Below are 144,179 nucleotides of genomic sequence, written 5' to 3' on the forward strand. Positions count from 1 at the left end.
GAGGTGGTTGCTGAGACTTGCTGATCCTGGTAGCATGAAGATTCAGCTCTCGTGGTTTGGGTCCCTAGAGTCATTCCTCTGCCCTGAGAGGAAGATGGAAGATTCCCCCTCATCTTTTGTCATCACAGAGATTTTGGCGTTGCTGCAGTCAGTGTTACCGCTGTGTGTGTCCCGTCCCACTTTGGCCTACGCTCAGACCCTCTGTGCACTGCTGCTTTCTGGAGAAGACTGGACTCCAGCCGTTGCTGCCCCCCTCATTCCCCTGGTGACTCTTGCTGCCTTAACTGGTGTTGTCATCTTGCAGTTTATAGCTTCACAGGAACGCCACTTGCGTAAAACTGCTGTGAACTGGGGAACTCTGTCCTGGTTATACAGATCTCAGACATGGCTCCATTGCCTGCTGATTGTTCCAGAGATCCTGAACTGTCCTGGGAAAGACCTTGTTACTTTCGCTGCTATTGTAGAAGCCATTTACGGCTATAGCCATTGTGTCTACAGTGTCTGGAATTACCCTACCCCATTCTATTGTTAGGCAAGCACAATGGGTGAACTTTCTGGAGTAGTTGCTAACAATTGGGAATTCTAAATTTTATTATAGGAGCGGCTTGACTACGGCCCTTGGTGGTAACAGCTGAGGAGAACCAGATGAGGTGCCCACTACTTATTGGGGGTGGCTCTGTTTGGTGCACCCCTATGCTGTGGATTAGTGTTCATGCTATGGTTGGTTTGCAAACCCAGATCTCAACAGAAATGTGACAAGGCCGTTATCACTCAAGCACTTGTGGCCATTGAACAAGGGGCCTCCCCTGAAATTTGGTTATCTATCCTCAAAAATTAGTCGGTATCTGATTTCTCTGCTCTTGCACCACATGGATCTGTGGATCCATTGCACTGGGATGAGAGAGACTCAATGATTCTTTGATCAGCCCTTCTACATCGCTGAGGTTTCCTCATTGCACACGATAGGGTGATCATGATTTCCCCACTAACTCATTTTCTGGCTGGCCTCTTTTACAGAGTTCGCCCTAGGTCATTTAACAGTTACTGTCACACAGCACTGTGGTATCCAGAGACGGGCAACTTTCCTCATGCACAGTACACAGGGCCCGGTGGCAATAGGGTTACCCTTCAACGGATAAGGCTGTGACATAGAGGAACGACCTAAGACAGGAGCCACAGCAGATGGACATAACTGCAGGGACCTAGACCAGCCTAGACAATAATTTATTGTTATTAATAAAACAATAAGGGGGAGATGTAGAGGGCCGCAAGAACATTCGCCACCACAAGATGGTGCTGGCTTTCACTGCGCCCCATGTGGAAAGCCGGGATAGCTTTCGCCATTACAAGATGGCGCTGGCCTCTGCCGCGCCAGCCGACTTCCTTTCAGGAAGTTAACTGTGTGCGCATGTGCAAGATTGCCTTCGTGCCAGGTCTTTGCCCACTCCAGGGCGTGCCTAATGAGATCATTGGTAAGTGACCAATCAAGTGTGGATGCGCCACGCTAGGGTGTATATAAGCCAGGCCATGCCAGCGCCCCTGGCCCTCTCTTTAAGATTCAATAAACATTTTAGCTGCAGTAGGATTCATGTGTCCCTGCGTGTTCTTGCTGGAGAGACGATAGCGTGGGACAGTGGGAGATGTCAACACCCCACTCTCAGTAATGGACAGATAAGGGAAACAGAAACTAAATAGAGACCCAGTAAAACTAACAGAAGTTATGAACCAAATGGATTTAATAGATATCTATAGAACATTTCACCCTAAAACAAAAGAATATACATTCTTCTCTGCACCTCATGGTACCTTCTCCCAAATTGACCATATAATTGGTCACAAAACAGGCCTCAACAGATACAAGAAGGCTGAAATAACCTCATGCATCCTGTCAGATCACCATGGACTAAGGCTGGTCTTCAACCTTTTTATCTTTTCTGATAGCTTTTGGTTGAAAGTGGATTTTATTCGATATTATTGTGGCTTGTTTCTTGGAACCATTTGCTTGGAAAATATTTTCTAGCAATAGTGTCTAATTTTGTCACTGAGGTATATTTCCTTCAACAAAACAACAAAAAGCCCACATATATGGAAACAGAACGATGTTCTACTCAGTGGTAACTTGATCAATGAAGAAATAAAGAAATCAAAGACTTTTCTAGAATTTAAAGAAAGTGAAGGCATAGCATAGCAAACATATAGGGCACAATGAAAGCAGTGCTAAGAGGAAAATCATAGCTCTGAGTGCTTCCAAAAAGAAACTGGAGAGAGCATACACTAGCAGCTTGACAGCATACCTGAAAGCTCTTGAATAAAAGGAAGCAAATACACTCAAGAAGAGTAAACAGTAGGAAATAATCAAGCTCACAGCTGAAGTCAACTAAGTTGAAACAGAAAGAACTAAACAAAGAATCAACAAAATCAGGAACTGGTTCTTTGAGAAAATCAATAAGATAGACAAACCCTTAGCCAGACTAACCAGAAGGCATGAAGAGAGTATCCAAATTAACAAAATGAGAAATGAAAAGGGAGACATAACAACAGAAATGGAAGAAATTAAAAAAAAACACACCAGATCCTAGTACAAAAGCCTATACTCAACAAAACTAGAAAATCTGGATGAAATGAATATTTTTCTAGGCAGATACCAGGTGCCAAAGTTAAATTAAGATCAGATAAACCATCCAAACAGTCCCATTATTCCTAAAGAGAGAAATGTCATTAAATCTTATGAAAATGATGGACTACTTTAAGGAAGAAATGAATGGATTCCTTATAGAAATACAGGAGAACACAATCAAACAGGTGAAGAAAGTAAATAAAACTGTTCAAAGATGAAAATGGAAATAGAAGCAATAAAGAAAACACAAACTTAGTGAATCATGGAGATGGAAAACTGAGGTAAAAGAATAGGAGCTACAGAAACAGGCATCATCAACAGAATGAACATAAGAGATGAAAGAAGAGAATCTCAGGCTTAGAAAATACAATAGAAGAAACCCATATATGGGGTAAAAATTAGCCCTAAAATGTTCCTGAAAGTTTCCTAAAATGTTCCTAAAAAAGTTTCCAGAAAGTCTGAGAAACTATGAAAGTACCAAATCTAAGTATGATAGGGATAGAAAGAGTAGCTTCCTAGCTCCAAGTCCCAGAATTTTTTTCAACAAAATTGTAGAATGAAATTCCCCCAACCTAAAGAAAGAAATGTCTATAAACACACAAGATGCTTACAGAAAATCAATTAGGTTGGAACAAAAAAGTCTTTGTACCATATAATAATCAAAACACTAAATCTGTAGAATAAAGAAAGAATATTAAAAGGGGCAAGGAGAAAGCCTAAGTAACATACAAAGGCACCTATAAGAATTATACCCGACTTCTCAAAATAGACTCTAAAATCCATATGAGCCTGGAGAGATGTCTTGCAGTCTCTAAAAGACCATAGATGCCAGCCCAGACTATTATACACACTCATCATAATGTAGAAAACATTATATGACAAAACTAAATTTAAATGCTATCCATGCACAAATTCAGCCCTACAGAACATACCAGAATGCCAATGCCATCTAAAGGAGTTTAACTACACCCAAGAAAAAAAAAAGGAAGCAAGTAACTCCACATCAGAAAAACTAAAAGAAGAAAACACACACACGCACACACACACACACACACACACACACACACACACACACGTACACACACAGACCACACAAGCATCCACACAGGCAGAGACATTCATGTACTACAACTACTAATATCAAAATAAAGGGAATTGAAAATCATTGGTCGTTAATATCTCTGAACATCTTTGAACTCACTTCCTCAGTAAAAAGACACAAGGTAAAAGAATGGATTTGAAAATAGGATCTACCATCCTGTTGCATACAAAAAAACATATTTTAGCAGCAAATATAGACATTACATCAGAGTAAAGGAGTGGACAAAGTTTTTGCAAGCACACAGACTCAAGAATAAAGCTGGAGTAGCCATTCTAATAGACAATGAAACAGATTTTCAACCAAAATTAATCAAAACTGATGAGAAGGACACTTCATACTCATGAAAGGAAAAATTCACCAAGATGTGGTATCGATTCTGAATACTTATACCCCAAGTGCAATGGCACCAACATTCATAAAACATTACTGAAGCTTAATTAATTCATTGAACTCCACACATTAATAGTGGAGACTTCAACAACCCACCCTCACTAATGAGCAGGTCATCTAGACCTAAACCAACAGACATTATTCCTGAAATGGATCAAATTGATATCTACAGAACAGTTCTCAGCAGTTCATGGAACCTTCTCCAAAATTCACCATATAGCTGGTCACAAAGCAAACTTCAACAGATACAAGAAAATTGCAATAACTCCTTTTACATTATTAGACCTCATGGATTAAAGCTGAACTGCAACAGTGACAGAAACAACAGAAAGCCAGCAAACACATAGCAACTGAACAACTTTCTACTAGTTAACCACTGGATTAGGGAAGAAACAAAGAAAGAAATGAAAGACTTTCTAGAATTCAATGAAAATGAAGGCACAAAAAACCCAAACTTATGGGACACAATGAAAGTGCTAATAGGAAAGTTCATACCACTAAGTGCCTTCATAAAGAAATCAGAACGTTCTTATATTAGTCATGTAAAAGTACAACTGAAAGCTCTAGAAAAAAATGAAAGAAGAAGCAAACCCATCTGAGAGGATTAGAAGGCAGGGAATCATCAAACTCAAGTCTTAAATCAATAAATTAGAAACAAAGAACAATAGAAAGAATCAAGAAAACCAAGAGATGGTTCTTTGAATAAATGAACAAGATAGACAAACCCTTAGTCAAACTAAGTAAATATCCGAATTAACAAAATCAGAAATAAAAGGGGGAATAACAACAGGCACTGGAAAAATACAAAGAGTCATTAAGCCTTACTTCAAAAACTTATTCTCCAAAAAATTGGAAAATCTGAGCAAAATGGATGATTTTTCAAGATACATACTGCTTACCAAAGTTAAGGTAAACACTTTAAAAAGACCCATAAGCGTTAAAGAAATAGAAACAGTCATTGAAAATCTCCCTATTAAAAACAACGAAATCCCCAAACAACCACTACCACTACCAACAACAAAAACAGCCCATAACCAGATGGTTTTAGTAAAAAATTCTACTAGGCTTTCACAGAAGAGCTCATGCTAATACTTCTCAAAGTATTCCACAAAGTAGAACAGAAGAACCATTGCCAAATTCATTCTATGAGGCCACTGTCATCCTGATACCTATACTGTGCAAGACTCAAAGAATGAGAATTTCAGAGCAATATTCCATATGAACATTGACAATAAAATATTAGTAACCAAATCCAAGAACATATCAAAAATTTCATCTACCATGATCAATTAGGCTTCGCAGGGATGCAGGGATGGTTCAATATGAAAGTTCATTAATGTCATTCACCATATAAACAAACTGAAAAAAAAACCCACATGGTCATGTCATTAGATGCCGAAAAAGCCTTGGACACAATCCAACACCTGAAGCGGAAACTTCTGGTTTGTTTGGAAAACGAGTTACGTCAAATTATGTTTGATAGGACACACAGGATATTTTACTGGAGAAGACACAGGAAAGAATGTTGTCCTGAAAGAGACACATGAAAGGATGTTTTAATGTGGCAAACCCACAAAAGGACCCATTATAAAGGAATATAAATATGACCCTACAGACAGTGGGAGATGAGCACTGAGCATTGGTCTGGTTTGCTCCACCTTGTTATTCTTTGCTGACACATGTGTTGTATATCGGTTTGGTCCACATAGCGTTGTTGAGCTCAACTTGTTGTAACACAACTATTGAGATGAACTCACACATGAAGTGCTTGTGAGATTCAGGCATCATCTTGCTACTTCCATGACCAGTTGGTGAGTCTTATGGTTTCTTCAGGATTGAACTACAGCTGCTGGTTTGTGCCTGGTGTCTGCCTATCTAGAATACTGGTCTGCAGCTGCTGAGTCCTATTTGGTGTTTTCTATGGGACCTAACTGCTGAGAAAAAAGATCAAGCTCACCCCCAAAGAACTATTGCTCAACAGGCCTACTTCATCCATATCCTAATAACTTTTCTCTTCCACTACTTCTGCTGGCTGCTGGGCTAGAGGAGAGGTTGAACCCCTATTAAAAGTAGGTTGCAAAACATTTATGCCTACAAACTCCCCTTCATGTTAAAAGCCTTGGAGAGCTCAGAGACACAAAGTGCATACCAAAACATAATAAAGGCAACATGTAGTAAGCTAATATTCAACATAAAATTAAATGGAAAGAAACTTTAAGTGATTCACTAAAATTGGGGACATTACAAGGCTGAACACTCTTTATGTATTTATTCAATGTAGCACTTGAAGTTTTAGCTACAGAATAAGACAACTAAAAGTTATCAAGAGTATGCAAATTGGAAAGGAAGAAAAGTATTACTATTCGCATGTACTATGATAGTATACATAAACGACCACAAAATTTTACCAGAGAACTACTATACCTAATAAACACCTTTAGCTAAGCGGCTAAACACAAAAAATATCTAAAAAATATCAATACCCTCATTTATACAAACAATGAATGAGCTGAGAAAGAAATTAGGGGAACAATACCCTTTGCAACAGCCACAAATATTATAAAATATCTTGGTGTATTTATAACCAAGTAAGTGAAAGGTGAGTATGACAAGAACTTCACATCTAGAAGAAAGAAATTGAGCAGGATATTGAGATGAAAAGATCTCTCATAATCATGCATTGGTTAAAATAGTAAAATACATTAAAATAGTAAAAATGACCATCTAACCAAAAAGTAAACCACAAATTAACGAAATTTGCATAAAAATTACAACACAATTCTTTAAAGACCTTAAAATGCCAATTCTCAATTTCATATGGCAAAACAAAAAACCAAGATAGATAAAACAATCCCATACAATAAAAGATCTGGAGGTATCACTTTCTGATTTCAAGCTTTACAGATTAAAGCTGTACTGTTTCAAGAGAACAGTAATAAAAACAACATGGTATTGGCATAACAAGACAGTTTGATCAGTGAAATAGAATCGATGACCTAGAAATAAACCCATACACCGATGGACACTTGATTTTTTGATAAAGAAGCCAAAGATGTACTAGGGAAAAAGAAAGCAACTTCAATAAATGTTGGGTTAATTCTATATCTGCATGTAGAAGAATCCAATTAGATTCATATTGATCACCCTGCACAGAATTCAAGCCCAAGAGAGTCAAAGACCTTAACATAAATCAAGTTATACTAAATCTAAGAGAAGAGAAGTGGGTCTTGAATATATTAGCAAGAGAGACAACTTCCTGAACAGAACACCAATAGCTCAGGCACTAAGATCAAGAATTCTTCTGTTACAGCAAAGGATGCTGTCAGTAGAACAAAATGTCAGCCTACAGAATGGGAGAAAAACTTTTATCAGTCCTACGTCTGACAGAGGGCTGATGTTCAAAAAATATGCTTCACTCCTTCTTTAAAAGGGAACAAAATACCCTTGGGAGGGAATAGGGAGGCAAAGTCTAGAACAGAGGCAGAAGGAACACCCATTCAGAGCCGGCCCTACATGTGGCCCATACATATACAGCCACCAAATTAGATAAGTTGGATGAAGCAAAGAAGTGCAGGCTGACAGGAACCGGATGTAGATCTCTCCTGAGAGACACAGCCAGAATATGGCAAATACATAGGTGAATGCGAGCAGCAAACCATTGAACTGAGAATGGGACCCCTGTTGAAGGAATCAGAGAAAGGACTGAAAGATCTGAAGGGGCTCAAGACCCCATATGAACAACAAGCCAACCAAGCAGAGCTTCCAGGGACTAAGCCACTACCCAAAGACTATACATGGACTGACCTTGGGCTCCAACTGCATAGGAAGCAATGAATAGCCTAGTAAGGTCACCAGTGGAAGGGGAAGCCCCTGGTCCTGCCAAAGCTGGACCCCCAGCGAATGGGATTCTTGGGGGGGGTAGTAATGGGGGAAAGGATGGGGAGGGGAACACCCATACTGAAACGGAGGGGGAGGAGTTAGGGGAATGTTGGCCTGTAAACCGGGAAATGGAATAACATTTGAAATGTAAATAAGAAATACCCAATTTAATAAAGATGGAGAAAAAATAAAATGGGGTACAGAAACTAAACAGAATATTCTCAACAGATTATTCTCTAATACCCAAGAAGCACTGTGAAATGCTCAGCACCCTTAGTCATCAGGGAAATGCAAATCAAAGCAACTCAGGTTCAATCATACAGATGTCAGAATGGCCAAATTTAAAAACTCAAGTGATAGCTCAGGCTGGTGAGGATGTAGAGCAAAGAGAACACTACTACATTGCTGGTGAAAGTGCAAACTTGTACTGCCACTTTGGAAATCCATTTGGCAGCTTCTCAGAAAGTGGAGAAAATTTCTACTAGAAGACTTAGCTATGTCATTACAGGGAATATATACAAAAGATTCTCCACCATACCACAAGGACACTTTCTCAACTATGTTCATAGAATCTTTATTTGTAATAGCCAGAAACCAGAAGCAATTTAGATGTCACTCAACTGAAGAATGTATAAAGAAAATGTAGTACCTTTACACAATGGAATACAATTCTGCTATTAAAAACAGGGATGTCATAATTTGCAGAGAAATGGGTGAAACTAGAAAAGATCATTCTTACTGAGGCACTCCATATCCAGAAAGGTACCCATGGTATGAACTCACTTATAAGCCATCAAATACAAGATAGCCATGGTAGAATTCATAGACACAAAGAAGCTAAGGAATAAGGAAATCTAAGGGGAGGGGTGTGCTTGAATCTTACTGAGAACGGGAAATACCATAGAGATTGGGGGTGGATGGATTGAGGGAACTTGGTAGGAGACAGGGAGGGGAGGTTAACAGGAGGAATCAACTGTAGGGAGAAGAGAGGTAGAGAATTCTTGGAGAGGGAGCTGATATTTGTAGTGAGGTATGGGGCATGTCTGGGAGGAGCAAAATCCTAGGAGAAAGGGAACCCCAGCAATCTACGAGCATGAGCCTAGCCCAGGCTTTCAACAGTTGTGGATATGGAACATGAAATAGCTACACCCTGTAACCAGCAAAGACTTCCAATGGAGGAATGGGGGCACCAACCGAGCCACAAAACCTACAACCCACAACTTGTCCAGCCTACATGATGTGCAGAAATAAACTTGGAGCAAAATATGAGGGAATAGCCCACCAATGATAGTTACAACTTGGGTCCCATGTCATGAGAGAGAGCCCACCCATGAAAATATTAAGGATATTCTGGTATATTTATGGACAGGAGCCTAATATAACTGTCATCTGAAAGGATTCACACAGCAGCTGATTGGTAGAAACAGAAGCAGAGACCCTTAGTCTAGCATTAGCTAGAGCTCAGGGAATCTTGTGGAAAAGAGCAAGTAAGGATTGAAGGAGCCAGAGAGGTCAAGAGCACCACAAGAAAACCAACAGAATTAACTATCCTGTCCCCTTAGGAGCCAGCAACTAAAAAGTATAAATGGAACAGACCTAGGGGCCCTATGCATATGTAACAGATGTGCAGTTTTGTCTTCACGTGGGTCTCCTACAACTGGATCAGGGTCTGTCTCTGACTCTGTTGCCTGTTTTTGAATTCCTTTCCCCTAAGTGGGCTATCTTGTCTAGACTTAAGAATAGAAGGTGTGCTTAGTCCTATTAGAACTTGATAGGCTCAGGCAGGTTGATATGTGTGGGAGTTTTCTCCTTCTCTGAGGAGAAAGGAAGAGGGAGATAGGAAGAGGCAGGGATTGGGAAGAGAAGAGGGAGAGAAGTTTGGTCAGGATGCAATGTAAACTAATTACTGAAAAAAGTTACAGAAAGAAAATGACAACAGTTTGAAAGCCCTAGATTGGATAGGCTATATACTTGGGGAAAACCAAGTATTATTATTCTGCTAAAGGATCATACAAATAAAATGACTCCTAATAACACTGTGCCATACAAGAGTTCAGTGCCTCACTTAATCATCATCAGAGAAACTTCTTCCAGTGGATTGGAATGAATACAGGACCTATGATTGGACTATGTGCAAGGGTGAGAGATTTTGGAACACACAGTTCTAAATGGGATGTCTGCATCAAATTCCTTCCCTCAGGGTTTGGGGAACTTTGTGCAAGAGGAGGTAGAGCAGTTTCTCCAGACAAATTAGAACTGATGAACATAAGAAATACCAGAATCTGTGTCAGCATGCCCTGAGACTGAATTGGTTCAAGCCAAACAGAGTTTCAGTGCTGAGAGGGAAAACTGGACCAAGATGCTATCTCCAACTGACATCTGTAACTTAGTTTTACATAATGGAGTCTCATTGTGTATATTAACCACAATTAATGATAGCCCCAATGTCAAGCTGTAGATGGACAATAGTATTGTTGTAGACTTTTGTCTTCTATTACTTTGTTTGATCATTTATTTTGTCTTATTAGTCTTTGTTTATATATTATGGTTTCTGATTTTGATTTCATTTTTGTGTGCTTTGTTTGCCTGTGTATGTTTCTTGTACTTTTTCTTTTAAAAAAAAATCTGTATTTTCCCATTTGTTTGGTCTTCTAATTAATTTTTTTCTTCCTGAGTATGTGTTCTGATTACGGTTTTGCCTCCTCCAGCTCTCACTAATTCCTGTCCCTTTCTTCTCCCATCTGAATATCCCCTTTCCACCTTCATTGGGAAACAAAAATGTGTCTATGGAATAATAATATTGATGAATAATAATACAAAATTAAATAAAACAAAAAACTTAAAGTAACACAAACAGAAGAAAAAAGCCAAATGTAAAGCACAGGAAACACACACACACACACAAACACACACACACACACACACACACACAAACACACACGATGGCAGAGAGGATACTCATAAAAATACAAAAACCCCATGTGGTAACATTAAAAAATGTCCTGACACCAGAAAAATAATCAATAACATTCTGGTAAACCGAATCCAAGAGCACATCAAAAAATCATCCACCATGATCAAGTAGGCTTCATCCCAGGCATGCAGGGATGGTTTAATATATGGAAAACCATCAACGTGATCCATTATATAAACAAACTGAAAGATAAAAACCACTTGATCATTTCATTAGATGGTGAGAAAGCATTTGACAAAATTCAACACCCCTTCATGATAAAAGTCCTGGAAAGCATAGGAATTCAAGGCCCATACCTAAACATAGTAAAACCCATATACAGCAATCCAGTAGCTAAGATTAAACTAAATGGAGAGAAACTTGAAGCAATCCCACTAAAATCAGGGACTAAACATGGCTGCCCACTCTCTCCCTACTTATTCAATATAGTTCTTGAAGTTCTAGCCAGAGCAATCAGACAACAAAAGGAGATTAAGGGGATGCAGATTGGAAAAAAAGAAGTCAAATTATCACTATTTGCAGATGATATGATAGTATATTTAAGTGATCCCAAAAGTTCCACCAGAGAACTACTAAAGCTGATAAACAACTTTAGCAAAGTGGCTGGGTATAAAATTAACTCAAATCAGTAGCCTTCCTCTACACAAAAGAGAAACAAGCTGAGAAAGAAATTAGGGAAAAGACACCCTTCATAATAGTCCCAAATAATATAAAGTACCTCGGTGTGACTTTAACTGAGCATGTAAAAGATCTGTATGATAAGAACTTCGAGCCTCTGAAGAAAGATATTGAAGAAGACTTCAGAAGATGGAAAGATCTCCCATGCCCATGGATTGACAGGATTAATATAGTAAAAATGGCCATTTTACCAAAAGCCATCTACAGATTCAATGCAATCCCCATCAAAATACCAATCCAATTCTTCAAAGAGTTAGACAGAACAATTTGCAAATTCATCTGGAATAACAAAAAACCCAGGATAGCTAAAACTATTCTCAACAATAAAAGGACTTCAGGGGGAATCACTATCCCTGAACTCAAGCAGTATTACAGAGCAATAGTGATAAAAACTGCATGGTATTGGTACAGAGACAGACAGATAGACCAATGGAATAGAATTGAAGACCCAGAAATGAACCCACACACCTATGGTCACTTGATTTTTGACAAAGGATCCAAAACCATCCAATGGAAAAAAGATAGCATTTTCAGCAAATGGTGCTGGTTCAACTGGAGGTCAACATGTAGAAGAATGCAGATCGATTCATGCTAATCACCCTGTAAAAAGTTTAAGTCCAAGTGGATCAAGGACCTCCACATCAAACCAGATACACTCAAACTAATAGAAGGAAAAGCGGGGAAGCAACTCGAACACATGGACACTGGAGAAAATTTCCTGAACAAAACACCAATGGCTTATGCTCTAAGATCAAGAACCGACAAGTGGGATCTCATAAAACTGCAAAGCGTCTGTAAGGCAAATGACACTGTGGTTAGGACAAAATGGCAACCAACAGATTGGGAAAAGATCTTTACCAATCCTACAACAGGTAGAGGGCTTATATCCAAAATATACAAAGAAATCAAGAAGTTAGACCGCAGGGAGACAAATAACACTATTAAAAAATGGGGTTCAGATCTAAACAAAGAATTCACAGCTGAGGAATGCCGTATGGCTGAGAAACACCTAAAGAAATGTTCAACATGGATGAAGCAAAGAAGTACAGGCTGACAGGAACAGGATGTAGATCTCTCTTGAGAGACACACCTAGAATACAGCAAATACATAGGCGAATGCCAGCAGCAATCAACTGAACTGAGATCAGGACCCCCGTTGAAGGAATCAGAGAAAGGTCTGGAAGAGCTTGAAGGGGCTCGAGACCTCATATGAACAACAATGCCAACCAACCAGAGCTTCTAGGGACTAAGTCACTACCCAAAGACTATACATGGACTGACCCTGGGCTCCAACCACATAGGTAGCAATGAATAGCCTAGTAAGAGCACCAGTGGAAGGGGAAGCCCTTGGCCCTGCCAAGACTGAACCTCCAGTAAACGTGATTATTGGGCGGAGGGTGGTAATGGGGCGAGGATGGGGAGGGGAAGCCCGTATAGAAGGGGAGGGGAAAGGGTTAAGGGGATGTTGGCCCAGAAACCGGGAACGGGAATAATAATCGAAATGTAAATAAGAAATACTCAAGTTAATAAAAAAAAAGATACAGTCTTAGGTTAAAAACCAAATCATGGGTACATTCCTTAAAACACACTTTAAAAGAAAAGTATTAATTTAAAAAAAAAGATTTCTCTTAGCTAAAAAAAACTCTACTGTTTTTTAAGTAATTGAAAGAGGTCTTAGACTATTTTAAACATGTCATTTTTTTTCTGAATTGCTTCATTTTCCTAATAATAAATATAAAATGTCGTCAATTCTAGTGTCCTTTTGAGAGTAAGTGGCTGAAGTGTTTTTATACTTTTAATTTATTCTAAGGGTTTCTTTCAATTTTCCAAAATCGACTTATTATTTTACATGGCTCCCTTTACTTCACTTTGTCACTTGTGGACATCTGTTGTCTATGTCCCTGGAATTGGTTGCTTGTAGTCACGAACAACTAGGTTAATTATATATATAATTGTTTAAAAGTCATTCTCTCTATTCTATCTTCACTTCACATTTAGAAAAAACCTTAGCTATGGAAATGTAAATTGAACAAATTATATTGCAAATGCCATTAAGCTTAGTTGAACCGATAGTGCTATTGGCTCCAGAAAATACATCAGCAATTTTTGATGGTGCTGACACCCAGAGGTGTTTTCATTTGACTGATTAAGCTACTGTTCGGCATTGGTTCTAATGCTTTGAATTAATCCAGCCCCCAAATCAGGAATCTGCATGTTCAAAAACTGAATGTCATTTTCTCCAACTGGGTTTTGATTGATCAATAAAGAGCCAGCGGCCAATGGTTGGGCCTATAGACTGAGGCAGGACCTTTGGATTTGCATGGGCAATGAACTGGAATGAAGAAGAGTCAAATTACCATGATTCAGAGGAAGATGGATCAGATTTAGAACTGCAGAAGGAAAAATCACCCAAAATGTAGATGAGAAGAAATGTGCCCAGAAGCATCTTGGGCAGCAAACACTAGGGAGCCGCCTAGTCAGAGCCAGGACAATAAAGATAAAATAGAGAATTACAGGGCTGTAAACCAGGATTACTGAGGAAAATGGTGCTAGCCACGATGAGGATTAGAACTGCCCAGTCTTTGAGCTAGTCAAGGCATTTAAAATTAACTGGTGTGTGTGTGTGTGTGTGTGTGTGTGTGTGTGTGTGTGTGTGTGTGTGTGTGTGTGTGTTTCACTCATGAATCTATAGGACTCTGAGAGGCCGCTGGCATCAAAGCAGTGTCGCTAAACTTTCTGCTACAAGCTTCTCTTTTGTTTTCATCGATTTCCCACCAGCAAGTCTATCAAATAGATTCACTTCAATCTTACTCAGTAACTGGGAAACAGTCTCACTTGATCGTTGGCATCCATGAGCTCCTTTTAAGGGTAAAGGAAGCATGAACACACCTTTATTCAGCAGCCGCATCAAACCAGGGCTGTGGTTCTGTGAACACCTTATGTTCCCATTTGAATTTGAGCTCTTCTGCAAGATGGCCCCAGCCCATCTTGCGGAGATGGCGAGCCAGGAGACGAATTTTGTCAGTGAAAGTCAGGAGTGATCTTTTCCAGAAGCAAAGGAGTTCTTAGATCTGCTCAGTCAGATCATCAGGATGCTTGAGTTTGATGAGCTAGACTGTGCTCTGGCGCAGCAGGAGGGATGCTGTGAGGACCTCAGCACCTTATTCAGAGAGTTAGTCAGCTAGCCAGTGGAGCAAGTTATCCCATAGGGCCTCTGTCAGGGCACATGTATCATTAGATAATTACAGTAAAGTTAGGACTCTTGCTTAGGCATGTGCTGATCTAACACTCCTCACCAGCTCATCACATAAAAGCTGCCTGCTCTCAGGTTTAACCTCTGAGAAAGAAAGATACAAGACCACCCATAGGCTGCTGAAACTCTGCCAAGACCAAAGATCATCTGAGGGTCCTAGTGTCTGCAGAGGCTTAGTTACGTGAATGTCCTTAAGAACCAGAAGGGCTTCATAACATGATTTTATGCCCCATCCACACAATGTGATGCTAAATTAAAAGGGCACTTGATATTTTTAATCAGCTCATGTTGGAGTCTTGGCTGCTCTTGAATGGCACCGTGTTCCAGGATATTGTGTAGGTACAAAAAAGATATTTCTCTTTGTCAACACTAATGCAGTAGATAAATACATAAGCTAGTTAATTTTCGCAGGAATATAACCACACAAATATTCACAGATACCCAAGGTACCCAGCGCACATTCTACAGAAGTCCTTTACACTAACCTTTTGACTGATCTCAGTACCAGTTAGATCTCCAAGCACGTTGATCATGGGCAGTATGCTCAACATAGCCCCCAACAAGCCTGGGAAACCCCTGGCCATCTCTTATACTTCTGATTCCATTTTCCTATAGTCACTGTTTCGAGTGTGTGATTCAGACCATCATTCTGATGAAGTCCCTTTGTCCTACTCTCTTTCATCACAGACTACTTTTCCCGTTTTGTGATCACTCCCACATGTACAGCTTTCATAAACAGCACTTTGGAGCCAGTTTCTTATGAGGATTACTTAGGAAAAGGGTCTGACACATCCTTGCTGGTTTTCCAAAGTGTTATCCTAGCATCAGGTAACGCGCTCATTTTGATATCCATTGTACCTCATAGTTCTTCCTCTCTTAATATCGTTTATCCTTCTCCAGAAATCAGCAGGAGACTTGCTGGTGAACATTCATTCCACCTTCCACCACCTCATTGACCTGTTTCATGTTTCTCAAATAGGTTGGAAACACTCCGCACATTTTCTTTTTTTCTATCCTATCCTATCCTATCCTATCCTATCCTATCCTATCCTATCCTATCCTATCCTATCCTATCCTATCCTATCCTATCCTATCCTATCCTATCCTATCCCATCCTATCCTATCCTATTCTTTCTTCATTCCCCTTATTTCCTTTATTGTTTGTTTGTTTCTTTTCTTTCTTTACCTTGCTGAGAATCAAGGACAGAGACTGATCCCTAGTCAGAAGTCACTTTACCACTCTGTAGACAACCATTCGGTCACTGAACTACATCCATCCATAGTCTGGAAAATCTTGTCCTTAGTCAACCAGACTGATTCCTCCTCTGTAGTCTAAACTTCTCAACATCACTATTTTCTCCGACATCCCACACTTCCATGGCTCCAATTCCTCTGCTCCTAGTAATATTACATACAGATCCATCTCTAGTAGCTATCCCCCATTGTCACATGTCCCTGCAGAGTTCTGCCTGCCTCAGCACCAGTAAATCTTAAAGGCTCAGGTTTCTATATCCATGATGATCTTAGAACCAACCAAAAATGTGCTTCCTCTTCAGCTTCATGGATTCTAGTTGTCCAATTTAAATCCTGGGCTTCCCATGAATTCATGAAAAAATGTGTGGAATGCAACTAGCTATGCTACTTTCTGTCATGCATACTATCTGAAGTAGTGGCAAGTGCATGGAGAAATCTCTTCTTTTTTAAATTCAATTTAAAATTGTCTACACCAATGACTGGAGAATCCTTTCTTTTTCCTTTAAGTCACAACTTCACCCATTCTCTTTCAGTCAGTCAATGTTTACTTTCCTACTTTGCTCAAAGCTGTTTACGTACTTCTTGACACTGCCTTTACACTTAGAAGTAATTTGCTTTCCATCCCTAATCTTCAGTGTGTTGGACTACATTCCCTCTGCAATGCAGTGTCCCATGACACCTGTCCCAAGTCTCCTTACCTTCTTTTGTTTCTATTCTTTTCCAAAAATTCTGAGACCTTTACTGACTTTGATTATTATATGTCAAGCTCCAGTGTTCACTTCCTTTATAATTATTTTCTTTGATTTTCCTTGAAAAAATACACTATTGCGTCTTTGCTTTGGGGCTCTGTTTAACATTCTAGTTAAGCAATTACTGAAACTCTTCTAGAGGCATTTTGGTTACAGCTACTGGTTCTTAGTCTACATCTTCTCTGACACACATGGATCCTGTCATTGTTTTCATTATTGGTAGGAGTTGTATTTCATGGTTTTGTTTTCTTCTGTCTTCCCTTTGCTAACTCATCTCCTCAGTATGACTTAGTGGAGGCTTTCTGTGTCAGATCTCCTGAAATTTTTAAAGAAACTATTCTTCGTCTAAACATTAAGGCTAGACTGACTCCATGACAGGCTTCAGATTGACAGTTCAAGAGATGAGGTCTAAATCTCTCTTTACAAGAACTGTGTAAGTCCAGGCAAGTCCTGCCCTCAGAAGAAGCCCTGACACCTGGACTGAGGCAAGGAAAATGGATCAGCAGCAGTTTCCAGACTTCCTCAGATACTTTCTCAGCAACAGTTTCTAATCCCCATGCCCCAGTAATGGAATGTCCTTAGAAATGGAGTAAAATAAAGGTCACCTACCCTGTGATCTCCTAAGGTCCTTTAAATCAGGGCCTGCAAACTCACTTAGTTGTCTCTCTATCTTGATAATAGGAGTCCCCAGCTTGCTGGACTTCTGCAGAATAAGACACCTTTTATGTTTGCATACTATTTGAGTCTGAGGTATCATTCTTTGGTGAATCATGAATGCCTACAATATGATTTTTATTTAATATCTCTGTCTCTCTGTCTCTCTCTGTCTCTCTGTCTCTCTGTCTCTCTGTCTCTCTCTCTCTCTTTCTGTCTCTTTCTCATATGTGTGTATATGATGTATAAGTAAGAGTATGGTTGTACATATGCCATAGTGTGTATGTCTAGGTCAGAAGGTAATTTGATAGGGTACCAATTCTCTTCCACTATGGAGCCCAGGGGTTGAACTCCTATCTCTGGACCATTTTGCCAACCCAAATTTGCCCATTTCTTCTGTCTCCCTCAGTGAATTTACATATTCTTGCTTGCTTACTTCTATTCTGTATGTAACACATGTAACATCTATTATAATTTCATCTTTAGTTTTGTTTTTCTCAGATCTGAAATATTCATCTCTTTGTACGAGATATATTTATCTGTATAGCTATAGAAAAGACAACTGAGGTATAATATTTGTAAAATTAAAGCCATCAGCTTTGGCCTTTCCTTCTTTCCAGCTGCTCAGTTTTCATTCTATTTGTTTGCCTCTATGTGTTTTAATGTGGTCGTTTGACTGAGTCAGCTAAAACACTGAGTATTATTTAAATTTCTCAAAGACTATTTCACAAACGTTGTGCCTAACTGTCCCAACTTTTCAGATCTCCATATTTCTTCTCTTTTCCAGCTTTGTTGACTCACTATTACTCATTCTTAAATAATGTCCCCCAAAATGTCCATGACTCTAATGCTGTTTGGAGGTTGTAGAACATTTAGGATGTGGAGCCTGATGAGAAAATGTTAGGTCTTTGGGCCTTTCTTGTTGGGGGGCACTATTATTTTGAGGTCTTCCATGTTCTCTGTCTTTTTCCTGAAGGGATATATTGCCAATTCCTCTCACCATGTTATATTCTACTGCCAGAAAGTCATGACAAAACTGAGCCAAAATAAATTTTCCTTATTTTAAGTATTTTAGATGTGTTTATTTTGTATTATGTATTCTAGTGTTTTGCTTGTATGTATGTATAAATACTATGTACACATAGTGCCCACAGAAGTAAAAAGATTCTCTGTAACTGGAGTTACCGTAATGTGTGTGTTGGAAGTCAAACCAAAGTCCTTTGCGTGAGCAACAAATTTTTTTTTTTTTTACCACTGAGTCACTTCACTTCTTCAGAATCCTTCCTGAACTTTTAAATTGATTTCCTCAGTTATTTTGTCACAGTGTTGGAAGACTTACACTACAATGGGCTATCTTCTTACTGAGTTTGGCAGAATTAGAATTCTCATTTATATTCCCTCACTGTAAACATCATCTCATGTTTTATTTTCTTAATAATAAAAATGAGAAATGCTTTGTTTGCATTAGTCCTGTGCACAGAAGCCTGGGGTTCTCTGGATGACCCCACTCAGATCTTTGGAATGTATCCATCAATCTTCCAGACTTTGTCCAGGGACAGATCAACAAGTCAAGTCTAATGCTGTCTATAATCATTCTTCCATTTGAGGTTTGGTGGTACCTGGACTTTCCTAACACACATCAGGATGAAGAGTTAGTTGACTCTTGTACAACCCGATGGTCATTGAAGGCAGCAGCTGTTATGCTTTTCGTTGAACATCAAATTCTTTAAAGTTAATTCTCTGAGATTTTACCTACTTCACTTATGTAAACTACACTTGCTCTCCTTTAAAAAGCACTTTCTTGGTAAAGTATACAATACTGAAATTTACTTCTATCCTCTACTTAATGCAGTCCAGAAGTGCCTGCATTTTCTGCATTAACCCATAGGGATTGCTAATCAGGACTCTGTTCCATTCATGGTTGCCATGAGAAAGTGTGGAGAATAATCTGATGTTTTTGAAGAGTGTAAGTTACAAGATTAATAGATTTAACATTATCAAATAACATATTTTAAAGCTAAAATACAATAAAAGTGTCAAATCCTATCTGAAAATTTGCATCTTTGTTAGATAGCTACATATTTGTTTATATGCAACCTAACTAATAATAAAAAAACATAACCAAATATATTCCCTCTGTTTTCAGAGTCCAAAGTGCCAAGCATTGCACTATGGAATCTGCTCTTTTGTTTCAAAGGAATACAACCTCAATTTCACATCTACAAACATCTAAAGTTGGCCTTCACTAACAATACTTAGATACTGACAACTGACAGTCAGAGTTGGAGTTGTACAGTTTTGTAGTAGTGCAAAACTATAGTGCATTTGCCAACTTGAGAAATGTCTTGCCGTCTGAGCAAAATGCTTTCTAAAGTTCACATTATGAAAGTCTCATTGTAAGTTTAATAATATGTACATTTGCAAATGATACTTTGGGTTATAAATACATCAATTCCCCTAAAAATGCATTGGTAGAATTTTAAGCAATAATAGTGCCACTCCCTATTTTCTGTTATATAAAAAGACTCAGACATACATAAACTATAAAACACTAAAATGTAATATGGAAAAGACAAAGCCAAGAGTCCTTACCTAGAGGGTCTGTAGAAACTCTTTTGGTTGGCATTGTGGTTCATATGAGGTCTCGAGCCCCTTCAAGCTCTTCCAGACCTTTCTCTGATTCCTTCAACAGGGGTCCTGATCTCAGATCAGTTGATTGCTGCTGGCATTCGCCTATATATTTGCTGTATTCTGGGTGTGTCTCTCAAGAGAGATCTACATCCGGTTCCTGTCAACCTGCACTTCTTTGCTTCATCCATCTTGAACATTTCTTTCTGTGCTTCTCAGCCATTCAGCATTCCTCAGCTGTGAATTCTTTGTTTAGATCTGAACCCCATTTTTAATAGGGTTCTTTGTCTCCCTGCAGTCTAACTTCTTGAGTTCTTTGTATATTTTGGATATAAGCCCTCTACCTGTTGTAGGATTGGTAAAGATCTTTTCCCAATCTGTTTGTTGCCATTTTGTCCTAACCACAGTGTCATTTGCCTTACAGAAGCTTTGCAGTTTTATGAGATCCCATTTGTCGGTTCTTGATCTTAGAGCATAAGCCATTGGTGTTTTGTTCAGGAAATTTTCTCCAGTGTCCATGTGTTCGAGTTGCTTCCCCACTTTTCCTTCTATTAGTTTGAGTGTATCTGGTTTGATGTGGAGGTCCTTGATCCACTTGGACTTAAGCTTTGTACAGGGTGATAAAAATGGATCGATTTGCATTCTTCTACACGTTGACCTCCAGTTGAACCAGCACCATTTGCTGAAAATGCTATCTTTTTTCCATTGGATGGTTTTGGATCCTTTGTCAAAAATCAACTGCCCATAGGTGTGTGGGTTCATGTCTGGGTCTTCAATTCTGTTCCATCGGTCTTTCTGACTGTCTCTGTACCAATACCATGCAGTTTTTATCACTATTGCTCTGTAATATTGCTTGAGTCCAAGGATAGTGATTCCCCATGAAGTCCTTATATTGTTGAGAATAGTTTTAGCTATCCTGGGTTTTTTGTTATTCCAGATGAATTTGCAAATTGTACTGTCTAACTCTTTGAAGAATTGGATTGGTATTTTGATGGGGATTGCACTGAATCTGTAGATCGCTTTTGGTAAAATGGCCACTTTTACTATATTAATCCTGCCAATCCATGAGCATGGGAGATCTTTCCATCTTCTGAGGTCTTCTTCAATTTCTTTCTTCAGAGTCTTGAAGTTCTTATTGTACAGATCTTTTACTTGCTTGGTTAAAGTCACACTGAGGTACTTTATATTGTTTGGGTCTATATGAAGGGTGTCTTTTCCCTAATTTCTTTCTCGGCTTGTTTCTCTTTTGTGTAGAGGAAGGCTACTGATTTATTTGAGTTAATTTTATACCCAGTCACTTTGCTGAAGTTGTTTATCAGCTTTAGTAGTTCTCTGGTGGAACTTTTGGGATCACTTAAATATACTATCATATCATCTGCAAATAGTGATATTTTGACTTCTTCTTTACCAATCTGTATTACCTTGATTTCCTTTTGTTGTCTGATTGCTCTAGCTAGAAGTTTAAGAACTATATTGAGTAAGAAGGGAGAGAGTGGGCAGCCTTGTTCAGTCCCTGATTTTAGTGGGATTGCTTCAAGTTTTTCTCCATTTAGTTTAATGTTAGCAACTGGTTTGCTGTATATGGGTTTTACTATGTTTAGGTATGGGCCTTGAATTCCTATGCTTTCCAGGACTTTTATCATGAAGAGGTGTAGAATTTTGTCAAATGCTTTCTCAGCATCTAATGAAATGATCATGTGGTTTTGTTCTTTCAGTTTGTTTATATAATGGATCACGTTGATGGTTTTCCATATATTAAACCATCCCTGCATGCCTGGGATGAAGCCTACTTGATCATGGTGGATGATTGTTTTGATGTGCTCTTGGATTCGGTTTGCCAGAATTTTATTGAGTATTTTTGCGTTGATATTCATAAGGGAATTTGGTCTCACGTTCTCTTTCTTTGTTGGGTCTTTGTGTGGTTTAGGTATAAGGGTAATTGTGGCTTCATAGAAGGAATTCGGTAGTGCTCCATCTATTTCAATTTTGTGGAATAGTTTGGATAGTATTGGTATGAGGTCTTCTAGGAAGGTCTGATAGTATTCTGCACTAAACCCATCTGGACCTGGCTCTTTTTGGTTGGGAGACCTTTAATGACTTCTTCTATTTCCTTAGGAGTTAGGGGTTGCTTAACTGGTTTATCTGTTCCTGATTTAACTTTGGTACCTGGTATCTGTTTAGGAAATTGTCCATTTCCTGCAGGTTTTCATGTTTTGGTGAATATAGGCTTTTATAGTAAGATCTGATGATTTCTTGAATTTCCTCTGAATCTGTAGTTATGTCTCCCTTTCATTTCTGATTTTGTTTATTTGGACACACTCTCTGTGTCCTCTCGTTAGTCTTGCTAAGGGCTTATCTACCTTGTTGATTTTCTCAAAGAACCAACTTTTGGTTCTGTTGATTTCTTTCTACGGTCCTTTTTGTTTCTACTTGGCTGATTTTACCTCTGAGTTTGATTATTTTCTGTCTTCTACTCTTCCTGGTGTATTTGCTTCTTCTTGTTCTAGAGCTTTTAGGTGTGCTGTCAAGCTGCTGACATATCCTGTTTCTTTCTGCAGGCACTCAGAGCTATGAGCTTTCCTCTTAGCACAGCTTTCATTGTGTCCAATAAGTTTGGGTATGATGTACCTTCATTTTCATTAAATTCTAAGAAGTCTTTAATTTCTTTTTATTTCTTCCTTGACTAGGTTATCGTTGAGTAGAGCATTGTTCAACTTCCACGTACATGTGGTCGTTCTTCCCTTATAGTTATTGAAGACCAGCTTTAGGCCGTGGTGGTCTGATAGCACGCATGGGATTTTTTCTATCTTTCTGTACCTGTTGAGGCCTGTTTTTTGACCAATTGCATGTTCAATTTTGGAGAAAGTACCATGAGGAGCTGAGAAGAATGTACATCCTTTTGCTTTAGGATAGAATGTTCTATAAATATCTGTTAAGTCCATTTGGCTCATGACTTCTCTTAGTCTGTCTCTGTCTCTGTTTAATTTCTTTTTCCATGATCTGTCCATTGATGAGAATGGGGTGTTGAAATCTCCTACTATTACTGTGTGAGGTGCAATGTGTGTTTTGAGCTTTAGTAAGGTTTCTTTAACGTACATACGTGCCCTTTTATTTGGGGCATAGATATTTAGGATTGAGAGTTCATCTTGGTGGATTTTTCCTTTGATGAATATGAAGTGTCCTTCCTTATCTTTTTGATGACGTTTAGTTGAAAATTGATTTTATTTGATATTAGAATGGCTACTCCAGCTTGCTTCTTCCGACCATTTGCTTGGAAAGTTGTTTTCCAGCCTTTCACTCTGAGGTAGTGTCTGTCTTTGTCTCTGAGGTGTGTTTCCTATAGGCAGCAGAATGCAGGGTCCTCATTGCGTATCCAGTTTGTTAATCTATGTCTTTTTATTGGGGAGTTGAGGCCATTGATGTTGAGAGATATTAAGGAATAGTGATTATTGCTTCCTGTTATATTCATATTTGGGTGTGAGGTTATGTTTGTGTGCTTTTCTTCTCTTTGTTTTGTTGCCAAGACGATTAGTTTCTTGCTTTTTCTAGGGTGTAGCTTGCCTCCTTATGTTGGGTTTTACCATTTATTATCCTTTGTAGGGCTGGATTTGGAGAAAGATATTGTGTAAATTTGCTTTTGCCATGGAATATCTTGGTTTCTCCATCTATGTTAATTGAGTGTTTTGCAGGATACAGTACCCTGGGCTGGCATTTGTGTTCTCTTAGGGTCTGTATGACATCTGTCCAGGATCTTCTGGCTTTCATAGTCTCTGGCAAAAAGTCTGGTGTGATTCTGATACGTCTGCCTTTAGATGTTACTTGACCTTTTTCCCTTACTGCTTTTAATATTCTTTCTTTATTTTGTGCATTTGGTATTTTGACTATTATGTGTCGGGAGGTGTTTCTCTTCTGGTCCAATCTATTTGGAGTTCTGTACGCTTCTTGTATGCCTATGAGTATCTCTTTTTTTAGGTTAGGGAAGTTTTCTTCTATGATTTTGTTGAAGATATTTACTGGTCCTTTGAGCTGGGTGTCTTCACTCTCTTCTATACCTATTATCCTTAGGTTTGATCTTCTCATTGAGTCCTGGATTTCCTGTATGTTTTCGACCAGTAGCTTCTTCTGCTTTACATCATCTTTGCCAGTTGACTCGAAGATTTCTATGGAATCTTCTGCTCCTGAGATTCTCTCTTCTGTCTCTTGTATTCTGTTGGTGATGCTTGTGTCCACGGCTCCTTGTCTCTTCCTTTGGTTTTCTATGTCCAGGGTTGTTTCCATGTGTTCTTTCTTGATTGCTTCTATTTCCATTTTTAATTCCTTCAATTGTTTGATTGTGTTTTCCTGGAATTCTTTCAGGGATTTTTGTGATTCCTCTCTATAGGCTTCTACTTGTTTATTTATGTTTTCCTGGAATTCTTTCAGGGATTTCTGTGATTCCTCTCTGTAGGCTTCTACTTGTTTATTGATGTTTTCCTGTGTTTCTCTAGGGGAGTTCTTCATGTTTTTCTGGAAGTCCTCCAGCATCATGATCATATATGGTTTTGAAACTAGATCTTGCTTTTCTGGTGTGTTTGAATATTCTGTGTTTGCTTTGGTGGGAGAATTGGGCTCCGATGATGCCCTGTAATCCTGGTTTCTGTTGCTTGGGTTCCTGTGCTTGCCTCTTGCCATCAGATTATCTCTAGTGTTACATTGTTCTGCTATTTCTGACAGTGGGTAGACTGTCCTATAACCCTGTGTGTCAGGAGTGCTGTACACCTGTTTCCCTGTTTTCTTTCAGCCAGTTATGGGGACAGAGTGTTCTGCTTTGGGGCGTTTAGTTTTTCCTCTCTACAGGTCTTCAGCTGTTCCTGTGGGCCTGTGTCTTGAGTTCACCAGGCAGGTCACTTGGAGCAGGAAGGTTTGTCTTACCTGTTTTCCCGAGGCTCAAGTTTTCTCGTGGGGTGTTGCTTATGAGCTCTCCTCGGGGGCAGCAACCAGGAAGATCTGCACTGCCCTATCCGGGAGCTTCTGTGCACCAGGGTTCCAGATGGCATTCGGTGTTTTCCTCTGGCGTCAGAAATGTGGGCAGAGTGCAATCTCTTCTGGTTTCCCAGGCGTGTCTGCCTCTCTGAAGGTTTAGCTCTCCCTCCCACGGGATTTGGGTGCAGAGAACTTTTTATCTGGTCTGTCCCTTCAGGTTCCGGTGGTTTCTCAGACGCAGTGGATTGGCTGCTCCTGTGCCCTTATCCAAGGGAACCCAGAGGCCATATATAGTTTCCTCTTGGGCCTGGGATGTGGGCAGGGGTGGGCAGTGTTGGTGGTCTCTTCTGCTCTGTAGTCTCAGGAGTGCCCACCTGTCTGGGCAATGAGCTCTCTCTCCCACAGTTGTTGGGCGCAGTGAGCTGGAGGCAGGGAGCGCGACATTGGGACTCCAGCTAAAAACCGGAAGTGTCCGGTCCTAGAAGAATGTTGCCTCTGTGTGTCCTGAGGCCACCAGTCAAGTTGCTTGGAACAGAAAAGTTTGTCTTACCTGTGGTCTCAATTTTTCTCGTGGGGTGTTGCTTATGAGCTCTTGGTGGGTCAGCAACCAGGAAGATCTGTGCAGCCCTTTCCGGGAGCTTCTGTGCACCATGGTTCCAGATGGTGTTTGGTGTTTTCCTCTGGCGTCAGAGATGTGGGCAGAGTGTAGTTTCTTCTGGTTTCCCAGGCATGTCTGCCTCTCTGAAGGTTTAGCTCTCCCTGCCCCGGGATTTGGGTGCAGAGAACTGTTTTTCCGGTCTCCTGAACTCCATTTTTAATAGGGTTATTTATCTCCCTGCAGTCTAACTTCTTGAGTTCTTTGTATATTTTGGATATAAACCCTCTATCAGTTGTAGGATTGGTAAAGATCTTTTCCCATCTGTTGGTTGCCATTTTGTACTAACCACAGTGTCCTTTGCCTTACAGAAGCTTTGTAGCTTTATGAGATCTTATTTGTCGATTCTTGATCTTAGAGCATAAGCCATTGGTGTTTTGTTCAGGAAATTTTTTTCAGTGCCCATGTGTTTGAGATTCTTCCCCACCTTTTCTTCTATTAGTTTGAGTGTATCTGGTTTGATGTGGAGATTCTTAATCCATTTGGATTTAAGCTTTGTACAGGGTGATAAGAATGGATCGATCTGCAGTGTTTTACATGCTGACCTCCAGTTGAACCAGCACCATTTGCTGAATATGCTATCTTTTTTCCATTGGATGGTTTTGGCTCCTTTGTCAAAAATCAAGTGACCATAGGTATGTGGGTTCATTACTGGGTCTTCAATTCTATTCCACTGGTGTATCTGCCTCTCTCTGTACTAATACCGCACAGTTTTTATCACTATTGCTCTATAATACTCCTTGAGTTCAGGGATAGTGATTCCCCTGAAAGTCCTTTTATTGCTAAGGATAGTTTTAGCTATCTTGGTTTTTTTGTTAATCCAGATGAATTTGTAAATTGTTCTGTCTAACTCTATGAAGAATTAGATTGGAATTTTGATGGGGATTATACTGAATCTATAGATCGCCTTTGGTAAAATGATCATTTTTTTTATATTAATCCTGCCAATCCATGAGCATTGGAGATCTTTCCATGTTCTGAGATCTTCTTCAATGTCTTTTTTAAAAGACTTGATCACAGAAGTTCATTGCAATTTCGTTTGTAGTGACCCAAACTATAAATGAACAAATTGTTCTTAAACAAGTAAAAACCAGATTGAAATTATGAAAATAGTGTTTACTAAAATATAAATAAAAATGATTGAAGGATGAAAAAGGGATAAAATTAAAACATGCACAGCTTTTAAATAATAATACTTTGCTAACTGCACATCCTTGTTTCTCTTAGATCATATTCTTGAAATGACAAAATATTTTTTCAAAATGGAAAATATTTTTAGTGATTGGTGATAGGTAAGCATCAAGAAGACATTAGTATAAAGATGTCTTTGTTGTAATGAACTAGACCTGTGGTATGAAGTATAATTCATTGAGCTATTAGATGGCACAAAGCTACACATAGACATGTATGATGTCACCTTCCTGGCTTTCACAGTATATTGCATTCATGAATGTTGTGACTCAAGGAAAATCAAAGAAGGTTTATATCTGTACTAACTTTCCAATTTCCTACAAATCTACAAAGATTTCCCTTACTATTTCTTTGTGTTCTAACACCAAGGTAGAGTTACAGGGCTAACAGCCCAAATTAAAATCAATCAAACAAAAACACTATCTGATAGCAATGATACAAGAATGATAAAGTATGTTTACTGTGGCGTATCATAATACTTAGTACAGCATGTTCACTGAATCTGAATACTTATTTTGTAGCATAGTTTTCATAGAAATTCTATGAAATAATATAAAACTTCCATTAAGAAAAAGTATATGTTTAAGTGTACTATGCTGTAACACTTCACCCAAAATCAATTTGGATATATCAACTATATGTTAGACTCTTGAAACCTGAAATATAAATGTCAATTTATTTATATTTTTAATTTAGCTTATGTGTATGCTTGTGTTTGTGTGTGTGCTTGTGAGAATGTATGCACACAAACATGTTCAGATGCTCTTTGAGACTTTGGTGACAGCTGTCATGGAGTTAGGAGTTGCAGGCATCTGTGAACCCACCTATATGGGCTCTGGGACCTAAAATATGTTCCATTTTACTAAGCAGCAAATGTTCCTAAACACTGAGCCATAGTACAATAGAATCTGCCTCTCCATCAAAGAGTGTTGTATGGACTGAGGCTGGAATCAAATTTCTTTCCAAGAAAACATGGTTATAATACTGCAAAACCTCGGTCTCTTTAAAACTCCAATTTAGGAGATAATAATATTCCCTGACCATAATATTAGTCAATAATTTTGATTAGTAACCATGTACTAAAAGTTAGTCTAAGAAGTTAAATACTGTAATCTATGCAGCAGAATTTTGTGTGTATCTCATGCCCTAGTTATACATATTTTACGAATGAAGAGAACACATATAAAGAAAGAAAAACATTTTTGCCCAAAATGCACATTTGAAACGGTAAACATACCATTCAAGCTAGTATCAAGCTAGAAAATCAGATCCCATACTTTTTGCATATAAAATGAATATGACTCTTCAGACACACCAGAAGAGGGCATCGGATCCCATTACAAATAGTAGTGAGTCACCAGGTGGTTGCTCAATTGTTGAACTCAAGCCCTTTGGAAGAGCAGTCAGTGATCTAAACCGTACATCCTACACTGCATCCACCATTCATATATGCCAGCCTTGTTTCCCTGGACTTTAGGGCAGTATTAGATGGAACAAAGAAGCCCAACTCCCAGCAAGTACTCATCACTTATGACCTTAAGTGAAGTATTCCCTCTTTTCCTCTTTCCTCACTTAGCAAGCAGGAATAATAATACCTGTTTTCCTGTGACATTGAAAGGAGTCATTGAATTATATCATGTACCTTTAAAGCATTGCACAGTGTACAATGGCATGTTCAAAATATTAGCAGCAATTATTGTGTTTTTAATTACTACTTCTTGCCTATTTAAAAGAAAGTTCGCTTATATAAACAAAAAGAAACTCTAAAAATAATTGCAATTAAAACAAAACAGCACTGCTAAATTCCGTTGCTAGCCAAGATTTCTGAACCTGAGAGCAATTGGCAGCAAAGAACGGAGTTTTGCAAGTGTTGGAGACATTAACACCAGCCACAAGATCAGAAAAAAAAAAAAAAAAAAAAAAAAAAAAACCTAAAAAGAGAACAACTGACTTCCTATGTAGATTTGTTTTTTAATTAAAGATAATTTATATATTAACTTGAGAAGTAAGTGAAAACACTATCAGTAATTCCAAAGGTTGAGGTCAAGCAATGGGTAAAATAAACATTCTTTTTATTTCCGGAAATGACACTGTTCAGTGTAAAGAAGTATGGACAGCAATTGTGTCTTTTAAGCTCAAAAGAAAAATTCAATGGCATGAGAGTCATCAAGATAACTCTATCTTCTCTTCTAAATCAAAGAAGGTCCGATCTAGCCTGTTTAAGAGATGGCTATAGTGTCTGCTCAGTAGATGTATGAACTGAGTCACTACCTGAATAGAACCAAAAAAAAAAAAAAAAGTCACCAGCATGTTCATGACTGACTAAGCCTTAAAAACCAATATGAATATGGAAGGTTGTTTCTGTGTAGGAGCTGAGAATCTTCAGGTGAAGAGATTAACTCTCATCTATGACTCTATTCCAAAGCTGACTTTCATTAAAAGCATTCATCCAAGCATCCCAGAGGGCTCTAGAATTGTCAAACACCCCACTGGGACAAAAGAGACAACTTGCCATTTTGGTAGAAGTGACAGGCAGGAAGCACACAAAGGTTTGGCTTATACAGGCATAGGCAGAGATGATAAAGATAAAAGAACGTTCTCCTAGCTGCCTTGGCTCCGGTAACATTGTACTACTGAGGTACAACATCTACTTGAACTCTTCTTGAGTTCCAACTGGGAAACAGAAATGATACATATACTTCCACAGTGGGCTTGAGGACAGATTAAAACTCTATGCATATGTTATAGCTGTTAGTTTTATAAGATTCCTAACAGTGGGAGTGGGTTTGTTCCTGAGGCTCTTTCCTGCTCTTGAGACTATTTCTCTTATTGGGTTGCCTAACACAGCCTCAATATGATGACCTTTACCTTGTCTTATTATATCTTGTTTTGTCTTGTTGTGTTGTTATCTCTTGGATGTCTGTTCTTTGTTGTTGTTGTTGTTGTTGTTGTTGTTGTTGTTGTTGTTTTTGCTTTTTTTGTTTGTTTGTTTTTTGGTTTTTGGGTTTTTTTTACATCTCTATTAACTTAGGTATTTTTTATTTACATTTCAATTGTTATTCCCTTTCCCAGTCTCCAGGCCAACATCCCCCTAAGCCCTCCCCCTCCACTTCTATATGGGTGTTCCCCTCCCTATCCTTCCCCCCCCATTACTGCCCTCCCCCCAACAATCATGTTCACTGGGGGTTCAGTCTTGGCAGGACCAAAGGCTTCCCCTTCCACTGGTGCTCTAACTAGGCTATTCATTGCTACCTAGGCAGTTGGAGCCCAGGGTCAGTCCGTGTATAGTCCCTGGAAGCTCTGGTTGGTTGGCATTGTTGTTCGTGTGGGGTCACAAGCCCCTTGAAGCTCTTTCAGTCCTTTCTCTGATTCCTTCAACAGGGGTTCCATTCCCAGTTCAGGTGTTTGCTACTGGCATTCACCTATGCATTTGCCATATTCTGGGTGTGTCTCTCAGGAGAGATCTACATCCAGTTCGTGTCAGCCTGCACTTCTTTGCTTCTTCCATCTTATCTAATTGTGTGGCTGTATATGTATGGGCCACATGTGGGGCAGGCTCTGAATGGGTGCTCCTTCTGCCTCTGTTCTAAACTTTGCCTCCTTATTCCCTGCCAAGGGTTTTCTTATTCCCCTTTTAAAGAAGGAGTGAAGCATTCACATTTGGTCATCCTTCTTGAGTTTCATGTGTTCTGTGCATCTAGGGTAATTCAAGCATTTGGGCTAATAGCCACTTATCAATGAGTGCATACCATGTGTGTTTTTCTGTGATTGGGTTACCTCACTCAGGATGATATTTTCCAGTTTCGTCCATTTGCCTATGAATTTCATAAAGTCATTGTTTTTGATAGCTGAGCAGTATTCCTTTGTGTAGATGTACCACATTTTCTGTATTCATTCCTCTGTGGAAGGGCATCTGGGTTCTTTCCAGCTTCTGGCTATTATAAATAAGGCTGCTATGAACGTAGTGTTATATGTTGGGGCATTTTTTGGGTATATGCCCAAGAGAGGTATAGCTGGGTCTTCAGGTAGTTCAATGTCCAATTTTCTGTGGAACCTCCAGACTAATTTCCAGAATGGTTGTACCAGTCTGCAATCCCACCAACAATGGAGGAGTGTTCCTCTTTCTCCACATCCTCGCCAGCATCTGCTGTCACTGGAGTTCTTGATCTTAACCATTCTGTCTGGTGTGAGGTGGAATCTCAGGGTGGTGTTGATTTGCCTTTCCCTTATGACTAAAGATGTTGAACATTTCTTTAGGTGTTTTTCAGCCATTCAACATTCCTCAGCTGTGAATTCTTTGTTTACCTCTGAACCCTATTTTTTTTATCTTTATTAACTTGAGTATTTTTATTTACATTTTGATTGTTATTCCCTTTCCTGGTTTCAGGGCCAATATCCCCCTAACCCCTCCCCCTCCCCATCTATATAGGTGCTCCCCTCTCCATTCTTCCTCACATTATGGCCCTCCACCAAAACAATCGTGTTCACTGGGGGTTCAGTCTTGGCAGGACCAAGGGCTTCCTCTTCCACTGGTGCTCTTACTAGGCTATTCATTGCTACCTATGAGGTTGGAGCCCAGGGTCAGTCCATGTATAGTCTTTGTGAACCCCATTTTTTAATACGGTTATTTGTCTCCCTGAAGTCTAACTTTGTAAGTTCTTTGTATATTTTGGATATAAGCCCTCTATCAGTTGTAGGATTGGTAAAGATCTTTTCCCAATCTGTTGGTTGCCGTTTTGTCCTAACAACAGTGTCCTTTGCCTTACAGAAGCTTTACAGTTTTATGAGATCCCATTTGTCGATTCTTGATCTTAGAGCATAAGGCATTGGTGTATTGTTCAGGGAATTTTCTCCAGTGACCATCTGTTCGAGATTCTTCCCCATCTTTTCTTCTATTAGTTTGAGTGTATCTGGTTTGATGTGGAGATCCTTGAGGGACATGGAAGGGAAATAGATTCAGAAGAGAGGCAAGATATGAGAGAGCTGGGAAAAGTGGAGGAGGGGAACCTGTACTCAGTATATTGCATAAGGAAGAATCTATTTTCAATTAAAAAAATGAAAGAGTAAAATTGCTGAGTCCCTTCCGGAAGGGGTGGCATGGGCTGGATTCAAAAGACAGTGGCAGAAGTCAGATGCTCTGATTAGATTCTACTAGGATCCTGTCTTTTATTAGTCAAAAAATAATGAAAAAGAAATAGTCACTGAACATAAAACATAGCTAGCTGGTACTCATTAGGGAGGCAGCAATAGTATTGCAGCCAGTTTTTGTCATCGACTTATAGAAATGTACTTAGAAGTATTTATTTGAAGATGAATGTATATGTTATTTTATTTGCTTTAAATGTTTCCCACATGAAGAAATAGTACCATCACATCAGGGCATAAAATTATGGGAGAAATGCCCATAAAATTTATTTTATGTACTTTATTTTCTGAGTTTTGTTGCACATGTATGTATATACCAGCACACACAGGATTTTTAAATAAAGTCATTAAAAGACACCAACATGAGCTAATATCCTGCTCTTGCTGTGATATGGATACTCTGAGAAGTCTATAATCAGCATAGAACTTCCTGACTGCCTAGGAGGAAATGTTGCACATTTACAATGAAAGGAAGTACTACCACATGGAGAGACCTCAAGGCCAGAAAGAAACTACTAGTCAAGTAAGCTCTTTAGGGAACAAAACATCAACAGTGTCCAGAATGTTCTTGGTTTTCTTTTATTTTTTTTTTTTGTTCTCAAATCAAGGTAGACCTCAAAAGTAGATAGACTGAGCAATTAAGCTCAGAAACGAAAGCAATGTGCTACTAATGTGGAAGTACATTGAATCCTTACTTCTGCTTAGCTTGATTTGTTATTTTTAAGCCTAAGCTTTTCTGTTCAGTAGATTTTACTCTTGCTCCCTCATTACTTTACTGTGGTTTGAAATTGAAAAAAGGAATATTGTTATTTCTGAGGAATTAATTTCATTATAGTTTTGACAATAAGAATAGTCTTAGCAAGAATGATTAAAGTCATTGGTTTTAGAGAAAGACAATGCTCTTAGTTATATAGAAGCTAGCCTGGGGTAGACAAGGGCACTGATCATAGCTCCTTAAGGGAAAAAAGTTCCAATGGGCTAATATTAAGAATAGAGATAAATTCGATTCTAAATAACACCTCCTAAGTAAGTTAATAAAATACTGCAGTGATCATAAGACAATCCATTATGCTTGTCCTTGTCCAAAGCCCCTTTCTACATCTTCCTTTATCTCCCAGTGTACTTCTTTCTCTGACTCCACCTATACTCAGAAGTCTTGTTGACTCCAACCCTCTTTATCTTTGTTCTCTTCTTATTAGCATTGTCATCTTGTTCATGTCTTATTTAAGTAGCTGTTTGATTTACTGATAGTATTTCATATCATGAATTCATTTTCATTGTCTATTACAATGATACTACAAACAAAATTTTACCAATTGCTTGTTATTAATTATTGCTATAAAATTAAATTTCTATAAAATCCTTATAAAATTAAGTTTAGTCACAAACTAGACACCAGGGATTTATTTGTTTACTATATACTGTATACTGTTTCTCTAGTTTGATAGTTACTTACGCATGTTTTCTATGTCATAAAATCCATCACATCTTCCTGATTAGATACTCAGACGATCTAAATATGGAATCCAAATCCCTTCATAATCGCTCCTCACTTTATTTCAATGTAAAGTTTCCAAGTCTTTCATTCAAGCCTCAAAAAGGGATTCATTATATGTTCTTGAAATACACCTGGTGCTTTCCCATCTTCAAGTTTCTTTTCATACCATGTCACTTTCTCTGTGCCTTTCCAGATTCAAACATCCTCAATCACCTTGTTCTCTGACATTCTGATATTTCCTTCGCATGTGTATGGCTGATCATTTTCTGAGGAGATGCAATGCCCATGACTATTCACCCCAGATAGGAAACACATGAAAGAACAAAGTATAGATGGCATCAATGTTCAACTTGGTAAACAGGTGCATTCTACTGGGATTACAGACAGAAATATGAAGAACAAGTTACAAAAGCAGAATAGCTCAAAGATAACTGTATCACCAAACCCTACCACAGCTTGAGAGACAATTCACAATGCTGAGAACCTGGAATGCACTGCATAGCCTTCAGGCAGCTTGACAGGTTGAAGTGTCTTTTCCAGTTGCCTCAGCTGGTTCAAACTTCTTCCAATCAGAACAGTCAAAGTCAATAAAACGAATGGCAGTTCTTGCTGGCAAGAATGTAGGGTAAGTGGGATATTAAACCATTGCTGGTGGGAATGCAAGCTTCTACATCCACAATGGAAATTGGTGGTGCAGTTGCAATGAAGTTGGGAATAGAGCTAACCAGATTCAGCTAGACCCCTAGTAGGCGAATACCCAAAAGAAAACTCATCCTTTTACAGAGACAGTTATTCAACAATGCTCATTGCTACTCTATTCACAATAGTCAGATATTGGAAAGATGCTACTTGTCTATCAATTGATAAAGAAACTACATTTGTACAATGGTTATTACTCAACTTTTAAAACAAACAACAAACAAAAATGAAATCATGAAATTCACATGATGAAATTCAAATAGATGGAACTAGAAAAATGATTCTGAAGCAGGCAATACAGACTCAAAAAGACAAATATGATATGCATTTTCTTATATGTAGATATAGTTAAATCTTCAATAAGCAGACTACAATCTGTGTAACAATAAAGGCTAGGTATAAGTTTGAATGAATGGTTAGATGAGGGAAGACCTGAAATACTAGAATTAAATGGGAAGGGTAGGGAAAGGGGCATGTAGGAGGGGATAGAGGAGGCATTAAGAGAAAATTTCTGGATTCTTTGGAGACTCGGTTGTGTCACGTGATGTATTTCTGGAAAGTGTCTTATGTAATGATATTTTTCTGAATCCAATGTGTAAGGATATTTCCTTGAGAACAGACATGAAGTGTTTTTTCTGGATGCTGTTTAGAGAAAGAGTATGGTGCTGTAGTGTACACTTAAGACAACATTTGATGTTTAGAAAGAATATAAATATAACAGACAGAGAGGATGCCCTTGCATTGGTTTGCCTTGCAACATTTCATTGGTCTTTGCTGATCTTCTCTTGAAATGACTTTATAGATAGATATGTAGCAAAGAATTTCTTGTATTTCAGCTGCTTCTTGCCACTTCCACAGATTTGTGCCAACTAGGCAGAGCCTGGCAGTTCCTTTTGGATTGAGCCACTGCTACAGATTCATGCTCGGTGTTTGCCAATTGGACTGAACTGGAACTACTGATTCATGTTTGATATTTTGGACTGGACTGCAGATATCCTGACAATGATTTGTATCTCCCCAAACACTACTTCTAAACAGGTTCACATCACCTTATGCCCTATTAATCATTTTTTCTTCCCTACCTTCAATCAGTAGGCTACAAAGGAGGTTGAAGCATGTAAGAGCCCTTATTAAAGTATGTTTTACAAAAAGGCATAGCTAAAACTAAAGGGCACTGAAGGAGTTTTATAGAAAATGAATAAAATGAAAAGTATATATGAATTAAAAGAATCAAAACACAATCATCCAATAATTATGGAGAAAAAGCTCCAATGAGACATCTCTCACCACTTAATAAAACCCCATTTCCAGGCAATGGGTTATATATAGTTGAGTTGTTGGCAATAGGGACTTCATGGAAACCTCCAACAACCCAGGCTACTGTCAAGGCTATTGCTTGCTCTCCAAAAACTAATGGTAAACCCTATTGCTGAAGATAACACCTACACACCTCATCTAACACAGAGAAGTCAGCCTTCTGCCTATCCACAGCCTTCATCTCTATTAGCTAGTGTTCATGGCCCTAGAATGCATTTTGTGTGCTACTAGAGGAGAAAGGTAAACACATTCCCAACACAAACCTGGTATTTGCAATGAAAACCTGCCTGCAAGATAGACTGATGAAAAAGTGGCACAAAAGCTAGTGAACTGGATTTAAGGCCCCTCCCGTGAGATGGGATTCATGCAGGACACTGATCAGATGCATGAGAACCTGAGACTATATAAGCCAGAAACCTAAGAGAAAACCAAATGTTATTTTTCTGATAGAGGAACATAACAATATAATGTCTGCTATACTCACAGATCAATGTCTCACTAAGTCATCATTATTATAGAAATGTCCTCCTTTGGTAGGTGGGAATAAATTCAGAGAGTCACAATTGGATAATGTGCAGAGTGAGAAATCTTGGGAACACTCATTTCTAAATAGGGTATATTCATCAATTCTCTCTGCTCAAAGCTTAGCGATTTCTGTGGAAAATTATAATAGCCTGTGGGAGTGCAAGGCAACAAGGAAAGAAGGCCTTGTAGATACAGCAGGGCTAATGCACATATGAACTTACAGAGACTGCTGCAACCTGCATAGGGCCTGCATAGATCTAAGCCAAACCTGAGTGTTGAAAGGGGAAGTGGACATAGCACCCATACCTAATCCAGAAGTTATATTCAGTTGATTACTGCATGTGAGGGAAAACAAATCTTGCTGGGTAAATAAGCTGCACTTAAGGACTAACCCAATGCCCAGTAGTGGATGGGCAACAAAAAATGTGTGCAATGGTATTTGGAGGGCTTTGTTTTTTGGGTTTTTTTTTTGTTTGTTTGTTTGTTTTTTGTTTCTTTGTTTTGTGTATGCTTCTTTTGTCTCATAATTCTTTACCTTTTTCCTATAGATCTTTTACTTATATGCTACAGTTTTCAATTTTATTTTTATGGAGTTTCTGTTTACAAACTTGTGTGTCTATATGTTTGTTTCTTGTGCTTTCTCTTTGGTCTTGTTTTTTCTGTTAATTTTGTACTCTTCTGGATCATTTTTGTTTTTATCTTATTTTATATTTCTAAATGCCTTTTTGTATTCTAATAATAACAAACCAGAAAAGAGTGGATTTAGATCAAAATGGAGGTGGGGAGGACCTGGTAGGAGTTGAAGTGGTTAAACTATAATCAGAATATATTGGATGAAAAACAAATCTATTCCATCTTTTAAAAAGAAAAAAAATGTTCAAAACTCATTTTATAAAGTGAATTTTAAATTTTCTTAAAAACCAAGTCTCTGATCTTTAGTTCAGAATACTTATCCCTATAATATAACATTTTAATTATTTTTTCATTTTTGAAATCAATCTGTCAGATTCTCTCTCTCCCACAAGTTTCTCCAGATCCTCTACCTCTCCCTACCGACCCAACTTTAAGTTCTTTCTTTAAAGAGAAACAAACACTCTATACAACAAAACTTTCCCAAAACAAGAAACCACTAAACAATATCAGAAAAGAGGGGAAAAACCAAAACACCAAATAAATGATCACACAAACAAACAGTGTAGTCTAATTATGTATTAGTCAACCATTCCTGAACATAAGGCTTGTCCTGGAATTGTTGACATATCCAGTGTCACTCTATTGGAGAAAACTGATTTTCACTCTCCCAGAAGATATAAGTAAAAGTTTACTTGTTAACTTTTACCCCAATATCTATGTTTCTACTCATATTTTCTTTTTAAAAATATAATAAAATTAAATACAATAACGTCAAACAAAAATTATCACATCAAAACTTATTGTTTTAATAAATTTTAATAAATTTTGTTTTAAGCCAAAATCGCTTCTCAGCCTTTTGGCTAAGATCAAGTGTAAAACAAGCCAACAGAAGGAAAAGAGACCACAGGAAAGGACTTGAATAAAGAAGCACTCAGTTACACACTCAGGAGATCCATAAAAACACTAAACTGGAAGCCATATTATATTCATTAAGAATAGTGCAGACCCATACACACAATGTGCATGCTACTTGAGTCTCTACAAGCTCATATGAGCTTTACTCATGTAGATTTACGGGGCCTTCTTCTCTTGATGTTCTCCAACCCTTCTAGTTCTTATATTCTCTTCTTCCTCTTCCTAGGGTTCCCCCAAGTTGCAAGGGGAGGACTTTGTTAAAGACATCTCATTTAAGAAGAAGTTTGTGTCCCAAGGTTTCTCATTCTCTGCATAATTTAACATACTATTTCAGTTTATTGAGATCTTAATGAAATCATCCTCTGCACAACATATACATGTTGCTGAAATTGACTTCAATATAGAAAACATGTAACGAAGGCAGAAGAAAGTGAAAAACTGTTGGAAATTCAATGTTTCTGTAAAAACAAAACCCAAATTACCCTTTTTGTCTGATATATATGTATGTGTGCATTAAATATACACATTAATATATATTAATTAAATTAATTAGTTAATTTAGTTAAATAATTAATATACAATATTTCCTAACTTGTTTTCTTATTCTCTAGCACCAGGTTAATGAATTTTGCTTTTTAAATCAATACTTATATTTATTCTGAAAATTTACACATGTATCTAAATCATTATCTTCAATCCCCACTCTTTTAACTTCTCCTTGGTCTCCCAACACATTTTCCTTCCAATTAATTTTCTATTTACTACCCCCTGAGTTCATCTAGTGCTACCCATATGTGCTACTGACACTTTTGTTTTTAATCTTAATATAATTACATAAATTAACTACATCTGAAAACTGTAAGCAATGCTAAGGTGACTGCGACCACAATAAAATTTCTCCTATCTAGAATCTTCTAATTTACTTAGTTAAGATCCGTTTTGCAGTTCATGTTCTTAGGAAAAAATGCATTTTTAAAATCACTCTTAGCAATGTGGTGTGTAGGCAATGGAAGTCTCAAACTGAGAGAAAGTGATGCTTTTGATAACCTAGCTCTTGCCATAGCACGTTCACAGTTCCTTCCTTTAACCTATTTAATGTGGTGGAAGAGCAAACATGACACTTTTTTTAAACTAGAAAAGTCATGACAGTACGTCATGAATTCACAGGGTCTTTTTGTTTGTCTTTTTAAAGGAAGTTTAGTCTCAGCAAAAGTTGGGTCGGTGTTGTTTATATAAGCCTGCTACTGAGGTATTACTCAGAACTCCAGCCTCAGGTAGACTCTAGCTATGTCCATGATGGTATTCAAAACAAAACCACTAAAAATGTGGGAGAAGTAAAAGACCATCATAACTGAAGCTAATGAAATATAACCAAATGTAAACAGCCATCTGGGTGATTTCAGAAGCACCAAACATTCTAACTACTTCCTTCCACTTAAAAACTCGATTTTTTAAAGGTGCTTTCTTTCTTTCAGCATACAAATGCATGTAATATCAACAAAATGTTCTGGAACATTTCTGAAAAGAGTTGTTTCAGACACAACTTAGAAGTGATTTACTGGAAATGATGTTTTATGAGACCTCAAATTTTCACCTGTATTGATGACATGGTCACTTTCAGAAGAGCATCTTGATTACCAAGGACCAGTAAAACCTCCAGACCTTTTTTTCTAACCTCAACTCAACTTCTTAGCCACCATATGAACAGTATCCATGGTGCTTTTCCTTGAAGGCATCACAGAGTCTAGATATTTCCTATTTTCCTTACTTTAGCTGATGTTCTCCCAGCTAAACCTAATCCTATAGAGTTAAAGAGGTTTCTTGTTTTGTGTTGCTCCTCTGCCCAGAAGGTAACTTATTTTTGGTCTTTCATGACTGTCCTATTTTAACACACATGTCACATGTCACCAATTTTGTTCATTCTCTGATGATAATTTGTTTCTTTCCTTAACATCTCACTTTCTCCTCTCATTTTAATTATCTATAATATAAGCTTTATTTATCAATGCATTTATGCAACAAGCACTTCTTTCATCTATATCATCTATGCCGAGCATTTTTCTACAGCCTTGTTACTGAATAATCAAGGAACAGAACAAATTTCCCTTGCAGTCACAGAGCTTACTGACATCCTTGCTATGTCAATGTTTCTACAATATAGCTAACATGTGAGGCCCCAAAGCTTTAGAGTGAAACACAGTTAAAGCATGTAAGAATGTTCTAGAGTGTTGGGATAAGAGGTCAGAAATATATCTGCTATTAAATAGATTCAGCGAAGGCTATATGTGGAATGTGAAACTTGACCTAGCAGTTTGAGCTGTTCTGTATAAGCTAGAATCCTGAAAAAGTTGGTTCTAACATATGTGCTGGCAATTAAGTCCAAGCAAGAAAAGAATGAGTCTTCCTTCTTCCAATGTCCTTGAGTGGAAGGACAGATTAAAGGTATCAAACACCATTGGATTTTTCTCAGGCTGGCCTTGAATTCAGAAATCTGATTGTCTCAGTCTTTTGGAATTAAAGGCATGTACCACCTTGATGGGCCTAAGTTTCTCATGGCCACTATGCCTCAAGATCTCCATGTTATAAGATTTGAGTTAGAAGCCCAAGTGTGCCTTCTATTTCAGGACTGTAGTTCATTCTATTTGTAGTCAACAAGGAATAAACAAGACACTTGAAACATATTTCCCACACATAAATGGAACTTTTGCTCTGAGAGAAAACAGAATCTTTGCAGTGTTTCGAGCAGACATGTGATCTGAATGATACTCTGAAAGATACCTTGCCCTCTAAATCAGTGGTTCTCAATCTTCCTTATGCTGCAACACTTTAATACAGTTCTTTATGTCATGGCGTCCCCAAACTGCAAAAAATAATTTTCCATGTTTGTTGCTACTTCATAACTATAATATTGATACCTTTGTGAATCATAATGTAAATACTTGATATATAGAATATGTGACCCCTGTGAAAGGGTGGTTCAACTCCCAAAGGTATCATGACTCCCAGGTTGAGAACTGCTGCTCTATAAGCAGGATGGGGATAGAAGGGCAAGGCAAGGTTTAGATTATGATCATTATTCTTCCTTGTCATCTTAGATGGATTTGTTATTCCTGGTAAAATCCTCTGGTATCTGAAGGGTATGTACATTGAAGTTGGACTGTGGAAGACTGACTCTGAATGTGGGCTGTAAAATTCCATGGGATAGGGTGTCCAGACTGAATTAAAAGATAAAAAGGAAATGTTAGACCCAGTATTTGTTTCTCTCAGATTCTTGAAATATATCAATAGGAGAATACCCAGTGCTGTACCAATGAACCACCCTTTCCAGCAAGTCTTCCTGTCCTGATGGACTCTCACCTCTAATGGAACAAGAACAAGTCCTTCTTTCCTTAGTTTGCTTCTTATAAGTTCACAGTGACAAGGAAAGTACATATTATGACATTTATACAGGAGCATTTTTGTATGTTAGACACTTGGCATAACAGACATGGTTTTTAAAGGAATTAATATAGGGATGAGCAAAATGTGAATGTTGAAGGGTATAAGATATCCTCACAAACAGGAAGCAAACAAGTAAAAGTTACAGATGATCTTCACTTTTTGAGGAACCTCACAGGACATTAATATTTTAATTTTGATTGCCTGTGAGCAAATTTATACATCTTTATATACACACACACCACATAGTAACTGCTTTATGACACACTGTGTCTTTGAGATGCTTGTTCTTCAAATATTCTCAAAGTCTTGAACTCATGGTTATAAAATATATTATGTTAACCCTTTAACAATCACCTAGTTCTCTAGGCCTTCCCAACATACTAGGACAGACTTGCTTGTTGTAAAGGTTAAATGTTAGTATGTTTTAAACTATGATCATGGTCAGGGTAGAAGAGCTTCAAACTGTTTCTTCTAAGTAGTGCTTAACATTATTCTTGTACTTATAGAAATTAGAGCCCAACGTTTATTTTTTTAAAAGTAGTTACTATTTGCCTTTTGTGGGTACTTCTATATACTGTCAAGTGAAACATTTTAATTCTCCTTAAATGAGCTGGAGTGTCTTTAATTCTAAATTTTGTGGAAGAAGTCTGTTCTCACAAAACAAAGGTCCTGGTTTCAATTCCCATTTAGGTATTCACCGATTATAAAAGAGGAGATACGCTTCCTCAACCACAGATTCTTTCTCAGCCTTGTGAAACTTATTTGCAAAAGTTTTGTGTAAAAGTTACAGCCAAGAGTGTGAATCTGGAAAACCCTATACAAACCCATCTGTGAAGAAAGGAAAGGACAGATGGCATATTGATAGTCAATTTGTCTACAAAAAGCAGCAGATATTTAAGATGTTCTATCTTTAAAGGGATGGTGTACTTTCAAGATGATAAGTTTCAAGGTTGAACACATTTAAGACGTGTAGAAATGACTTGATTGACCTAGTTATTAAAAAAAAAACATTCTGAACGTGTGCATCTATCAAGCACTGTATGGCAAAGTTGAGTTGAAAAGTGTACATCTGTTTTGTCAATTGCACCTCTCCAACTGAAAGCTCTCAATAAGAGATTTCTTCTCATGAATGAGACCAAAACAGGAGAGGTAGGGAGAGAAGAAAGAAGGAAATATGAGGTGGAGGTGGGGAGAATAGAAGGAGATGGAAAGAAGGGAGGAAGAAAGAATGGTAGGAAGGATGAAAGTAAAATAGAAACAGATGGAAGGAGGGAGGAAGATAGGGAGGAATGGAAAAAGGGAGGGAGGAAGAGAGATTCAGAAATATCCTGTAGGCTCTTTTACAAGATGTTTATGTTCATTTATGGAAACACTGGTGTGTTCCCAGTTGGAACTATGTCTTTTCTAGCTATATGCTTATGATCAACTTTATAGTACCAGGTCTTTATTCTTTCCTATGGAGTGAACATAAGCATCTTGCATGTCATGTTACTATTGCATCAAACATGATGGAGAGCTGAGTGAGGCCATAGACGAGTTCACTTTCCCAGAATAGCAGCACCTTCAAGCACTACGAATTTAAGCAGAGAGAGAGAGAGAGAGAGAGAGAGAGAGAGAGAGAGAGAGAGAGAGAGAACAATTCATGCTAGTTCAGTTGCATCTCAATCTCTGTGTCATGCAACCAAAGTGTGTAGTGTCTTCTTGACAGGGATTATCATTTTTTTCTGGTGGGCCACCAAGAGCAAAGAAAATAAGCTTTAGCATTTTGGAATGTAGCATTTATTAGTCATATTTTCATACTTCCTAATACTTCCAGAATAGCCTCCCATATACGAAATGCACCTCCATTCCAAATTTTTAAACTCAATTTTTTTTAAGTGTGTAGAGTTTGGGTAATCCTGTTTTTTTTTCTGTTTTTTCTTTATTAACTTGAGTATTTCTTATTTACATTTCAAATGTTATTCTCTTTCCCGGTTTCCAGGCCAACATCCGCATAGCCCCTCCCCCTCCCCTTCTAGATGGGTGTTCCCCTCCCCATACTTCCCCCATTACCGCCCCTCTCCCCAACAATCACACTCACTGGGGGTTCAGTCTTAGCAGGACCCAAGGCTTCCCCTTCCACTGGTGCTCTTACTAGGCTATTCATTGCTACCTATGAAGTTGGAGCCCAGGGTCAGTCCATATATAGTCTTTGGGTAGTGGCTTAGTCCCTGGAAGCTCTGGTTGTAAACTCAATTTTTAAAGGTATAAAAAATAGGTTTTTGCATACTTTTACATGTGTTTTTAGCTTTTGGTAGTCACCCCAATCCCCAGTCAATTTCCCAATCTTATCTAGGTGGACTATTTTCATGCTGAAGCTGTTCATATTTTGTTATTTATTATTCATTCTATATTTATTATCCCCCAGGCCTTAGCGCTCTTCTGCCAATGCTCCTTTCTTCATCCCTAGTAGATAATTATATTTATACCCATAACTAGTTCTGTTTTCAGCACACAGCAGAAATGTACCCTTTGGAAGAGGGTGGCAATTAATGCAGAGACTCATATTTGATCAAAATCCTGAGAATAAATTACAAATAAGAGTACCTGGTTTAAAACAAGACATTTCACACATATATGCACAGACAAAGGCCCAGATAATATTACAGAGGAGAAATAATATAAGGAATCGAGCATGGAAAATAGTACAATAAAATTCTGCCATAGAGATTTGACCTTGAAGTCATAGTCATGAGCAAAAGCTATGAGTATTTACTTGAGATTGGGTTCTCCAGCTTTCCACCGTGGATGCAGGGGGTACTCATGAGGCCCAGTCTCTTTGAAAAGAGCTAATGACTGTTAACAGGTGCTAGAGTAGAGCCTGTATCATTTTCTCTAATGCTGTAAGCACTAGGGAACTAAGTGGAAAGAAGGAAGAGACTGGAAGAAAAAGAAGGGGGTAGCACAGGATAATAAGAAGTATGAAAGTAAGAATAATAAATGGTATAAATGGTGTGATATATATATATATATACATAAGAATAATTTAGTCTTCACCTGTTTAAACACACACACACACACACACACACACACACACACACACACATAGATACAAAGTACATTAGCAGATAGGCAATGTATCTGTATTAGTATTTCTTGTTGAATGGTAATCACTCAAAATGTCAAAGTAATTTCCACAGAAGGTAATAAAACAGTGAGGTTGAAAAGTATTGAAAATTGTATGTTGAGAGACAATAAGCAAAGCATTGTAATGGAAGATGGAAGCTACAACAACAGGTGAAGTTCCGAATCTGTGACCTGTGCATATCAGGAACACTGAGCTCGGGATAACAAGTGAAGTCCAGACAGCTTCCTGAGAGATGTCACAATGAGGCAGAGACATGAGAGGCAGATGAGAAAGAAATATGTGTCTAGGTCAAAGCAGAAAAATAGCTCCTAATACATTTGTGATGATCAGATATAAACTTTTACAGAGGAAATCTGTATAAGCTTCTAAGTTAGCTAACTTGACTAGTTCACCTAATTATTTCATGAATCATGCAGGCCACAGAGGAAATACAGATCAAGGAAGGTTGAGTCTATGTCAGGTGCTTTTTTTTAATACAGTTCCTTTTTGTATGCATAAGTTCTCTCTTGCAATTGTCTGACCCCGTGGAATTAAATTCCTAATCCTTTCTGCTAGGAAGGTCTACTGTGTTCTGCTTTGTCTCCTAATCAGGCCACAGCTATAGAACACCAACACAGCTTTCTGGAAAAAAAATTGTGCTCAACTAAGCAGCCTGAAGAGTGACCCTGATGTGTATTCTCTACTCCAAACCTTTATATATTCACCAGATCAGTTCCTCAGTCTGACAGGCAAGGACTCACATGCTAAAACACTAATCGGAGAACATCACAGTGCTCCATTCAGCTCTGAGTTGTGACCCTCAGGGAAGCTGATGGGGAATGGATATGAAGCACCCCTCACATGTAGTCAGGCATACTTAGGGCCTAGTCTGTGCCAGGCTCATCAGTTATGACAGGACATGGCCAGGACAGACTAGGTCTAAATAAAACAGAATAAAATCCAAGAAGTTACAGGTTAAAAATGGCTAGTACGTGGGGGAGTAAGAAGAACAAATAGCATGTGAACAGGAACTTGGACATTAGAGAAGCAACTACAGGAGCACATTCAGATTCTTCCTTTTAGTCAATTGAAATAATTAATGAGTGAGATGATGGCTATTCTAATTATTACAGCTTGATCATTCCATCTTATGTAGTTATAAAAAAAACTCTACCTAATAGATATACATATATTGTGTATACTGCCGATGGTGATTGAAGCCAGAACCTCACACATGCTAAGCACATGTTCTACCACTCAGTTACATTCCAGACAATATATGTATAAGTATTGTGTTCATTAACATCATTAACTGTTCAGTGGATAATGAAGAGAATCAACTTCTGCAGCTTTTCCTAAGACCTCCACTGGTGCGCGCGCGCGCACACACACACACACACACACACACACACACACACACACACACAGAGTGATTAGATAGAAACCGTGAATAAATATAAAATAAATAGAGAGACGAAACAACAAATGCACAAACAGGAGTGGGCATTCCTTTAGATGACTATACTGTCCTGACCAGAGCTCAGATTTTTACCATCAGTTGTTAAGTAGCATGTGCCTTCCTGCTCAGAACCCCAGTTCCTCCTTCAAACCATCAGGTAAAGGCTCCCATGACTCAGCACTTGCTCCTCTACACTGAGGCTGCTTGCATTTGCCTAGTGTCCAAGGTGTGCTGTTTGCTAACCTTTCCCAGTAGTTTGTCTACGTTCTTTCAACTTCCACATCTTCTAGGTAGAATCTGGATACCAGCACCTCACTTCTGTTCTCTGGGCTAAAAATAGACATTTTATCTGCTTAGGAGATAACCATGCAGAGGTTGATGAACACCCACCTGAGGAACAAAATTTCTTTGAGGGACTCCCTCCTCTGCACTTAGCCCTAGGATCCTGGACAACATGACTGCTCTGCTTCCACTCCCAGTAACACAAGAACAATGGCATTGCATCATGAGTGTCTATGAGAATTTAATGACACAATGCATAGAAAAGCACTTAAAAAGATTTTTGTGTTTTGGAAATTATGTTAATGGCTTAATTGAAATGGAAATTTCTGCTAAGATACTTAAATCTACCACCCCGATAAAATGCATTCCATTTTCTTGCTGTAAGACAGATTTTTCTTCATATCTAATGGTTATATTCCCAGGAACAGAAAAGAAAAAAGAATGTAATCAACACAGAATATCTACTATTTGTGGCTTCCTAAGATGCTATTTTCAACATCTGAATAATTATTAATGCATCATTAATACCATTATCTAATCAGGTATAATCTTATAATGTAGTTTTATATATGTGTTTTATATACCCCATTAGGTTACATTCATTTAGAAAGTACTATTACACAGAAATAGAATTTGAGATACTTAATACAATTGAGTTGTAATAGCATATTATTTAAACTGATCAAAGAAAATATTACAAATATTACATCATTGTAAACAAATTATGATGCATTAATATGTTTTTAGTGACACAGAATTTCTCTTTTGAGGCTGGCTAGTCATGTGTGGACAGTAGACACCACTTATGACAACACAGGAGATTATGTACAGTCTGGGCTATCTGAGACACCCGAAAAAACCTATAAAATCTGTATACTGAAAACGTGTTGCTAAGATTGAAAACACAGAATGTAAAAACAGAAAAAAACAATTTAGATTTCTTTAAAAGTAACAAAATTTTTTTGCAAGACAGTAATAACATGATTTTTTTAGTATTGTTTTTTTCATTATTAATGTAGGTTAACTATGCTCATGCATGGAAATAAGGTATTTAGACAATAATAAAATGTTTATATGTTTTGATGTGTTTGATTTTTCTAGAAAATAATTTTTTTAAACTACAGGACTTTAATTACAACAGTTAAAAAGAAAACCAGCACTTCTTTGTAAAACAAGTTGCATCCGCAATTTTTCTTGCTTGTTTATTTAAACAGTTCTCAAAACATTTGAGTGAATTGGGCTTCCTTTGGTAAACAAAGGACCTGAAAATCATGTTTAAAAAATGAACAGGCAAGTCTTCATCCATGACACAGGTGCGGTGATCCCTTCTCTCATTCCATACTTTGAAGCACCCAGTATTTTCATAATCTAAAGGCTAGAAGAACAAGAGTACATTTGTGGTGGAATGTATTGTCACTTGCTGATTAGTTGAAATACCATTATCTCCTTGTAACAGCCTTAAGAAACAGCCTTTTAAAGGCATATATCTATCTGTAGCTCTTATTCCCTGCTATATATAATACAGATTACATGAAGGCTGACAAATCCACATTAATGTAAGCATTAAGCATTAGCTGTATGGAAAGATTCTTGTTCTAATACTAGCAGCACAGAGTTACAGCGTATTTTTAACACTTAATCGCAGGTTTATCGAATATGGCAAGTTTCATGGACTCCTGAAAGAAAATTTTTATTTATTTATTTTTTTCTGATAACTTAAGAATGGTTCTTGTTAAGCATTGATATTTAGAAAGAAAAGTAAAAATCAAACTTGTTTATTGTTGCTTTTTGCCATCTGGTAGCATTTTACACACAGGCTTCGATCTTCAGAATACCCTGGATTCTGTAGAAAAACATTTTAAATGAAGTTTTGTACAGTAGAAACTTCTCAGCAGTCAAAATTTGGACTGTAAAAAAATACATGCAAAACATACTTCTCTGAAAACACTTAACTTTGAACAAAGCACCGAACTACACAAATGCAGAATGAAAACAGTATTTCAACTCCACCAAAAGTAGTCATCATAAAAGGTGTAAAAGTCACCTAACTTCACTAGGCACTGTTCACTTTTTAAACAGGAGACAATAGAAAATATTGTCCACAAACAACATTCCAGCTCTATGGCAGGTCTCAGAAAGTCTTCAACTTCATGCTTTAATAGCGACGAGGTGAGTAGGATCTTGATCGAGAACGAGACCTGTATCCCCCCACGACTGTAGTAAGGAGAAGGTGACCGCCTTCTGTAAATCTGATCTCTATCTTGAGCTGCTCTCCATCCACCTCCTCCTCCACCTCCTCCTCTGTATGATCTGCTGTAAAAGTCCCGGTCATCATACCCTGATCATATCCTCAGTCATAATAGTCCCGGCGTCGTGAACTGCCATAAGTGGGTCTCCCCATATAAATTCCTGGTGTTGGGGTATGGGGCCTTTTTGTTATAAAGAAATCGACCCTAATTCGACGTCCATCAAGCTCTATTCCATTGGCACGTTCTTTAGCTTCCTTGGCATCATCTACATTTTCAAAATATACAAAGGCAAATCCTCTTGACCATCTAGACTGCTGGTAATACACAATAGACACATCAGCAATGGGGCCATATTTAGAGAACACTTCTCTTAGATCTCTTTCTGTGGTGTACAAGCTCAATTCAAACACTCCAAGACAACAGTTGGGGTCAGGATTTGCCCGGTTCCCAACATGACGCCTTCGAGGAGACATGGGAGAATGGCTGTGACTGTGGCATCTGCGATAGTCTCGGCTGTAAGACCTGCTCCGGGATCGTCTATAAGAGCGAGATCGTGATCGTGACCTTGTATAATGCCTTCTAGAACTTTTTCTGGATATAGACCTAGATTCAGATCTGCATCTTGACTTTAATCTAGAACATCTTGAATCTTCCTTGGAGCGAGACCTTGCAGGTGTGTGCAGTGCAGATTTCCTCAATCCATGAGCATTTCCACTTCGGGAAGCAGAACGGGATTCCCGCTCGCTCGCCGTAGTTCTGCTCACCGCTGTCGCTCATGACTCCGGGTTGCTGTCACCGCTGCTGGCCTTTACTGAAGCTGTCAAGCTCCCGCCTTCCTGACAGAGGCTCCGCCACAGCCTCGCGCGACGCCAGGTTAAGAGAGTAGTCCAAAGCCGACTCGCTCCGCACCACCTCCGCACCGGTCTCTCTAGAAAATAATTTAATCTATTTTCTGCCATGAGTTGGATTATTAGGTTCCAATAACTTATAAAACAAACTTGCTGAAAACTACCAGTTCTACTGAAGTTATTTCGATACTATTGCTATGTTCAGAATGAACTGTCCTTCAAGTACAGTCTGAAACGTACTCAGTGTTTTCATAAATGATCTCCCAGTAACTCAGGTGATGTCTCAGAGGATAAAAGACATCGTGCCCACAATCATTAACCAGATGCTATAAAGAACCAATGAACTTACATTCCTCTAATAAGGAAAAACTAACATCGACAATAGCAGAAAACCTAATATGTATTTGACTCTAGAATTGATCCTAATTGCCCCTTTTTTATCAAATTTATTGATGTGTTTTCTATTCTTCTACATCTATTTACTTGCAGAACTTATTGTTAATAGACAATTGCAAAGAAGAAACAAAAGCTGTCACATAGAAAGACTGCTCACTTACCTTCGGCAATTTTAGTGGTAATTTGCAAACTGGAAACTGATAAAGATTTTCATGAAGTGCTTGATCCAAACTGGGGACAATCTTCTCTCTGGATACTTTGTAGACTGTAATAGTGCCTTTATAATGAGGGCAGCTATAATTCCCAAATTCATCCACCTCTTTCATGTGGAGTTCTAACCTGGGTTTTCTTTGCAGGTGAAAAATGAGTTTGTAGTCTTTCCCATAATCCTTCCCATTGCCTAAAAAGGAGATGTATTTGTCACCCCCAAGATACTTAGTTCACTTTAATTTTCTAAAATTTCAGTAACATATCATTTATCAAATATTGTTAAAGTGTCTTGCCTGATATTATTCCTTGTGAACATATAACCTAGTAGCCTAACTTCTCCTCTGTAACTAGGCCAAGTTTTTTTTTTCCTGCAAGGTTCTACATCTAATAATTTTCCCTTTTCTTTTTCCTCTTCATGTTTTTTTAACAAGAAACTTTAGGGAATATTCACATTTTTCAGTATCTAGACTTTTATCTTCACTCTCCCAGAATTATCTTTCCCACACACACAGAGAGACATAACCAGGTACACATGCATATGTGCATGTATGCACACACTCTCTAAATAAATGTTTTTAAAATGTTTTAATGATTTAACTTCTCAGTCACTCTGCAATACTTACCATGCTTGATGGCTGCCATATAAGTCTTGTGGTTTTCTTAGTTTTTTTGTTTACATTTTATTTCTATCTGTTTGTTGGTAGTTTGTTCATTTGTTTGAGACAAGGTTTTCCTGTGTAGCCTTGATTGTCTTGGAACTCACTCGGTAGACAAAGTTTGCCTGGTACTCACAGGTATCCCCTGGGCTCTGCATTTTAAGTACTAGGATTAATGGTGTGCACCACCACTTCTTGCTTAATGGTTTTCTTAGTAAAAAGTACAGAAATAAAATGTTCTCACAGTTAGAGAAAATGGCAGTGCTATTGTGGATCTTCCAAGTGAAACGGTTACTGAATTTGATGAAATTAATAAGGAAAGGTGATGGATTCTCTTGAAACAAAGATATGGATATCTCTGGTTGAAAACAACAAAATTGTGAAGAGAAATTTCACCTCTATAAACTGTAGAGCCTTATATTGCAATATTATAAAGGATATTACCGGTTCCTTTGATATTTTATGCCTGTACTACAGTAGTATGCCTTTAAAAAATCTCTGATGGCGCAACTGAAGTTGTATTTTGGGACCATAAATGTCGAGAGTCAAGTTTAGCCTCCACCATTTGTCAGTATGTTGGAGAACTTTGAGGTCCTGTTCTTCCTCATGTTTAAAGCAGGAGAATTAAACCTTGCTGTCCAAGATCACCTTTAAAAAAGATCTGACATAATATAAATAAAGTAATTGCTCACACACCTGGCATATATCAAATGCTGAATAAAAGACAGCACAATATCAAAGGAAAAGAAATAATTGGATTCTATTGCTATTCTGCATCTGTATGAAAACAAAACAGACTTTCAGTGAGACATCAAATTGAAGTTCTACTCCCCAGGAATTCACAAAGCTGGTGACCTTTGGCTATCTCTTACAAAATGAATGCTTTCTGTTTCACCCAGAGGGAATAATTCATTAAAATATGTAGAGGACATTGCTGTTTCCCTTCTGTGGCTGCTGGAGGCATTTTGGTAAATTTCTAGACTACAGTATAAAGCAGGAATAGAATGGTTCGCAGTTATAGAAAGTACTCGAATAGAGTCCTTTGCATAAGATTGCATTGTGGCAATCTGGCTACTTGAACAAAGCAGATTTCTAAGAAAAGAATGACTTTCTTGGGGTAGGGTTCTTGAAAAGGTTTTATACGAGTTTTTAAATAATGCATTATTTTGAGTGATTAAAATGAATCTAAGTTAAAAATTTAAGTTGTCAGATATTTTGAGTAACACCATTTTAGGTCTCTATTTAACACCCCAAAAACTATCAGAGGAAATGTCACAACTTTGATCACAAACTACTGTTATTGAAGAAATTCCTTTTTGTCATTCAAATGCATTATTTCTCCTTCCATACTTACGTTACTCAAAAGTGATTATTAATATGCAGTATACAAGGATGTGAAGATGAGCCTACATTGGCTAAATTCAGATCTAGAATTTATGAACCTATCATTGACAGTCAACTCCTTTTAAAAATTAGTAGTATAGGAGAGAGAGACCCAACCGCCTGGTCAGGTGGGCACTCCTGAGGCTGCAGAGCGGAAGAGACCACAAACACTGCTCACCCCTGCCCACATCCCTGGCCCAAGAGGAAACTGTATAAGGCCTCTGGGCTCCCGTGGGGGAGGGCCCAGGAGCGGCAGGACACCTGCCTGAGACACCGCCGGAACCTGAAAGAAACAGACCGATAAACAGTTCTCTGCACCCAAATCCCGTGGGAGGGAGAGCTAAACCTTCAGAGAGGCAGACAAGCCTGGGAAACCAGAAGAGACTGCTCCCTGCACACACATCTCGGACGCCAGAGGAAAAAGCCAAAGACCATCTGGAACCCTAGTGCACTGAAGCTCCCGGAAGGGGCGGCACAGGTCTTCCTGGTTGCTGCCACTGCAGAGAGCCCCTGGGCAGCACCCCACGAGCAAACTTGAGCCTCGGGACCACAGGTAAGACCAAATTTTCTGCTGCAAGAAAGCTGCCTGGTGAACTCAAGACACAGGCCCACAGGAACAGCTGAAGACCTGTAGAGAGGAAAAACTACACGCCCGAAAGCAGAACACTCTGTCCCCATAACTGACTGAAAGAGAGGAAAACAGGTCTACAGCACTCCTGACACACAGGCTTATAGGACAGTCTAGCCACTGTCAGAAATAGCAGAACAAAGTAACACTAGAGATAATCTGATGGCGAGATGCAAGCGCAGGAACCCAAGCAACAGAAACCAAGACTACATGCCATCATCGGAGCCCAATTCTCCCACCAAAACAAACATGGAATATCCAAACACACCAGAAAAGCAAGATCTAGTTTCAAAATCATATTTGATCATGATGCTGGAGGACTTCAAGAAAGACATGAACACACTTAGGGAAACACAGGAAAACATTAATAAACAAGTAGAAGCCTACAGAGAGGAATCACAAAAATCCCTGAAAGAATTCCAGGAAAACACAATCAAACAGTTGAAGGAATTAAAAATGGAAATAGAAGCAATCAAGAAAGAACACATGGAAACAACCCTGGATATAGAAAACCAAAAGAAGAGACAAGGAGCTGTAGATACAAGCTTCACCAACAGAATACAAGAGATGGAAGAGAGAATCTCAGGAGCAGAAGATTCCATAGAAATCATTGACTCAACTGTCAAAGATAATGTAAAGCAGAAAAAGCTACTGGTCCAAAACATACAGGAAATCCAGGACTCAATGAGAAGATCAAACCTAAGGATAATAGGTACAGAAGAGAGTGAAGACTCCCAGCTCAAAGGACCAGTAAATATCTTCAACAAAATCATAGAAGAAAACTTCCCTAATCTAAAAAAAGTGATACCCATAGACATACAAGAAGCCTACAGAACTCCAAATAGATTGGACCAGAAAAGAAACACCTCCCGTCACATAATTGTCAAAACACCAAACGTACAAAATAAAGAAAGAATATTAAAAGCAGTAAGGGAAAAAGGTCAAGTAACATATAAAGGGAGACCTATCAGAATCACACCAGACTTCTCGCTAGAAACTATGAAGGCCAGAAGATCCTGGACTGATGTCATACAGACCCTAAGAGAACACAAATGCCAGCCCAGGTTACTGTATCCAGCAAAACTCTCAATTAACATTGATGGAGAAACCAAGATATTCCATGACAAAACCAAATTTACACAATATCTTTCTACAAATCCAGCACTACAAAGGATAATAAATGGTAAAGCCCAACATAAGGAGGCAAGCTATACCCTAGAAGAAGCAAGAAACTAATCGTCTTGGCAACAAAACAAAGAGAATGAAAGCACACAAACATAACCTCACATCCAAATATGAATATAAAGGGAAACAATAATCATTATTCCTTAATATCTCTCAATATCAATGGCCTCAACTCCCAAGTAAAAAGACATAGATTAACAAACTGGATACGCAACGAGGACCCTGCATTCTGCTGCCTACAGGAAACACACCTCAGAGAGAAAGACAGACACTACCTCAGAGTGAAAGGCTGGAAAACAACTTTCCAAGCAAATGGTCAGAAGAAGCAAGCTGGAGTAGCCATTCTAATATCAAATAAAATCAATTTCCAACTAAAAGTCATCAAAAAAGATAAGGAAGGACACTTCATATTCATCAAAGGAAAAATCCACCAAGATGAACTCTCAATCCTAAATATCTATGCCCCAAATACAAGGGCACCTACATACGTAAAAGAAACCTTACTAAAGCTCAAAACACACATTGCACCTCACACAATAATAGTGGGAGATTTCAACACCCCACTCTCATCAATGGACAGATCATGGAAACAGAAATTAAACAGTGATGTCGACAGACTAAGAGAAGTCATGAGCCAAATGGACTTAACGGATATTTATAGAACATTCTACCCTAAAGCAAAAGGATATACCTTCTTCTCAGCTCCTCATGGTACTTTCTCCAAAACTGACCATATAATTGGCCAAAAAACGGGCCTCAACAGGTACAGAAAGATAGAAATAATCCCATGCGTGCTATCGGACCACCACGGCCTAAAACTGGTCTTCAATAACAATCAAGGAAGAATGCCCACATATACTTGGAAATTGAACAATGCTCTACTCAATGATAACCTGGTCAAGGAAGAAATAAAGAAAGATATTAAAAACTTTTTAGAATTTAATGAAAATGAAGGTACAACATACCCAAACTTATGGGACACAATGAAAGCTGTGCTAAGAGGAAAACTCATAGCACTGAGTGCCTGCAGAAAGAAACAGGAAAGAGCATATGTCAGCAGCTTGACAGCACACCTAAAAGCTCTAGAACAAAAAGAAGCAAATACACCCAGGAGGAGTAGAAGGCAGGAAATAATCAAACTCAGAGCTGAAATCAACCAAGTAGAAACAAAAAGGACCATAGAAAGAATCAACAGAACCAAAAGTTGGTTCTTTGAGAAAATCAACAAGATAGATAAACCCTTAGCCAGACTAATGAGAGGATACAGAGCATGCGTCCAAATTAACAAAATCAGAAATGAAAAGGGAGACATAACTACAGATTCAGAGGAAATTCAAAAAATCATCAGATCTTACTATAAAAACCTATATTCAACAAAATTTGAAAATCTTCAGGAAATGGACAATTTCCTAGACAGATACCAGGTATCGAAGTTAAATCAGGAACAGATAAACCAGTTAAACAACCCCATAACTCCTAAGGAAATAGAAGCAGTCATTAAAGGTCTCCCAACCAAAAAGAGCCCAGGTCCAGACGGGTTTAGTGCAGAATTCTATCAAACCTTCATAGAAGACCTCATACCAATATTATCCAAAATATTCCACAAAATTGAAACAGATGGAGCCCTACCGAATTCCTTCTACGAAGCCACAATTATTCTTATACCTAAACCACACAAAGACACAACAAAGAAAGAGAACTTCAGAACAATTTCCCTTATGAATATCGACGCAAAAATACTCAATAAAATTCTGGCAAACCGAATTCAAGAGCACATCAAAACAATCATCCATCATGATCAAGTAGGCTTCATCCCAGGCATGCAGGGATGGTTTAATATACGGAAAACCATCAACGTGATCCATTATATAAACAAACTGAAAGAACAGAACCACATGATCATTTCGTTAGATGCTGAGAAAGCATTTGACAAAATTCAACACCCCTTCATGATAAAAGTCCTGGAAAGAATAGGAATTCAAGGCCCATACCTAAACATAGTAAAAGCCATATACAGCAAACCAGTTGCTAACATTAAACTAAATGGAGAGAAACTTGAAGCAATCCCACTAAAATCAGGGACTAGACAAGGCTGCCCACTCTCTCCCTACTTATTCAATATAGTTCTTGAAGTTCTAGCCAGAGCAATCAGACAACAAATGGAGATCAAAGAGATACATATCGGAAAAGAAGAGGTCAAAATATCACTATTTGCAGATGACATGATAGTATATTTAAGTGACCCGAAAAGTTCCACCAGAGAACTACTAAAGCTGATAAACAACTTCAGCAAAGTGGCTGGGTATAAAATTAACTCAAATAAATCAGTTGCCTTCCTCTATACAAAAGAGAAACAAGCCGAGAAAGAAATTAGGGAAACGACACCCTTCATAATAGACCCAAATAATATAAAGTACCTCGGTGTGACTTTAACCAAGCAAGTAAAATATCTGTACAATAAGAACTTCAAGACACTGAAGAAAGAAATTGAAGAAGACCTCAGAAGATGGAAAGATCTCCCATGCTCATGGATTGGCAGGATTAATATAGTAAAAATGGCCATTTTACCAAAAGCAATCTACAGATTCAATGCAATCCCCATCAAAATACCAATCCAATTCTTCAAAGAGTTAGACAGAACAATTTGCAAATTCATCTGGAATAACAAAAAACCCAGGATAGCTAAAGCTATCCTCAACAATAAAAGGACTTCAGGGGGAATCACTATCCCTGAACTCAAGCAGTATTACAGAGCAATAGTGATAAAAACTGCATGGTATTGGTACAGAGACAGACAGATAGACCAATGGAATAGAATTGAAGACCCAGAAATGAACCCACACACCTATGGTCACTTGATTTTTGACAAAGGAGCCAAAACCATCCAATGGAAAAAAGATAGCATTTTCAGCAAATGGTGCTGGTTCAACTGGAGGGCAACATGTAGAAGAATGCAGATTGATCCATGCTTATCACCCTGTACAAAGCTTAAGTCCAAGTGGATCAAGGACCTCCACATCAAACCAGACACACTCAAACTAATAGAAGAAAAACTAGGGAAACATCTGGAACACATGGGCACTGGAAAAAATTTCCTGAACAAAACACCAATGGCTTATGGTCTAAGATCAAGAATCGACAAATGGGATCTCATAAAACTGCAAAGCTTCTGGAAGGCAAAGGACACTGTGGTTAGGACAAAAGGGCAACCAACAGATTGGGAAAAGATCTTTACCAATCCTACAACAGATAGAGGCCTTATATCCAAAATATACAAAGAACTCAAGAAGTTAGACCACAGGGAAACAAATAACCCTATTAAAAAATGGGGTTCAGAGCTAAACAAAGAATTCACAGCTGAGGAATGCCGAATGGCTGAGAAACACCTAAAGAAATGTTCAACATCTTTAGTCATAAGGGAAATGCAAATCAAAACAACCCTGAGATTTCACCTCACACCAGTGCGATTGGCTAAGATCAAAAACTCAGGTGACAGCAGATGCTGGCGAGGATGTGGAGAAAGAGGAACACTCCTCCATTGTTGGTGGGATTGCAGACTGGTAAAACCATTCTGGAAATCAGTCTGGAGGTTCCTCAGAAAATTGGACATTGAACTGCCTGAGGATCCAGCTATACCTCTCTTGGGCATATACCCAAAAGATGCCTCAACATATAAAAGAGACACGTGCTCCACTATGTTCATCGCAGCCTTATTTATAATAGCCAGAAAATGGAAAGAACCCAGATGCCCTTCAACAGAGGAATGGATACAGAAAATGTGGTACATCTACACAATGGTATATTACTCAGCTATCAAAAACAACGAGTTTATGAAATTCGTAGGCAAATGGTTGGAACTGGAAAATATCATCCTGAGTGAGCTAACCCAATCACAGAAAGACATACATGGAATGCACTCATTGATAAGTGGCTATTAGCCCAAATGCTTGAATTACCCTAGATCCCTAGAACAAACGAAACTCAAGACGGATGATCAAAATGTGAATTCTTCACTCCTTCTTTAAATGAGGAAAAAGAATACCCTTGGCAGGGAAGGGAGAGGCAAAGATTAAAACAGAGACTGAAGGAACACCCATTCAGAGTCTGCCCCACATGTGGCCCATACATATACAGCCACTCAATTAGACAAGATGGATGAAGCAAAGAAGTGCAGACCGACAGGAGCCGGATGTAGATCGCTCCTGAGAGACACAGCCAGAATACAGCAAATACAGAGGCGAATGCCAGCAGCAAACCACTGAACTGAGAATAGGTCCCCTATTGAAGGAATCAGAGAAAGAACTGGAAGAGCTTGAAGGGGCTCGAGACCCCAAAAGTACAACAATGCCAAGCAACCAGAGCTTCCAGGGACTAAGCCACTACCTAAAGACTATACATGGACTGACCCTGGACTCTGACCCCATAGGTAGCAATGAATATCGTAGTAAGAGCACCAGTGGAAGGGGAAGCCCTGGGTCCTGCTAAGACTGAACCCCCAGTGAACTAGTCTATGGGGGGAGGGCGGCAATGGGGGGAGGGTTGGAAGTGGAACACCCATAAGGAAGGGGAGGGGGATGTTTGCCCGGAAACCGGGAAAGGGAATAACACTCGAAATGTATATAAGAAATACTCAAGTTAATAAAAAAAAATTAGTAGTATATGTAATGGAACACTAAAGTCACATCTGTAAATAAAGTAGGAATAACAATTTTAAGTGTTTACTAGTAACAGATAAATGATCTCAAATATAGCTCATTATGATATGTTTTAAAGTTGAACTTGTATTGTTGCTAAAATACCACACCTTATTTTGAGGGTCACCATTTTATTATAAAAAGGAATAAATGATTAAAAAGCATAAAAGAAATAACAGTATTTTTCTTCCTTCTCTGACACATATAAGGAGAAGCTAAAAGTGATTAATTTCTAACTGTGAGGACAGCCTTGGCTAGCTGACCTTTGGAGAAGTTTTCTCCAGTCTTGATATATAAGACACATAGTATCTAGAACAGAATTGACACGATCACTATTCCACAAATACTTGTCATTTTTTTAAAAAAAGGGTAGTTATATTTTTTGAGAAAGTGGAGGTTTCTTACAGTAATGCATTGTTTTCTCAGAAATGATTGTTAAATGTCTTTTATTGATGTCATAGGAAGGAAATACACACATGAATGAGTGCTTTCACTAGAAAAGGCAGATGAAGAAGCAGAACTACTAGCCATATGAGGAACTAAAGGATCCTGAGACAAACAGTATCTCTACATATTTTGATGATTTTAATCCACCTTCCACCACTTGTACCTCGAAAGTTTGTCAAGGCCTTACAGAAATAGCTCAGTTTCAGAACCAGCTCCTTAACTATTCTCTCTTCTCTCTCTCTCTCTCTCTCTCTCTCTCTCTCTCTCTCTCTCTCTCTCTCTCTCTCTCTTATATTTCTTTACTTACATTTCAAATGTTATTGCCTTTCCTGTTCATAAGCCCCCTATCCCCTCCCCCTCCCCCATACGGGTATTCCCCCCATCCATTCCCCTTACTGTCCCTACATATTCCCTTGCACTGGGGGTCCAACCTTGGCAGGGTCAAGATCTTCCCCTTCCACTGGTGCCCCAGCAAGGCTATTCTCTGCTACATATGCAGTTGGAGCCCTGGGTCAGTCCATGTATAGTCTTTCAGTAGTGGTTTAGTCCCTGGAAGCCTGTGGTACCTGATCTCTTTATTTCAAACCTCACCTTGCTGCTTTTTTTTCCCTACAGAGTGATAGTGTAGCTTGGCTCTTGTTACACCGGTATGGACCACCCATCTCAAAGGAAATTTCAGGCACAGTCTTTGCAATGTCTCAACTGATCCATTCATCTCCCACTATCTTTTAACATGGTTTGTGATATCCTGCTTTCTTAGCTTTTAATAATCCTCAACATATAATTTACATAGACATATTATGTTTATGCCTAGGACATACTTCCTGAGATAGATAGGGAATCTACTCAATAGCTTTCTGTGATCATTACTTAAAACTATAACCCTTCCCCTTCTTTATCTGTTTTCTGCTTTGGCTTTCTGCAGAATACATTTTACCTCCTTATGTTGGGCTTTACCATTTATTATCCTTTGTAGTGCTGGATTTGTAGAAAGATATTATGTAAATTTGGTTTTGTCATGGAATATCTTGGTTTCTCCATCTATGTTAATTGAGAGTTTTGCAGGATACAGTAACCTGGGCTGGCATTTGTGTTCTCTTAAGGTCTGTATGACATCAGTCCAGGATCTTCTGGCCTTCATAGTTTCTGGCGAGAAGTCTGGTGTGATTCTGATAGGTCTGCCTTTATATGTTACTTGACCTTTTTCCCTTACTGCTTTTAATATTCTTTCTTTATTTTGTGCGTTTGGTGTTTTGACTATTATGTGACGGGAGGTGTTTCTTTTCTGGTCCAATCTATTTGGAGTTCTGTAGGCTTCTTGTATGCCTATGAGTATCTCTTTTTTTAGATTAGGGAAGTTTTCTTCTATGATTTTGTTGAAGATATTTACTGGTCCTTTGAGCTGGGAGTCTTCACTCTCTTCTGTACCTATTATCCTTAGGTTTGATCTTCTCATTGAGTCCTGGATTTCCTGTATGTTTTGGACCAGTAGCTTTTTCTGCTTTACATTATCTTTGACAGTTGAGTCAATGATTTCTATGGAATCTTCTGCTCCTGAGATTCTCTCTTCCATCTCTTGTATTCTGTTGGTGAAGCTTCTATCTACAGCTCCTTGTCTCTTCCTTTGGTTTTCTATATCCAGGGTTGTTTCCATGTGTTCCTACTTGATTGCTTCTATTTCCATTTTTAATTCCTTCAACTGTTTGATTGTGTTTTCCTGGAATTCTTTCAGGGATTTTTGCGATTCCTCTCTGTAGGCTTCTACTTGTTTATTAATGTTTTCCTGTGTTTCCCTAAGGGAGTTCTTCACGTCTTTCTTGAAGTCCTCCAGCATCATGATCAAATATGATTTTGAAACTAGATCTTGCTTTTCTGGTGTGTTTGGATATTCCATGTTTGTTTTGGTGGGAGAATTGGGCTCCGATGATGGCATGTAGTCTTGGTTTCTGTTGCTTGGGTTCCTGCGCTTGCGTCTCGCCATCAGATTATCTCTAGTGTTACTTTGTTCTGCTATTTCTGACAGTGGCTAGACTGTCCTATAAGCCTGTGTGTCAGGAGTGCTGTAGACCTGTTTTCCTCTCTTTCAGTCAGTTATGGGGACAGAGTGTTCTGCTTTCGGGCGTGTAGTTTTTCCTCTCTACAGGTCTTCAGCTGTTCCTGTGGGCCTGTGTCTTGAGTTCACCGGGCAGCTTTCTTGCAGCAGAAAATTTGGTCTTACCTGTGGTCCCGAGGCTCAAGTTTGCTCGTGGGGTGCTGCCCAGGGGCTCTCTGCGGCGGCAGCAACCAGGAATACCTGTGCCGCCCCTTCCGGGAGCTTCAGTGCACCAGGGTTAAAGATGGCCTTTGGTGTTTTCCTCTGGCGTCCGAGATGTATGTACAGAGAGCAGTCTCTTCTGGTTTCCCAGGCTTGTCTGCCTCTCTGAAGGTTTAGCTCTCCCTCCCACGGGATTTGGGTGCAGAGAACTGTTTATCGGTCTGTTTCCTTCAGGTTCCGGCGGTGTCTCAGGCAGGGGTCCTGCCGCTCCTGGGCCCTCCCCCACGGGAGCCCAGAGGCCTTATACAGTTTCCTCTTGGGCCAGGGATGTGGGCAGGGGTGAGCAGTGTTGGTGGTCTCTTCCGCTCTGCAGCCTCAGGAGTGCCCACCTGACCAGGAGGTTGGGTCTCTCTCTCACAGGGTCTGGGAGCAGAGAGCTGCTGCAGAATACATTTTAGCAAATATTATACTCCCTTAGTTACGTATTCTGGCTTGTGTCTTGATGACAATAACCATCAGAGGGAATATGCATTACTGAGTGGATAAAAGGATGATTTAATATGTTACCCATAGATACAGCAGAATCACTTCTGAGGCTAGAGGACATATGACACTGAGAACATACTTAAGGCAGATAGGCTTGCAAAGAGCATTTCTAAACATTATGAGTAAGACAAAGATATCATTTACATAAAACCCTCTTAAAGAAATTGCTAACATTTTCTGTGTTTTCTATGCATTTAAAAGGGGCTCTTAAGGGTCATGCAGCAAAATGTATAAGTGCTGAATTGACATGTCTAACAGAAATGAAATGAAAGCATGTTCTAGCTCTGTCCCAAAGAATGACAGACAAATGATTATGATCAAGATAAACCAACATTCCTTTGATTTCATCTCAGGGCTAGGACCAGTGTTTATGACATAAACTTTTCTCAGAAGAGTCATCTGTGTGATATATATGTAGGTCAAAGGACATTGTGATTTTTTTAAGGGACAGTTATCTAAATTCAACAATTAATTAATTAATGTATTCAGCATTAATTCATCCAATCATCCCCATTACTAGTACAGTGCTAGGACTTTTATTTTCAATTCTACTCATGGAATTTCTTCTCTCTGTCCTGCACCATCCTAGGTAAACTGTGTTACATGGTTCACCCAACAAGACTATCCACTTCCAATCAGAGTCTTGATAAATAAACAGGCATTAAATGAGTAAATAGAAAGTTGCAGCTATAGCAAGGGGCCCAAAAGAAAAGGTGAAGATCTATGAAAATAAAATAAGGTGGTAATAAAAATAAAGAGTGGCATGAAGAAGAAGAAGAAGAAGAAGAAGAAGAAGAAGAAGAAGAAGAAGAAGAAGAAGAGAAGGAGGAGGAGGACCAGGAGGAGGAGGAGGAGGAGAAGGAGAAGAAAGAAAGAAAGAAAGAAAGAAAGAAAGAAAGAAAGAAAGAAAGAAAGAAAGGAAGAAAGGAGGAAAGAAAAAGAAAGTACTTCCTTGAACCATAGTAGAGAGATGGGGATAAGACAAAGACCCAGCAGACAGAAAATAACTGGACTTACTTCTGTGAGATGCCTAGGTTCTGATGAAGTGATAGGTTTCAACCCTTTGGGGAAACTCATATTCCTTCTAGATCTAGAAACTTCTAGTTAGTATCCTGATTTGAACACGAGTCTCCTGACCTGTCTCAGTTTCTTGGAGTGAAGATGAGATTATCTCCATCCCTCATAGACAACCTAGCACACATGATGCCAGTCTTTAGTTTGACAAGTTACCACATGACACTACTGGGCTCCAGTCAAGACAACATGTCTACCTCGTCTTAGGACACCAGCTCCATCTTATTTAGGGCAATATGTAAGCATAGCTGCCACTTTGGTATTACAGGAAAATCATTTATAGTATTCATTTGGGAAGAGTACATCTGTATTCTGACTATCTCTCTTTAGAGAGCTTTTCTTGGGGTTCATACTGTAGTTCCTGCTTCAAAATGTAAGTAGGAAGGCATGTTTTCCATCCTTCCTTTCTCTCCTTCTCCAATGACTGAGATGCCATATGTAAGAGTAGAAGACACACTTTAGATCAGAAGATATTGGATAATAATTGATCTCACTTATCCCCATGAAAGCCAGGGCTAGCCTCAAATCTCCTTTAATATGGACACTACAAAGACCATATAAAGTCTTGGAGTCATTTTCTAAATGAGAAATTCAATGATATGCATATTGATTTATAAATATACAAAGAGTAGTACATCAAGCCAAGTGCATAGTAAAGTTCCTGATTCAGAAATCCCCATAAAATCCACCCTTTAATTCTCCCTCTTACCTCACCATTATAGGTACACCTTTGATACTGTACTTTACTTGAGGAAGGAATTGGAAATAGGAAGTTGTTTGTGAAAAAAGCATGCCCAGAGAGCATTTTCACCAAAGACTGTTGGTTCTCTCTTTTTTAAAGCTGTTTACTCTTTTTTTTATTCTTTTCATCTTTTCTTTCACTGTCATGCATCATTTTCAAACCTCCCACCTCTCATTACTCCCCCCTCCCCAGCCCTTTCCAGTTCTACCATCTATTCTTTTTCCTCCACATGCTCATTCCTCATTCATTTACTCTGTAATTGTTGAAAGCTGGGAGCTCTTAGGCTAAGAGAACATAGGTCAATGAAGACATGCTGGTTGTCCCATGAAATTTCATTCTTGGGAAGACTGTTTCTTGAGAGTATGAATAAATCCCAAACCTAGGAGTCAATAATTTCTAATTTTAATGACATTTAAAATGGGAACAAAAGTAACATTGAGTAAGTGTGGGAATGAAAAGTCTGCAGGACATCCACATCTAATGTCCTTAAGTTTCTTTTGTACCTCAAACCACTTTCCAAATGTGGAATATACTTTAAAATATGTAAATTAAGAAAGATACAGTGGCCCTCTTTATTAATCCTAGCACTCAGGAGGCATAGACAAGGGAATCTCTGTGAGTTTGAGGAAAGCCTGCTCTATAAATTGAGTTCAGAACAGGCTTCATACCTAGAGAAAACCTGTCTAGAAAAACAAAACAACAAAAAACTGTAAAATAATATATATATATACATATATATATCTTTATAATAAGAAATTACATGCTTAACTTCTAATCACATCTCTTGAAAGTTCATTGACCTATGTTAGACACTTTGTAGGACACATTGAAGAATTTGGAGGTAGTTTTATGTGCAATGGAGGGTAATATAGTTCTATCATAAGAGTAACAAACAGTTACTACTAGATGGGGTCACTTCATATAAACATATAAAATTGAAAACATATCAGAAACACACAATGTACTTCATATACTTAACATTATGACCTAACAACCCAGTATACCACAGAATATAGGTTCTTTCTCTCTCAAGACTAAGTGGACAACTAGAAGCTGTGACATCACAGAAAGTATCTACTGAAACTGGAGAAAGATCAATAGCCAGAAGCTGGAAAGAACCCAGATGCCCTTCAACAGAGGAATGGATACAGAAAATGTGGTACATGTACACAGTGGAATATTATTCAGCTATCAAAAACAATGACTTTATGAAATTCATAGGCAAATGGATGGAACTGGAAAATATCATCCTGAGTGAGGTAACCCAATCACAGAAAAACACACATGGTATGCACTCATTGATAAGTTGCTATTAGCCCAAATACTTGAATTACTCTAGATGCACAGAACACATGAAACTCAAGAAGGATGACCAAAATGTGAGTGCTTCACTCCTTCTTTAAAAGGGGAACAAGAATACCCTTGGCAGGGAATAGGGAGGCAAAGTTTAGAACAGAGGCAGAAGGAACACCCATTCAGAGCCTGCCCCACATGTGGCCCATACATATACAGCCACCCAATTACATAAGATGGATGAAGCAAAGAAGTGCAGGCTGACAGGAACCGGATGTAGGTCTCTCCTGAGAGACACACCCAGAATATGGCAACTACATAGGTGAATGCCAGCAGCAATCAACTGAACTGAGATCGGGACCCCCATTGAAGGAATCAGAGAAAGGTCTGGAAGAGCTTGAAGGGGCTCGAGACCTCATATGAACAACAATGCCAACCAACCAGAGCTTCTAGGGACTAAGCCACTACCCAAAGACTTTACATGGACTGACCCTGGGCTCCAACTTCATAGGTAGCAATGAATAGCCTAGTAGAGCACCAGTGGAAGGGGAAGCCCTTGGTCCTGCCAAGACTGAACCTCCAGTGAACATGGTTGTTGCGGGGAGGGAGGTAATGGGGGGAGGATGGAGAGGGGAAGCCCATATAGAAGGGGAGGCAAAAGGGTTAGGGGGATGCTGGCCCAGAAACCGGGAAGGGGAATAATAATTAAAATGTAAATAAGAAATACTCAAATTAATAAAGATAAAAAAAAACTCAGAATGTTCCACTTCTACTTGAATGTGTATTGCTTTTGTATATAACAAAGCCAACCATTCTACATCAAATCATCATAGTGGGAAGCCATCTGCCACATGACATGTTTCTCCAGAGATTAATACTACTGTCTGAAAACACATTCATATTACTGAGTGGAAGCTAAGAAGTTGTTATGAGGAAGAGGAGATGCTGTCCTGAACTCAGGAAGCAATCAGAAGCCTAGACCCAAAAGAATATCACCTGGAGTCATACACACACACACACACACACACACACACACACACACACACACACACACACACACACTCAACCCTGTACAGAGAAAAGTGCCTAAAAGGATTAGTCTTAGTGCTTGCCCAAGTTTGGAGTGTTGCGTATAAGATTTGTGACTTAAAATCTGTAGAATATGTAAGAATATTTCCTCATACTTACTTGAACCAAATATGTTTCCAGTAAACCTTAAAAGAAGTTGTTCTCCTTCTCTTACTTGGAAATGTCTAGATTATTCTGGAAGTCCTCCAAACCCTTCTGATTGCAAGTTCTTCAGTGCTAGATTTAACTCCTTAGCAGGTACTGCTAAAATAACCACTCTGTGTGGATTGTCCTTCTGGTGTGACAATACAATGCAGGCAGTGGTGCTGAGGGAGGCTTCCTCTAAAGACTTGACAAAAGAAACTAAATGGCTATTGTCCACTGGGGAAGAGAGTTGGAGCACTATAAACCTGTGAAAAAGAAAAGAGGAAAGACCTGAGCAAAGGATGAAGCATTGAAACACCACAGACCCAAGGAAAAGATAATTTTTACAAATTTCCATTTAAAGCAAACATTCTGATGGCCAACTAGCTAAATGAATGAAGAACTTCAGTGAAACCCTGGCAGTCAAGAAACAAGTTCAGATAAACTAAGTTCTTTGTTGTCTTTTTCTTTTTGTCTTTGTGTCTGTCTGTCTGTTTTATATGCATGTTTCTGTGGGTATATACATCTGTAAGTTTGGATGTGTGGGCGTATGGGGAAAAGAAAAGGTCAATGTTAGATGTTATATATCTCTCTCTATCCTGTTCCTCCTTATCATTTGAAACAGAGTAAAATTCCAAAGCTTCTGTAAGGCAAAGGACACTGTCATTAGGACAAAATGGCAACTAACAGATTGGGAAAAGATCTTTACCAATCCTTCATCCCATAGAGGGCTAATATCCAATATATACAACAAACCCAAGAAGTTAGACTCCAGAGAATCAAATAACCCTATTTTAAAAAATAAGGCACAGATCTAAATAAAGAGTGTCTAAATGAACCTAGAGAGTTCATCAGGTCCCCTAGGCTAGCTGGCCAATCAGTCCTAGAGATCTGCCTGTCTCTTTTCTCAGTACTGGAGTTGAATATGTTAACTGTCATGGTAAGGCTCTTGATTGTTGGGGAACTGAAATGAGATCCTCTTGTTTGCATGTTAGGAACTTTACTGACTGAGATCTCTCCCTCATTCTAAAGGTAAGTTTCAAAACATGCTTTTGGTTATTGTTATGTGGTGTCTTCTTGATATGTAGCCCAGCCAGCCTTGAACTCACAGAGGTCCTTCCTCCACCTTCTTCCTGAGCTTACAAGTGTGCACTATGGTATACCCATCTAAAACATATTCTTTTTTTTTTTTTTTGGTTCTTTTTTTCGGAGCTGGGGACCGAACCCAGGGCCTTGCGCTTCCTAGGTAAGTGCTCTGCCACTGAGCCAAATCCCCAGCCCCTAAAACATATTCTTAAAATAATCATCCTGTCTCCGCTGAACTTTAAATGTTCCGCAAATATTTTAATTATAGAGTCATGCATCCCATACCTTTTCCATAAGTGACTGAAAACATATACCTGGGTGGTCCTATAAGACTATAATGGAGTTGAGAAATTCCATCACTTAGTGATGCTGCAGTCTTCACACCACAGTACAAGCATATTTGAGGCAATGTTGGAATGAGAAATCTATTGCTCTGCCAACTGTATGAAATCATGACATATATAATTATGTGCACTACATGATACTTGATGTTAACAATAAACAACTATGTTACTGGTTTTTTTATTTACTCTAATGTAATTTTATCATTAATTTAAGAAAGTATTCCATCAACATAAGTATACCACCCACAAAGGGCCCAGAAGAAGGCACTGCAGCCTTAGAAGAGGACAACTCTATGTGTGTTGTTGGTCTTAAGGTAATTCCTGTTGGTAGGGAGGTAAAAGGTGGTATTATGACAATTCTGATGCTATGTGTACCAAGAATAATGTGCATTTGTGTCTTGGACTTTAAAGACAACTAAAAATTAAATTACTCCACATGAGTTAGTTTAAATCTATACAGTAGGTAGAGGCAGAAGGATTGCCATGAACTTGAAGCCATTAATACTCTCAGCCCTAAAGAATCCCACGCCCTTTTCTAAACTTCATAGGTTCTTGCATTCTTAAAAAAAGAAAAGAATGTAAGGGAAACAGATTTATATAGCCAAACAATTGGTTTCTGTTTTAATTTTAGCTAGAAATAATCCAAAATTCGTAAATATATGAAACTTTGAAATAAAAGTAAGCAATCTTGTATAAGATTGAAGATGTAATAAGTTCAGCCTCACCAATGACATGATATTTCTAAGGCCTGCAGAAGTGTACAGCAACACCATAAACTTTCAGAATCAGTGTTCAGTGACTCACCCAGAAACTGCAAACTCAATTCATGGTAAGTGAACACTAGGGGTATACATTTTAAAAACATCATTCATCATATTTTATTTTACTATGCTGATAAATGTTTTGGTAAATCAGTTTCTGTATGTTTATTTACATTGGTTAAAATGTCATATGATTTTCAGTCTAAAAGCTTGCTAAAAGTGAATTTAGATCCATCATTTTCAACCATGCACTCTCAGGGGTTTTCAGATCATGCCCCACTGATTTGTGTGAGTATGCTGTGCTCCTTGTATGACTGTGCACTTACTAAGGTTCATAATGTTCATGATTCCATTATTAAAGTAAAGGTGGCTATAGAATAGTATCAAAGTAATGGTTCAACATACAGAAGCAAACTGTGCTCAAAATGATCCATTCGTGAAACACAAGGGGAATGAAATACTTATCTCCGTTTCTGTGACATGGGGGATTTTATAGTGGATCTTGTTATGGGGTTAAATTTTATTCAACCCTAAACAATATCATCCAGTACTAATGCTCAGAGTATAATATTTTATGTCCCTACAGAGGTATATAAACTAAGGTGAGGTCACTAGGATGACCCTAATTCAAAATTACTAGCATAATCCCAAAGAGTATGCAGAATTAAAAGAAGCACATGCACTGTATAAAAAAATGTTCTAAAACTGTTAAGATAATAACTCAATTTGTAACACTTTGTTACAGCACTCTGGGAAACTGATACAGACTTAGATCACAGAACTGGGCAAACTAACCCATGATTGTTCTCCAGAGACTAGGAGAAAAGGAGTCCTTATCCAGAGCAGTCTTTTCCCACAAACAAGGACTGTTGGGTTGAACCATCAAAACCATCTACTGTGGTATACCATGGCTCCCCTGAGGCACTAGGCTGAGGAAAGTCCAAGTAAAACCAGTTCTTCCACTGTCTTCCCTGGATCCCTTTGCTTCATTTATTCACTCACAGGATCTTATTAAAGGCCTCCCTCACTCATTCAATTGCCTTCTCATCTAACACTGTTTGTGCAGAATTTGGCTCAGGGTAATCATAGAGGTGAGGTTGTCATTTTGAAGGGAAACCTATCTTTAGACATGGGATTGTCTTTCTTCATGAGTATCTACACCTCATGTACCTTAAAACCGTCCTTTAATGGGCCATCTAGAGAACATGGAAATGAGGACATTAAATGAAGGAACTGAAATAACAAATTCCATCTACATCTAAATAGTTATGGGTTGGGGATTTAGCTCAGTGGTAGAGCACTTGCCTAGCTGGGTTCGGTCCCCAGCTCCGAAAAAAAGAAAAAAAATAAATTATGAGATGAGCATAGGAGAAGTTAATTGCTCTCCTGTGGAATTTAAGAAATGAAGGTGCTGTTCTGAAACTATTTTGGGGTTAAGAGAACCCTGTAAAAATAAACTGATGTTGCAAGATTTTTTGCAAGCCCTACTTAAACTCTCCCGAGCAAAGCTGCAATCAAAGGACTCATGTCAATTGTAGTTTGCATTTCTAAGTACACCCTAAAAGGCAGCTTATATATCTAGCTGAGTAATAAAAATATAATCTTATGATTAATTTCTACACATTAATTACATGCTGTAAGAGAGAGCCACCACCTCAGATTGTTTCCTACAGTTTTACCTCTCTAAATGTTCATATAATTTGAATGATACCAAGCCAATCTGGACAACTTTCACCACAATGTCATCGATCCCAAACCAACCACTATCTCTGCTTGTGAATCCAAGTAATTTTAGTGTTCCACATGCATTGTTACCATGTTTACTGATGGATGTACTTTTGGACCTACAAAATCATAAGAGAAGTGGATAAAATTTACACAGCAAAAGTCACATTTAATACATCTATCTTTTCATGGATTAACTAACCCAATAACAATTCACCATGTATATATTTTGTATTACTAATTATCCCTGATGTCAAGAATAGAAAGAGGGAATTACTAAAGCCTTTGCTCTTTTCTTCTAGAAATATCTACAAGCTATCATAGTAATATCTGTTTATAGCATGGGGTGTTCTTGGTGGTATTATAAAGTACAGGTGATGTAGAAGCAAGAACAATACTCAAGGATATGTGCAGAGCAAAAACACTGATAGGATACATTTGAGGAATTAAGGACATTTTATTAGTGACAGAAAGAAGTTTAAATGAACTCTTAGAAACATAATGAATGCACAGACGCTTTAAGGATACTCCTGAATGATTGCATAGCATGCTAGGTAAAGCTATAACCATCACCATTTTATCTCTTTGCTGGTTCTGCCTCTTATAAACAAGTGACCATGCATTAGGTTTTTTATTTGTATGTGTCTCAATTTCACTGGTTATCACTTTAAAATAATATTACCTTTATTTTAGAATTAATTCTGTTAATAGTTGTAAAGGTTCGTTGAAACTGTGAGTGGTATCAGTATTTCCATACCATTTCCACAGCAGAAGATAGCCAATATGCTACTTTTCCTGCTTATATAATACGTCTGATCCACAGCCTGAGAGCTGTATTCCTATGTGATACTATTTGCCAAGTAAAGCTCATTCCACAGACCAGTTTTTAAGAACCCGCCAAAATGGTTCCCTTTCTTTGGAATTTGGTTGTGTAGGAGTTCAGAGACTTTGACTTATCACCTTTGTTTGGTTGTAAAGCTCTGGACTATGGAAATTAATTAAGCTTGCACTTAATTAAGAAGATTTAAAGGGAGAAAGAAAAAAATCAATGTCAAAAAGACAGTGGAGTCTTGGGAGAAAAATTTGACATATTTCGGTGAGTTTTCTTCTTGGATTCATTTTTGCAACATCTTTTTTTCACACCCAAGATCAAAAGACGCTGAACCTCTTTGGGGAAAAAACAGCCTGCCTGCAATGCAATTTGCTATGGGAGAGAAATTATCTAGCTTCTATGAATCAAGACCTCTCTTTCTCTCTCTCTCTCTCTCTCTCTCTCTCTCTCTCTCTCTCTCTCTCTCTCCCTGTCGATCTCTCTGTCGATCGCCATGCACTTGTGTTATGTGGAGGGGAGGGGGCAGTGCATAGAGTTAATCTAAACCTAAAGTATTATTCTGCAAAACATTTATTGCTATTTTTCATGAAATCGGGAAGAATGAAATAAAGATTTAGGGAAATTGGCTTTTTAAATGTTAAGTTATAATCACAGATATGGTACAAATTTTAATCCTGAAGCTAAAAAGTAACTTACACAGGAGGATATACTCTCAACGAATCATTACCTTGGTTATTTGCTAAAAACCAACTTCCCTAAACATAATGTTGATCCTCCCCTGCCCCCACGCATCATAGTAACTCCTCACTTTTTTCTGTCAATGCTCTGAGTTTTCTGTGAGTTTGTGACATGTCAGGGAAGCCCATACTCCACAACTCAGGAAAGACAATAATGCAATTCAGTCAAAATATATCTGACATTCATGAGCAATGGCCACTAAAATAGTGGCTATCCCTTTGTTCTGAGTGTAAAATAAGGCTGCCTGTCTGAGTGGGGCCATATTCCATTAACTAATTCGAAATTAAAGAGAGACTTGTCACTTTGAGGCCATGAAAATGATTGCTGATGGGTCTACTCTAAGTTGCTCTACACCTATGATGGCACCCAAAATGTGTTTTGTTGCCTAAGTACACACACAAGAAGTGAGAAGTAGCCTTCGATAGCCATGAAGTTAGATATAAAGATGTGTTAAAATCCCCTTGGTTTTGAGAGGTTTGTTCTTTTCACTTAACATAGGCTGATCTGCACAGTGTGTTCCTTCTGAGTCCTGTTATAAATTTCTGACAGATTTGGAATGGAAGTTCACATCTAAGTATCAATGCATATAAATGAAGGAAATATTCCTATCTAAAACTTGGATTTATAAAGATCATCTAAATTAGGGAGACTATACTAGCGAATATAACTGGTGCAAGGAAGAAGACAAACGAGAGACTGGGCTTTATTCCCAGTTCAAGGAAAAAAATGCATACATACATGCATACATAACATACATACATAGAATTACAATGCTTTTTTGCTTAAAGATTTTTATTTGCTTTACTGCCACCTAAAAATTACCCTTGATGCTTCCTGGTTGCTGCCGCTGCAGAGAGCCCCTGGGCAGCACCCCACGAGCGAACTTGAGCCTCGGGACCACAGGTAAGACCAAATTTTCTGCTGCAAGAAAGCTGCTTGGTGAACTCAAGACACAGGCCCACAGGAACAGCTGAAGACCTGTAGAGAGGAAAAACTACACGCCCGAAAGCAGAACACTCTGTCCCCATAACTGACTGAAAGAGAGGAAAACAGGTCTACAGCACTCCTGACACACAGGCTTATAGGACAGTCTAGCCACTGTCAGAAATAGCAGAACAAAGTAACACTAGAGATAATCTGATGGCGAGAGGCAAGCGCACGAACCCAAGCAACAGAAACCAAGACTACATGTCATCATCGGAGCCCAATTCTCCCACCAAAACAAACATGGAATATCCGAACACACCAGAAAAGCAAGATCTAGTTTCAAAATCATATTTGATCATGATGCTGGAGGACTTCAAGAAAGACGTGAACACACTTAGGGAAACACAGGAAAACATTAATAAACAAGTAGAAGCCTACAGAGAGGAATCGCAAAAATCCCTGAAAGAATTCCAGGAAAACACAATCAAACAGTTGAAGGAATTAAAAATGGAAATAGAAGCAATCAAGAAAGAACACATGGAAACAACCCTGGATATAGAAAACCAAAGAAGAGACAAGGAGCTGTAGATACAAGCTTCACCAACAGAATACAAGAGATGGAAGAGAGAATCTCAGGAGCAGAAGATTCCATAGAAATCATTGACTCAACTGTCAAAGATAATGTAAAGCGGAAAAAGCTACTGGTCCAAAACATACAGGAAATCCAGGACTCAATGAGAAGGTCAAACCTAAGGATAATAGGTACAGAAGAGAGTGAAGACTCCCAGCTCAAAGGACCAGTAAATATCTTCAACAAAATCATAGAAGAAAACTTCCCTAACCTAAAAAAAGAGATACCCATAGACATACAAGAAGCCTACAGAACTCCAAATAGATTGGACCAGAAAAGAAACACCTCCCATCACATAATTGTCAAAACACCAAACGCACAAAATAAAGAAAGAATATTAAAAGCAGTAAGGGAAAAAGGTCAAGTAACATATAAAGGGAGACCTATCAGAATCACACCAGACTTCTCGCAAGAAACTATGAAGGCCAGAGGATCCTGGACTGATGTCATACAGACCCTAAGAGAACACAAATGCCAGCCCAGGTTACTGTATCCAGCAAAACTCTCAATTAACATTGATGGAGAAACCAAGATATTCCATGACAAAACCAAATTTACACAATATCTTTCTACAAATCCAGCACTACAAAGGATAATAAATGGTAAAGCCCAACATAAGGAGGCAAGCTATACCCTAGAAGAAGCAAGAAACTAATCGTCTTGGCAACAAAACAAAGAGAATGAAAGCACACAAACATAACCTCACATCCAAATATGAATATAAAGGGAAACAATAATCACTATTCCTTAATATCTCTCAATATCAATGGCCTCAACTCCCCAATAAAAAGACATAGATTAACAAACTGGATACGCAACGAGGACCCTGCATTCTGCTGCCTACAGGAAACACACCTCAGAGACAAAGACAGACACTACCTCAGAGTGAAAGGCTGGAAAACAACTTTCCAAGCAAATGGTCAGGAGAAGCAAGCTGGAGTAGCCATTCTAATATCAAATAAAATCAATTTCCAACTAAAAGTCATCAAAAAAGATAAGGAAGGACACTTCATATTCATCAAAGGAAAAATCCACCAAGATGAACTCTCAATCCTAAATATATATGCCCCAAATACAAGGGCACCTACATACGTAAAAGAAACCTTACTAAAGCTCAAAACACACATTGCACCTCACACAATAATAGTGGGAGATTTCAACACCCCACTCACATCAATGGACAGATCATGGAAACAGAAATTAAACAGTGATGTCGACAGACTAAGAGAAGTCATGAGCCAAATGGACTTAACGGATATTTATAGAACATTCTATCCTAAAGCAAAAGGATATACCTTCTTCTCAGCTCCTCATGGTACTTTCTCCAAAACTGACCATATAATTGGTCAAAATACGGGCCTCAACAGGTACAGAAAGATAGAAATAATCCCATGCGTGCTATCGGACCACCACGGCCTAAAACTGGTCTTCAATAACAATAAGGGAAGAATGCCCACATATACGTGGAAATTGAACAATGCTCTACTCAATGATAACCTGGTCAAGGAAGAAATAAAGAAAGAAATTAAAAACTTTTTAGAATTTAATGAAAATGAAGATACAACATACTCAAACTTATGGGACACAATGAAAGCTGTGCTAAGAGGAAAACACATGGCGCTGAGTGCCTGCAGAAAGAAACAGGAAAGAGCATATGTCAGCAGCTTGACAGCACACCTAAAAGCTCTAGAACAAAAAGAAGCAAATACACCCAGGAGGAGTAGAAGGCAGGGAATAATCAAACTCAGAGCTGAAATCAACCAAGTAGAAACAAAAAGGACCATAGAAAGAATCAACAGAACCAAAAGTTGGTTCTTTGAGAAAATCAACAAGATAGATAAACCCTTGCCAAACTAACGAGAGGACACAGAGAGTGCATCCAAATTAACAAAATCAGAAATGAAAAGGGAGACATAACTACAGATTCAGAGGAAATTCAAAAAATCATCAGATCTTACTATAAAAACCTATATTCAACAAAATTTGAAAATCTTCAGGAAATGGACAATTTCCTAGACAGATACCAGGTATCGAAGTTAAATCAGGAACAGATAAACCAGTTAAACAACCCCATAACTCCTAAGAAAATAGAAGCAGGCATTAAAGGTCTCCCAACCAAAAAGAGCCCAGGTCCAGACAGGTTTAGTGCAGAATTCTATCAAACCTTCATAGAAGACCTCATACCAATATTATCCAAACTATTCCACAAAATTGAAACAGATGGAGCCCTACCGAATGCCTTCTACGAAGCCACAATTATTCTTATACCTAAACCACACAAAGACACAACAAAGAAAGAGAACTTCAGAACAATTTCCCTTATGAATATCGACGCAAAAATACTCAATAAAATTCTGGCAAACCGAATTCAAGAACACATCAAAACAATCATCCACCATGATCAAGTAGGCTTCATCCCAGGCATGCAGGGATGGTTTAATATACGGAAAACCATCAACGTGATCCATTATATAAACAAACTGAAAGAACAGAACCACATGATCATTTCATTAGATGCTGAGAAAGCATTTGACAAAATTCAACACCCCTTCATGATAAAAGTACTGGAAAGAATAGGAATTCAAGGCCCATACCTAAACATAGTAAAAGCCATATACAGCAAACCAGTTGCTAACATTAAACTAAATGGAAACTTGAAGCAATCCCACTAAAATCAGGGACTAGACAAGGCTGCCCACTCTCTCCCTACTTATTCAATATAGTTCTTGAAGTTGTAGCCAGAGCAATCAGACAACAAAAGGAGATCAAGGGGATACAGATCGGAAAAGAAGAGGTCAAAATATCACTATTTGCAGATGACATGATAGTATATTTAAGTGATCCCAAAAGTTCCACCAGAGAACTACTAAAGCTGATAAACAACTTCAGCAAAGTGGCTGGGTATAAAATTAACTCAAATAAATCAGTTGCCTTCCTTTATACAAAAGAGAAACAAGCCGAGAAAGAAATTAGGGAAACGACACCCTTCATAATAGACCCAAATAATATAAAGTACCTCGGTGTGACTTTAACCAAGCAAGTAAAATATCTGTACAATAAGAACTTCAAGACACTGAGGAAAGAAATTGAAGAAGACCTCAGAAGATGGAAAGATCTCCCATGCTCATGGATTGGCAGGATTAATATAGTAAAAATGGCCATTTTACCAAAAGCAATCTACAGATTCAATGCAATCCCCATCAAAATACCAATCCAATTCTTCAAAGAGTTAGACAGAACAATTTGCAAATTCATCTGGAATAACAAAAAACCCAGGATAGCTAAAGCTATCCTCAACAATAAAAGGACTTCAGGGGGAATCACTATCCCTGAACTCAAGCAGTATTACAGAGCAATAGTGATAAATACTGCATGGTATTGGTACAGAGACAGACAGATAGACCAATGGAATAGAATTGAAGACCCAGAAATGAACCCACACACCTATGGTCACTTGATTTTTGACAAAGGAGCCAAAACCATCCAATGGAAAAAAGATAGCATTTTCAGCAAATGGTGCTGGTTCAACTGGAGGTCAACATGTAGAAGAATGCAGATCGATCCATGCTTATCACCCTGTACAAAGCTTAAGTCCAAGTGGATCAAGGACCTCCACATCAAACCAGACATACTCAAACTAATAGAAGAAAAACTAGGGAAACATCTGGAACACATGGGCACTGGAAAAAATTTCCTGAACAAAACACCAATGGCTTATGCTCTAAGATCAAGAATCGACAAATGGGATCTCATAAAACTGCAAAGCTTCTGAAAGGCAAAGGACACTGTGGTTAGGACAAAAGGGCAACCAACAGATTGGGAAAAGATCTTTACCAATCCTACAACAGATAGAGGCCTTATATCCAAAATATACAAAGAACTCAAGAAGTTAGACCACAGGGAAACAAATAACCCTATTAAAAAATGGGGTTCAGAGCTAAACAAAGAATTCACACCTGAGGAATGCCGAATGGCTGAGAAACACCTAAAGAAATGTTCAACATCTTTAGTCATAAGGGAAATGCAAATCAAAACAACCCTGAGATTTCACCTCACACCAGTGCGATTGGCTAAGATCAAAAACTCAGGTGACAGCAGATGCTGGCGAGGATGTGGAGAAAGAGGAACACTCCTCCATTGTTGGTGGGATTGCAGACTGGTAAAACCATTCTGGAAATCAGTCTGGAGGTTCCTCAGAAAATTGGACATTGAACTGCCTGAGGATCCAGCTATACCTCTCTTGGGCATATACCCAAAAGATGCTTCAACATATAAAAGAGACACGTGCTCCACTATGTTCATCGCAGCCTTATTTATAATAGCCAGAAAATGGAAAGAACCCAGATGCCCTTCAACAGAGGAATGGATACAGAAAATGTGGTACATCTACACAATGGTATATTACTCAGCTATCAAAAACAACGAGTTTATGAAATTCGTAGGCAAATGGTTGGAACTGGAAAATATCATCCTGAGTGAGCTAACCCAATCACAGAAAGACATACATGGTATGCACTCATTTATAAGTGGCTATTAGCCCAAATGCTTGAATTACCCTAGATCCCTAGAACAAACGAAACTCAAGACGGATGATCAAAATGTGAATGCTTCACTCCTTCTTTTTTTTTTTTTTTATGCTTTGAAGGAGCTGTTTTATTTACAAGTCACATATATTTTTTTTATTTTATTTATTTTTTTTATTATCTTGAGTATTTCTTATATACATTTCAAGTGTTATTCCCTTTCCCGGTTTCCGGACAGACATCACCCTCCCCCCTCCCCTTCCTTGTGGGTGTTCCCCTCCCAAACCTCCCCCCATTGTCACCCTCCCCCCATAGTCTAGTTCACTGGGGGTTCAGTCTTAGCAGGACCCAGGGCTTCCCCTTCCACTGGTGCTCTTATTAGGATATTCATTGCTACCTATGGGGACAGAGTCCAGGGTCAGTCCATGTATAGTCTTTAGGTAGTGGCTTAGTCCCTGGAAGCTCTGGTTGCTTGACATTGTTGTACTTTTGGGGTCTCGAGCACCTTCAAGCTCTTCCAGTTCTTTCTCTGATTCCTTCAACGGGGGACCTATTCTCAGTTCAGTGGTTTGCTGCTGGCATTCGCCTCTGTATTTGCTGTATTCTGGCTGTGTCTCTCAGGAGCGATCTACATCCGGCTCCTGTCGGTCTGCACTTCTTTGCTTCATCCATCTTGTCTAATTGGGTGGCTGTATATGTATGGGCCACCTGTGGGGCAGGCTCTGAATGGGTGTTCCTTCAGTCTCTGTTTTAATCTTTGCCTCTCCCTTCCCTGCCAAGGGTATTCTTTTTCCTCATTTAAAGAAGGAGTGAAGCATTCACATTTTGATCATCCGTCTTGAGTTTCCTTTGTTCTAGGGATCTAGGGTAATTCAAGCATTTGGGCTAATAGCCACTTATCAATGAGTGCATACCATGTATGTCTTTCTGTGAGTGGGTTAGCTCACTCAGGATGATATTTTCCAGTTCCAACCATTTGCCTACGAATTTCATAAACTCGTTGTTTTTGATAGCTGAGTAATATTCCATTGTGTAGATGTACCACATTTTCTGTATCCATTCCTCTGTTGAAGGGCATCTGGGTTCTTTCCAGTTTCTGGCTATTATAAATAAGGCTGCGATGAACATAGTGGAGCACGTGTCTCTTTTATATGTTGAGGCATCTTTTGGGTATATGCCCAAGAGAGGTATGGCTGGATCCTCAGGCAGTTCAATGTCCAATTTTCTGAGGAACCTCCAGACTGATTTCCAGAATGGTTTTACCAGTCTGCAATCCCACCAACAATGGAGGAGTGTTCCTCTTTCTCCACATCCTCGCCAGCATCTGCTGTCACCTGAGTTTTTGATCTTAGCCATTCTCACTGGTGTGAGGTGAAATCTCAGGGTTGTTTTGATTTGCATTTCCCTTATGACTAAAGATGTTGAACATTTCTTTAGGTGTTTCTCAGCCATTCGGCATTCCTCAGCTGTGAATTCTTTGTTCAGCTCTGAACCCCATTTTTTAATAGGGTTATTTGTTTCCCTGCGGTCTAACTTCTTGAGTTCTTTGTATATTTTGGATATAAGGCCTCTATCTGTTATAGGATTGGTAAAGATCTTTTCCCAATCTGTTGGTTGTCGTTTTGTCCTAACCACAGTGTCCTTTGCCTTACAGAAGCTTTGCAGTTTTATGAGATCCCATTTGTCGATTCTTGATCTTAGAGCATAAGCCATTGGTGTTTTGTTCAGGAAATTTTTTCCAGTGCCCATGTGTTCCAGATGCTTCCCTAGTTTTTCTTCTATTAGTTTGAGTGTGTCTGGTTTGATGTGGAGGTCCTTGATCCACTTGGACTTAAGCTTTGTACAGGGCTTCACTCCTTCTTTTAATGAGGAAAAAGAATACCCTTCTCAGGGAAGGGAGAGGCAAAGATTAAAACAGAGACTTAAGGAACACCCATTCAGAGCCTGCCCCACATGTGGCCCATACATATACAGCCCCCCAATTAGACAAGATGGATTAAGCAAAGAAGTGCAGACCGACAGGAGCCGGATGTAGATCGCTCCTGAGAGACACAGCCAGAATACAGCAAATACAGAGGCGAATGCCAGCAGCAAACCACTGAACTGAGAATAGGTCCCCTATTGAAGGAATCAGAGAAAGAACTGGAAGAGCTTGAAGGGGCTCGAGACCCCAAAAGTACAACAATGCCAAGCAACCAGAGCTTCCAGGGACTAAGCCACTACCTAAAGACTATACATGGACTGCCCTGGACTCTGACCCCATAGGTAGCAATGAATATCGTAGTAAGAGCACCAGTGGAAGGGGAAGCCCTGGGTCCTGCTAAGACTGAACCCCCAGTGAACTAGTCTATGGGGGGAGGGCGGCAATGGGGGGAGGGTTGGGAGGGGAACACCCATAAGGAAAGGGAGGTGGGAGGGGGATGTTTGCCCGGAAACCGGGAAAGGGAATAACACTCGAAATGTATATAAGAAATACTCAAGTTAATAAAAAAAAAAAGAAAAAAAATTACCCTTAATAACCAAGTTAACTGTTCTTCACAACCAAGAGCAAAAATCCTTTGATGCTAAATATCTTTGGGGAAAATCATCCTGCAAGTTTTTCACTGGGGAAACTGAAACAGGACAAAAACTGAGAAAGTGAGACCAGCCTGGGCTAAGCAGGTACAAGAAGAAGTATATAAAGACTCCATCTCAAAACACAAGAAAAAAATCCTGATTATCAAACAGAATATACAGTAATTGACACAACTTATCTTTAAGTCCAATTATCTCATGATATGTCAATACCACTTGAAATTAATACCTCTCTAACTAGGCTATGCCCTTACTTATGCACGACTAGTGAAGTTTGAAAAATAACATTGCCTAGCAATGACTAGTAGTTGGTCAAGATCTAATAACAACATTTTGATGTTATGACAATCATCCAAAATAAAATAGACCAAGACTGGGTAGAGAGTTCACCAAGTATGATATGGACCATAAGAACAGGAGTTCTAACTCTACTGAATAGCACTTACTGAAATGGAAGGTGGGTGGGTGTGCCTGCCCTTTTGTAATCCTACTGGTCACAAGATGGACATTAGGAATCCTTGAAACCCACTTAATAGACAGACTAGTTGAACCAGTCTGTTCTGCATTCAGAAGAGACCCTGTCAGTTTAATAAGGTGAAGAGTGATTGAAGAAGTTACTCCCCCCATAAACCTAGCACCTCTACACACATGCACACATGCATACATGCTCTCACACATGTGCCTGCATGCATACACACACAATTAAAATAAATGAAATATAGTACATCTTTATAAAATTGTTAATTTACAAAATGTTCGCTTTCTCTCCAAATAGCACCAGACTTGTTGAAGATGCTCACTAAAATAAATATGCCATTAATCCCTAAGGGAAAAAATGTGTTGCAAGCAATTACCTTATCAAAATTTTCATAGCACACTTGACTTTCAGAACATGCCTTTTGTGGTATACATAATGCATGGGCCTTTAACTGTGAGTGTTATTAACATTTTAGGATTAACTTTTTCTCACAAAACTAATGAATATTAAAGTACTGATTTTTACGTAGCATTTCTTCACCCAAAAATGTAAAACAATCCTCTTTATAAATTATTTATGCTGATGATTGAGCTGGTTTAAAATAGAAGTGCTTCTTTCCTACTTTTTGTCAGCTTAACACACATCAGAGTTACCCAGGAAGACAATATTTCATTCGCTTGTGAATATGCTTTATGATATCATCTGTAGGTAAGTCTATACAGCATCTTCTTGAATCATGGTTGATGCGGAACAGGACACTCTGAGTGGTGCCACCCTTCTGAGCATGGTCCTGGGTTGTATAAAAACTCAGGCTGATCAAGCATTCCTCCATGGTCTCTATTTCAGTTCCTGCCCAGACTTCCTTCATTAATGAAGTCAATGATTTGAAAGTATCAAACAGATCAACCCTTTCCTCCACAAGTTTCTTTTGGTCAGTGGTCATCTCAACAATAAAATCTCTAAGACAGAAAGTAAATGGGCAGTGAATATATGCATAGTCATATGCCTAGGGTGTGTAGCATACAGATGAACTTCCAGCAATCTGTTCTCTACATAATTTTTTATTATTTGTAAATTGGTGATCATTTTCTAGGTCAAATTTTACACACTGAGTTTAATATTTGTTACCAGTATATCACTTTGGGATTTCAATTCAAATGACTTCTTTCTATTTTATATACATTGTTTTTTTGCATGTATGTATGACTGTTTGAAGGTGTCAGATCTCAGAGTTACAGACAGTTGTGAGTTGCCAAGTGGGTGCTGAGAATTGAACCTGAGTCCTCAGGAAGAATAGTCACTACTTTTACCCGCTGAGCTATTGAGAGAAAAGATTTTTCTTGGTTCACCTATCAAAATTTATCAATTATCAAGTTTTAAATTTAAATTTAATTTAAAATTATCAAGTCATAAATTTTTGAGAGTCTTACCTAAAAGACATTGTTCTTATTTCCAATTATACTCATCACAGACTCCATTACGTGACCTACTCTGTGTCATGAATGTGTGTCTGATTGTGACAGCTGAGGTTCCTTCATGAACTGTTAATATAGCACAACTACCAGCACATGCTGTTATTTCAAATGTAATTGCTCAAAATTAAAGAACACTCTTGACTGTTCAGCTCATATGTAAGTCAGTTTCTATATCTTGAGATTGTGCTCATAAAGACACTGCACTTTAAGCACTAACACAATTTTTTTCAAGTGTGAAAACATACACAGTGCTAGAATTGCCATGTATTTTGTCTATACCATGTTACTGATCAGCAAGGCTGAACATTTTCAGATTTCCTTCTTAGTGTTAGTGTTTGTTTTGCTTTGTTTTGTTTGTTTGTTTTTCTTTTTCAGCAGGTTTATATTGTCAAACTCAAAAGGAAAGAAAGAAAAAGAAAGAAAGAAAGAAAGAAAGAAAGAAAGAAAGAAAGAAAGAAAGAGAGAGAGAGAGAAAGAAAGAAGTTTCTTTTTTGTGAAGTACATAATGCTGTACTTCATGGGAAAAGAAGGGGGATGACTCTAATCAATTTCCATTCAGAAGTCTCTTGTTTCTACTCTGAATACATTTCTATCCATCCACAAGGCAACACATTCTAATACCAGGGAATATACAAATAAAATAACATATGTTAAGATTCTTTAGAGTAAAGTAAGAGATGCATAAATCCACTTTTCCCAATTATAAAATGAATCAATTAATAATGATGTATGTTTTTTAATGAAGCAAATAGTAAAAAAGGAAGAACTATATGTGGAAGACAAATACCATATGTACATAACTATTTTCTTTATATTATTACATCCTTTTTCTATATTATTAGGGAGAACCTATTTCTAAGCAAAAGAAATTTTACTTTATATATTAAAATATATTAAAGTGTGAACCAACCAATAAATTGCTGCCATTTCTAGAGTCCAAATCTCTTCTAATGTCAAACAACCAGGCATTTGGAAGATAGAGCTATCTCACTTAGGTTAACAGTTTCCTTAAAGTTTTACTGACAAACATGAAAATCTCCTACTAAGTCTGATTGCTCAGAAAAGGTTACCTCAAGAACTGTAGGTTAACACCTCTCAGATAATCTGCCAGGAGACATGATGATAGATGCCCAGTCAGGTTGCATTGTCTTAGCTCTAACAGCAACCGATTGCTGTGCCTTTGATACCTGTCCATACATAATTCCATTAATGCCCCATAAAAGGCATTCAGAGGAGTTTCCCTTGATGAGAGAGAGAGAGAGAGAGAGAGAGAGAGAGAGAGAGATTGATTCTGCTTCTTGCCTCTTCAATACTTTTTTCCATGAGTGAAAAAATATACTAACAGGGAGTATTCAAGAGGGACTTCTTCTTTCTTTTCCAAATAGGATTTATAACATGTCAGGAACTCAACACTTTTCAATATTGAAGTATATAATACATTTTAATATTTCACAAAGCAAAAGCTTCAGGTTTAGCAAATAGGAAACATTTTATTCCATAGTTCTCTGAACCTGTGTTTCATTGAAACTATTATTATTACGATAGATTTTTGACTAGAATTTCCATGTGGGCAAATGCCTGTCCAATAACCAAGAAATGGGAGGCAGCAGAAGTAAGTCATAATCAAGTAAACAGTCAATGAAGCTGATGACACTTAGAATCACAGTCATACTGGAAAGTGATCCTGAAGGCTTAGTGCATTGAGACTGTTGAAAGTAGTCCCTTGCAAGCAGCAGCTGGATCTCAACAGAGGATGAACTGTTGTTGTAAAATTATAAAAATAAAAAAGTATGGTTGTCTTTTACCCTGCTAGGTCCGCACCACAGTGTCCCAAGATATCTGCTACATATCTTGGTGGAAACATATCCCAGCCGCACACTTTCCTACACTCAAACCCTCACATAAAAGAACACACAACACAATAACCTTTGACCCAATTGGTAAGATATAATTGCCCACTTAAACATACAAAGCCCGGTACCATCCATCCCTTGAGAACATTAATAACAACCTGTAAATACATAGAGTGGAATCTTAAAATCACCTGCCATGGCGGTGATTTTCTGTCTCCCTTTCTGTTCTAGTCTCCTCCTCTTCCTTCAAACTTCTCTCCCACCCATCCTTCCTTCTCCTCCAATGACAGGCCTCCTTCTATCATGTACCTGCCCCTCACCTGTATTTTACAAATTCAATAGGGAGGTGGTTCTGGTGAAGTCACCTGAGTTCTGAGAAGGTGACTATGCAGCTGTCCTTGGGGCAGTGGAATTAGCATCAAAATACAGATAACGTGAGGGCAAACCACAACACTGAACTAAATGTCATCTGAGGAAATGAACTCCATTTCAGGCCAACAGAAGTCCTATAGTACACATGCAGGCATTTGACCTTCCCAAATATGGAAATTGAGCCATGAATGACAGCTAACAGAAGCAATAGCTACAAACAGGAACTCCCAAGACTAAGGATATTAGAATTAATAAGCAAAAATGAAAAAAAAAATACATGTAAAAATTTTAAAATGCAAAAACAGTGATACAAAAAAATTACTAGGCAGCAGTTGGCTATCAGGAATCTAGGAACTTTTAATATGTAACAAATGCAAACACAAGCATTGAGAAGAAAATATTGAAAACAATGATTCAAATATTGTCTTAAAGTCCACTTTCGAGGTATTTTTTAACACTTGGGGTGTTTTGAGCTGGAATGTTAGGAAATTATGTGGCATATTGCAGCAGATATATGATGATGGAAATATGTAAGAGAAGAATTGTGAAATGAGGTTAGAAATTGGCTAAGATGGTAGCAAAATGGTGCACACCCAGATCATGTTGATGTCCATAGTGTCTCTATCATTTATTTTATAGTAAAGAATGTTTGATTTCTTTCCCAAGCCATAAATCAGCAGAGTGCTGTCCCAAGTTACTTATGTTGCTAGCACAGCAGGAAAGAGAATATCACCCTTAACCAAGACAAATGATAGCTACTCAATGGAATGGAAATGTGTGAACTCAGGTCAGGACTGCATCATTCACAGGTTAATAGACATGTAGAGGTCCTTAATGTCACTGCACTTAAGTCCTCACATGGGTAAAATGATAGAATAGGTAAAAATATACAAGACAAACATGCTCTGGAATGACCTCTCGGCTAACAATACGTATGAGTCAAGCCTTATTTCTCAAAACAAAGAGAAGGGATTCATGTATAGGTAAATATAAATCAAATTTCATTTATTTTGAAAAAATTAATCCTTTTCTTACATTAAATGAAGAAAGTATAAGTATTACCTTGCATGCTCATAATTAACCATATCATATATTCTTGAAAGCATTACTCTTATATCTATATTATTAAAAATCACCATTTTTCACATGACACATTCTTGGGTCCATTAGAATCAAAACTTTTTCTTATTGTGGGTCAACAATGGGACCATACTTCCTTCTATTTTATTAATGATGCATAAATACAAACCACCTGATTATGGTTAATTTTCTCTCATTAAGTTAGCAATAGCAATGTCTCCAACTCACCTGTTGAAGTAGGAGGGTATTGGCAGGTTGCTGTGTACTGCTGCACTCTCTTCTCCTCTATGATCTTTCTCAAACACAAGGGTCTTTTTGTCAGGTAGAGGAGAACAAGGGAGAAATACAGTGACTGGCTTCTGAAAGGGATGGGTTGATGGATGCTGGACGTAAATAAGTGGACTGGTGGACACTACTGAGCAGGAAGGATCTTGATTTGTTTTTAAATATGACACTAGAGAAGGGTCAACTGGCTGGATCTAAACAAAGAAGAAATAAACAAATCTCCATGTCCACCTATAGACACTCACACATACAGAGGCACATATGTTGCCAGTATTGATATGCCCCTAAAATAATTTTCTAAAAATGTTAGGGAACATATCATTATGTTTCTCTGTACATTTTTTTCTATAAAAGAAAATACTTTTTGTAAAAGCACATAACTGAATAAAATCTTTTAAAACACATGTGTGTGTGTACATGCATGAGCATGTGTGTTTTCCTGTGCCTGAGCCTGTGCATGTGTGTATGTGCGTGTGTGTATGTGTATGTGAGTAGTTTAAAAATATGCTAATGTATAAAAAACAACATAATAAAAAACAAAAGTGAATGTTCATGTAATTTCTATCTATAACTATTAGATTACATGATTAAACACAAAGGTGAAAAACAAGACTATATTTATTTAGTTCCTCTCATACAAAATGGCAAATAATAAAAAAGTTGACAAAATTCAAAGTTTATAGAAAATATTTGTGAATGAAATATTACAATTATCCTTCTTTCCTAATCTTTCTTGACATACTATTAGTGATAAGAACTAAAAAGAAGAAGAAGAAGAAGAAGAAGAAGAAGAAGAAGAAGAAGAAGAAGAAGAAGAAGAAGGAGGAGGAGGAGGAGGAGGAGGAGGAGGAGGAGGAGGAGGAGGAGGAGGAGGAGGAGGAGGAAGAGGAGGAGGAGGAGGAGGAGGAAGGAGAGAATAAAGAAAGAAAGAAAGAAAGAAAGAAAGAAAGAAAGAAAGAAAGAAAGAAAGAAGGAAAGAAAAAGAAAAAAGTAGGTGGAAGTTTGTCTAGTGCTATCCTGGCTTCTTGTTGAAGGGGAGCCTTGTGAGACACCAAGAGTGCCCTGTCTCCCTATGAAAACTTTCAGGGGTCACAAAACATACCAGTTTGAAACCCTGTCTGACCACTGTCTGAGTTGGATCATCTGCAGGATACCACATCTGGGTCTGACTGAGCCATAGACTGCAGAGTAGGGATCACCTATAACACAGACTATAGAATATGGTCTGCCCTAAGCACAGACAAGATAGTGGGTACTCTGACCTCCAATGCCTAGTTCATAGCTCCCCTACCTTCCTGAGAAGTCCTACTGCCATCAGAATCGTCTAGCCAAAACCAAGGAAAACCAGATGCCTAAAGGCGAGCAGAAGACTACAATCAACAAGATCCAGGGCAGTACGGCATCACAATAGCTCAGCTTTCCTGCCTCAGCAAACGCTGAATATACTAATGAAACTGAAGCATAAGAAGAGGATCTTAAATCCACTCTTAAAGATGGTAGAGGCCCCCAGACCCGGTGAGAGAGAGACCCAACTGCCTGGTCAGGTGGGCACTCCTGAGGCTGCAGAGCGGAAGAGAAAACAAACACTGCTCACCCCTGCCCACATCCCTGGCCCAAGAGGAAACTGTATAAGGACTCTGGGCTCCCGTGGGGGAGGGCCCAGGAGCGGCAGGACACCTGCCTGAGACACCGCTGGAACCTGAAAGAAACAGACCGGATAAGCAGTTCTCTGCACCCAAATCCCGTGGGAGGGAGAGCTAAACCTTCAGAGAGGCAGACAAGCCTGGGAAACCAGAAGAGACTGCTCCCTGCACACACATCTCGGACACCAGAGGAAAAAGCCAAAGACCATCTGGAACCCTGGTGCACTGAAGCTCCCGGAAGGGGCGGCACAGGTCTTCCTGGTTGCTGCCACTGCAGAGAGCCCCTGGGCAGGAACCCACGAGCGAACTTGAGCCTCAGGACCACAGGTAAGACCAAATTTTCTGCTGCAAGAAAGCTGCCTGGTGAACTCAAGACACAGGCCCACAGGAACAGCTGAAGACCTGTAGAGAGGAAAAACTACACGCCCGAAAGCAGAACACTCTGTCCCCATAACTGACTGAAAGAGAGGAAAACAGGTCTACAGCACTCCTGACACACAGGCTTATAGGACAGTCTAGCCACTATCAGAAATAGCAGAACAAAGTAACACTAGAGATAATCTGATGGCGAGAGGCAAGCGCAGGAACCCAAGCAACAGAAACCAAGACTACATGGCACCATCAGAGCCCAATTCTCCCATCAAAACAAACATGGAATATCCAAACACACCAGAAAAGCAAGATCCAGTTTCAAAATCATTTTTGATCATGATGCTGGAGGACTTCAAGAAAGACATGAAGAACTCCCTTAGAGAACAAGTAGAAGCCTACAGAGAGGAATCGCAAAAATGCCTGAAAGAATCACAAAAATCCCTGAAAGAATTCCAAGAAAACATAAATAAACAAGTAGAAACCCATAGAGAGGAGACACAAAAATCCCTGAAAGAATTCCAGGAAAACATAAATAAACAAGAAGAAGCCCATAGAGAGGAGACACAAAAGTCCCTGAAAGAATTGCAGGAAAACACAATCAAACAGTTGAAGGAATTAAAAATGGAAATAGAAGCAATAAAGAAAGAACACATGGAAACAACCCTGGATATAGAAAACCAAAAGAGGAGACAAGGAGCTGTAGATACAAGCTTCACCAACAGAATACAAGAGATGGAAGAGAGAATCTCAGGAGCAGAAGATTCCATAGAAATCATTGACTCAACTGTCAAAGATAATGTAAAGCAGAAAAAGCTACTGGTCCAAAACATACAGGAAATCCAGGACTCAATGAGAAGATGAAACCTAAGGATAATAGGTATAGAAGAGAGTGAAGACTCCCAGCTCAAAGGATCAGTAAATATCTTCAACAAAATCATAGAAGAAAACTTCCCTAACCTAAAAAAAGAGATACCCATAGACATACAAGAAGCCTACAGAACTCCAAATAGATTGGACCAGAAAGGAAACACCTCCCGTCACATAATTGTCAAAACACCAAACGCACAAAATAAAGAAAAAATATTAAAAGCAGTAAGGGAAAAAGGTCAAGTAACATATAAAGGGAGACCTATCAGAATCACACCAGACTTCTCGCCAGAAACTATGAAGGCCAGAAGATCTTGGACTGATGTCATACAGACCCTAAGAGAACACAAATGCCAGCCCAGGTTACTGTATCCAGCAAAACTCTCAATTAACATTGATGGAGAAACCAAGATATTCCATGACAAAACCAAATTTACACAATATCTTTCTACAAATCCAGCACTACAAAGGATAATAAATGGTAAAGCCCAACATAAGGAGGCAAGCTATACCCTAGAAGAAGCAAGAAACTAATCGTCTTGGCAACAAAACAAAGAGAATGAAAGCACACAAACATAACCTCACATCCAAATATGAATATAAAGGGAAACAATAATCACTATTCCTTAATATCTCTCAATATCAATGGCCTCAACTCCCCAATAAAAAGACATAGATTAACAAACTGGATATGCAACGAGGACCCTGCATTCTGCTGCCTACAGGAAACACACCTCAGAGACAAAGACAGACACTACCTCAGAGTGAAAGGCTGGAAAACAACTTTCCAAGCAAATGGTCAGGAGAAGCAAGCTGGAGTAGCCATTCTAATATCAAATAAAATCAATTTCCAACTAAAAGTCATCAAAAAAGATAAGGAAGGACACTTCATATTCATCAAAGGAAAAATCCACCAAGATGAACTCTCAATCATAAATATCTATGCCCCAAATACAAGGGCACCTACATACGTAAAAGAAACCTTACTAAAGCTCAAAACACACATTGCACCTCACACAATAATAGTGGGAGATTTCAACACCCCACTCTCATCAATGGACAGATCATGGAAACAGAAATTAAACAGTGATGTCGACAGACTAAGAGAAGTCATGAGCCAAATGGACTTAACGGATATTTATAGAACATTCTATCCTAAAGCAAAAGGATATACCTTCTTCTCAGCTCCTCATGGTACTTTCTCCAAAATTGACCATATAATTGGTCAAAATACGGGCCTCAACAGGTACAGAAAGATAGAAATAATCCCATGCGTGCTATCGGACCACCATGGCCTAAAACTGGTCTTCAATAACAATAAGGGAAGAATGCCCACATATATGTGGAAATTGAACAATGCTCTACTCAATGATAACCTGGTCAAGGAAGAAATAAAGAAAGAAATTAAAACCTTTTTAGAATTTAATGAAAATGAAGATACAACATGCCCAAACTTATGGGACACAATGAAAGCTGTGCTAAGAGGAAAACTCATAGCGCTGAGTGCCTGCAGAAAGAAACAGGAAAGAGCATATGTCAGCAGCTTGACAGCACACCTAAAAGCTCTAGAACAAAAAAAGCAAATACACCCAGGAGGAGTAGAAGGCAGGAAATAATCAAACTCAGAGCTGAAATCAACCAAGTAGAACAAAAAGGACCATAGAAAGAATCAACAGAACCAAAAGTTGGTTCTTTGAGAAAATCAACAAGATAGATAAACCCTTAGCCAGACTAACGAGAGGACACAGAGAGTGCGTCCAAATTAACAAAATCAGAAATGAAAAGGGAGACATAACTACAGATTCAGAGGAAATTCAAAAAATCATCAGATCTTACTATAAAAACCTATATTCAACAAAATTTGAAAATCTTCAGGAAATGGACAATTTCCTAGACAGATACCAGGTATCGAAGTTAAATCAGGAACAGATAAACCAGTTAAGCAACCCCATAACTGCTAAGGAAATAGAAGCAGTCATTAAAGGTCTCCCAACCAAAAAGAGCCCAGGACCAGACAGGTTTAGTGCGGAATTCTATCAAACCTTCATAGAAGACCTCATACCAATATTATCCAAACTATTCCACAAAATTGAAACAGATGGAGCCCTACCGAATTCCTTCTACGAAGCCACAATTACTCTTATACCTAAACCACACAAAGACACAACAAAGAAAGAACTTCAGACCAATTTCCCTTATGAATATCGACGCAAAAATACTCAATAAAATTCTGGCAAACCGAATTCAAGAACACATCAAAACAATCATCCACCATGATCATATAGGCTTCATCCCAGGCATGCAGGGATGGTTTAATATATGGAAAACCATCAACGTGATCCATTATATAAACAAACTGAAAGAACAGAACCACATGATCATTTCATTAGATGCTGAGAAAGCATTTGACAAAATTCAACACCCCTTCATGATAAAAGTCCTGGAAAGAATAGGAATTCAAGGTCCATACCTAAACATAGTAAAAGCCATATACAGCAAACCAGTTGCTAACATTAAACTATATGGAGAGAAACTTGAAGCAATCCCACTAAAATCAGGGACTAGACAAGGCTGCCCACTCTCTCCCTACTTATTCAATATAGTTCTTGAAGTTCTAGCCAGAGCAATCAGACAACAAAAGGAGATCAAGGGGATACAGATCGGAAAAGAAGAGGTCAAAATATCACTATTTGCAGATGACATGATAGCATATTTAAGTGATCCCAAAAGTTCCACCAGAGAACTACTAAAGCTGATAAACAACTTCAGCAAAGTGGCTGGGTATAAAATTAACTCAAATAAATCAGTTGCCTTCCTTTATACAAAAGAGAAACAAGCCGAGAAAGAAATTAGGGAAACGACACCCTTCATAATAGACCCAAATAATATAAAGTACCTCGGTGTGACTTTAACCAAGCAAGTAAAAGATCTGTACAATAAGAACTTCAAGACACTGAGGAAAGAAATTGAAGAAGACCTCAGAAGATGGAAAGATCTCCCATGCTCATGGATTGGCAGGATTAATATAGTAAAAATGGCCATTTTACCAAAAGCAATCTACAGATTCAATGCAATCCCCATCAAAATACCAATCCAATTCTTCAAAGAGTTAGACAGAACAATTTGCAAATTCATCTGGAATAACAAAAAACCCAGGATAGCTAAAGCTATCCTCAACAATAAAAGGACTTCAGGGGGAATCACTATCCCTGAACTCAAGCAGTATTACAGAGCAATAGTGATAAAAACTGCATGGTATTGGTACAGAGACAGACAGATAGACCAATGGAATAGAACTGAAGACCTAGAAATGAACCCCACACCTATGGTCACTTGATTTTTGACAAAGGAGCCAAAACCATCCAATGGAAAAAAGATAGCATTTTCAGCAAATGGTGCTGGTTCAACTGGAGGGCAACATGTAGAAGAATGCAGATCGATCCATGCTTATCACCCTGTACAAAGCTTAAGTCCAAGTGGATCAAGGACCTCCACATCAAACCAGACACACTCAAACTAATAGAAGAAAAACTAGGGAAGCATCTGGAACACATAGGCACTGGAAAAAATTTCCTGAACAAAACACCAATGGCTTGTGCTCTAAGATCAAGAATCGACAAATGGGATCTCATAAAACTGCAAAGCTTCTGTAAGGCAAAGGACACTGTGGTTAGGACAAAACGGCAACCAACAGATTGGGAAAAGATCTTTACCAATCCTACAACAGATAGAGGCCTTATATCCAAAATATATAAAGAACTCAAGAAGTTAGACCACAGGGAAACAAATAACCTTATTAAAAATTGGGGTTCAGAGCTAAACAAAGAATTCACAGCTGAGGAATGCCGAATGGCTGAGAAACACCTAAAGAAATGTTCAACATCTTTAGTCATAAGGGAAATGCAAATCAAAACAACCCTGAGATTTCACCTCACACCAGTGAGAATGGCTAAGATCAAAAACTCAGGTGACAGCAGATGCTGGCGAGGATGTGGAGAAAGAGGAACACTCCTCCATTGTTGGTGGTATTGCAGACTGGTAAAACCATTCTGGAAATCAGTCTGGAGGTTCCTCAGAAAATTGGACATTGAACTGCCTGAGGATCCAGCTATACCTCTCTTGGGCATATACCCAAAAGATGCCTCAACATATAAAAGAGACACGTGCATCGCAGCCTTATTTATAATAGCCAGAAACTGGAAAGAACCCAGATGCCCTTCAACAGAGGAATGGATACAGAAAATGTGGTACATCTACACAATGGAATATTACTCAGCTATCAAAAACAACGAGTTTATGAAATTCGTAGGCAAATGGTTGGAACTGGAAAATATCATCCTGAGTGAGCTAACCCAATCACAGAAAGACATACATGGTATGCACTCATTGATAAGTGGCTATTAGCCCAAATGCTTGAATTACCCTAGATCCCTAGAACAAACGAAACTCAAGACGGATGATCAAAATGTGAATTCTTCACTCCTTCTTTAAATGAGGAAAAAGAATACCCTTGGCAGGGAAGGGAGAGGCAAAGATTAAAACAGAGACTGAAGGAACACCCATTCAGAGCCTGCCCCACATGTGGCCCATACATATACAGCCACCCAATTAGACAAGATGGATGAAGCAAAGAAGTGCAGACCGACAGGAGCCGGATGTAGATCGCTCCTGAGAGACACAGCCAGAATACAGCAAATACAGAGGCGAATGCCAGCAGCAAACCACTGAACTGAGAATAGGTCCCCTATTGAAGGAATCAGAGAAAGAACTGGAAGAGCTTGAAGGGGCTCGAGACCCCAAAAGTACAACAATGCCAAGCAACCAGAGCTTCCAGGGACTAAGCCACTATCTAAAGACTATACATGGACTGCCCTGGACTCTGACCCCATAGGTAGCAATGAATATTGTAGTAAGAGCACCAGTGGAAGGGGAAGCCCTGGGTCCTGCTAAGACTGAACCCCCAGTGAACTAGTCTATGGGTGGAGGGCAGCAATGGGGGGAGGGTTGGGAGGGGAACACCCATAAGTAAGGGGAGGGGGGAGGGGGATGTTTGCCCTGAAACCGGGAAAGGGAATAACACTCGAAATGTATATAAGAAATACTCAAGTTAATTAAAAAAAAAAAAAGATGGTAGAGGCCTTTAAATAGGACATGAATAAAGCCCTTAAGGAAACACAGCAAAATACATTCAAACAGGTAGACGCATTAAAAGAGAAAGGAAATAAATACAAAGAAATACAGGAAAATATAATTTTAAAAAGGTAAAGGATATGAATAAAACTGTCCAAGATCAGAAAAGGTAAATTGAATCAATAAAGAAAACATAAATTGAGGGAATCTTGTAGAATGAAAACCTAGGAAAGGGAACAGAATATACAGACCAACACCAACAGAATAAAGGAGATAGAAGAATCTCAGGTGTAAGGGATATAATAGCAAAAATCAATATATCAGTCAAAGAAAATGCAAAATCTAAAAATTTCATGACAAAAATATCCAGGAAACTTGGGACACTATGAAAATACCATGCCTAATAATAATAAGAGGAGGAGGAGGAAGAGGAGGAGGAGGAACAGGAGGAGCAGGAGGAGCAGGAGGAGCAGGAGAAGCAGGAGGAGGATTCCCAACTCAAAGGCCCAGAAAACATTTTCAACAAAATCATTGAAGGAAATTTTCCTAAACTTAAAAAAAAAAAAAGATGTGCCTATAAACATGCAAGAAGCATACAGAACATAAAACAAAGAAAATCCTTCTGTGACATAATAATGAAAGTACTAAATATACATAACAACGAAAAAAATTCAAAGAGGAAGGGGAAAAGTCCAAGTAACAAGTAACATATGAAGTATGCTTATCAGAATTACACTTGGTTTTTCATATGGAACTCAAAAAGCTAGAAGGACCTTGGAAGAGATCTTACAGATTCCAAAAAGACCATAAAAGTCAGGCCAGGCTACTATATTCAGCAAAACATTCAATCAACATGGAAAAACCAAGATAGTCCATGATAAACCAAATTTTCACCAACCCAGCACTACAGAGTATACTGGAAGGAAAACTCCAAAAAATGAGGTTAACTCTACTCAAGACAATACAAGAATAAATAATTGCACATTATTAACACAAATAGAAGAGAAACACACATGTAATTAAAAATGAACACACATATAACAACTGGAAACATTAAAATAGCCAGTACTAACAATCATTAATCATTAACATCTCTCAACATTAATAGACTCAATACCTCAGTAAGAAGGCAGAGACTAACAGAATGGATGCATAAACAGAATCCATCATTCTACTATAAACAAGAAACACATCTCCGCAATCAGTATCTTAATATAAAATGCTAGAAATAAGTTTCCCAAGCAAATGGACCCAAAAAAACAAGCTGGAGTAGTCGTTCTAATATCTAATAAAATGGACTTTCAACCAAAAGTAATCAAGTAATAAAAAGAAATGTGAAAGGACACTTCATACTCATCAAAGAAAAAAAATCCACCAAAAATCTACCTCAATTCTGAACATCTATGTCCCAAATGCAAAGACACCCACATTCTTAAAAGAAACATTACTAAACTTAAGTCATGTATCAACCTCTAACACATTAACACCCACTCTTACCAACTGACAGGTCATCGAGACAGAAACTAAACAAAGAATTAAACTTACTCAGGTTATGATTCAAATGAACGTAACAGGTATATATGGAACATTTCACCCACACAAAAGAATATACATTGTTCTAAGCATTTCACAAAGCCTTCTCAAAAATTGATGATATACTTGGTCACAAAGGAAACTTGAACAGATAAAAAGAACTGAAATAACTCCATTAATTTTATCAGATTATCATGGGTTAGAGTTGTCTTATCAACAACAGAAACAACAGAAACCCTACGTAGTCATGGAAATTGAAAAATTCTCTACTCAGTGATCACTGGATCAGGAAAAAAATAAAGAAATAAATTAAAAGGACTTTCTAGAACTCAATAAAAATGAAGGCACAACCTACCTGAACATATGGGGGACACTATGAAAATACTGCTAAGAGGAAAGTTCATAGCACCAAGTGTACTCATAAAGCATTTGGAAGTTCTCATACAAACAAAGGAAAAATACATCTGAAGGCTCTAGAAAAAAATGAAAAAAATCATGCACATGCAGGAGGATTAGAATAAATGGCAGGAAATAATTAAATTCAGGGATGAAATCAAACAGTGAGAAACAAGGAGAACAATACAAATAATCAGAGAAACCATGAGCTGGTTCTTAAAAAACAAACAAACAACAAAAAACAACAACAACAACAGCATAGACAAATCCTTTGCTAAATAAACTGAAAGGCAAAGAGACACTATCCAGATTAACAAAATCAGATTTGAAAAGGGAGCTATAACAACAGATACTGAGGAAATTCAAAAAATCATTAAGTCTTACTTCGAAAGCTTGTACTCCTTAAAATTGGAAAATTTAAATGAGATGGATGGTTTTCTAGACAGATACCAATTACCAAAGCTATATCAATATTGGGTAAACTATCTGATTAGTCCTAAAACCACTAGAGAAATAGAAGCAGTTATTAAAAGTCTCCCAATCAAAAAAAGCCCTAGACAAGATGGTTTGAGTGTGAAATTCTTCTAGAGTTTCAGAGAACTAATACCAAAACTCCTTAAATTATTCTACAAAATAGCAAAGAAGGAATATGGCTAAACTCATTCTGTGAGGCCATGGTCACCCTGATGCCTAAACTACACGAAGATTCAACAAACAAAGAAATTCAGACCAATTTTCCGTATGGACATTGAGGCAAAAACACTTAAAATTCTTGCAACCCAAATCCAAGAACACATCAAAGACATCATACACCATGATGAAGTAGGTTTCATTCCAGGGATGTAGGGGTGGCTCAATATATGAAAATCCATCAACATAAACTACCATATAAACAAACTGAAAGAAAAAGAAACCACATGATCATCTCACTTGATGCCAAAAGAGCATTTGACAAACTCCTACACCCCTTCATGATGAAAGTCTTAGAGAGAGCAGAGTTACAAGATTCCTACTTAAACACAATAAAGACAATATACACCAAGCCAATAGCCAACATCAGATTAAAAGAATAGAAATTTACTATGAAAGACAGAAGATCCTGGACAGATGTCATACAGACCCTAAGAGAATACAAATGCCAGCCCAGGTTACTGTATCCAGCAAAACTCTCAATTAACATAGATGGAGAAACCAAGATTTTCCATGACAAAACCAAATTTACACAATATCTTTCTCCAAATCCAGCCCAACAAAAGATAATAAATGGTAAAGCCCAACACAAGAGGCAAGCTACACCCTAGAAAAAGCAAGAACTAATCATTTTTGCAAAAAAACAAAGAGAAGACAAGCACACAAACAAAATCTCATATCCTAACACGAATGTAAGAGGAAGCAACAAACACTATGCCTTAATATCTCTCAACATCAATGAACTCAATTACCAATAAAAAGACACAGAGTAACAAACTGGATATGCCATGAGGACCCTACATTTTGGGACTCCAGGAAGCATACCTCAGAGACAAGGACAAATACTACCTCAGAGTAAAAGGCTGGAAAACAACTTTCCAAGCAAATGGTGTAAAGAAGCAAGCTGGAGTAGCCATTCTAATACTGAATAAAACCTATTTTCAATCAAAACTCATCAAAAAATATAAGGAAGGACACTTCATATTCATCAAAGGAAAAATCCACCAAGATGAACTCTCAATCCTAAATATCTGTGCTCAAAATATAAGGGAACCTACATACATAAAAGAAACCTTACTAACACTCAAAGCACACATTCTATCTCACACAACAATAGTAGGAGATTTCAACACCCCCACTCATCAATGAACAGATTATGGAAACAGAAACTAAACAGAGACATAGACAGACTAAGACAAATCATGAACCAAATGGATTTAACAGATATTTATAGAACATTCTATCCTAAAGCAAAAGGATATACCTTCTTCTCAGCTCCTCATGGTACTTTCTCTAAAATTGACCATATAATTGGTCATAAAACAGGCTTCAACAGATACAGAAAGATAGAAATAACCCCATGCGTCCTATAAGACCACCAGAGGCTAAAGGTGGCCTTCAATAACAATAAGGAAATAATGTCCACATATACATGGAAGTTAAACAATGCTCTACTCAACGATAACCTGGTCAATGAAGAAATAAAGAAAGAAATTAAAGACTTCTTAGAATTTAATGAAAATGAAGATACAACATACCCAAACTTAAGGGACACAATGAAAGCTGTGCTAAGAGGAAAACTCATAGCTCTGAGTGCCTACAGAAAGAAACAGGAGAGAGCATATATCAGCAGATTGCCAGCACACCTAAAAGCTCTAGAACAAAAAGAAGCAAATACACCCAGGAGGAGTAGAAGACAAGAAATAATCAAACTCAGAGCTGAAATCAGCCAAGTAGAAACAAAAAGGACCATAGAAAGAATCAACAGAACCAAAAGTTGGTTCTTTGACAAAATCAAAAAGATAGATAAACCCTTAGCCACACTAACCAGAGGACACAGAAAGTGTGTCCAATTTAACAAAATCAGAAATGAAAAGGGAGACATAACTACAGACTCAGAGGAAATTCAAAAAATCATCAGATCCTACTACAAAAGCCTATATTCAACAAAACTTGAAAATCTGCAGGAAATGGACAATTTCCTAGACAGATACAAGCTACCAAAATTAAATCAGGAAAAGAGAACCCATTTAAACAACCCCATAACTCCTAAAGAAATAGAAGCAATCATTAACTTCTTCCATCCAAAAAGAGCCTAGGTCCAGATGGGTTCAGTGCAGAATTCTATCAGATCTTCATAGAAGACCTCATACCAATACTATCCAAACTATTCCACAAAATTGAAACAGATGGAGTGCTACTGAATTCCTTCTATGAAGCCACAATTACTTATACCTAAAACACAAAGACCCAACAAAGAAAGAGAACTTCAGACCAATTTATCTTATGAACATCGACACAAAGATACTCAATAAAATTCTTGCAAACCGAACCCAAGAGCACATCAAAACAGTGATCCATCATGATTAAGTAGGTTTCATTCCAGGCATGCACAAATGGTTAATATATGGAAAACCATCAACATAATCCATTATGTAAACAAATTGAAAGATAGAAAGAACATGATCATTTCACTAGATGCTGAGAAAGCATTTGACAAAATTCAACACCCCTTCATGATAAAAGTACTGGAAAGAACAGGAATTCAAGGCGCATAGCTAAACTTAGTAAAAGCCATACACAGCAAACTAGTAGCTAATATTAAACTAAATGGAGAGAAACTCGAAGCAATCCCACTAAGATCAGAGACTGGACAAGGCTGTGCACTCTCTCCCTACTTATTCAATATAGATCTTGAAGTCCTAGCCAGAGCAATTAGACAACAAAAGGAGTTCAAAGGGATATACATTGGAAAGGAAGAAATTAAACTATCACTATTTGCAGATGATATGATAGTATATTTAAATGATTACAAAAGTTCCACCAGAGAACTACTAAACCTGATAAACACCTTCAGCAAAGTGGCTGGGTATAAAATTAATTCAGATAAATCAGTAGCCTTCCTCTACACAAAAGAGAAACAAGCTGAGAAAGAAATTAGGGAAATGACACCCTTCATAATAGTCCAAAATAATATAAAATACCTCGGTGTGACTTTAACCAAGCAAGTAAAAGATCCGTATGCTAAGAACTTCAAGCCTCCAAAGAAAGAAATTGAAGATTTCAGAAGATGGAAAGATCTCCCATGCTCATGGATTGGCAGGATTAATATAGTAAAAATGGCCAAAGGGATCAACAGATTCAATGCAATCCCTATCAAAATTCCAATCCAATTCTTCATAGAGTTAGAAAAAACAATTTGCAAATTCATCTGGCATAACAAAAAACCCAGGATAGCTAAAACTGTTCTCAACAATAAAAGAAATTCCAGGGGAATCACTATCCCTGAACTCAAGCAGTATTACAGAGCAATAGTGATAAAAACTGTATGGTATTGGTACAGAGACAGTCAGAAAGACCAGTGGAATAGAATTGAAGACCCAGAAATGAACCCACACACCTATGGTCACTTGATTTTTGACAAAGGGCCAAAACCTTCCAATGGATAAAAGACAGCATTTTCAGCAAATGGTGCTGGTTCAACTGGAGGTCAGCATGTAGAAGAATGCAGATCAATGCATTCTTATCACACTGTATAAAGCTTAAGACCAAGTGGATCAAGGACCTCCACATCAAACCAGATATACTCAAACTAATAGAAGAAAAAGTGGGGAAGAATCTCGAACACATGGGAACTGGAGAAAAGTTCCTGAACAAAACACCAATGGCTTATGCTCTAAGATCAAGAATCGACAAATGGGATCTCATAAAACTACAAAGCTTCTGTAAGGCAAAGGACACTGTTGTTAAGACAAAATGGCAACCAACATGTTTGGAAAAGATCTTTACCAATCCTACAACTGATAGCAGGCTCATATCCAAAATATACAAAGAACTCATAAAATTAGACTGCAGGGAGACAAATAACGCTACTAAAAATAGTGTTCAAAGCTAAACAAAGAATTCACAGCTGAGGAATTCCAAATGGCTGAGAAGCACATAAAGAAATGTTCAACATCTTTAGTCATAATGCAAATCAAAACAACCCTGAGATTCCAACTCTCACCAGTCAGAATGGCTAAGATCAAAAACTCCGGAGACAGCAGATGCTGGCTAGGATGTGGAGAAAGGAACACTCCTCCATTGTTGGTGGGATTGCAGACTGGTACAAGCACTCTGGAAATCAGTCTGGAGATTCCTCAGAAAATTGGACATTGAACTACTTGAGAACCCAGCTCTACCTCTCTTGGGCATATACCCAAAAGATGCTCCAACATACAACAAAGACACATCCTCCACTATGTTCATAGCAGCCTTATTTATAATAGCCAGAAGCTGGAGAGAAGCCAGATGACCTTCCACAGAAGAATGGATGCAGAAAATGTTGTACATCTGCACGATGGAATACTACTCAGATATCAAAAACAATGATTTTATGAAATTCATAGGCAAACTGATGGAACTGGAAAATATCATCCTGAGTGAGGTAACCCAATCACAGAGAAACACACATGGTATGCACTGATTGATAAGTAGATATTAGCCCAAATGCTCAAATTACCCTAAATGCCCAGAACACATGAAACTTGGCTGACCAATATGCGGATGCTTTACTCCTTCTTTAAAAGAGGAACAAGAATACCCTTGGGAGGGGATAGGGAGGCAAAGTTTAGAACAGAGACTGAAGGAACGCCCATTCAGAGCCTGTCCCACTTGTGGACCATAGATATACAGCCACCAAACTAGATAAGATGGATAAACAAAGAAATGCAGACTGACAGGGACCGAATGTAGATCTCTCCTGAGAGACACAGCCAGAATAAGGCAAATACATATGCGAATGCCATCATTAAACCACGGGACTGAGAACAGGACCCCTGTTGAAGGATTCAGAGAAAGGACTGAAAGAGCTTTAAGGAGTTTGTGACCCCACATGAACAACAATACCAACCAACCAGAGCACCCAGGGACTAAACCAATACCCAAAGACTATACATTGACTGACCCTGAGCTCCAACTGCATTGTTAGCAATGAATAGCCCAGTAAGGGCACCAGTGGAAGGGGAATCCCTTGGTCCTGCCAAGATTGAACCCCCAGTGAACGGGATTCTTGGGGGGAGGGTGGTAATGGGGGGAGGATGGGGAGGTGAACATCATATAGAACGGGAGGGGGAGGGGCTAGGGGGATGTTGACCTGGAAACTGGGAAATTGAATTACAATTGAAATGTAAATAAGAAATACCCAATTTATTAAAGAGGGAGGAAGAAAATAAAGAAAAGAGAACTTTAAAGCATTTCCAATAACATCAGGGACAAGACAAGAATGCCCAATATCCTCATATCTATTCAATATAGTACTTGAAGTTCTAGCTAGAGCAATAGGACAACTAAAGGAGATAGAGGTGATAAAAATTGGAAAAGAGGAAGTCAAAGGTTCACTATTCACAAATGTTATTATGGTATTCATAAATGACTCCAAATATTTCATCAGAGAACTCACATAGATGAGTTAAAAAAAATGCTTGAGTAAAGAAACTGAGACCCAAAAGGACATGCATGGAAAGTAATCACTTATAAGTGGATAATAGCCATAAAGTACAGGATATTTATGTTACAATTAACATACCCAAAGAAACCATATAACAAGGCCGGCCCAGGAGAGGATGGTTGAATCTTTGTCAGAAGGAGAAACAAAATAAATATCTATGTGACATAGATGGAAGGATGATGAGAGAGAGGATTGAGTAAGGAGCAGGGTGGAGGAGATCATATGTAAGGGGAGTAGAAGAAAGAAAAGGGAGGCCGGTAGGGGTGGGTGGGATGAGGGTTAGAGGGCAATCTCTAGGACATGCCAGAGACCTAGGATGGGGAGAGGAAACAGAAGCCTCTGGGGAAGCTCTAGCTGAGATTCATAGTAATGGGGAATACAGATCCTAAGTGGCCACTTCCTATAGCCAGGTAGGACTCCCAGTGGAAAGATAAGGACAACCAACCTCCAAAAACTTTGACCCAAAATTTGTCCTGCCTACATATTGTACAGGGACAAAGACACAGCAGAGACTGAGGGAATGGCCAACCAATAACTGCCCCAAATTAAGACTCATCCCATGGGCAAGAACCAGTCCTTGACACTACTAATGATACTCTGTTGTGCTTGCAGACAGGAGCATAGCATGACTGTCCTCTGAGAGTCTCCACCAAGCAGTCAATGGAAACAGATGCAGAGACTCACACCCAAACAGATGGAGCTCTGGGAGTCTTAAAGAAGAGTTAAGAAAAGGATTGAGGGACCCAAAGAGTACAGGGACCCCACAGGAAAACCAATAGAGCCAAAAAACCTGGATCTTTGGACGCTCCCAGAGATTGAATCACCAACAAAAGAGCAAGCTCAGGCTGGATTTAGGCCCCTACAAATGCGTAGCAGATGAGCAGTTTTGTCTTCATGCAGATTCCCCCAACAACTGAAAGAGAGGTTGTTCCTGAGTCAGTTCCCTGCCTGTGGATCCCTTGCCTCTAAATGGACAGCCTGGCCTGGCCTCTGTACCTAGTTCTACAGCATCTTGATGTATGGGGGTGTGGTCAAGTTGGGTGCAGTGGGGTGGGGTAGTGTCAGGTGGTGGAGATATGGTGGGAGGGAGTGTGGAGGTGTAATTTGACACCCAGAGGGTTTCCCTTCTCAAAGGAGAAGGCAGAGAGTGTACTGGGAGGATTAGAAGGGCAAATAATGAGTTGTAAAGAGAATAAAAAGTGTATTTTATGAAAAAAAAGAAATAGAAAAGAGACAATAGGAAAGACAAGACTGGGATGATTGGGAATATTATTGGATAAAAGCAAATCTTCTGAAATGTTCATGATGAAAATAGTGTTAGTATACACTAAATATCTGTTCCAAGAAGACTAATTTTCTTTAGTAAGTAGAATGCAAATGTCATGGCAATCACCATTTGAATAAACCAGTAGCTTCTTATCTTTCCAAGAATTTATATCAAAATCTGGATTTATATAAATGACTCCAAATTTGTCAACCACTGTCTTATACAGCATGTTTGTCAATAAATAAGACAAGTAATGCAAAAGACTATTCAGGAAAGCCTTATAAATGAAAAGCAGTTATTTCTTTCAGAATGTGTTCAAAATGCTTGCCGCATCACTCAAATCCAAGCACGTGATTCCAAGTCCCAGGAAGGACTAGCAGTATGGCCTTATGGAAGGAATTGCCTTGGAATTTTTAGGGCCATGTTTGACCCACTAGACACAAGATCGAGTCAATTTCCCTTGTGAATTTTTACCTTTAACTGTGCAAGCACTGGTGAGTTGAAAACTCTTACAGGATAACTGAAGGATATCCAGGCATCCATGCTGGACGTCAAAGTGAGTCCCTTTTTTGTCACTGTGAAGGACTGTTTTTCAAACATGACACGACAGAAAACATTCCCAGCTTGTAAACATTCACTGCAGCACAAGTCCCCTGAATGGAGTAAAAGACTCTCTACTGAAGCAAGCAATAGCACTGTTTTGAAGAAGTACATATGACATGCCTACTCCATGTGCTGTCAAAAACTAAACAAAAATTAAACAACAACAAAAAGTATCTGCTCTCCATTATACCCCATGGTGTGGAGAGATCACATTCAAGGAGCAGAGATGACCCTAGGTTGAAGCAAAGGATAAGTTGATAGTTAAGAGTTTCTCAAACTTGAACTTCTCAACAATAAATGAGAAATAAATTAATTTTTGTAACTTAAATCCTCACACATGTATAATAAACAGTCATCCTATCTTCACAATTTTAATTGCTGGTGGCTGGACTCTCGCCATCTTTGGCTAAAATGATTTTGATTATTTTTTTTTTACTAGAATGAATTTTATATATTGATCTTGTCTAGAAGTTTCTATGCTATTTTACAGATCTCCAAGGAATAGAATTTTATTACTTGGATATTTTTCACTAAGATTATGCATATGTACTGTCAGAAAAAGTCTTCTTTCTAACAAATCACATCTTCAGATGCCACAATAAAAATCAGTGTTTCTTTTTGCACTAGAAACAGAAAACTACAGAATATACAGTTTCTTCCTTGAGTATATATTTATACTCAAATAAATAATCATACATTCAACTACATATTCAAATTTCTATTCTTACAAAATGGAACTGAGTCCATAAATGAAAGCGAGATGATCTCTGTGTATAATCACCAATGCCTTCAATGAAGATACAGTCTAAGAAGCAATCTGTTCTATTCATGCTTCCCCAAATACCAGCTAGACTCCACCCAGTATGAGTGGAAAATAGCACATGTACACACAAACATTTCAGGGTTATTCACAATGGAAAATAATCTATCATTTGAGAGCTGACTAAGGGAAACATTTCACAATATCACGGTTGGGAAAATTCTGAGCACAATCATTCTTCTTCAGTGGCCAGAGGGAAAGTAGTGAGAAGAAAGGTCTCCTGGGAACAAGTGGAGGTTGCTGAGCACCGAGACCACATTTGGCAGATACTGGGGGAAAATAAAAAGGCTTTGAGAACTAGGATGTTGAAATGTCATAGAACCCACATAAAACGTTGGAAGGTATCCAGAACCCAAAGGTTCTTAAGCTAAAACCAGTGATAACTGTTATTAGCCTACGATGTAATGTACAGTTTTTAAATAAACAATGGTCCTCTTAATTTTATTTGTGACTCAATTAATTCAGTCACAAAATGTTTTTCAAGCCCATCTTGGAAAGACATTTGTACTGTGAGAAGTTTCTAAAGCACTTGTATAAAGGACACACAGACTTGCCAAGATTTAGAAGCCTACTCTAGAGCAATGCTGATCAGACATTCATATTCACAGGAACTAGTCTAAATCTAACACATATTAGTTGCATGAATAAGGGTCATAAGAACAGACTTAGCTCTATAATTTGATTATATAACCTTGGTTTGATTTATAAACAAACCAAAAGGACAGAATGTGTTAACAAGATTTTAATATGTTTTCTTCTCTGTCCTCATCAAGTAAGAAATATTTGCATATAAAAAGGCAAACATTTTAATTAGTTAGAAATAAATAAGGTAGCTCACAGAAAACACTTAACTCAAGTCCTCATTAACTCTAAAATACTAAATTTTGTAATTCTAGATTCTGTCTCAGCAACATTTGATTTTGTGATATAGAAATGTTTAATATTATTACAGTAAAGTCTGTTTCAAATAGTGATAACTTATCAACAACTTGCTTATATTCAGGCTTTCCCCCTTCTTCTTAAGTACTCTGTTTATTTAATATTTGAAATCCTATCAGGCAGACATTATTATATTATTATCAAATCAAAATTGGAATCACAAAGAGGTGCATTGATTCATCTAATTTCACACTTCAGACAAATATGGGAACAAGAGATTTTTCTCTACTTCCCACATCTTAACTAATAAATCCTGATTACGCTCTACATTGAGAGATTATGTCTCTCTGTTCTCTCCCTCTCTCCCTCTCTCCCTTTCTCCCTCTCTCCCTCTCTTCTCCCTCCCATCCCTCTCTCTGTTGGAAGATAGGCCCATGCACATACTCATGCATGTGTGCTTTTGCTTTCAATAAAGATTCGCCAAAACTTTCATTTTCCTGACGTTCTATCTTTAAATCATCAGGAAAAAATGTCTATTCTGGCAATCCTAAAGGACCTCACCATAAAGGCATCATTCTCCTCTCAGTTAAGCAAACTGTTTAGTTTATTTAAAAAAAAAGATTAACCACTGTATTTCATTGTAGGCTGAAAAAAGTAATGAATAAACCAATCACTTTGGTAACAAAGTTTGTCAAAAACAATTATAGTTTATGTACTCAGCTATCGATTAATTCTGTATAGGTAACAATGTTTAGGCACAGTGTATAGGTACAATGTTTAGACTAAATTCAATTGATAAATTTATCAAAGCATGTGGATGCATATTGTTTTTAATTTTTATAAATTCTTCCACCCTATGAATAATAAAGACTAAAATAATAGCTTCAGAAGATGCTTCAGTGTAGGCAGCAGTCTGACATATTAGACATTATAATGAAGTTACTCTAAACCATGAAGTTAATTAACCTATTGTGTTGGTTGCTTTTCCTGTGGAAAAAGTAACATTTGCTGAGTCATAGACCCAAATTCTCTAATACTAAGTTTGAAATTTCTATGATTTGAACTTTATAGGTGTTATTTTTTAACAAATCATGAAATTATGGCTAAAGTATTTAGCTAACATAATTAATACAATATAGCTAATAAAATTTAGGTATAATGTGTAGTTAAAATGTTTAGACTAAATTCAAATGAGAAATTTACCAAAGCGTGCAAAAAACAGTTTGCAATGTTTATACATTCTCCCACAAAAATTTGCTAACACTAATGGGTCCACACTTGTACAATAGAACAAGTATAATTACACTGCAACACTATATTCTGAATTATAAGAATAAAAGGCAAACAACTGATACAGTTATAACCAAGGCTTTACTGACCTTACAACCTCCCCTCATTCTTTCCAGTAAATTAGGGATTAGGTAACTTGACTGAAAGTTTGTGTCAGACATTTTCACCATAATATCTCTGTAATTTCCCTTGTAGCGTGCCTTGAATGGAATTGCAATGCATATTGGGAATGGAATTTTCTTTTTCTTATCTGAGCATGCAACAGTGATGACATTGCTGACCAATTCTTCATTATCATTCACTAAAAAGGAGCTCATGTCATTTGTTATCTGGCAGTCAACCTGCTGTAGGATGTGCAAGGGCGCAGTAATGTAACAAGAGACTTGAGGGTCAGCCCCATCACTCAGCACAGCAAGATACCTATAGGACAAAAAAAAAGTGAGCTTCATTTTCCAACTGTTGTATCCATGCATCGTACAGCCAAATACGGAAAGACATAGAGTGTGAGGAACATTGCTTTGATATGAACCTTACTTCTCCCATTGATTAACTCTTCAATCAAAAAGATGCTCAATCTCAATATGCCACAATTTCCTGCATTATAGGTGAAAATAATATCTACATCACAGGGAAGATTTGAGTTGAACATTCATTTCTACCATAGATACAAACAACTATGCCTCTACATTGTAGGGAAGTTACCTATACTATACTAGTTATGGTAGCTAAATACATGAACTATAATTGTTCTTGACTAATTGTTTTATCAAAGTGATTGATTTATTCCTCACTTTTATTGAACATATTATAAAATTCAGTGATTAACCATGTTTTTTAAATAAACTAGTTTGTTTAACTGTGAAAGGAGTGATGTGTTTAATGGTAAGGTAGATCCTTTAGGATTGCCAGATGGATTCTTTTTTCTGATAATTTAAACATGAAAAGTCAGGGAAAGGAAAGGTTGAGCTAATCTTTATTGAAAACAAAATCACACATGCATGTGCATGTGTTTCTCTCCCCATAAAGACAGGGAGTGGGAGGAGAAAGAGGGAGAGAACAAAGAGACAGAATTTCAGGATTGTGGGTAATTAGACTATATGTATTAGGGGTAGAGAGGATTCCTTTTCTTCCTCAGATATGGCTAGTTTGGGTTAGTGTGCGACACCACATCATCCTACAAGAAAAGCTAATTCATCCTTTCATAGGAGGTCAATTCCCACCTTCCACCTGTCCTGGGAAATTTGAAAACTCTGAACACTTCCTTCCAGAGAGAAAAGGGTCCCCATGTCCTTGAATTGGAGAGGAAGAAGAATAAGGAAGTTGCCTGTTTTAAATGTTTGCATATAAAGTACATTAATCTACCCAAAGCCTCTTATTTGTCTGCCTGTCTGCCTACCTGCCAGGGATCTGTATGACTCCTATTCCCTCAAGAAGAAGTGATGAATATGGGATACAGAAATTGTCCAGGTATATTAGATCATGTAGTGATGTTTACTGAAGTGTGTGTGTGTGTGTGTGTGTGTGTGTGTATACACATGAGTGTACATGCACATGCACAGGCACACAAATGCACATACACATGCATATGTATTATTCTTCTTAAATAGGAATAGATTATTTCTAATCCTGAGATCCTCAGCTGAAGAATTTTTTTTTTTTTGGTTCTTTTTTTTCGGAGCTGGGGACCGAACCCAGGGCCTTGCGCTTCCTAGGCAAGCGCTCTACCACTGAGCTAAATCCCCAGCCCCTCAGCTGAAGAATTTAACTATTTTATACCTCTTCAATATTATCTTTACAAAGATTTTTAGAGACTTATAAATTTAAATTCAAATTTGAAACGAGGCATTTCCAGTGTGTTCATAAATATCATAACCACTTAGACTAGTCAATATTCTAATGCTTTGTGTGGGTCAGATTTTATGCTACATAGTTTTGCTAAATTTTAATATCTTTTATGTCAAGTGCTGCTATCTTTACTATTTTACACATAGGGAAATTGAGGCTGAGATTTTTACCTTGCTACAAATCGTATAGGTATTCAGTTTTTGAACTAGTAGTTGACTCTATGCATGTTTAGTGTGGAAGTGAAAGTTCTCAAGTATTGTCATTACTTTCTCAAATCTTCTCTAAATAATGTTCAATCCATCTATTATAACTTGAAACTGATATTTAATCTATGATCATCGGAAGTTTGAATGAAATAAAATTGTTAAACATCTTTAATAATAATGTACCCAAATCAACTGTACATTCAGTAATGATTTGATCCCTATGTTAAAACCATCAAATTGGAGTTCCCCTTTGATGTTGTTCAATTCACATCAGAGAAGTAATTTTAACAAAGACACTGTTGACAATCAATATGGGGACTCTACTTATAACATAGGACCATCTTCTCATTTATATGTTAATAAAGTTTTAGCTCCTTTTCATTTATTGTTGAATAAAATTTTAAATATAACTTCATAAAGAATGTAGTAAAATGCTTAATTCATAAATATATGTATACAATCCTAAACCTAAAAAAGTTATCTAGCATGCTGACCTGCTTAACTTTTTGTTTATAGAAATGAGAATTCAGAGAAAGATAAAAAAAATTCATCAAGTGATTCAGTAAACTAGATTCATATAACTTCAAAAATGCTATCTTCTCTTTCCTAGAAAACATCTCAATACACCCACTATTACAAGGCATGGTTCCCAAATGACAAATAAACGGGATAGGAGATTTGTAAATAAGTCTGTTCTCCACAGTACTAATCAAATATGACTTGTCTTGTTGTGAAGTAGATCACTTTAGTTTAGCTTTTTCCCAATTTGTGTACATACTAGTACAGCAACTCCAAAGGATGAGGCTTTTGGAAAATTATTGTTGAGGAGCCACAACAGTTTCTAAGCAAGGCTTTGTTTATTGCATTTACTTTTATGTGGTCTGATAGCTTCCTAAGCCCAGGGACCTGCAATGGAGAGTCATCTCTGTAAATATGCAAGCCAAGCAGAACTGGTTCAATGCCTCAAAGAGGAAGTCACTAACCAGAGAACACCTAAAGGAGGTGTTAGAGGGAGTGGTGCAGGCAATGACTCACTAGATGGTGTTTTGAGTCATTTGTGAAAGGGAGGCTATGAAGTGTCAGTGTTTTTTTTTTTCAAAAAACACTGTGGTTTTGGAAACCACATCTTGACTACTTTAGAAGTTGCATTAAGTTCTCTTTGCTGTGGGTATATTGCACCCTTTTTTCATTTTTATAAAGTCCCATGATCAGTATAAGCAAAGAACTTGCAAAAGTACTTGGTAAAGAACAAATACTTGGACTTGGTGATGTTTTTCCAGGAACAATGTTGTGTGTCTCCCCATCCTATTATGCAGAGATGGATACAGGTAAAGAACAGTATTGAGAAGGGGTAGGAGAGTGAAAGTCACTGGTTATGACATCAAATAGTACATTAACATTTAGCTGAGTGTCATCACTTGCAGAAGAACCCAACCCCAGGCCGTTCAGTTACTATCTCATTTGCCACCATATACCCCAAAGAAGGAGATAGTATTCCTCTAAGTAAGTGACTACTACCAAAAAAAAAAAAAACCAGATAAAAAGATAAAAAGAAAGCAAAAAGAGAACATGAAGCAAGTTACCCACTGTCAAAAAATTCGTCAATAATAAGACCACAAATAAAAATGAATTTTTCCTGTTTTTCAAATATTTTCTGACTGAGTCACATTGCTAAGGAAAATGTTGTATCTATCTAAAAACATATTGTTTGATATACCAATCTAGACAAATCAAGAATTATTTTTCTCCCATTTTTATTTCATGGAGTTTTAGAGAAGCTGAAGAAAACAAATAACAAAACAAAATCAAAAATCCTGGCAATTTTATAAGATTTAACTGGTGAGAACAAAATCATTTATCTTTAAGACCCTAAAAAGACCACCATATGTCTCCTGGAGTTCAGAAGACAAAGTTTAAAGATTGATGAGAATTATCTTTATATATATATATATATATATATATATATATATATATATATATGTATATATATATATGATATAACAAGTATATATAGTATTTATATAATCAGATTAGCTAATTGTTTTTTTAATATTTTAACATTCCAAAATCACTTTTTCATCACAAATTTAATTTTACTATATATAAGTGTTTATGTTCTGAACAAGTTTTGTAAATACTTTCATAACTATTTGCTTTTCCTTTAAAGCACTACTTAATATCCATGTTTCCTAGAATTATGAAAAATACAATGATATTAGCAATAGCAGCCTCATACATTTCTGTGGGGATATTTAACCCAAATCACTGGTTTGCAGTAACTTTTGGAGATATTATATTAAAATATAAAACTTGATGGTATATTCCCTCATAAAACATGTTGAGATTTTATTCCATATGTGACTCTTTTAAGTGCCTTTGAAGAAACTGATTAGATTATAAAAAACACTGTTCTCATGAATGGGACTAGTATTATTAATAAAAGCCTTGAAGCTGGTTTGACCCTTATACCATTTGAGAATGCACGAAAGGGGGTGCCATCTATATATCAGTAAGCTCTTAGTAGCCACTGACTCTCTCTGCCTTTCTTTCCTCTGTCTCCAGAACTGTGAGAAATCAACTTCATTCATTCAAAACAATCCACTTTATGGTGGCTTGTCATAGCAGCAGGATTAAGATGTTTAGTGACAGGTTGGAGGTATGACTCAGTGGTTAAGAGCACTGACTGTAGCAGATCTTCCTGGTTGCTATCCCTGCGGAGAGCTAGTAGGCAGCACCCCATGAGCAAACTTGAGCCTCGGGACCACAGGAAAGACAAACCTTCCTGCTCCAAGCGACCTGCCTGGTGAACTCAACACACAGGCCCACAGGAACAGCTGAAGACCTGTAGATAGAAAAATTACACACCTGAAAGCATAACACTCTGCTCCCATAACTGGCTGAAAGAAAACAGGAAAACAGGTCTACAGCACCCCTGACACACAGGCTTATAGGACAGTCTAGCCACTGTCAGAAATAGAAGAACAAAGTAACACTAGAGATAATCTGATGGCGAGAGGCAAACGGAGGAATCCAAGCAGCAGAAACCAAGACTACATGGCATAATCAGAGCCCAATTCTCACCAAAGCAAACACGGAATATCCAAACACACCAGAAAAGCAAATCTAGTTTCAAAATCATATTTGATCATGATCAGGACTACAAGAAAGACATGAAAAACTCCCTTAGAGAAACACAGGAAAAAATTAATAAACAAGTAGAAGCCTACAGAGTGGAATCGCAAAAATCCCTGAAAGAATTCCAGGAAAACATAAATAAACAAGTAGAAGCCCATAGAGAGGAGTCACAAAAATCCCTGAAAGAATTCTAGGAAAACACAATCAAACAGTTGAAGGAATTAAAAATGGAAATAGAAGCAATCAAGTAAGAACACATGGAAACAATCCTGTATATAGAAAACCAAAAGAAGAGACAAGGAGCCGTAGATACGAGCTTCACCAACAGAATACAAAAGATGGAAGAGAGAATCTCAGGTGCAGAAGATTCCACAGAAATCATTGACTCAACTGTCAAAAGATGATGTAAAGCAGAAAAAGCTACTGGTCCAAAACATACAGGAAAATCAGGACTCAATGAGAAGATCAAACCTAAGGATAATAGGTATAGAAGAGAGTGAAGACTCCCAGCTCAAAGGACCAGTAAATATCATTAACAAAATCATAGAAGAAAACTTTACTAACCTAAAGAAAGAGATGTCCATAAACATACAAGAAGCCTACAGAACTCCAAGTAGATTGGACCAGAAAAGAAACACCTCCCGTCACATAATAGTCAAAACACCAAACGTAAAAATAAAGAAAGAATATTAAAAGCAGTAAGGTAAAAAGGTCAAGTAACATATTAAGGCAGACCTATCAGAATCACACCAGACTTTTTGCCAGAGACTATGAAAGCCAGAAGATCCTGAACAGATGTCATACAGACCCTAAGAGAACACAAATGCCAGCCCAGGTTACTGTATCCTGCAAAACTCTCAATTAACATAGATGGAGAAACCAAGATATTCCATGACAAAACCAAATTTACACAATATCTTTCTCCAAATCCAGCAAAACAAAGGATAATAAATGGTAAAGCCCAATATAAGGAGGCAAGCTATACCCTACAAGAAGCAAGAAATGAATTGTCTTGGCAACAAAACAAAGAGAAGAAAAGCACACAAACATAACCTCATATCCAAATATGAATATAACAGGAAGCAATAATCACTTTTCCTTAATATCTCTCAACATCAATGGTCTCAACTCCCCAATAAAAAGACATAGATTAACAAACTGGATACGCAAGGAGGATCCTGCATTCTGCTGCCTACAGGAAACACACTTCAGAGACAAAGACAGACACTATCTCAGAGTGAAAGGCTGGAAAACAATTTTCCAAGCAAATGGTCAGAAGAAGGAAGGTGGAGTAGCCATTCTAATATCAAATAAAATCAATTTTCAATTAAAAGTCATCAAAAAAGATAAGGAAGAACACTTCATATTCATCAAAGGAAAAATCCACCAAGATGAACTCTCAATCATAAATATCAATGCCCCAAATACAAGGGCACCTACATACATAAAAGAAAACTTACTAAAGCTCAAAAAACACACTTTGCAACTCACACAATAATAGTAGGAGATTTCAACACCCCACTCTCATCAATGGAGAGATCATGGAAACAGAAATTAAACGGAGACGTAGACAGACTAAGAGAAGTCATGAGCCAAATGGACTTAACAGATATTTATAGAACATTCTATCCTAAAGCAAAAGGATATACCTTCTTCTCAGCTCCTCATGGTACTTTCTCCAAAATTGACCATATAATTGGTCAAAAAACGGGCCTGCAGGAAGACAAATAACCCTATTAAAAATTGGGGTTCAGAGCTAAACAAACAATTCACAGCTGAGGAATGCTGAATAGCTGAGAAACACCTAAAGAAATGTTCAACATCTTTAGTCATAAGGGAAATGCAAATCAAAACAACCCTGAGATTTCACCTCACACCACTAAGAATGGCTAAGATCAAAAACTCAGGTGACAGCAAATGCTGGCGAGGATGCGGAGAAAGAGGAACACTCCTCCATTGTTGGTGGGATTGCAGACTGGTACAACCATTCTGGAAATCAGTCTGGAGGTTCCTCAGAAAATTGGACATTGAACTTCCTGAGGATCCAGCTATACCTCTCTTGGGCATATACCCAAAAGATGCCCCAACATATAAAAAAGACACGTTCTCCACTATGTTCATAGCAGCCTTATTTATAATAGCCAGAAGCTGGAAAGAACCCAGATGCCCTTCAACAGAAGAATGGATACAGTTAATGTTGTACATCTACACAATGGAATATTACTCAGCTATCAAAACAATGACTTTATGAAATTCATAGGCAAATGGATGGAACTGGAAAATATCATCCTGAGTGAGGTAACCCAATCACAGAAAAACACACATGGTATGCACTCATTGATAAGTGGCTATTAGCCCAAATGCTCGAATTACCCTAGATGCACAGAACACATGAATCTCAAGAAGGATGACCAAAATTGGAATGCTTCACTCCTTCTTTAAAAGGGAAACAAGAATACCCTTGGCAGGGAATAGAGAGGCAAAGATTAAAACAGACACAGAAGGAACACCCATTCAGAGCCTGCCCCACATGTGGCCCATACATATAGAGCCATCCAATTAGACAAGATGGATGAAGCAAAGAAGTACAGGCCGAGAGGAGCCGGATGTAGATTTCTCCTGAGAGACACAGCCAGAATACAGCAAATACAGAGGCGAATGCCAGCAGCAAACCACTGAACTGAGAATAGGACCCCCGTTGAAGGAATCAGAGAAAGAACTGGAAGAGCTTGAAGGGGCTTGAGACCCCTTATAAACAACAATGCCAAGCAACCAGAGCTTCCAGGGACTAAGCCACTACTACCTGAAGACTATACATGGACTGACCCTGGACTCTGACCTCATAGGTAGCAATGAATATCCTAGGAAGAGCACCAGTGGAAGGGGAAGACCTGGGTCCTGTTGAGACTGGACCCCCAGTAAACTACATTGTTGGGAGGAGGGCGGCAATGGGGGGAGGATGGGGAGGGAAACACCCATAAAGAAGGGGAGTGGGAGTGATTAGGGGGATGTTTGCTTGGAAACTGGTAAAGGGAATAACACTTGAAATGTAAATAAGAAATACTCAAGTTAAAAAAAAAAAAAGAGCACTGACCTCTCTTTCAGAGGTCCTGAGTTCAAATCCCAGCAACCACATGGTGGCTCATAACCATCTGTAATGAGATCTGATGCTCTCTTCTGGTGTGTTTGGAGACAGCTACAGTGTATTTATATAAAATAATTAAAGAATTTTTTTTCAAAAGAGATGTTTAGTGACTACAGAGAATGCACAGATAAGTAGCCATATATAAGCATTTCTCAGTGTGCCTTTACTTACTCCTTTTCCATTATGTTAGCCTTTTGTCTTAGGCTCTCTGTCTCACTATGAAGATTATTCATGTCCTTACTGGAGACATCCCATGTGGTAATCTTTTCTCTTTGGCTTTCTGAGGTCTCTTGAATCTCCCTTGCTGTTGTCTGGATCGCATCATGAATGTCTTTCTTGTTGCTATTTGTGTTCTCAGCAGTCACATGTTCAATTTGTTTTTCATCTTCATTTTCTGTATTATCAGGGAACACTGTGTTCTGTGATTCTTCTTGCCCTATTACATTTCCACTCAATAGGGCATTGTTTTCTTTTGCCCAGAATTTATCTGTGTTTTATTTTCTGTTAACTTGACCTGGTCCGTGCAATGGCTCTCCCCTGCATTTGTAGAAGCAACAGTCACTGTTTCCATGACATTTAGTTCCCTTCTTGAAGCAATGTCTGTTGCTTTGGTATCCTGAATGGCTGGTATTGTCTGCTGTGGAATATGGTCCTCATGCATGCTGCATAAATTACACATCTCTTTTTCTTCTCTCTTTAGAAGCAAAGCAGTGTTCCCCAATATTCATTCTTTTTCATGAGGCAGTCTATGAAAGCAATAGTTTCTGCACATGTACACACACAAAGAAGTAAAAACTATGTCAAATTATGCTTCTATGCAGATGAAGGCGATGGTTGCACAATTTGCCTCCATTTAACACTTACATAACTAGGGTGAAACGAACTCTACTTTTAACATAGTAGCCAAGAAGCGAAACTGATACGTTTGGCCCATGAACATTCTTTAAACTCTATTGATAAATGTGATACCTTCTCCCAAATAAGAATGAAGTCAACAAGTTCTCAATCATTTGCTATATTTGACCATTTTCTTCTTTGCTTTGGGTGATACTATACTATGTCAATTAGCCATTTTAATATCAGCTATAAGATTACCTGAGCACCCTGGAGAAGTAAATGTCAGAAAAGCTACAACTGTGTAATTTGTGACACACATACTGAATTTTTGGTGGAAAATTCAATCCTCCCCATGCTGAGAATGTGATCATTAAAATTTGTCAAATTTCTGTTTTAAAGGGTAATTTCGACCATATCATTCTGACTGGATCTTGCGATGATCAATCAATGACAAACAAAGACAGAATGTTCGACTCTAAGGCTATAAGCATCATCAATGTCTGAGTTTATCCATTTCTCTTTCCATCCTTATTTCATCCCAGGTTTCCATCTGTGCATTTCTCTTCCCAGGCTTCCTCTAGGCTGAACCTTTCTGTATTCTCAGCTCTGAATAGGAATCTGTATCCAGAATCCACACATCTCTCTAGGAAGATGAAATTCAATGTCACCGGATAATCTCCTCTCTAGTCTGGGCTTGCCTTTGCACTGCAGTTCAACTTATTCTTTGTCTTTTGTCTGAGATCCCATGTTTATTTTGAACTGGTCTTTTCTGGTAGTTGAGTACTTGCCTTGACTTGTTGTCTAGGTCTGTGTTCAATCCCTTCCTTCGACTAACTTCTAATCATGAGCTCCTGCTGATGATTCTGGGATCACACAGCTTTGGGACAGATTTCTCTCATGTTTACTGATTGTGAAGCCCTTCATGCTGTCTACTCTGGATTCCTGACTGAGAGGCCTGTACACGCACTTTGACACTGTATGTCTGGGAGTTGGATTTCATAATGCCACCTAGATTCTGAAAATATTGCTATTAAGACCATATTTTGTAGATATTACATTCTCAATACTTGTACTTTTTAGAGCACACATACACACACACACACACACACACACACACACACACACACACACACATTGACCTCGTCATATTCCCAAGAATTTACATTGTTCCTTCAGTATATTAGGGATCCAGTTCCTTCTAGCTCATCCAGTCTTTCCAGGGTTTTTGTAATTAATAGGACTAGGTTCAAATTACTCTAGAGTTAGAACATGCTATTCCAAAACAGAAAAACTACTTGCTCTGCTTTAATTAGTCTTGTACTTTCCTACCTCTAAGGCTTGTAAATAGCAAGCCAAACATCTGAATTTCCTGTTGCTTGGCTCCGATTCATTGCTTAGGTATCGGTTTAAATAGGAATTATTTCCTAGCAGAGCTCTAAATTCCCTTCCTTAAAATGTGATCCGGGTTACTGAAACCTAAAAACACTTCATCTGTGCCCCAATAAGAGGGGATGTTTGCCGGAAACCGGGAAAGGGAATAACACTCGAAATGTATATAAGAAATACTCAAGTTAATAAAAAAAATGAAAAAAAAGGGACCTTTAAATCCTGTGAAATATTGTCTTGCCTCACTTTCCATGTAATATTAGTTTCTTGTAAGCAGAGATTCTACATTCACTGTATTTCTACACATAGACCCTCTTATATGCTGCTGAAATAAGTATTTTAAAACCAAGCATAAGCCCAAGCAAGCAAAAGAGACTACTTGTCTTGTCTCCAGATACATTGATTATCCTTGTCAAGCAGTATATATAGCTGTTGGCAGGTAGCTTGAAGAGACACTGCAGTGTGCTCCAAAAGTTGATAAAGGGCTTCATTGAGTCTTTGACCTAAAAAAATAACAGTGGCTGTCCAAGTGGCTCCACCAACCTCCTCACGGAGATCATCACCTAGGAGTGCCTTCTTTAACATTTGGTTTTGTCTCCAAATCTGCTTCAATATTTCGCCTAATTTACCTGACCTCATGTCTTCTGTATTCATTTCTAAGGTCAAAAAAAATGTATTTCTCCCCTGTCAACAAGGCCATGCTAAACAAAAGGTTTAGCATGTTCAAACTTGGCAGTGGTTATTTCTTCCAAAGTCTTGAGTAGGATCCAAGTCAGATAGTCAAGCATTCTCCTGCAACCTAACAGTTTAAGCTTGTTGTTAACCAGTGAAAAGTTACTAGGTGACCAGAAGAGGGGCGTTCCTGAACTCTGGGTGCTACTGTGTACAGAAGAGATTAATCACAGGGACAGTGTTGGCTCACATAATCATATGGTCATATAAGCTTCACAAATCAAAATGCTATGAAAATGCCACATACCCTTTAAATTTTGAAGTAACAGAATATGAATGCCAGGTAGAAGATGAACTCCACTAATAAAAATAAACTTCTCTTTTCTCTTTCTTTTATTAGAATACTGCTTATAGAGAATAGACTTGTTGGTGAACCAGTGGAAGTGGAAGCCCTTAACCTGCCAAGGTTGGACCCCCAGTGCAGGGAAATATGGGGAGGGGGTAGTAAGGAGGATGAATGAGGAGAATTCCTGTATGGGGGAGAAGGAGGGGATCAGGACTTATGGATAGGAAACTGAGAAAGAAAATAGCATTTGAAGTGTAAGTAAAGAAATATATCTAATAAAAAAGAATACTGCTTATAAAATTTCTGTGTATATCTATAATTATTAATGAAAAGTTCAGTTGGTTTTAAGATAATCTGGGAGTATAGAAATAAGGTTTAGACAAATAAGACTGGCTATAAAAATTAGAATTTGTTGGAACCGGATATAGCTTCATATGGCTTTTTACTTTAACTTACAGTCAAGTAAATTAAAGAGTAAAGATTTAAATAAAATAAAGAGATGAAAGAGGTCCAGGCATTGTGGCTGATGCCTCGTGTATCATGCAGCAATGGTAACTCCCAAGGCAGGGTGGTTGCTTCAAATATAAGACCAGTCAGAGCTCAATGGTGAAACTCAGTCAAAAAACAACCATAGCAAGAGTTGAAAGGGGGAAAAATCCTTTTGTTGGAGCATAGGCTAATACCATTATTTAGTAAATGTAATTACTACTTTCTTATATGTAAGTGTACATTGAAATTGCAATAGGAACTTGGTCTCAGCTCTGCTCTTTGATTATTCCTCTCTAATTGTGTCGAGGGCTTCTCTACAAAAGGAGAGCAAACCTGAAAAGCAGCTTCTTCGCAAAGAGTATTTACTACCATTATAATTAAAATTCAGATGCAGCATGTTCTCACTGTGCTGCTTGCACCGTGGCCACAATATATGTGAGATCATTGCACAACAGAGCTTGATGCAGTAGGGCCTGAGATGGACTGCAGAATAGCCTGTTTCCTCTCCTCCAACTCCCCCTTTTCTGAGAAGAGAGGGCACACAGCAAAAGGAGAAGGAGCTATAAGTTCAAAAACAACACTTGCTCCCTAGAGAACTTAGATGGAAATCAAATGTTTCCATAGGGAGTCGAGCATGCCTCCCTCTCACAGTCAGCATTATTTCATCTTGAGCATGAAGGCTCTTGGGGCTTCATTCAAGACATATAAACCATTGGAGGGAACAGTTCCAGGAAATAAAGAAAGAAAAATGAAAGAGCAAACTTGCAGCTTTCCCAAACTGCTGTGGTTCATGGACTCTGAAGGACAAGGAAAAGAGTACAGGAGAGCTGAGGACTCCAGAGTATAACTCCCTTTCAGGTAACTAATACTGAAGGGAGAAACTGTCCCCCTGAAGGATGAGCCTCCAGTTGGCTATCCAATACCAAATGGTCAACACTGAGATTATATATTTATACTTGCAACACTAAATAGACATGTCAAGTTGTAAAGTTGTATTTATATACTCATGAATGACCACAATAACTGGGGGAAGCATGGGCTGTCAATTTGGAAAAGCAAGGTAAAACATAGCAGTTGGAAGGGTTGGGGGAAAGAGAGAGCAAAATAATTTAATCATGTCTTAATTTTAAAAGTTACAAAGTTCTGTTTTCCAGTGAAACTGCTTTCTTGAAATTGTGATCTATATCATATAAAAGATTACATACAATTTTCACATTCCTTTCAATTTGTAAAACATCCTGATTGCATCTTACTCTATTCTTTTGGCTAAGCCCTGAACATATATTCCAGGTCACATACAAATGACTTTTGTTCAAGACTGATTCTGAAAATCTTCCTCTAATATGTACTGTGAGCCCAGATGTCAGGTCTTTCAGGCAGATGAGCAAATGATCACAATACAGCCAATGCATGAAACTTTAACTGTCGAAGATATTCAAATTAAAAATCTAAGGATAAGCAGGATATAGAACACAAAGAAGTACAATGGTACTTTCACAGTAGAAATTATAATATTGAAGGTACAGGTATGACAAATTGTCCAGTGGGATGGCAGTAGCAAGATATGTATCTAGGGGAAGGCTCAGTGAATGAGTCAGAGGTAATGGAAACAGTTGCATCCAGTATTTGTGAAGACTAGAGAAGTCAGAATTTGGCTTTGCGGATGGAAGGGAAATGTTACATATTTAAACCAAGTGACAAATGCCATCAACTCTGTGCTTCATGTTGCATAAGGCATGTATGTCAGATATTTACATGTTGGAATACTTGAGGGTCTACATTAAAGCAACAAAAGTGGATGTCTTGAAAGCAGATTGGATTTGGAAGTAGAGTACACAGAATTTACTAAACTGTAAGACTGAAGGAAATTGTAAGCATTGGATACATATCCACTTATTTATTTAGTGATAAAAGTACCACTGTTGACAATAACTAAGCCATATCACTTAGGTCAATGCCTAGTTGGTCAATATAGTAAGAAATTTAAAAGTTAAGAATTGTATTAAGACTTTATGTTGGTGAAATGGAACTGATCGATTTGATTTGTAGCTTTCAAGTTAGCACAGGAAAGTCTTTGAGACTATGTTAGAAATTGTAAATATAACTGTTATTCACCAGATGTAATTGTCCTCTCAGAGGCTTACTGAAGAAAAAGCTTACCCTTTTTAGCTCTTTCTGATCTCTGACAGGCTGATTCAACTCAGCTTTTCTGGATCAAACTCCTTTCCAAGCTGACTTATTTAATCTAGCATCTCATGGCTTCTCACTGAATTGCTCTGCTTAGCCTCAAACAAACTCGTGTAATTTTTTCTAATCTTCTGGCTTTTTCATATTCTCTAGCCTATTCTGTCATCACCTGAGTTTAAATTGTTCTCTCTCCAACATGTTTCTGTATGACAGTCCTGATAAAACTGCCTCTCAACTGTACTTTCTCTTTTTGCACTGTTCATATAAGTAGACTCTCTTGCATGACTGTTGTCCAGAAAGTAGGGTGTATTCTATTTCTGACTCATTCTGTCAACTCTTTTTCTGATTCATCTCTTTGTATACCCTTCAATTAACTATCACTTTCAAACCATGGCTGCTTCTTTCTACAAACTAATCTTACTTATATTGTTTGGGATAAATGGTGTGTAATAAGGGTGTAAACTCCAGCCAGAGAGATTAAAGGTGTGTCATTCCAGGCCAGATCACAGATCTGCAGTATTGCTGGAATAAAATTCCTCTATAAGAAATGTAGCAGACAGGTCAGAAGAATATTGGTAAATATTTGAACATTTTCTGTAAATAGGTGGTAAATTATTTTTAAACACTATAAGACAACATGAAAGAACTTGCACTGTGCATATTTTAAATGCTGAATGAAATGATACTAAGTGCAAGATCACTAGATCCATGTAGGCTTATTTCCTTATAGATATATGGGAAATCCTCTGTTACAGGATAAGAATAAGGAACACCTGAAACCTTCCTTTTGGTTCCAACACCTTTTGCTCATTTCAAGTGTAAACTTGCTCTCTGTCTAGTTTATGAAGAATAATGTTTGTAAAATGAGATCTACTGTAAGCCACACTTACACTTATTAAAACAGGCACTTTGTTTTCAATTCATTGATGTCATTGACCACAGGAAAAACCTGACATTTGCTGTAGAGACACTCAAATAAATTGACTGCAAAAGTTCACTTGGGAGGTTTTCACACTGGTTTAGAGCTGTCATTGCTGCTGCTCAATAAGACTTCTTTCATTTTCCTACTAAGCATCATGCACTTCAATAATGTGAGACAAATTGACATAGTTTAAAATAAATATACATATATATAATAAAATAATATAAAATATGATTAAAAAGATAAAAGTCCTTGAAAGTCTACCATCAGCTATAAATACGGGGGGGTGGGATACTAATATACTCTGTAAATAAATAAATCTACAATATCCAGAAAAATTATTGATCCAAAACAAGGGATGAGAATAATAAAGTTTTTAATATTTTGATATTCTATTTTTATAGAAGTTCTGATGGCTTTAGGGGCATAGTTCTGATGTTAGCCGAAGAACGTTAAAGTAATTTAAATGTAATTATTTTCAATGTGCTTATTGGTTTGAAAATGTTTCAAATGATCACATGATGGACAAAGACCAGACCTGAGAGAATATAGTGAGGAAGGGGCTTGAATGAGAACCAAATATAATGACATATGTGTATGAAAATATGAAGATGCCATGATGAATCCCATTGTTGTGCATGCTAAAATAAATAAATAAATAAAGTAAGTAAGTAAGTAAATACTTCATATAGTAAAATCCAAAGTCAACACTTCTGGCTTACAGATGTTTGATGCCCTCCTTTTTGTTTTTACTTCTTCTTCCCAAAGTCTCCAAGAGGGAAAAAATAATATAGAAATTTAACCAGAACAAGAGAATGAATCATGATAAAAGAATGAAATCAACTAAGTTAAAAAAGATTGAATGTAGCAAATGGTGTGACAGAGAGGAAAATCGAAACTCAAGAACATGAATGATGAAACATGGGCTGGTATTCAGCAGAGATGCTCATAGAGTCCTACCAATTAGAGAGGTCCAATACTCCTGAACGCAGGCAGGAGCTAATTGTTGTTGTCACTGATTTGGAAGCTGCTGGATTTCTAAAGTCCCCACTATCTGTTTCATATAGTTGGTTCACTGCTTTTCTCTGAAAGAAAAACTTGAGATTCTTTTTATAAAGAAATATCAGTAGAAAGACTGATGATCTTGTTTTGGCAGCAACCTAGAGGGAGCTTTCATGCCAACCAGAGCTAAGCCAAAAAACCTCAGGGTGTTTTCTTTTAATCACAGTAGATTTCTCTCATACAGTATACTCTGAATACAGTTTCCTCTCCTCTGTCTCCTCCACCCCTCCCACCAATCCAGTGTTTCAATAGAAAATGAACAGGCAACTAAAGATGTTTTAAATGACAGTCTTCTCTGTCTTGGTGCTTATAACTTCCTTGACAGAATGGAGAGTGCGACCATGGCAGCAGTGCACTGTGAGAGATAAACAACAACTGGGAGTGAATCATTTGATACCTCTCCCAAATTCCCAGTCCCTCAGAATCTGCTCAGACAGTACAGAATTGTCCAACCATCAACAAGTCTCTTAGTCTTAAGCTCTACCTATGAATGTCAAGCCTGCAAACAGTGCTTCTAATACCTCACTTTTAAATATGGGGAAATAGTCAATAAGATCGGGCATCTATAAAAAGTCTCCAGTGTAAAGTCAGAAATATATTTTCTTTATAAAACTAAGAAATTGGCCTATTGAGAAAGATCCCAGAAATTAAAATACATTACTAGAAAAAAATTTCACTTTGGTCTATGAGCAGGAAGACAGTTAAAAATCAAAGAAAAAAAGCAGAGATTGAATGTTGTGAGTGGGACAAAAGGAATTTAGAAACAATAAAAATTTAATGAACTAGTTCTACTAATATAAATTCTAGAAAGAGAAAACAGAATAAATGTAAGCATTTCTTTCTGAATATATTGGTAATCTCACATATAAAACAATGACGAAGCCATGCTAAGACTAACTTTTGAGAAGGATAGACAGTTATAGTCTACAGTGTAGGTCTACTGTGACTAAAATTTGTAGAGCACAAATAATCAAAGGATCTATCATTGTTTTAAATAAAATGTAAGTCAATTATGGGTCCAGGAATGGTATATGTGGTTGAATATATAAAGGAAGGGATCTGTGAGAACAAACATATTTATTACCACAAGAAAAAGCTATTTACTTTAGAACTAAATGTGTAAAAGCACAAACATTATTATTTAAGAATCTATAGAAATTCCTAAATGGGAAAAGGGCTCAGGAGTTAAAGTGCCTGCTATAGAAGCATTAGAATCAAAGCTAGGTCCCCCAGAAACTACACAGATACTAGACAGGTGTGTTAGCAATTCAGGATTTGGAAAGTGAATATGAATGCTCCAGAGCAAGGGAAATAACCAAGCTGCTTGAATCATTGGTGCCTGGGTTTAAAGTGAGAGATCCTGCCTCAATGGAAGGTAGAGAGCAATCCTGGGGTTAATATCCGGTCTCTGGAATGCACAGAGAGAGAGAGAGAGAGAGAGAGAGAGAGAGAGAGAGAGAGAGAGAGAGAGAGATACAGAGAGAGACAGAGAGAGACAGAGAGAGACAGAGAGAGACAGAGAGAGACAGAGAGAGACAGAGAGAGACTTTTGCTCCTCGTGAGCAAACACATTCAACACACATAAACATGTTTTTTAAAAGGACACTCCACTGTGATGTGCCTCTGGAGAGAAGGTCACAAAGAGAAAAGGAATTCTTAACTTCTTGAAATTGGTTTACTATTGCCTTGTTGTTTTCTAGGGCCTGCTCTGGCGCTCTTATCTAGAAGTGTGCATGCTCGTGTTGCAAAATAACAATTTTTATAGAACCCTAATATTATATAGTAAAAAGAGAAAACAAAGATGACCATATATAAGCATCTGTAAACATAGGTAAGATGTGATCATTGTCTAAGCCATGAAATAGCACATATGCACTTCTCAGAGCATCTGTGCCAGTGGCTTACTGGCCATCAGATCCTCAACAACATTCTAGGCTGCTCTCCCTACAGAGATTTGGCGAGGGCTGTTCATGTAGTTCCATGGTAGAGCATTGATCAGTACTTACCTAACTTGCACAAGGCCTTGGGTTACATTCTTAGCACCTCCAAAAAATGTTTTGAGATATGGATTCATTCAGTAAAAGACAGGATTGTCCTCCATTTTATATAGCATCCAATTCAGAGTGAGAAATGTTTTCCAAATTACCCAAAGCACAAATCAGTTCATCAGATAAACTCACAGCTCTCCATGGCAAGTTTTCCCTCACTGAAACATGGAATTGATTATTCCCTCTTGATCGATTTTAGGTATTCAGGGTAGTCTTTGGCAAAAATACATCGAATAGTGTTTTCCTTAGAATTATTATACTATATGACCCTTTCAAAACAATGTGGTTATATTCACGTGGCATAAGGTATATGCATATATTCTAGAAGACCTCATTTCAAGTGCTACTATCCCAGCGGATTCCTTAACAATGACACTAAAGTTGATATTGCATCTACAGAATTGCATCAAAGGAGTTAATGTCAATTCTGTTGACTTTATAAATAAAACCTTATCATTTGAAGTAGCTCAGAATTCGGTGTTAAGTGCTCAACAGTTAATTGGCTGGACAATACTTTCAGAAGTAAATCTATCTCCAACTAGATGTGGCTTGGTGTCAAGTACTTCATCTAAATAGAGTTCCAGAAGCAGCCAAAGTTAACAATTGTTTAGTGATTCAGACTAAGATAAAACATCATAATCAATCCACATTGTCTTTTAAAATATTACCGTACATCTTATCCATCTTAAAAATGAAACAAATAAAAACCTCTTTTAGTAATATATTATCAAATATTTTGAATTATTTAATAAATGTCAGACTCTAAGCAATTCTAAAATTATCTTCTAAGGAGGCTGTTTGGTCATAATTTTAAAACTAATTAAAATAGCAGAAATTTCATTGTCATAAGTGTACATGCGAAAAGAAATGGTAATGGAGCAGTTTAATGAGAGATTTCAAACATCTTTCATTTTTGTCATTTTGTACTGCTAACGAAGCACAGAAATAACCAAGTCACAGGATTTAGAAAAATCGTAGGAGACATGTCAGCAGAGATGTTTTTATTCCTCTGTATATGAGCTAATTCTTGAATTTTTACCACTCAATTAAGCAAATGAACGACCATTTACCACTCAACTTGACCTGTGTGTTTCTTGACCTGAGATTGTTTCTTACATATAGATGTTTAATGTTGAAGTATCATTGTCTTTGAGCAAATTCCACAATCACAATGAGCAGCAAGTGGTATTCTATTCAACATGCTAGGATCTATCCTTGACTTGACAAGCAATTATGCATTCAATGATTTGTTTGGCAAATCTCCTTTACAAGAACCATTAACAGCCTCCAACGTGAATGTCGGTGCTTCAGAATTCAGCTTTGTAACACTTGTCTGTTGAGTCATTGTGTTTCTATAGTCATGGGCCCATCACATGAAACCAGTGAAATAACTTTCATGTGAACTAAAATCTAGACGGCTTTCCAGTCTGCCCAAGTTTTTTGAAACAGATTTTCACAAGAGGGCGTGCCCAGGCACTGCCACAATAGACTTGGCTGTCTTAGTGTTTAGAATGCTTGCTCGGTCTTCCTTGTGAATTAAAGTTTGTCAATCCATGATTATAAGTAGGAATGACAGATCCAGGAAAATAAGAAAGACAAACGTGTGAAGAAAAGGATATTTTCTACAAAAGAGAAGAAGAGTTCAAACACTTGTTCTAACACATCCCCTTGAAGTGATCTTTGCTTCTGGGTGTCTTCTAGGTTTGATCTCAGCAAAAGTTCTCTTCTATCTATTCCCTGACATACCCTAGAGACCTTAGTCCCAGCCATACCAAATGACTCCTCCCTTGAAAGCTGAACTGTAGTCAGAAATCTGATTCCTTACTCTGCAGAACAGAAACATAAAATTTCTTCACACAGCAAAAAAATATACCTTTGCAACAAGCTAGTTCACAAGCATGAGATACACAGCCACAATCATGAAAATCTGTCCTGAGACAAAAAAGAGGAAATGGAATGTCTAATAATCATGCCTGTCAGACATATTTGAACTTATTCAAATCCAGTTGAACTAGCTTAGATTGCCTAAACACCCCACAATATTCTTCATGCCCAGAAGAGTTATGATGTACATACTCCATTGCACCTTTCTCTCAGAAATAACTTTCATTGAAAGTAGGAAATCTTAGGTCTTTTAGAGGTGTAATTTATCCTTTCTTAAACTGGTAGTAATTTGACATATTTGGTTAACTATTAACTCATGAGATCTGTTTCTAATTAGTGGCCATATGCAAAGTCAGAAAGGAGCATGCTGTCAATCTTCTCTTCTAGGTCTTCCTTTTACCTTTGTTCTCATTTTTATGTTCAGGACCAGTTTGAAGATCTCAGTGAGGAGCACTCTGCAGGAGGAAGAGCCATGTTGACCTTAGGCAAGATTTTTTCTATAGCAACTTATCATTGCTGTATCCTTCTGGCTCCATTCCCTCCTTACTTTTCCATTTCAACACACTTTCCATGTTGTTTCTTTTCTAACTGTCTAGCATCGCCCGCCAAACTCACCTACATAAATCCATCTGTACTAGAATCTTGGCAGGTCCAAGATCCCTCGGGGGCATTATTTGAATTTTTTAAAGTATGAATCCTCAATGGCAGGTACTGGGGCTTCTACATTGTGCCTGCCTGGGTACCTGTCAACCTGTGTGTTAGGTCTGCACAATGATGTGGTATCACGAGACACTTTTCTTTTGTGTTATTTTTGAGCACTGTCAGAAATCATATGATTACTTGCCCATCCACTTTGTATTTCAGAATCAACTATAAAATTCCAAGGAATTTAATTTAAATAGTTTCTTTTTTAATTCTACAGGATGAAAATGAGAATGAGAATGAATTCATTTTATTCTCAAGAAGGAATAATTCTTCAAAGACAGGCAATCCAGTAACTTTAAATGATATGTTTGCATTTAACTGTAGACCCAGATAATAGTCCCACTGCAATCCCAGATTCCCACATTGAATTAAATCTGATGTGGGTTTTTTGGGTCACAAACTGAAGAAGTGCCCTCTCTGTGTCATTTCTCTGTAAATAGTGGGTGTGCTTTAGTTTTTCTCTATAATGTGCATTTATTTTTGGAGCTCATTAAAGAGGTTAGTCAATTTAAGTAGGTCTAGTCGGTAGATAGGAGCAGAAGTTGCAGATTGAAATACTCTCTGTAGTATTATCTAACCACGTAAGATGGGGGTCGTTTTTAATTCTGGCTGCTATCTTCAGAAGATCAACGAGACTCATTTGAAATTGAGGCCTTCAAATTAGGTCTATACTTCCCATGAAAAACCTTTTCAATTATTTTTACATCATCATGTTTAAATAACAATACAATAATTAATTTTTTTAAAGAAAAACCCTCAGATGAATCATGAATTGTGATAGCTGTGTTGTCCAGATTTGAGTGAGAATATTGAAATTCATTTGCATCTTATAGTCCAATTTGTCATCTTCAGCTGACTTTTATTCTTCTAATATCTAAAACCAACCCTTGACAATTAAGAAGGTGTTTGTGGACCAGTGATTTAATTACATTTCAGTAATAGTCTTCCAGTTCTACAAAGTGGTACAGGAGCTGGTGCCTGTGTATAAGAAGTGACCTTGTTAAGACTTAAAGAACTTAATTCTTCAAGTGTTTAATTTTTTTGTCCTATAAAATTGGGGACTGGTGGTACTAAGATATGTATACATACATACATACATACATACATACATATGTGTGTGCATGTGAGCATGAATGAGTGGATGTGCATGTACATGTGTGCTCATGTATGTGTGTATATGTGTGCACATGAATGTGCTTATGTGTGATTGAGAGAAACAGAGTAAGAAAGAGTGAACATGTGTGTGTACGGCTATTCAGTACTAAAACTCTTATTGCCTAATGCTCCGGAGAAAGGTTATGTTCACCTGTCTCCTATGTTTGTATACTATTAAAATAAAAATTGAGTTCAAGTCTTCTGAATTTGTATGGTACAACAAGATTATCCAAAGTTTTTGAAAGAATTAATGATTACTAACCAATGAGTTGAACAGTGCTATAAGATTTTAAAAGATGCATTTAATGTGTTCCAAACATTTTCATTAAGAAAATTGAGATGTAAAAGAGAAGAGAAACATGGGTTCTCAGATAATCTATAGCTCTCTAGCACTTCACACATTTTCACTTAACAAATTATAAACAATATCTGGGAATCAGCGTTAATATTCTTAGTGACTGAGAGAGTAAAACACAAGAATACATGCTACAGAAATTGACTGAAATATGAAGCACATATTACAATAACCAAGAGGTGTTTCTGAGGACCGATGGACCCTGGGAGAGATATTCACAGAAAGGACTACCATTGGGGATTTTTAAATGGGAGTTGGAATCTTTATCTCTGTCCAAAGAGAAAGGTTATGTTCCCATGACCTTGATGATACTTAGAACCATTACTTAATCCAACAGCTATGTCAATGACCTTTTGTATGTTACACAAAGGAACAGCACCAGTCGCATCAAGGAGTTCTATGTGGCAGCATTAGCCTTCAGTCTCCTTCCATGATAGCTTCTTTGTTGTTATAAGGGTGAGAACCAGGCTGTACGTTAGCTGTGAGATCTATGCACCTAACTGTTATTATAATTCATTTGAGAACCAGACTAATCAGGTATCACTTGCGAGCCACCAAGATCACAAACAGCAAGAAAAGAATGCTGAGAGTCATCCACTCCAGAGAAAGCAGGTGTTTGGAACCAAATTTCTGTTGTCAAAGATTGAGAAAACTTCCCTCAACACCTGCACAGTTACAGAGAACAGGCCCCCTGAAGTGGAACATTTGTCTTTCAGTCACTATAGTCTAAAGGTTCATTGGTTGCTTGGTACTTTCCTGATTCTGTGGCTGAATTAAAATAATTTGTTCTTGTCCATGCAGATCTTAAAGTTTGAAGTGACAAAAATTGCATTTTAAAAAATTGATCCTTTTTTCTTTGTTTTTGTTTCGTTTTTGGAATTCAGATTTTTTTATTGGATTTTTTTAATTTACATTTCAAATGTTCTTCCCTTTCCCAGTTTCCCAGAAAAGCCCCCTAACCCATAACCCTTTCCTTCTTCTATAAGGGTGTTCCCCTCCCCATCAACCCCCTTCTTGCTCCCTGCCAGACATTCCCCTACACTGGGTGTCCAACCTTGGCAGGAGACCAAGACTTCCTCCTTCCACTGGTGCCTAACAAGGCCATCCTCAGCTACATATGCAGCTGGAGCCATGGGTCAAAACATGTATAGTCTTTGGGTAGTGGTTTAGTTCCTGGGAACTCTGGTTGGTTGGCATTGTTGTTCTTATGGGGTTGCAAGCTCCTTCAGCTCTTTTAATCCTTTCTCTAATTCCTCCAACAGGAGTCACATTCTCAGTTCAGTAGTTTGCTGCTAGTTTTTGTTTCTTAAACGTACCTTTTATTTATTTGCATCCCAAATATTGTCCCCCTTCCCGGTACCCCCTCCCAGATTTCACCTCATCTGCCCTCTTTTGCCTCAGAGAGTACTCCCCATTCACCCACCTGCCTCCACTTCACCCCCCTCACCTCACTCCTTCCCCAACATCCCCCTTCCTCATAGACTCTCAGTTGAGGCTAGATAAGCAGTCCTCTGCTACATATGTGCCCAGGGCCACAGATGGACCCATGTATGTTCTTTTGTTGGTGGCTTAGTCTCTGGGAGCACTAAGGGGTCCATGTTAGTTGATAATGTTGTTCTTCCTATGGGGTTGGAATCTCCTTCAGCTCCTTCAATCCTTCCCCTAACTCTTCCATATGGGTCCCCAGGCTCATTCCAATGGTTTGCTGTAAGTGTCTGCATCTGTCTCAGTCAGCTGCTCTTAGAGCCTCTCAAAGAATAACCATGCTTGGCTTCTGCTGCAAGCACAACATGGTATCAGAAATACTGTTAGGGTTTGGAACCTGCCTATTGGATGTATCCCAGATTGAGCTGGTCACTGGATGCCCTTTCCTTTCAGTTTCTGCTCCATTTTTGTCCATGCATTTCCTTTAGACAGGAATGATTCTGGGTCAAAATTTTTGAAGATGGGTTGGTTGTCCCATCCATCTACTGGAGGTGGTCTCTGTTGGGCATTTTGGCTAAGGTCATCCCCATTGAGTCCTAGGAACCTCTCACATCCCAGGTGTCTGGGGCTTTCTAGAGGTCCTCCCCATCCCTACTTCCATCCCCACTGCTGTAGATTTCCATTAGCTCTCCTTCCCTCTGGGCTTCTCTCCTGTTTCCCCCATACCTGGTCCTACACTCATTTTCTCCTCCCTCTCTCCTCTCCCACCCACGTCCCTCCCTCCTCCTGCTTCCTATGATTATTTTGTTCCTTCTTCTAAGTGGGATTGAAGCATCCTTCTTGTAAAATCTGTGAGTTAGTGTCTGGCATGTTGTAGGCCATAGAAAATATGATTAGAATTTTGTCCAAATTCATGTCCATAAAAACCTTTTCAGGGACCAAGCAAATTGGATGATGTCTAACAAGCTGAGACTCAGGATCAAGCAGAAAAATATTGTTAAAATAAGTAAGTTGGCAGATTACTTGGAAAACTCAAATGTCTTAAGTTCAAAATGTGGCTTTTACACAGCTATGGTTTCCATGGAAATGGGATATACTTAGCACAGCTCCATCATCTGAGGAAGGACACAGCTCTTTCACCATGATGGTGGAACCCTGAGGGCTATTTTCCTATAGGACTGCTCCTCCCAGTTACTCAGTTGCTTCATATATGTTACATTGCTCTCTCCTTATGTTTGTGACTTTGCTTCAGATGAGGATGTCTTAGGTTGTTATATTCAACAACAGCTACTATATTGAGTTGCCCCTGTCAATCTGTCGGCCTCTTTGTTATCCGTGGGCCTCTTTGTTTTTTGTCCTTGTCCCATCTATTCTAGTTTTTTTCCCCAAACTTTTTACATCTGACTAATTCAATTTTTTTGAATGGCAATATTCTGTTTCTTCTGTTATTAAAAAAAAGGGTGGGGGAAGAAAAGCAATCCCAGCAACGGAGGTATGTTCCTTTCTTTACATTCTTAACAGCATGTTTTTAACTAGAGTTTTTTTTTTTTAATCTTAGCCAGGATGATTTGTATAAGAGGGAATCTCAGGGTTGTTTTGATTTGCATTTATCTGGTGACTAAGGATGTTGAACTGGCAAATGTTCTGGCAGTTCCTCAGAAAATTGGAAATAGTTCTACCTGAAGACCCAGCAATACCACTCCTGGGCATATACCCCAAAAATGTTCCAACATAGAACTCTTGCTCCATTATGTTCATAGTAGACTTGTTTGTAAAAGCCAGAAGGTAGTAATAACCCAGATGTCTCTCAACCAAGGAATGGATACAGAAAATGTAGTTCATTTACACTATGGAATACTAGTTAGCTATTAGAAACAAGGACATCATGAATTTTGCAGGGAAATGGATGGAACTAGAAAATATCATCCTGAGAAAAATAATTCAGACTGAGAGGATTTGGCTCACTCATACCTGCTCCAACTGTACATTCTGTTGGAATTTCTATTTGTCCCACATGTTAAAAGCCAAACTTTTCTTAACATGTTTACTCTCAATGATTTAGGGCTACACAAAAACCAGTATTATCAGATAAGCTACATAACTTTTGAGACAAAATCAAAGTATTGGAATGCCTTATTATCCCTTAGTAAATCATTGTGATTGTTTCTAAAACATGAAATACCTTTTCCTCCACAGAGCTTGACCTTTACTTACTTTGGAAAACCTCAGCATCAAGATACAATGTAGCACTTCATAAGTTAAAACAATAGATTTCCCACAAATGGAGAATTCCCTTTATAAGGTTTCAGAAGAAAGGTGAGTAAGGACATCAAAAAGTTGTGCGACATTCCAGAAAATGAAATTAAAATTAGTGCATCTAAGTATGTGATCATATTCACATAACATACTCACATGTACTCCACATATTATGCAATGTCATTCTATTTTGATGAGGGTTGTACAATTTTTGACTCTAGTTGAGCAAAATAGACCATTTTCTTCATTTAAAGCATTTTACTAAGCCTTCGTCTTCAGTTTGCATTAGCTTACTTAATTATTAAGGCACTGGTTAAAATCCCCATTCCTCATGCATACTTTATTGTATACATCATAGATCTTGTTTCTTTTAAGTTTAGCCTGCAAGGCTACAAGAATCAGCTAGCTAACAAGACGAGACTGACTTAAACAGATTTCAAATGTTAAATAAGCTGCCTGTGTATATATACTTGTCTTTAGAGTCCTTTTAGTACTACTGGCAAATGGGTGGCTCTTAACCTGAAGGGGCATGTTTAAAGATAATCCCTTATTTCACAACAAAGTTAATAAAGAATTATTTTCTATGTAGTTGTTTTGTTTATCTTGATGGTTAGAATTATCATTAGCAATTTCCACAGGATACAGCAAAAAGTATCAAGTAATAGTACTAGAAAATTATTGTGATGAAGAAGAAATAGTAGATACTTTGGGTCATGTTCTCTTGTAATGAATTAGCACTTTTGACTTCTTAAGGATTTATTTTCATAATGCCAAATACTTGAATGGAATTTTGGGTTCTTAGAAGTCAAAAGCTTTATTGTGTAAAGTAATATTCTAATCTATTTTGGAAGGAAATGCTTTAGTCCAGTCTATTTCCCGAGTGTCTTTGTAAATACACAGGACTTTGGCAAGGCCATCTCTTACAACCCTTCCTGGCTGTGTTCACCCCGGGTGTCTAAATGGCAAAATCAAGAAAGCCTAAATTTAGAAGAAAACATGCAGTTCTAAAATTAGAAATAACCCTGTAGGTCTCCCTAGGCCAACTCCTTTATTTTACAAATGAAGATGCTGATGAGAGAACAACCTGCCTTATCTCACTGAGGACTTATTACAGACCTTATCTGTATCCTACCAGTTCCATGAGCCTGCTCTAGTCAAAGAGAGAAATATTCACTGTTAAACCACCAAACAAAGAAGACACATGGAGCAACCCATGGCATATGTAGCAGAGGATGGCCTTATTTGGCATCAGTGAGAGGGGAGGTCCTTGGTCCTATGGAGGTTCGATGCCCCAGTGTAGGGGAATACTAGGACAGTGAGGCAGAAGTGGGTAGGGGAGCTCCCTCATAGAGGAAGAGGGAGGTGAATGGGATAGGGGTTTTGCAGAGGGGAAACCAGGAAGGGGGACAACATTTGACATGTAAATAAATAAAATAACCAATAATGACCAAAAAAAAAAGTATCCGTGTTACAAACTCATACAGTCAAACTGAAACTGTAGACTGATTTACAACTCCCTTGAGTTGTTTTTGTTATTTGTATATTTATTTATGGTGCTGAGAATGGAATTCAAGTCCTTGTGGATGTCAGTGAGCAAAAGCTCTCCCAGTGAGTCTCAAACAAGTGTTAGTTCTTTGTAAAACATTTTTAGCAATGTATAATTGTGGTTTTTACAGAATGAACATCATTATAAGGCACGTGAATGATTTACTTAAAGGTTGATAGAAGACCCTGCATTTCAAAACAGTTGAAAAACCTAAGTATACTTAAAGTAATGTCCAATTTTATTATTGATCTGATTTCAGATAGGGACATGATATTATACCGAATAAATGGAAAGACAGTACTGGGATTGAGATAATAACATTTTCAGGCATGGAAATTAACAGTGGGAGGAGGTTGTTTGTTTGTTTGTTTTGTCCACTAAGGCAAAGGCAGAAGATATTTTTCTGATAGTAATAATTTTACCTATACATAGTTACATAGAATATTAATATAATGAACAAGCTCATCAAAAGGAGATACAAAAAGATATGGAAATATATCACAGTTCATTCATGTTTCTTGTATTGATTTAAGCAAAAGTATTTGAAAACTAAATTTTATTCCAGGGTGGATAGGTGGTGAGAATTTCAAAGCAATGTAAAGGGATATTAATAGTAACATACAGAGGATAGAGTTAACTAACACAGGGATAGAGTTAGAACACTTGAATAAGATTTACTGGTTTCTTACAGGAAGGAAGTGGGGAAGAGTTCCCACAGAGCTCTATCAATGTGGGCTCAAAACAGCAGGATGTTCCTCTCCTGAGTATGGAACTCTGGCTAGACAGACATCTGTGAAGGTGTGTGAACTATAAGTGTAAGTTGCATTTAAAAAATATAATTTAAAATCTCTGTGTGAAGAATGAAGTCAAAAATCAAGAATTCATTGTTGTTAGTCTAAGGAAACTTTTAAATTAGTTTCATGTTCATTAATTTTCCCTTTAACAGTATTCGTTTCTAGTCTGGGTTTCTGGCCCTTTTTCATTTTAGTTAGCCTTGTTTTTGAAATAAGGTCTCAGGGAGCCCCGGATGACTTAAACGATCTATGTTACTGGGCCTGTCCTTGAATTCCTCATCTGCTTCTCTCTACATTTTACACACTAGAATTACAACTGTGCTCCCCTACCTTTTCCTGAAGTAGAAGTTTCTAGTTTTTTTGGAGACTTAGTTGTATTATGTGATGTCTTTCTGGAAGCTGTCTTATGAGAGGATGTTTTTCTAAGGCAGACAAGTGAGAGGACACATGATGTTTGGAAAGAATGCAAGTATAACCCAACAGAGTGAACAAAGCTCTTGCATTGGTTTTCCTGGCATCACTTTGTACATTGCTGGTATCCACAGGTCTTTGCTTGTTGGGACTTCTTTGAGAGAAATGCATCAAAGACCTTTTCGTGGTATTTCTTGCTCCTTCTGTTGACTCCTGTCTTTATGTCAGAGTCTCACAGTTTCTTCCGGACTTAGCCACTGCTACTGATTTGTGTTTGGGATTTGCTGATTGGACCAGACTCTGCCACGACTGACTCTTGTTTGATGTTGTGGACCGGACTGCTGATATTCTGACAATGAAGATTGGAAATGCCCATAGAACCTCTTCTAAAATAGGTCCATATCCCCTGTTTCCTATTAACCTTTCTTTTCCTCTGCCTCTGGTAGGTGGGCTAGAAAGGAGGTTTAAGCACTTAAGAACCCCAATTAAAGTAGGTTTTGAAAAATCTAAGCCTACATTCTGCCTGGGGTCATTGGTTAGTTTTGCTCTCAGCAGTCAGAAACCTAAGATGTAACTTCTTATGATGTCCACAGAAATGAATGGATTTATCTTGAGGAGAATTAATCATAAAATTCTCATCCTTTAATCTAATACACACACACACACACACACACACACACACATACACACACACACACACATGCACGCATTATTTGAGTATCCACTATGTAGCAATACACTGTTAAAAGCTTTACCAGAATTTTATTATTTTATTAAGTCACTCCTCCATTATTACTCACATTTTAAAGATTACTTGGTCTAATTTCTCACATAGTTTATGACAGGCTATTTAATTAGCTTGATTAAATAAAGAATGGTGGTTCCTTTACTCATGGTTAATAGAAAAAGAGAATGTAGAAAACATTTGAAAATTTGAAATTGCATTAGTTATTTTTCTGTTGGTCTGAAAAACTGTGCTAACAAAAGCAAAAGGGTTTATTTTGGGTTATAGTCAAAAAGGAATAGAGCCCATCACAGCAAGGAAAGCAGGAAACAGTCAGGAAAAGCATTTTCTCAGGGGTAAGAAGCTGACTGTTCACATTTTCATATATACAGGAAATGACAAAAGAGAAAATGGCAGAGACAAGTTCTGCAAAGCAATTCAACTAACAAACCCCATCCAAAGTGAAGTACTTCTTCATCAATATGCTATCTTCTATAGGTTCTACAAGTTTCCCATCAGTACCACCAATTGGGGATCAAATATCCAAATACATGGGGGACATTTCTTATTCAAAGCACCACAGAAGCATTGGTGCAAACAGGAGTCATCTCTGAAAGTTGAATGATAGGCAAAGGGAGGGATATAAAGATGATGTGTTCCTCAGTTGTTTTCCACAATAACGTCATTCTCCCTTACGTGCATGTCAGGTTTTTTCCAGTCAGTCTATTCGTTGTTGCCAATGGTAGTCATCAGATTTACACCAGATACTTATCTCTACGTAGGGAATGAGTTCATATGAATCAAATTTGGCATCTGGATTATTTTACTTTCTCAGATTAGCTACTTTCTGACTTCTCTCCTGGTCTTCTAAGTCTCCTTCTAAAGCTGTCCTTTCTGTCTGTTCTGTTGTATAAAGCACATAGTACTTGGTCCCTGACTCAGTGCTATGAGTATCTGGTGAATGAAAGGATAATTCAAGCCAAACGCAGAGACTGAGGCAGATGTAGTTTGGCTTCAGAGTTGAAAACCATTTTTGTCTCTTTCTTCTTTGTTTCTTCTCTCTCTCTCTCTCTCTCTCTCTCTCTCTCTCTCTCTCTCTCTCATTTAACCAATTACAAATAATTTGTTTCAAATATCAAATTTAAGGAGAAAATTTGACCAGTGGTTGTTGATTGTTGAAATTTCCATCCCTCTTTTGATGTATAACCTGCTTTCCTCATAATTTCTTCACACAATTGCCCTTTCAGCCATGTTTAGTGCATGATTCATATGAAAATTAAAAAGAAAAGCATACAATTATCTTCAAATGTACCAAAATTCTATATTTTCATGTGCAGAATAGCATTTTATTTGCAGTTAATCTTAGAAGCGAATTATATCCGTCAAGAAAAGTACTTTTGGATTTTAAGTGGAATTACTTAATATGTTGGGTTCTAAAACTGTATTGAAACACATTTTCTGAAAAGACGAGATGGATAGAGTTTGTGTAATTATTTTTCCTGAGAGTAATTGTGTAATATGCTTAAAATTTCTGCTTTCCTGCTTTAAATTGTGAATACAAATTGAGGGTAGAAAAATATTAGCAGTGCCACCTGGATGAAAAATTATAGGAACATACTGATACATAAATAGCTTATCTGTGAAAACTCACTCTGTTTATATGTACAACCTCACTGTGTGTTATGTTTTGGCCATCTGATGTGCCTTTGGGTTTTGCTATAAGGATAGGAAAGAGTGTCTAGAGCATGGAACATATCACTGCTCTCTTGTCTGATCTACATTACACAGAGAGGGTATCTTTTCCACACTCCGAAGAGGCTACCTATTGCATTATTTCAGACATTGTTGCTATTATATATTGCAGAAAAACTATAACTTGTAGTAATGATAACATAAGAACACAGTGTCATTAATCATCCTGAATACCTAATATTAACTTTTTTTTAATCTTTTTTAACTTGGGTATTTCTTATTTACGTTTCGATTGTTATTCCCTTTCCTGGTTTCCAGGCCAACAACCCCTAACCCCTACCACTCCCCTGCCCATGCTGCCCCCATTACCGCCCTCCCCCCAACAATCACGTTCACTGGGGGTTCAGTCTTGGCAGTACCAAGGGCTTCCCCTTCCACTGGTGCTCTTTTTTTTTTTTTATTAACTTGAGTATTTCTTATTTACATTTCGAGTGTTATTCCCTTTCCCGGTTTTCGGGGCAAACATCCCCCTAATCTCTCCCCCTCCCCTTCTTTATGGGTTTTCCCCTCCCCATCCTCCCCCCATTGCTGCCCTCCCCCAACAATCACTTTCAGTGGGGGTTCAGTCTTAGCAGGACCCAAGGCTTCCCCTTACACTGGTGATCTTACTAGGATATTCAATGCTACCTATGAGGTCAGAGTCCAGGGTCAGTCCATGTATAGTCTTTAGGTAGTGGCTTAGTCCCTGGAAGCTCTGGTTGCTTGGCATTGTTGTATATATGGGGTCTCAAGCCCCTTCAAGCTCTTCCAGTTCTTTCTCTGATTCCTTCAACGGGGGTCCTATTCTCAGTTCAGTGGTTTGCTGCTGGCATTCGCCTCTGTGTTTGCTGTATTCTGGCTGTGTCTCTCAGGAGAGATCTACATCCGGCTCCTCTCGGCCTGCACTTCTTTGCTTCATCCATCTTGTCTAATTGGGTGGCTGTATATGTATGGGCCACATGTGGGGCAGGCTCTGAATGGGTGTTCCTTCAGTCTCTGTTTTAATCTTTGCCTCTCTATTCCCTGCCAAGGGTATTCTTGTTCCCCTTTTAAAGAAGGAGTGAAGCATTCCAATTTTGGTCATCCTTCTTGAGATTCATGTGTTCTGTACATCTAGGGTAATTCGAGCATTTGGGCTAATAGCCACTTATCAATGAGTGCATACCATGTGTGTTTTTCTGTGATTGGGTTACCTCACTCAGGATGATATTTTCCAGTTCCAACCATTTGTCTATGAATTTCATAAAGTCATTGTTTTGATAGCTGAGTAATATGCCATTGTGTAGATGTACCACATTAACTGTATCCATTCCTCTGTTGAAGGGCATCTGGGTTCTTTCCAGCTTCTGGCTATTATAAATAAGGCTGCGATGAACATAGTGGAGCACGTGTCTTTTTTATATGTTGGGGCATCTTTTGGGTATATGCCAAGAGAGGTATACCTGGATCCTCAGGCAGTTCAATGTCCAATTTTCTGAGGAACCTCCAGACTGATTTCCAGAATGGTTTTACCAGTCTGCAATCCCACCAACAATGGAGGAGTGTTCCTCTTTCTCCGCATCCTCGCCAGCATTTGCTGTCACCTGAGTTTTTGATCTTAGCCATTCTTACTGGTGTGAGGTGAAATCTCAGGGTTGTTTTGATTTGCATTTCCCTTATGACTACAGATGTTGAACATTTCTTTAGGTGTTTCTCAGCCATTTGGCATTCCTCAGCTGTGAATTGTTTGTTTAGCTCTGAACCCCATTTTTAATAGGGTTATTTGTCTCCCTGTGGTCTAACTTCTTGAGTTCTTTGTATATTTTGGATATAAGGCCTCTATCTGTTGTAGGATTGGTAAATATCTTTTCCCAATCTGTTGGTTGCCGTTTTGTCCTAACCACAATGTTCTTTGCCTTCCAGAAGCTTTGCAGTTTTATGAGATCCCATTTGTCGATTCTTGATCTTACAGCATAAGCCATTTGTGTTTTGTTCAGGAAATTTTTTCCAGTGCCCATGTGTTCCAGATGCTTCCCTAGTTTTTCTTCTATTAGTTTGAGTGTATCTGGTTTGATGTGGAGGTCCTTGATCCACTTGGACTTAAGCTTTGTACAGGGTGATAAGCATGGATTGATCTGAATTCTTCTACATGTTGACCTCCAGTTGAATCAGCACCATTTGCTAAAAATGCTATCTTTTTTCCATTGGATGGTTTTGGCTCCTTTGTCAAAAATCAAGTGCCCATAGGTGTGTGGGTTCATTTCTGGGTCTTCAATTCTATTGCACTGGTCTATCTGCCTGTCTCTGTACTAATACCACACAATTTTTATCACTATTGCTCTGTAATACTGCTTGAGTTCAGGGATAGTGATTCCCCTGGAAGTCCTTTTATTGTTGAGGATAGTTTTACCTATCCTGGGTTTTTTGTTATTCCAGAAGAATTTGCAAATTGTTCTGTCTAACTCTCTGAAGAATTGGGTTAGAATTGTGATGGGGATTGCATTGAATCTGTAGATCGCTTTTGGTAAAATGGCCATTTTTCTATATTAATCCTGCCACTCCGTGAGCATGGGAGATCTTTCCATCTTCTGAGATCTTCTTCAATTTTTTCTTCAAAGGCTTTAAGTTCTTATCATACAGATCTTTCACTTGCTTGGTTAAAGTCACAACGAGGTATTTTATATTATTTCGAACTATTATGAAAGGTTTCATTTCCATAATTTCTTTCCTGGCTTATTTCTCTTTGGTGTAGAGGAAAGTTACTGATGTATTTGAGTGAATTTATTCCCAGCCACATTGCTGAAGGTGTGTGTCAGGTTTAGTAGTTCTCTGGTGGAACTTTTGGGATCACTTAAATATACTATCATATCATCTGCAAATAGTGATATTTTGACTTCTTTTTTTCCAATCTGTATCCCTTGGATCTCTTTTTGTTTTCTGATTGCTCTGGCTAGGACTTCGAGAACTATATTTAATAAGTAGGGAGAGAGGGGGCAGACTTGTCTAGTCCCTGATTTTAGTTGGATTGCTTCAAGTTCCTCTCCATTTATTTTAATATTAGCTACGGTTTACTGTATATGGCTTTTACTATATTTAGGTGTGGGCCTTGAATCCCTATTATTCCTAGGACTTTTATCATGAAGGGGTGTTGAATTTTGTCAAATGTTTTCTTAGCATCTAATGAAATCATCATGTGGTATTTATTTTTGTTTATTTATATAGTAGATTACATTGATGGTTTTCTGTGTATTAAACCATCCCTGCATACCTGGGATGAAGCCTACTTTATCATGGTGGATTATTGTTTAAATGTGCTCTTGGATTCGGTTTGCCAGAAATTGAGTATTTTTGCGTCAATATTCATAAGAGAAATTGGTCTGAAGTTCTTTTTCTTTGTTGGGTCTTTGTGTGGTTTAGGTATAAGAGTAATTGTGGCTTCATAGAAGGAATTCGGTAGCGCTCGATCTGTTTCAATTTTGTGGAATAGTTTGGATAGTATTGGTATGAGGTCTTCTATGAAGGTCTGATAGAATTCTGCACTGAACTGGTCTGGACCCGGGCTCTTTTTGGTTGGGAGGCCTTTAATGACTTCTTCTATTTCCTTAGGAGTTATGGGGTTGTTTAACTGGTTTATCTGTTCCTGATTTAACTTTGATTCCTGGTATCTGTCTAGGAAATTGTCCATTTTCTGCAGATTTTCAAGTTTTGTTGAATATAGGCTTTTACAGTAAGATCTGATGATTTTTTGAATTTCCTCTGAATCTGTAGTTATGTCTCCCTTTTCATTCCTGATTTTGTTAATTTGGACACACTCTCTGTGTCCTCTCTTTAGTCTGACTAAGGGTTTATCTATCTTGTTGATTTTTCTCAAAGAACCAACTTTTGGTTCTGTTGATTCTTTCTATGGTCCTTTTTGTTTCTACCTGGCTGATTTCAGCTCTGAGTTTGATTATTTCTTGTCTTCTACTCCTCCTGGGTGTATTTGCTTCTTTTTGTTCTAGAGCTTTTAGGTGTGCTGTCAAGCTGCTGACATATGGTCTCTCCTGTTTCTTTCTGCAGGCACTCAGAGCTATGAGTTTTACTCTTAGCACAGCTTTCATTGTGTCCCATAAGTTCGGGTATGTTATGTCTTCATCTTCATTAAATTCTAAGAAGTCTTAAATTTCTCTCTTTATTTCTTCCTTGATCAGGTTATCATTGAGTAAAGCATTGTTCAATTTCCATGTATATGTAGGCGTTCTTCCATTATTGTTGTTGATGACCAGCTTTAGCCTATGGTGGTCTTGTAGGGCACATGGGATTACTTCTATCTTTCTGTATCTGTGGAGGTCTGTCTTATGACTGATTATATGGTCAATTTTGGAGAAAGTACCATGAGGTGGTGGGAAGAAGGTATATCCTTTTTTTAAGGATAGAATGTTCTATAAATATCTGTTAAATCCATTTGGTTCACGACTTCTCTTAGTCTGTCTCTGTCTCTGTTTAATTTCTGTTTCTATGATCTGTCTATTGATGAGAGTGGGGTGTTGATATCTCCTACTATTACTGTGTGAGGTGCAATGTGTGCTTTGAGCTTTAGTAAGATTTCTTTTATGTATGTAGGTGCCCTTGTATTGGAGCACAGATATTTAGGATTGAGAGTTCATCTTGGTGGATTTTTCTTTTGATGAATATGAAGTGTCCTTCCTTATCTTTTTGATGAGTTTCGGTTGAAAATCAATTTTATTCAATATTAGAATGGCTACTCCAGCTTGCTTCTTCACACCATTTGCTTGGAAAGTGGTTTTCCAGCCTTTTACTCTGAGGTAGTGTGTTTGTCTTTGTCTCTGCGGTGTGTTTGCTGGAGGCAGCAAAATGTTGGGTCCTCATTCCACATCCAGTTTGTTAATCTGTGTCTTTTTATTGGGAATTGAGTTCATTGATGTTGAGAGATATTAAGGCATAGTGATTGTAGCTTCCTCTTACATTCGTGTTTGGATGTGAGATTTTGTTTTTGTGCTTTTCTTCTCTTTGTTTTGTTGCAAAACGATTAGTTCTTGCTTTTTCTAGGGTGTAGCTTGCCTCCTTGTGTTGGGTTTTACCATTTATTATCCTTTGTAGGGCTGGATTTGGAGAAAGATATTGTGTAAATTTGGTTTTGTCATGGAATATCTTTGTTTCTCCATCTATGTTAATTGAGAGTTTTGCTGGATACAGTAACCTGGGCTGGCATTTGTGTTCTCTTAGTGTCTGTATGACATCTGTCCAGGATCTTCTGGCTTTCTTAGTCTCTGGTGAGAAGTCTGGTGTAATTCTGATAGGTCTGCCTTTATATGTTACTTGCATTTTCTCTTACTGCTTTTAATATTCTTTCTTTGTTTTGTGCATTTGGTGTTTTGACTATTATGTGACAGGAGGAGTTTCTTTTCTGGTCCAATCTTTTTGGAGTTCTGTAGGCTTCTTTATGTTCGTGGGCATCTCTTTCTTTAGGTTAGGGAAATTTTCTTCTATGATTTGTTGAAGATGTTTCCTTGTCCTTTGAGTTGGGAGTCTTCACTCTCTTCTATACCTATTATCCTTAGGTTTGATCTTCTCATTGTGTCCTGGATTTCCTGTATGTTTTGTGCCAGTATCTCTTTCCGTTTTACATTATATTTGAGAGTTAGGTCGATGGTTTCTATGGAATCTTCTTTTCCTGAGATTCTCTCTTCTATCTCTTGCATTTTGTTGGTGATGTTTGTATCTTTGGGACTTGTCTCTTCCTTTAGTTTGCTATATCCAGGGTTGTCTCCCTGTGTGCTTTCTTTATTGCTTCTATTTTCATTTTTAATTCTGTTACCTGTTTGATTGTGTTTTCCTGCAATTATTTCATGAATTTTTGCATTTCCTCTGTATAGACTTCGGCTTGTTTATTTGTGTTTTCTTGCATTTCTCTAAGGGAGTTCTTTATGTCTTTCTTGAAGGCCTCCATCATCATGATCAAATGTGATTTTAAATAGAGATCTTGCTTTTCTGGTGTGTTTGGATATTCAGTGTTTTCTTTGGTGGGAGAATTGGGCTCTGATGATGTCATGTAGTCTTGGTTTCTGTTGCTTGGGTTCCTGCGCTTGCTTCTTACCATTATGTTGTCTCTGGTGTTACCTTGTTCTGCTCTTTCTGACAGTGGTTAGACCATCCTCTAGGTCTCTGTGTCAGGAGTGCTGTAGACCCGTTTTCCTGTTTTCTTTCAGCCAGTTATGGGAACAGAGTGTTCTGCTTTCAGGCAGGTAGTCTTTCCTGTCTACTGGTCTTCAGATGTTCCTGTGGCTGTGTGTCCTGAGTCCACCAGGCAGGTCGTTTAGAGGATAAAGCTTGGTTTTACCTCTGGTCTCAGGTCTGGAGTTGCTTCTCAGAGTCAGTTTTCAGCTCGCCATGAGGGCAGCAACCAGAAGGTCCTTCCCTGTCTTTGCTCGGGATCCTTTACACAGAGG

At 38.1% G+C, this 144,179-nt stretch overlaps 1 protein-coding gene and 1 pseudogene across 1 annotated transcript; both read right to left on the reverse strand.

The window, feature by feature from the left end:
- Positions 1-14,531: 14,531 nt before the first annotated feature.
- Positions 14,532-118,055, reverse strand: Dthd1 (death domain containing 1). Its single transcript, XM_063273758.1, is given in 14 exon segments — positions 14,532-14,854; positions 20,143-20,177; positions 35,383-35,401; positions 49,657-49,899; positions 65,800-66,089; positions 69,694-69,858; positions 85,451-85,701; positions 103,368-103,486; positions 103,489-103,546; positions 106,575-106,905; positions 114,988-115,291; positions 115,294-115,539; positions 115,542-115,582; positions 117,425-118,055. Coding segments are annotated over 14 exon segments (2,694 nt in total). The 5' UTR covers positions 117,694-118,055.
- Positions 47,183-49,183, reverse strand: Tra2b-ps1 (transformer 2 beta, pseudogene 1; annotated as a pseudogene).
- Positions 118,056-144,179: the final 26,124 nt, after the last annotated feature.

Source organism: Rattus norvegicus, chromosome 14, assembly GCF_036323735.1.
Source record: "Rattus norvegicus strain BN/NHsdMcwi chromosome 14, GRCr8, whole genome shotgun sequence".
Lineage (NCBI taxonomy): Eukaryota > Metazoa > Chordata > Mammalia > Rodentia > Muridae > Rattus > Rattus norvegicus.